At 51.8% G+C, this 133,149-nt stretch overlaps 5 protein-coding genes across 5 annotated transcripts in view; all 5 read left to right on the forward strand.

Annotated features, from left to right (window-relative positions):
• Positions 1–33,448, forward strand: part of NHEJ1 (non-homologous end joining factor 1) — an 80,390-nt gene extending 46,942 nt beyond the window's left edge. Inside the window, exons 6-8 of the mRNA XM_035007108.1 lie at positions 31,753–31,870; positions 32,428–32,537; positions 32,943–33,448. Coding sequence (XP_034862999.1) covers positions 31,753–31,870; positions 32,428–32,537; positions 32,943–33,017 — 303 coding nt within the window. The 3' untranslated portion in view covers positions 33,018–33,448. The remainder of the gene's footprint in view (positions 1–31,752; positions 31,871–32,427; positions 32,538–32,942) is intronic.
• Positions 33,449–48,158: 14,710 nt separating this feature from the next.
• Positions 48,159–53,531, forward strand: IHH (Indian hedgehog signaling molecule). The gene is made up of 3 exons (XM_035006591.1): positions 48,159–48,485; positions 50,885–51,146; positions 52,873–53,531. Exons 1-3 carry the CDS (start codon positions 48,174–48,176, stop codon positions 53,529–53,531), a joined length of 1,233 nt encoding a protein of 410 aa, XP_034862482.1. The 5' UTR covers positions 48,159–48,173.
• A 13,319-nt stretch (positions 53,532–66,850) lies between these two features.
• CFAP65 (cilia and flagella associated protein 65) lies at positions 66,851–100,814 on the forward strand. Its single transcript, XM_035008335.1, is given in 35 exon segments — positions 66,851–66,875; positions 68,914–69,011; positions 69,013–69,058; positions 69,380–69,579; positions 71,421–71,605; positions 74,467–74,569; positions 75,060–75,226; positions 75,396–75,595; positions 75,869–76,014; positions 76,518–76,740; positions 77,115–77,380; positions 77,778–77,978; positions 78,183–78,542; positions 79,992–80,129; positions 81,573–81,818; positions 82,356–82,580; positions 83,534–83,692; positions 83,892–84,042; positions 84,458–84,586; positions 85,394–85,607; positions 85,919–86,047; positions 90,535–90,711; positions 90,996–91,062; positions 91,209–91,319; positions 93,325–93,516; positions 93,617–93,775; positions 94,904–95,047; positions 95,762–95,875; positions 96,062–96,169; positions 97,892–97,936; positions 98,166–98,368; positions 98,657–98,785; positions 99,310–99,789; positions 100,419–100,556; positions 100,652–100,814. Coding segments are annotated over 35 exon segments (5,841 nt in total).
• A 9,700-nt stretch (positions 100,815–110,514) lies between these two features.
• CRYBA2 (crystallin beta A2) lies at positions 110,515–113,477 on the forward strand. Its single transcript, XM_035006592.1, has 4 exons — positions 110,515–110,675; positions 111,454–111,595; positions 112,744–112,886; positions 113,330–113,477. Exons 1-4 carry the CDS (start codon positions 110,515–110,517, stop codon positions 113,475–113,477), a joined length of 594 nt encoding a protein of 197 aa, XP_034862483.1.
• A 4,552-nt stretch (positions 113,478–118,029) lies between these two features.
• FEV (FEV transcription factor, ETS family member) lies at positions 118,030–121,682 on the forward strand. The gene is made up of 3 exons (XM_035006593.1): positions 118,030–118,242; positions 118,987–119,061; positions 121,096–121,682. The coding sequence occupies exons 1-3, from the start codon at positions 118,191–118,193 to the stop codon at positions 121,680–121,682; spliced, it is 714 nt and encodes a 237-aa protein (XP_034862484.1). The 5' UTR covers positions 118,030–118,190.
• The last annotated feature ends 11,467 nt before the right edge of the window (positions 121,683–133,149 follow it).

The raw sequence follows: 133,149 nt of genomic DNA on the forward strand, positions 1-133,149 counted from the left end.
TCTGTGGCTTTAGGGGGAAGGCTGTGGCTCCAGGTCCCCAAGGGAGGGGGCTGTTTTTCTCTTCTTGATCGTTCACGTTGGTGCCCGTCTGACTTATAAACTTTAATGGCCAGTTTTAAAGGTTACTGCCATGGGGCACCTTTGTTGCCAGTTTTAGATTTTTTAATTTGGAAACTTTTTTTCCCCTTGTGGTCTTGGGAGGAAAGATTTGGGGCCATTTGGGGCTGGGAATTGGTATTTGTGGGTGATGATGAGATAGCACAGCAGCATTCTGATTCTGGCTCCAATAACCAGAATCCTTGGCATGTTATCCAGCGGCCCAAATGAACCCCAAAACGAGAAGGGGAGGACTGACACTGAGATGCATAGTCTTGGGCAGTCGTGGTCAAGGTTATAGGGGGCTGTGAGTCTGTTGGGCTGTCTGAGATGAGAAGTAAGCCTCGCTTGGGCCCTGGGGCTCTGGGAAAGGAAGGGCACCTCTCACTCTTACTCTAACCTGTAACTCTCCCCTCACTTCCAGTCCCAGTCCTTTGCTCGGAAGATGAACGTTGTTGACAGTGGATGGGTTTCACTGGGATGGACACAAGGCTTCAGATATAGAATTAAGAGTCAAGGATGAGGCCCGCTGGGGGTTGCCCCAGTGTACCACAGACACGGAACTGACAGAGAAAACCTTACTGAGTCTTTTTGCCAGGTTTTTTTGGTCCCTCATGCCTTTATTCAAAACAAAACAAAACAAAACCAAACCAACTTTTCTCCACTCAGGATAACTTCACAAAGTCTCATTTGTCAGATAATGGTCATCGCTCATCTCAGAGTCATCTGCATTCTTAGGGGAAAATAATGTTATAGAATAATATGCAGATAATAGCATCTTGGAATCTGAAGGGATTATTTATAGTGCCCTAGTAAGCCCATCGTATTTAGGGCCTCTGTCTGAAACTAAGAACCTGGGGGATTTCAAATATATTTGGTGGGGGCTAGAAAAGAATTTTTAGAGGTGTAATGATGAGCAAGCCTCTTCCCTGGGTACTTTCTTTGCTGTAGAGTGGTAAAACAAATAAATGGTTAAGTCATCCAGCAAATAGACCCCAAGAAGGGGCAAGCATACCAATCTATGGATGCTTATACACCTACTCAAAGAGATATGCTCCTTACTGGACTGTTCACGGGTGTCCTTGGTTGGCCCAAACCCATGCCTTCCCTCTCTAGTATTTGAATGGGTGAGCCTGAAATTAGCATTCAACTTTGGATGAACTGGAAGAATTCAGGAAAGGATGCCTGCTATAGAAGGAAGGGATAGCACAGCTCTCCAAGGGCAGACCCTCTGGACAGTTCTGGTACCTTCTACAGGACTTATAATATAGGGTCTTGGATTCAGATCTCACTCCTGGCTGTTCTTCCTGGGCTGGACAAAGCCGGATTTGCTTCTTTTTCCCTGTGTTGCAAGGGCGGGGGAGGAGATGGGGGGATTGGCTCAGGGCTGGGCCACAATTAGTGACCTGGAAGCTGGGCTGGGCACCCAGAGGCTATAAATAGCAGACACGGAGAGCAGTCGCTGAGCGGATTCGAAGCCCAGCCAGACTAGCCGCGTTTCAAGTGGTCTGGGTGGGATTTTTTTTTTTTTTTTCTCTCTGTTAACCATTTGTACATCTGGTTTCCTCAGTGTTGGTGGGGGCAAAGGAGGAGGGTGGGGTTGTGCCAGAACCAGAGGTTCATATGTGGAGTTGCTTCTTGGTTAGTTTTGCCATATGTGTGTCTTGGAGCTTCTGGGGTCCTGCGGACTGGGAAGGCCCTGGGAATATAGGAATGGTGGCTGCGAGGAGCTGTCAGAGCAGGGCGTGTGGGGTGGGAAATGCAGAAGTCCTGCAGGGCCCCTGTCACTAAGGTATGCTGGGTGTTCCTGGACAGGGAAAGAAGCGCAGTCTCACGTGGAGCAGCTGGTTTGGGGGTAGCCTAGGACTTAACTCTCAAGACCCTACGAAACAGTCCCCCTGTCACAGCCAAGCCTGCCCGCTCACCTTCTTCCTCACGGGCATTTGCCAGTTCTTGCTTCTCTGCAGTTGTTCCTGCTGTCTGCCCTGGATGTGAAGACAGAATACTTTGATTTGAGGTCTAGTTCTTCTGCTTATCTCTGTATCCCTGGACATATTATTTAAGCTCCCTGGGCTTCTGTTTACTTCATCTGTCAATGAGCAGTTTTGATGGGATATACCTCAAGGTTCCTTCTAGCTTTTACCAACCCATACATTGATTTCAGTCTATCCATTTCAGTGTTTCTTCTTCAGGAAAAAAATGCGCCTCTGCCGGGAAGCCTTCCCTGAATTATCAGTCTTGTCTTATCTTCAAGCTCTGACTTCACAGACCATTTGCAGTTATATAAATAGTTTAGCCTATTTTTTTTCTCGTGTATATCATGTGTTGCTTTGCAATGATTTTCTTGCGATTTGCACATATTTATATTTTGTCTCTTCAAGTAGATTACAAGTTCTTTGAAGCGGGCAGCCATATCTTCTCTGTCCCTACCACTCAGCACTTACTATTAATGTCCTAGGCACCGTTGGCGCCCACTGAGACTTCCTGAGAGCGGGCAGGCAGACGTGCAGGGGAATGGGAAATGGGAAGAAATGCATATGTTTTCAGCAAACACCACTTTGAGAGGTGGCTTTGTTAGAGTTAAATGGAAAGCAGCGAATGAGGACCCAGAAGGGAGATTTCATGTGTTTTATAGAATTGGGGCGGGGGGGAGGGTTCCAGGCCTGCGGCTGCACTGATTCCCTCCTTCCCCTTTTCTCCTTTTCGCTTGAAGATGCTTTTCCTTACAGGTGCAGTCCAAATCCATGGGGTTTTTTTTGGACACTTTAATAACACTGAGCACAGAGCTGCATTTTGCATAACGGTAAAAGGACTTTGTGTTGCAGGCGTAGGCTCTTTGTTTTAGGTTTAGTTCTTCTCATTGCAAGAATCCGTCTGTTTGTAGACCTCCTTTCGGCCTGGCGGTGAGGATAATCACACTTGTTGATATCCGTGAAAACATACGTGACAGTGACGTTGTTGTCTGAGTCCAAGGAGAGCAGCGTCTCTCTGGTTGGCTTTCCTGTCAAGGGCTTTGACCTTCCATGCCTTGTTTCGTCCTTTCTCCTACTTTCAGCTCCTCGGCCCAGGCTAAACAATTCCTCCCCTCTTGGGTGTTTACACTCTCCCAGCGTTTTTAGAAGATTATTGCATGTGGTCCCAGACGTCACTTAGGCCATCTGCCTCGCGTGCCCCTCATTGCTCGCGCCGTTTTCATCCCGCCGTCCCCCTCCCCATGCCAGTTTTGTTCGATTTCCTGGCACTCCCTCAGACTTATCTTGGCAGCTCTGGGGCCGGAGTGCCTGATACCGGGCGCGTGAACCAGGCAAGTCTCTCAGACCATTGTTCTATCTTCAAGACATGCCCTCCAGCCCTGGGATTTGAGGCAAAGAACTTTGTTTTGTTGGTATCTTTCTTTCAGCTCATTCATATAATAAACATTTATTAAGCACCTATTAGATGCTGGCTTTTTATTAGACCCCAAGAATGTCATTCTGTTTTATTAAACTCAGCAGACATTTAAGTAATGACTGTTTATAAGGCATTATGTTAAAAGATGGGATTTCCAGAATCACCAAGTCCCTCAAGAACTTGGGCCTCAAGGAGCTTATAACCAGTGGAAGGGTCAGACACGTGAATACTGAATTACAACACAATGCAGAACGAAATGAGAGCAAATATAGATCCGAGTGATGGGCTTTGGAAGCCAAGAATGAAAAAAGGTTTAATTCTGGCGTTTTGAAGGAGGTGGGGTTGGGGGCAGCAGGAAGGGATCTCAGGGAAGACTAAGAAAGAGAAGACATTTGTGCTGGACCTTGAAGGATGAGAATTTCCCTAAGTAGAGAAGGTGAAGAAGGTTATTAGACCGAGTGAACAGCATTCCTTCTTTCTGGAAATGTTTTCTTGGGGGGGGGCGGGTGGAGAATGGGAAAAGGGCGTTAGAACAGCATTTTTCCTCTTTTGAGTTTTTTGAGTGCCTACTATGTGCCAGTCTCACTGTTCTAGATGCAGGGATAGAGCAGTGACCAAAACAAAGTCCTTGCTCTCGTGGAACTCCCAGTCTCATGAGTTGTCAAGATGAATGTGGCATTGTTTTCTTCTGTCCCATTGCTGTTATCATTCACCATACTTCTAACTGTATTGAGTCCTTTGAACTAAAAAAAAAAAAAAAAAAATGATGGCTCTTACCTCTGGGCATTGTCATCTCCTTATTTGGTGCCATCTACATCTTTCTAGATTGTTTCTTCTTAGCCAGGTCAGTAACTGAGACCAGATTCTGTACAAACCTTAGGCAGTCGTGACAGCTGATACTTTTGATAAACACCCGATGTCACTGGAAGATTATGAGGCATCTTCTGTTTTAGTGTTATTTTTATTTTACAACGTACTAGTGAATTCTTTGAAAACTGATAATCTATGTGAGTAACAAATGGTAAACATTAAACTAGAAAATGCGATTACCCAGAATATCTCCTTCTCCATCAAGCAAGAGATGGGCACTCACTGTAATCATGTTTACCTTGGCTGCATCTGCCCCATTTCTTGCAGTTACTGTGCTGATTCTCAGGGCCCATCTTCTGCCCAGCTGATGTGTGTTTCTGTTTTACCCGGTCTCCTCATGGCTTTAAGCCATTTTAATTTGGTCAAGTTAAGCCTTTCTTCCCAAGTCTGCAATTGCCTTTGCCTCAATTCTAAGGGAGGCTGACAGTAGGAATGAATCCAAAATTCCATTCATTTTACATTCACCACATCTGGGTTTCTTTTAGCATCATTTTTCCCCTTGAGAACATTTTCAAGGTTCTCCTAATTTTCTAGTGTTTTTTTGGGGGGGGGGGGTGCCTTTTGGAAGATTACTCAGAAGTTTCCAAGGACTGATTATCTAGTCTTGAGACTATTTATGTATGTTCCTACCTTCTCTGCCACCTCCTCTAGTTTAGTAAAATCATTTTCCTTTCCTGTCTTCATTTACTGTGTAGGCAACTTATTCTTGAGACCCGAATTCTGGGCGATACTTATCCTCTGTCCCCTTTGTTTCCTGGGGGCGCTGTTGATTCTCCAAAGAGTAGTTTGGAGATATCTTGCGTTCTTTTGTAAGGGCACACTCTAGGTAGAGCAGCTATTCGTTTTCATGTCTCCTGATTTCACTTCAGCAACCACCCTCCTTCTGTCAGTGCTGGAGATCTCTAGACTTCTGCCATTGTCAATACGATCCTCAACCACTAGGGGGCGCTCTCTTTCCCTTAGCTCTGTTGGCCCAATTGTGGGGAGAAATCTACCATTTCCTTTAGTCAGTCTGTATCTGGTCCAGCGCCACCACATTCAGCCCCGCAGGTTGTATACTGAGCAACTCCAGTGAGCTCCATTCATGTAAAGTATGATGCCCCTGAGTCATGCAATGCAGTGGCCCTGCCTTTAGTTCAACCAAGGCAATGTCAGGATTTTTTTTTTAACCTTAGGCAAAACAGAACCAAAAATACCAAAACCAGAACCCCCCCCCCAAAAAAAAGAAAAAAAGAAAGAAAGAAAGAAAGAAAACAAAAAAAAGAAAAAAAAAAGTTTAGATAGGAACAAATTCTTCCCCACACTATCATTACATTATTCATATAGGTGATGCAAGTTCTGTTAAACAAACAAACACCTTACATATGGGTACTCTGTAGTTGGGCAGACCTGGCTTTGAATCCTGACTGCACCATCCACTGCCTATGGGACATTGGTTGAGCAAGTTACGTTACTTGTCTAAATGGAGGCTCCAGAGTCAGGTGGTCTGGGTTAAAAACGTTCAGCTACTAGAAAGGTACTTTGAGAAAGGTACTTCAGCTATCTGGCTTCAGTTTCTTTTGGTGGAAAATGGGTATATTCGTGCCCTCCACGGAGTTGTAAGAGCTAAGGAAGAGAGCATACTTGAGTACTTTACATGGTGTGGCTCACAGTAAACATTCCGAAGTATTGGTTGTGTGTCTAATTATTATTATTCTCATATTTCTTTCCATTTAGCAGTCGGTATATTTAACAAAGATGCTATCTTTTTGGCTCAATATGTCTGCATATAAACGAATTTGAAAACAGTTCTCATTGTTCTCAAACTGACATATCATCCCCCACCAAACTGAGCAAACAGAACAAAATAGAGTTCACATTAAAACAAGGATGAGATCCTCTTCTGTCAGTCGGCAGAAATTGAAATCAATTGTTATATCTTTGGCAAGATTATGGGGAATTGGGCATTCTTCATACAATTTTAGTGGGAATACAGATTGATACATTATTTTTGGAGGCCAGGGTTTTTTGGAAGTATCAAATATATCCTTTAATCCAGCAGGTAGGAATGTGATCTGTAGAATTATTAACATGTGAACACTTGTACACAAGTATGTTCAAAGCAGTGTTGTTTATAATGGGGAAAATTGGAAACAGTTTAAATGCCCATTGTTGTGTAAATATAAAAAAAAATTGTGGTTTATCCATACAATGTAATACAATGAAGCCATTAAAAAAAATGAGGTTGAGGGGCGCCTGAGTGGCTCAGTTGGTTAAGCAACTGCCTTCAGCTCAGGTCATGATTCTGGAGTCCCGGGATCGAGTCCCGCTCGGCGGGGGGTCTGCTTCTCCCTCTGACCCTTCCCCTCTCATGCTCTCTGTCTCCCATTCTCTCAGATAAATAAATAAAACCTTTAAAAAAAAAATGAGGTTGAAACTAATGATGTAATGTATGGTGACTAACATAACGTAATAAAATAAAATTAATTTAAAAAATGAGGTTGACCTATATCTACCTTGAAAAGATAGCCATCATATACTAGTAAGTGAAAAAAAGCAGAATGCATAAGAATATATGCAGTGTGGTCCCATTTGGGGGGAAAAACACCTCTGTGCATGTATATTTGTATAAGAATAGAAAAAAGTCTGGGGAGACACACACCATATTGTTCACAGTGGTTACCTCTGAGGAATGGGTTGGAGGCTAAGTGAAGGGCGTCTTTTACTTCTACTTCTATATTTCCGTAGTGTTTAAACTGAAGTGTTAAGTGTGTATCTAAGTGTGAAGTTGGAATGTCATTTTGTAATTTTTTTTAAAAGGAAGAAAAAGTAGTAGATGAGTTTACCCAACACCAATTCCTTATCCTGACAGAATTCTTTGCTATTTCTTAATTTGATTGATTTGGCTTCCCTGGCTTACTCGCCCAGGTTCTTTTCTTAACCCTGACTGGTTTGGGGGGGGGGGTGGATTCTCAGTCCATCTGATTCTCTTCCAGAGTGTAAGCACTAGATCAGGTCCTCTGGATTCTTGGCCATATTCCGTTGCTTCTTTAGAGACCCTCTGCCCCTCTTAGATCACCCTAATTTCGAATCCTCCAATAAAGAAGGTACTTGCCTAATTGACCCAAAGAATCTCACTTAGGACTTTAGGCCTGTCTGCACGAACCTTACTCAAGCTTCCCCCTTCTTGAAGATTTCCTTAGCTCTTGGGTTTTTAAAAACCCTGTTCTCTTGATAGATGTGTGTCCATTTGGTTGACTTCCTCATATTAAAGCTGGTGCTGTTCTGTGGGGAAGCCTAGAAAATGATCCTCTTGTTCTAGACCAGGTTTAGCCTGGGGTTGGTAATTACAGTGTGACTGCTAGTGGCATGTGCCATATTCCCAGCAGATTCTTACCTTTTGGCCACCTTCTTGCTAAAATAATAGGAAGCTTCCTTCTTCTCTTGTTTTGAAGATCTGTGTCCACTAAGCCACCACTCCCCTTAGTGGACCTCCCACCGGGTTCCACCTTCCAGTTTGAGGGACACGCCTTGCACTTCCCTCTGTCCTCTTTTCCCAGCCCTCCCCAGTTCCTGAACCTTTCCACTGTGCCTTCTGGAATTAATAGTGTATCATCAGCAAAATTTCCTTTATCTTTAGTCTCTTCTCTGAGCATTCCGTTCTCCTGGCTCACAAACCTGACTTTCGTGGAGGACACTTCTTGATCTGCAGCCCACTCACATGGTGGCTATTTCTTCTTGGAGAGTCCTCTCACCACCGAGTTTGGTGGTGGGCTATGTGTCCTCCGTGCTTCTAATTGCTGCTTTCTGACCATTCTCCTTCCTCTTCCCTAAAAAGCTCGGTTTGGGCTCTCTTGTCAGGTTATATCCTCTGGTAGTCTTTATTGTTGTAGCGCAGTGACTCTGAGTCATTCGCATTTGTTTCTTGAGGACTTTAGCTCCTGACTCACCACCACTTTCTCCAGTCTTCCCTAATTATCTTGACTTCTGCTCTATCTCATTCACTGATTTCTGTGGTCCTACTCCAGAGCAATGCTTCTCCACAAAGGGAGGTTTTGCCCACAGGGAACATTTGGCAGTGTCTGGAGACATGTTTGGTTGTCGTAACTTGAGAGACACTGCTGGCATTTATTGGCAGTGGGTAAGCATCCGGGGACACTGCTCAACACCCTGTAGTAGGCAGGATGCCCCCCTGCCCCCGCCCACCGTGGCAAAGCGTTGTCCAGCCCAGAGTGACTGCTGTTTAGAGACTCTGGCCTCGAGTCTACTCCTGACCTTGTCATGGCTGCTTATCACAACCGCTCCATCATCTCAATTTTGCACATCTTCCTTTCCAACCACTTCTTCCTCTTACTGTTCCAGTTCTCTTTCTCTACCTCAACTCAACCTTCCTTTAATCCCACAGGGACCTCCAGTCCATGGATCTTACTCTCCTTTTCATTGTCCTGGCTCCTTTGATGGCCTGCTTCCCTTCTTTACTCAGCTCCTGTGGTCAGTCATTAGAATCACTTCCTTGCATGTGTTCTTGACCCTATTGCCCATCTCTTGTGTATAGTCAAACCCAACTTTTTGGCCTCTTCCATACCTGCATATATAGCGAAACATGGTCAGCTCAGAAGAAAACAAAACTATAACAACCATGCTGACTAGTTTCAATCTAAATTCTTGACGTCTGACTCTTGATTTTGGCTCAGGTCATGATCTCAGGGTCGTGAGATCCGGCCCCACATCAGACTCCATGCTGGTCATGGAGCCTGCTTAAGGTTCTCTCTCTCTCCCTCTCCCTCTGCCCCCCGCCCCTTTCTCTGTCTCTCTGTCTCTCTCAAAAAAAGAAAAAAAAAAGAATAAATAAATAAATTCTTGACCATGAACCTCAAATGTACCCTTAATACTGCCAGGCATTCATATTGTATTTCCCTGACCCATTCACTCTCCCATCATTTCACACCTTCTTCTCTTTCCTCAAGCCACCTTGACCCTGCTTCCTATTTTGCCGGGGAACAAAAGAAGAGTCATCAGAAGTGAACTTTAACAGATTTACAGCAGCGCTTCTACTCACTGCTACCACATATACCCTCATACACTCCTTTCTACCTGTTTGCATAGAAAAATTCGCCATCTGCCCATCTGAAGGCACTTCTTCCATTTGTACATTAGATTCCATGTCTCCTATCAAGGAAATCACTCCAGTAGTTCTCCTCTCTCTAACTTTTTGCTTTCTGTAGGCTCATCATATTAGCACACAAATGTGCTATTATTTTTCCCGTCTCAAAAAACCTCCTCTTGATATCTGACTTTGCCCACCAGTTACTAGCCTGCTTCTTTGCCTGCTTTGATGCAAAACTCTTTACAAGAGTTGTCTATTTTCATTGTGTTCAATCCCTCCCTTCCTGTTCTCTCTTGAAACCATTCCAGTGGGGTTTTGACTCCTTATCACTCTACTGAAGTTGTTCTTGAAAAGGTCAAGGCTGACTTCCTCATTGCAAAATCCAATAGTTAGTTCTTGGTTCTCGTCTTATTTGGTCTACAAGCAGCCTTTCATACAGTTGGCCAGCCAGTCCTTCTTGACATACTTTCTTCATTTGGCTTCCAGAGATGTATACTTTACTGGCCTTATTTTTCTATTTCTATTCTCTATTTCTTCTTCATAATCTCCTTTGATGTTTTTCTTTTTTCTGTACTACATCCAAGGCTCCGTCCTTGGTCCTCATCTGTTCTCTACCTGCCTTCCCTCTGTTGGTGATTACATTTAATCTCATGGCTTTAAATACCATTTTTATGCCTGTATCTCCAGCCCAGATCTTCCCAAACCCTGGACTTGTGTCTCCAGCTGCTTGTTCAACATTGCCAGTGGAAAGTCTGATAGCTCAAACTCAACACATTCAAATCGAACTCCTGATTTCCCCCTCTCTCCCCAGCACACCTACACCAAGCATGTTCCTCCTTTAACCTTCCTTCTCAGTTGATGGCAACTCTGTCCTCCACTTGTTTGAATTAAAAATTAATCTTTGAGGGCGCCTGGGTGGCTCAGTTGGTTGAGCGACTGCCTTCAGCTCAGGTCATGATCCTGGAGTCCTGGGATCGAGTCCCACATCGGGCTCCCTGCTCAGCGGGGAGTCTGCTTCTCCCTCTGACCCTCCCCCCTCTCATGCTCTCTCTATCTCATTCTCTCTCGCAAATAAATAAATAAAATTTAAAAAATTAATCTTTGAGTCATGTTTAATTAACTCTTATCTTTCTCGTATCTAGTCCATTGAGAAATTCTGTTGGTTCTTCTTTCAAAATAGATATAGACTCTTCTATTGCTTCTTCCACCTTGACCTGAGCCACCTTCCATTTTTGCTCAGATGACTGTTAGACTCCTAACTGGTCTCTGTGCTTCCACCCCAGTTCTCCTACAGTCTGTTCTCAACTTGGAAGCTGGATGGATCCTTTAAGGTTCTAAGTCAGCCACTTTGCTCCAAACCCTGCAAAGGGTTCCCATGTCACTTCAAGTAAAAGCAGTCCTCATAATGGCTGATAAGGTCCTGTATTATCTGAGCCCTGTAACTTCTCCGACCTCTCTTATAATCTCTTACTCCTTCAATTCACTCTAGATACATTGACCATCTTATTATTCTTTCAGTACACTGTGCACACTCCTGCCTTAAGCCTTTGCACAAGCTGTTCCTTCTGTTTCCAACACTTGTCCCTCAGATACCCGTGAGCTAAATCTCTCAGGTCCTTCAAATTTGTGCTCAGATGTCATCTCGTCATAGCCCACCCCTGCCCCCCCTATTTAGAATGGCAATCCACTCCTCCATCCCTACACTCCCAATTCCTTATCCTACTCTTCTTTTTTCCCCCCTGTAGCATCAGCATTCTTTAACATACTATTTTATATTAGTGATCTTCCACCACTAAAATATAAGTGCCGTAGGGCAGGAATTGTTTTATGTTTTGTCCATTTTTGTAGCCAAGAACAGTACCTGGAACACAGTGGGCCCCAGTGCATAGCTGTTGAATTAATGCCCATCTAGTTTTAGGTATGATCACAGAGCACAGATGACTGACAGGTTGGATCCAATGAGCAGTAGTTTCATCTCTCCAGCACCTTATATTTACAGAATCTTTCTCGGTTCAACTCTTCTACCTCGTCAGGTGCCCCCTCCCCTCCCTCCCCCCACCCGCCGAGGGGACTAGTCTTGCAAAATTCTACCAACTTTATGCAATAAAGAGTTTAAAGAGGTTAAAAAAAAATAGCAAGACGTTGGTCCTCTCACTTTCGTCCCGCCCTGAATGATTTAGAAAGAAAGACATCTTAGAGCTCCATGTTTTCTTTCCCAAGTGTCCCTCTCTCAGTTTGATTCCTTGATTTCTGGGCTTTGGGATCCTGTTTTAGGAAGTGTTTCTGGATGAGACAGAATGCTTTGCACCCAGCAGCCCCTGAGTAAGTGAGTCTCCACTTCTCTCCTCCAATCTAAATTTTGATTTACTGAGCCTCTTACTTTTTGTCAGCTTCTCAAAGCTTCTCTTCTTGGGCCCAACCCAGATGTGGTCTAACTGATACATTTATTGCTTCTCCCAGGATTTCTCTGATTTTCTGCCTTCAGTGTTCCTTATGACCTCAGTGAACATATTTCTCACGCCCTGTCTTACTTCTTTGAAGCCTGCCCCTTAGCTCCTTTCACACTTTTCTGATTGCATTTAATTTTTAATTTTTTTATCTTTTCGAAAGATTATTTATTTATTTGGAGGGGGTGCGGAGCGGAAGAAGGAGAGGGAGAGAATTTCTCAAGCAGACTCCCCTCTGTGTAAGGAGCCTGATACGGGGCTCGATCTCATGACCCTGAGATCACGACCTGAGCAGAAACCACGAGTCAGGTGTTTAATTAACTGCGCCACCAGGCGTTCCTCTGACTGCATTTATAATGTTGCCCATACCCCTCCTCTCTGAACTAGGTCCCAGGTTATTAAGAGTTTGATTGAGAAGCTAATTCCTGCTATGGATGGTGCTACCCCTATTCGCTCTTGACTCTTACTTCTGTGGTCTGAGGCTCTTCCGAACCATATCAGGCCCAGGCACAGGAAGCGGGCAGAGGCTAAGGGGTCTGCATAAACTACAGTTTCAATTGTGTGGGGAATGAGGGGGGCAGGGGCCAGCTATAAAGTGACCATTAGGTATAAAGCATTGTACCCACGTGCTAAGAACTGCAGTGAGCTCCTTTAGCTCTCAGGGTTCTCGGTGAAAGATGCGCTCCTCAAAACCTGGAGACCTGGCTTCTTGGGCTAGCCTTCTATGTGCTACCCGGTCTCTTTTTATCATGGTTGGCTTTTATTTCCTTGCCTTTCTCTGCTTTATTCTCCCATAGATCTTACAGAAGCCACCTCGGTAGTTAGAGACAATAGAAGTGGAAACAGAGGGTAGTGGACTGGGCCAAGTGTCTCCTTAGCCTTTCTCCCGTGTCCACTACCTGCCTTCGCTTTGTAGGAAGGGGCCGATACAGTCCCTTGTCCCTTGGTCAGTCCTTCCTGTAGAGTCTCCCTCAGGTCCCTTCTGCTCTGGCTAGTGGCCTTTGGGGTGGAGTTGGGGTGGGGGCTGTTACTCCCTGGGGTGGGAATCAGAGGGAATAAAATTCCTCTCCCACCCTCTTCCTCTGTTTTGGTGGGTTGGAGGGCCAAAGCCTTGACAGATAATGTTTTATTATCAGCAGGTGTTCAAGATGCCCTGTAACCAGAGCCTAAGTTTGGTCCTTCCTTCATCCCCTCACCTGGAGATGAACCCTGGAATAGCTCTTCTGTTCCCTAGGGTCAGCCTGGTGTCAGAGCTGCCTGCCTCGCCTCCTAACTGATCCTGAAGATAGGGGTTTAGCAAACTCAGGGGGAATCTTAAACCCACAAGGTTATGGCTTCCTGCAAGGAAGTAGGGATTGTATCAGTAGGAAGCACTATATTAGGTAACCAGGGCATCCTGTCCTCCTCAGTGAAACCCAGATCCAAAAGAGCATGAGATGTACTATACCTAGAAATGATCTTAGAGTACGTGGACTGTAGCCAGGAGAGAGGACAAGGAGTGGGGAGAAGTCCTGGGCTGAAGGACTGAAGTCTCAGGAAGCAGCTTTTAGCCTCAGGCCTGATCACATCCATTTAGGACAAATTCCTCCTCATCAGACCTGTCTTGACTCCTCTGCAGATTCCCGCTTCTCTCCTTCTCCAGACCCCGTCTCCCGCCACCCACCCTCCACTCCCCCGTAGTGCAACCACACTCCTGTTCTGAGTCGAGCTCTGACTTGAAGCATATCTTTCAACCTCCCCTTTTGTCTCCCTGTACTCCACCTTCCTCTGGTGCCTTGTGGTCGTGCTCAATTTTTCCTAGGCACTGGATTTTAGAGTCCTCACTGGACACTTTGAGGCCATGTCCCTCCATGGCCACCCCAGCCGTGGTTTTAGCAGGTGCCCTGTTATGAATGAATATTTTGAGTTAAACTGGGGGCAGGTGACTGGGGCCTAGCACTTCAGCTTTCTAACCTGCAACCTGCCGGCTTCTTATCTTTCTGGAAAGTGACTTTGTATCCAGAATTTTTTTTTTTTTTTCCTAGAACCTCAGGCTCCTTGGAATCCTTGCCCTTCCTTAAACTCAGAGTCCAGAGGGGCCAGGCACTCGTTCAAAGCTGGAGAGCATGTCGCTCAACGGACTTCTGTTCTTGGAATCTGGTAGTCACTGCAGATGTTGTGTGAAATAGTTTTCACATTTTCACTGGGATGTTTGATTTGATCTGGTTTTCACTGTGTCTTTTAAGATATTTTCACTATAAAATATTTGGGACCCATGAGAGAAAATATATGACGTATCTAAGGTATAAAGGGTAAGAAAACAAACACCGTGTACCCACCAGCCACTGCGTTTTTAAGCAATTAACGGTAATATTCAGTTCCTTTGCCCTCGCGTGTCCTTTCCTGTTTACCCTTAGTGGGTTAAGAACGTTGGGAAGAGCAGCTGGAGAAGTCTCGAGGGTCATTCTATTCCCTTCTCCACAGAAGCTGCCCCAGGCCTACATCCGTCTGGTGATGTTGAGGCATTGACCATGAGTGTTACTTTTGTAACAGGAAAGCTGTTCAGGACACAGTCCCTCCCTGCCCCCCATCAAATGGGATGTCTATTTAAGATGCATTTCCCAAGAGGACCTCTGACAGCTTTGGTTTCTTCTTCTGGCCATTTATATCTCCTTCTTGCCCTTGCCCTCCCCAAACCTAAAGATCCACAATGACTCAGGTAGTACCAGGAATTCTTCATTGAGTTTTCATCCTGCTCCATTTCGTCTGGCTCCTGCCGGCTAAATATCTAGAGATGGACTGCCCAGGTCTACTCTCCCTCTTCCTGGGAGCCAATGGACATGATTAGTGTCTTCTGCAGCAGGCCCACAGAAGCCAGCTGCTACAGGCTTCACAGAATTAAGGTTGTACGTAGTCTCCACTATTAAGGAATTTATAATCCAGTGGAATATTAATATACACAAATATATGTGGCGTATTATAAACTGTCAGTAAGCTTCCTTGTTTAACTGTTATCTCAGCATATGCAACTGATGAATCACTGAACTCTACCTCTGAAACTAATAATACACTATATGCTAATTAATTGAAGTTAAATAAAATAAAATAAATATTATCTTGGCAATTAATTGTAAGGAAAAAAATTTCCTCCATTAGCTTAAGTGAAAGGGAAATTTACTGAGGAAGCACAGGGAGATCTCTCGATATCTAATTTTAGGACACTTAACCATGCCTCACAGGGGCTGGAAAGACAGCTTCTTTCTCTGGGATCTCAAGATTGCTCCTTTTTGGCCCTCACGCCGACTTGCTGGCCAGTTGGCTTCTGCTCCTACAAATTATTGACTGGCACCCGGCTTTGTTTGTCTTGTTGTTCACTCTGACTAGCTCTGTGTGGCCTTTCTAAGTATCCCCTGTTATCCAGTAAAGTCTCTACATCAGTTTTTTACCCTGGGGTCCATTGTTCCCTTGAGCATCCACGCTTAGAATTCAGGGTTTCAGGGCACCTGGGTGGCTCAGTTGGTCAAGTGTCTGCCTTCAGCTCAGGTCATGATCTCAGGGTCCTGGATCAAGCCCCACATGGGGCTCCCTGCTCAGCAGAGTCCGTTTCTTCCTCTCCCTCTGCCCCTCTGCCTGCTTGTGCATGCTCTCTCTCTCTCTCCAATAAATAAAATCCCACATCGGGCTCATGGCTCAGCGGGGAGCCTGGTTCTCCCTCTCCCTCTCCCTCTGCCCCTGCTCATGCTCTCTCTCTCTCAACTAAATAACTAAATCTTAAAAAAAAAAAAAAAAAAAGAATTCAGGGTTTTGTTAATTGGATGGGGGGAGCGGATTGCAACCTTATCTTCAGTAACCTGTAACTGACATTTGGCCTGTCCTTTTATTATAAATATAAGCAAAACCCACTACTGCATTAGTGGCATCTATGATTTTTGTCACCAATAGAAATCACAGATATTTTTAGATCATTTTATAGTGGCTGCAGATATCATGAAATATAGTTTATGTTCATCGCTGTTTGAAATTATGAGTTATCAGACCCACTATTAAATCTTGTAGTTTAATGTATTAATGAAGAAGCGTATATATTCTTATATCACTCATGTAAAAAAATATTGGAATAACAGCATTTTAATTAATTGGTTTTCTTTGTAATCTTCTGTGTTGTATTGTATGTATTTGAAAAGAGTCCTCAGCCTTCACTTGGCTGTGTAGCACTCCATGGCACACAAAAAAGGCTAAGAATCCATGCTGCGTGGCTTTTGTGTCATGTACCTGATGGCGAGAATCTGGTTGGTCTAGGGATTGAGTTCTCTTGGGTCAGGTGTCCGCTGTTGGTCTAATTAGCTGAGTCTAGGGGATGTGGTTCAGATTTGACCCCCTCATCTTGCCCTTTTATGGGGCATTGTGGGTGGACAAGACACACTTCCAAAGAAGGGAGCTTAACTAAGCTAGCCACCTTAATTTACTTTGAAGTCATTTGTATCTGATACAGAGAATAGTTTTCTCCCATAGTCATATTGTACCTTCTAGCTAGGAAATACGTGCTGGGGGGGCACCTGTCTGGCTCAGTTGGTGGAGCGTGCAACTCTTGATCTCTGGGTTGTGAGTTCAAGCCCATGTCGGGTATAGACATTACTTAAAAATAGTCTTTAAAAAAATGTGCTGTTGATCATCAAAGAAACCAGTAGAATGTGGATAGATCATTATGAATCCAGAAAGAGATCTACTGATGGTTTAAGTGGCATCATGTTAGTATGGCAAGGAGCCACAGTTTGTAATTGGAATAATAGTAAAATTTTAATGCTGAGTGAAAAAAAGAATTCTCCTCTTCCCTCTGCCAGGATCATGGATCCTGGGAGAGCCACTCTTTCCACATGCATTTTCTCCAACTTATAGGTTCCATGTTCAATCTGTCATAGATGGGCTCAGCGTATTCTTCCAGGATATGCAGTCTTTGTGCCAGGGAAACAACATGATACTTACTATCTGCTCAAAGAGGGGCAAGGGAGGTTAATGCTGAGGACATGCATTCTAACCTGGGGCTGAGTTAGGAATTTGAGTGCAGAGATTTCCAGAGAATCTCCTTTTCCTGGGGCAATATCACACAGATTTAGCTGCAAAATCTCATTCCCTACCTGACAGTGTTTCTCCTCGCTAGCTTTTCTGCAGTCACGCCACTAATTCTGATAGATCTGGTAGCAGTGATTTGGGCTGGGGGCTAAGTTGGCTGCTTCCTATAGATCTCCCTCCTGTTTTCAACTCAATATCTGAATTAATGGACCTGTCTTTCCTCCGGCCCCACCCTCCAGACCCACCCCATGGTACTGCTTTGGTTTGCCTCCAGCACAGGTGAAGAGCAGAGAGTTTGGGAGTGGGGTTGGGACATCCCTGACAAGGACGAAAAGTCCTGCCTGCTTTTCTGCTGTTCTCTCTCAGGGCAGACTGGGCTTAGACCTGTATCCCAGAACTGAACACATTTCGCTGAACCCACAATCATCCATTTATTTCTTTGGACCTAGAATTATCTGGCTCAGAGAAGGTGCCAAGTGAATAAATATATTTGTTTCTGTGGCTTGAGATGTTTTTCCTTGATCCTGCTTTCGGGAATTATCTCCTACTATTAAGCAAGGATTTATTCCGCACATGTGTGTGTGTGTGTGTGTGTACACTCCCTTGTTTATTTAATAAAGAATTTAAAGCAGCTTTTTCAATAATCCTTTGAATCTTATTATCTCCCAGTCCCAGTCCTGGAAAACAGTGTTCCCTTTACCTATTCCCAGAGAACTTGGAGCAGAATATATTTACTGGAGTCTAATTCAGCATCCCCTAGAACCTCAGACTGGGTTTAGTAGCAAACGGCCTTTGGGATGAAGTCAGGCTCAATGATAGAGAAGCTCCGACTGTGGGAAGCTGCCATCTGAAAATCTCAGGGCATTGAATTTGAAAGGTGCTCAGGGCTCAGAATCTCCAAGTCTACTTATTCCTTCTCTGCAGGACTTAGGGAGACTCTCATCTCCCTACCCCCACCTCCAATCCCACCCCCTCCCCCAGTCAGTACATCCTTTGCCCGGTACCAGTAGTTTTTGCTCTTATGAGCTGATATGGATAGCTTTATATAAAAAAAAAAGAGCCAGAAATGGCTCTGAGTTTGTGCTCTGTGCCCTAACTTAAACTCTACTGGGTTGTGGGGATCTAGGACTGTAAAGGAAGAAGAACTCAGAAGTCCCCAGAGTTCCAGCCTCTTGCTTTTTGGACTCAGTGAGAAATTGGCAATCCAGGGCCCATACCTAACTGGGCTAGCCAAAAGAAGGTCCTCAGCCAGGATTGGGATCAACTTCCATCCCAAAGCTCTGCAGCGAATATAGACTGTAGGCTCTACAAGGCCACGTCTGTGCCCCCAAACTGAGTGCCCAGCACATACCTCAGAGCCTGGCACATAGTAGACACTCGGTGAATATCTGCAGAATGAACCTGAACTCTAGGAATTCACAGCCTGGTCAAGGAGATAGAAAATGAATAAACAAATAAACAGTTGGAAATTATTGTAATTGTTTTGAGGGAAAAGAATAGACTTCTCCAAGGGCAAACACTTTAGATGATACGGTCGGGGCGGGGGAGCTGAAGAAGTGGCATTTAAACTGAGATCTGAAAGATGAGAAGGGGCCAGCTTTGAAGCCAGTGGGGGACAGATATCTAGGAGATGCCTGGGGGGGACAGATATCTAGGAGATGTGGGGGGGGGATTGGGGACAGATATCTAGGAGATGCCCTTAAACTGGCCAGCTAGAAGTCATGCCGAGGAGGAAGTCTGCATGCCTATGTATCTAGAGTCTTGGAGGCTATTTATAGAAAAAAGGAGGGTCTACTGTTGATTCATGGTCAGTGTGTTCACCATGGGCCCCCCACACACACCGTTCCTCACATACCGAGCTTTGTTTTATAATACCTTAGACCTAGTGCTATTGACTGTTCCAGAATCAAAGGCTCCAGTGTGTGCTGGCCAGGGAGAACAATTATTTGTTTATGCGTCTGACTCCTCCACCAGACTATGAGCTTCTTGAAGGCAGTGAACCCCATCTTATCCTCAGGACATGGCACGCTCTATGGCGGTGTCAACAATTTTGTTGACTGATTGAGTGAATCGTAGCAGTTAATATTTATTGAGCGCTTTCTGTGTGCCGGGGAGCATAGCAAGCACCTCCCATGTACCATCTGATCCTCATGGTAACTCTGTAATGCAGTTAGTATTATCATTGCCAATGTGCCACTGGAGAAACAAGGGCCTAGCAAGAGAGAGTGATGGATTTGGGATTCGAGCAGAAGCATTTTGACTCCAGAGCCCATACCATTCAGCCTAATTAAAGGGCTTCTGGTTGCCTTCAAGGAGCAGAGATTCTTGGGACACTCAAGGGAATGGGATTAACACATCACACACATGACCTCATTTAACACTTCTCCCAACAACCCTCATTGATAGGAGTTATTTTACTTGTTTTAGAGAGAGAAAATTGAGGCTCAAAAAGATTAAGTCACGGGGCACCTGGGTGGCTCAGTCAGTTGAGTATCTGAGTCTTGGTTTCAGCTCAAATCACAATCTCTTGGTCGTGGGATTGAGCCCCGAGTTGAGCTCTGTGCTCAGCGTAAATCTTCAGATTCTCTCTCCCGCTCACTCTCTCTCTAATAAAAAAGATTTTATTTATTTATTTGAGAGAGAGAGAGTGAGCGAGAGAGAGAGCACTAGCAGGGTGAAGGGCAGAGGGAGAAGCAGACTCCCAGCTGAGCAGGGAGCCTGATGTGGGACTCGATCCTGGGACCCCGGGATCATGACCCGAGCTGAAGGCAGACGCTTAACCGACTGAGCCACCCGGGGGCCCTAAATAAAATCTTTTTTAAAAAATAAATTAAAAAAAAGATTAAGTCACTTAGCTAAGATAATAAAACGAATATGTAAATGGCGGCCTTATTTTCAGAGCCAAGGCTGTGTGACTCTAGATCCCATCCTCTGTCCCCGTTCTGTGCTAAGTCCAGTCACTTGGTCACTGGGCAGGGATCTGCCGCACTGACTGTGTTAACATCCTTTAAATGTTGTCCGGGCCTGTTGGGAGCCTGAGAGTCTATTCCTCAAAAAGGAAACTGAGTATAGAATGGGAAGCAGATAAGGGGAGAGCAGAGACTTTATCTTTTAAAAAAATCCTTTTAGAAAGTGGAGTTCCAATTCTTCTACCATAACATTTACCAGAAGTGTGCAATTCACTGGTTTTACAACATTCACAAGGTTATGCAGCCATAGCTACTATTTTAATTCCAGAACCTTTTCATCACCCTGAAAAAAAGAATCTCTGTACTGATCTGCAGTCATTCCCTATTTCCTCAAACCCCCCCAGCTCTTGGAACTCACTAATCTACTTTGTCTCTGTGTGGATTGGCCTATTCTGAATATTTTATACAAATGGAATTATACAAGATGTGGTCTTTTGTGTCTGGCTTCTTTCACTTAACATTATGTTTTCAAGACATCCTCTGAAGCAAGTATCTGTCCTTCATTCCTTTTTACGGCAGAATACTATGCCATTATATGGGTCTAGCACATTTTGTTTATCCATCCATCAGCTGACGGACACTTGTGTTATTTCCACTTTGGGGTTATTATGAATAATGCTGCGATGATCATGTGTGCACAAGTGTTTGTATGAACATATGTTTTCAGTTCTCTTTGGTGTAAACTTAGCAGTGTAATTGCTAGGTCATATAGTAACTTTACACTTAACTTTTTGAGGAACTGCCAAATTGCTTTTCATGGTGGTTTATCTTTTATTAATAAATGTCTCAACTTGAAGTGTAAGATATATACAGAAAAGTACCCATATCATAAGCATATAGCTCGAAGAATTATTACAAAGTGCACATGACCATATAATCAGTACCCAGTCAGGAACTAGGAAGTTTCCAGTACTTAGTACATACCACCTCTAAAGGGTAGCCACTATCCTGACTTCTCATGTGATTATTTTGACCTGTTTTGAGCATCATATAAATGGAATTCTATGGTACATCCTCCTTTGTGCGTGACTTCTTTCCCTCAACAAAATGTTCACGAAGTTTATCCTTGTTATGGTGCCCAGCACTCTGTTAATTTTCATTTCCGGATAATAGTTCATTGTAAGATCATAGCACAATTTATTTATCCATTTGCATTGGATATATGCATAGAATTGGAAGGGTTGCTTCATAGTTATACACATGTTTAGATTTAGTAGATACGATACTGCCAAACAGTTTTCCAAAGGGACTGTGTCAGTTTGGCCTCATCCAAGAATCATCCAAGAGTTCTGGTTGCACCACATCCTTGGCAACACTTGCACCATCTGCCCCTTCCCTTTTGGCCATCATAGTAAATATGCAGCAGGGCCCTGTTGTGGTTTTAACTTCCCGAGTGACTAATGAGGTTCTGTACTTCTTCATGTAATTGTAGGTCATTTAGATTTGACCAGGCCTTTTGTCCATTTTCACTTGGGTGATTTGTCTTTTTCATATTGATTTTTAAGAATTTTTCATATATTCTCCATCTGTTCTGGAAACGAGTCCTTTGTTGGTTATGCGCGTTACGGGCATTTTCTCCCCATTCTGTAGCTTGCTGTTTTGCTCTTAGTGGTGTCTGTTGATGAGCAGAGAGGTTCCTAATTCTAGTGGAGTCCAATTTATCAGGCTTTTCCCCTGTGATTGTGTCCTGTTCAGTCTTTACGTACCTAAGGTCATGAAGATCAGGCCCTTATCACGAGTGTGTGTGTGTGTGTGTGTGTACATGGATGTGTATGGGGAGGCGGTGTATCACCCTACAGATTAAGATTTCGTAGGGTAGACAGGACACTGTGTCACCCTATAGGGAGTAGGGAGCAGGCGGGGGATGGGGAGCAGGGAGCCCGTGAATGACGGCCACCATGGGCTGTGTTCCCAGCTGTCAAGCGTGTAATCTGGAGTGAAAGAGAATCCCTTTAGTGGTAGAGGTCCTACAGAGAATACCAGCAGATCCTCTAAATCACCTCTGTGCCCTGCAGACCCAGCTGACTGTCCTCTCTTCCCTCGAACAGGAAAAAAAAAAAAAAAAGAAATTTGCACTCCTGAACATGCTCGTGGCACAGGGCAGGGATCCAGAACTTTCGGAGCCAGGTGCCTGCCCCATAGTTGTGATTTTTGTTGTTATTAAACCTTACGCTTTTTCTTTCTGATCTCTACCACACGGTTTCATCTCCATTTGGGAGGAGGATGGTGAGGTGGCTGAACTCCAGAGAGGTGCTTGACCATCGTTCAGACTGCTTGTCTCCCAAACAGGCTGGCCGGAGCCCCTCCCTGAGCCAGAGCTGACAGGAGCTGCTTGTTCTTGGAGCAGGAGTGAGAGCTGCTGCCGCAGTTTCTGAGGGGCTCCGAGGATTCCTCCCCCCCAGGAAACCACTCTGGTCCCCCAGCCCCTTTGCTGCTTGTTAGGCGCTCTCCAGACTAGAAAGCCCCGGTTTGTGCTGGGGCTGGGTGGGGCTTCGGGGACAGTGTAGGCTCGGCCCTGCAAAGGGGAGGGGTGGTTATGGAGCGAGCAAAGGGTCACAGCTTAGGCTGTACCATTTGCTTGTCACCTTGAGAAGTTCCACCTTGTCTAGCAAAACCCCCTTTCAGGGGCAGCCACCACAAAGGGCTCTTATGAGCGCAGCGGCCCCTTCCCCCCACCTCCACTCCCACTCCCTTTACCATTATTTTTCTTTTGGGGCAGAGCTGAGGGGCCTTCCTGCTATGACTTTGAGGGGCTGTACTTATTTTAAAAGGAGATTTTGAGTCTAGAGCCTCCCTGTACCAGAGACTCCTTTTGCTGATTTTCTAGTCCCATTGGAGGACCCTCCAGGGCTTGAGTAGGCTTTCCTTCTCTGGAGGGCCTTACGTCTTTTCCTGCTCTCAGCCTCTTGGGCTCTTTGGGGATTTAAGAAGCAGGTGAGGGCTAGCTTCTAGTGCTAGGCCTCAGAATGGGGACCAGCAGCCTTCTTCTGGGGAAGTGGGAGGCGGGAGCAGAAGAGAGGAATGCCTGTCTCCCTGGGTGACTCTGAGAGGTAGTGTAACATAGCGGATCAAGGGTATGTTCTGGAGTTCGGGCTCCTGGGTCTTCTCCTTCAGCGTTCTGCCACTCTCTAGCTGCGGCCTTGGTTCGGTCACTTAACCTCTCTGAGCCTTTGTTTCTCATATATGAATTGAGAATGATCTTAGTGCCTGGCTGATAGGGCTACTGTGGAGATTAATTGAGATAATGCATTAAAATGCTTAGCTCTGTACCTAATACACTGAAAGCACCCCAAAATGTTAATCTTACTGATATTATTCAGGCTGTCTCTTTGAAGATTTTTTTTTTAATTAGAGGGAGAGAGCATGAGCAGTGGGGAGAGGGAGAAGCAGGCTCCCCGCCGAGCAGGGAGCCCTATGTGGGCCTCGATCCCAGGACCCTGGAATCATGACCTGAGCCAAAAGCAGACACTTCACCAACTGAGCCACCCAGGTGCCCCCAGGCTGTCCATTTGGACATCTCTTTCATAGTCTCTCTCCCGTCTCTCATCTCTTCTGACTGTACAGCTCAGGGAGCTAGCTGAGCCTCAAGAAGAACCAGAAAAATCTGAATAATATAAGTAGGACTGGACTTTATCTTAAAATGTTTTGAACTGTGCACATATCTTATCTCCATTGTATTTCCGGCACCATGAGAGAGAGAGAGAGGCAGCAAAACTACCCCATTAGAAGGGTAGGCTGCAAAGAGAGTCATTTAGCGGTTTGACTAGACTGCAGACCCACATGCCTGAATGTATGCATGTATGTGTGCGTGGGGAGGGGCAAGGTGGACTGCAATGGATTTGCAGGCTCCCAAACACAAGATTAAGTTCAGGCCTGTCTGTGGTTTCTCCTTCTCAGAGCCCGGCTCGGGAGCTAGGGGCTGCAGGGAGACCAGCGCCAGGTCAGTGGCGGTGGCCAGAATGGTCAGGGTAGGCCTGGCATGACACAGACCCAAACAAAGCTAAGCCAGACCAAACACGGGAGCAACCTCAGCTGTCTGGTCTTCACGTGCCATCTTCAAGGGCAGCGCGCCTTGTGCGCTTAGGGTACCGTGTGCTCTCCCAAATCAGCGAGATTTGCAATCAGCGGGCTGAGAGAATCCGAGGGGTATTCTATGAGGGAGCAGACAGAGGCTGGATCTTGCCTGAAACTCTGAGACAGCTCATCCGAGCCAGCTGCTGTGGAAATTGAAGGGAGGGAGGAGGGAGAGGGAGCTGGTTGTCTCTGAAAAACCTGGACATCACCACCCTGTCTCTTTTCTGTGTCCTGGTAACATGTTTTTTTTTTCCCCTCTCAGATTCTGAAGAAATGCAGAGATTAATCCCTTCAAAATACATTTGTCTGTTCACTGTGTGGATGACGGATATGCAGCTCGTGTTTTTCTGCTTTCCCAATAGCCTTTGTTGAGTGTGTATTGGTTTCGAAATGGCCTGGTGGAGCCTCTTACACGAGGCTCATGTGGGGCCAGGAAGGGGCGGTGAGAAAGGGCCCCCAGCTGAAGCGTCCTCGGACAGGTGGGGCTAGGTGGAATACTTCTGCTGGAGTGTTTTGGGGAGCAAGGTGCTTGTGCTCCGTGTGCCTCCACTGTGTTAGCTTTGCTCTCCACTATGGCACCCACCCCGCCAGAAAGAGGGTGAGAGGGATGGAAGTGAGACCTGGACCTCGCGGGGAGGTCCTGAACTTTGGGAGAACAAAGAAGATCTTTGAGAAGCAACAGAGCAGTTTTGGGGGAGATAAGGAGACATCATCTATACCAAGCAGACAACAACCTTTGTATTATTGCGTGTGACCCTTCTAGCAATCTCTTGAAAATAGGTATGGATAGCTATCCTCATTTTTCTGGGGAGGAAGATAGCCACTGACTGGCAAAGTGAGGATTTAAAGCTAGAACCTGCTGGTACAGAAGCCACTCAGCCATAGTCCTCACCAGGGTCTGAGGAGGGGGCTCATGTGGAGATGGTGGACAGTGAAGGACCCACAGGTTACCAGCCAGGGTTTCCATGACCATGGGGCCCTGCTCTGAACTTTGATTAGTCACTGAATTGTTGGAAGAGTGTATGCTTTGAGCGGGTAAGGGTTAATAACTGGGTCAGACCTGGTTTCTTTGCATGCACTACAGCATTAAGTCTTTTCTTGAGCCTCCTTGGCACTGGACCAGGGCCAGGTAAGAAAAGTGTCAGAGGAAAGGGACGGACATTTCTTGGGTACTTACTCTACTCTCTCGTTTAATCCTTTCATGAACCCTGACATAGAGATTATTAGTCTCAGCACCCCCTCCCCTGTCCATCTATCCATCCCTCCATCTCTCTCTCTCTCTCTTTCTCTCTCAAGAATCAGACCTTGACTGAGTATAATAACTTGCCCAAAATGTTCCCACTGGCAAATAGACCTAAGGTACAAATCCAAGTCTTTGGGCTCTCAAGCCAGAACTTAAAGCTTATTTCTACTTCTCTTTTTTCTTCTAAGAATTTTTTTTCTAATCCCTGGATAATCTTGCTGCTTCCTCTTTGAGTAAGAAGCCACTTCCGGCTTTCTCTTTTTAAACTGTGATACTTCCCCTGGGCATTAGATTCATCTTTCCTTCTCCTCTCACCCTTTTGCTACTAAAGCTGGGTCTGTGTTGTGGCCGTAGGGGTCATTTCAGGTTTTCTTTGGTCTAGGGATTTATTTTAGGTTTCTGGGTCATCCCCCTGTGACATCTACCTTCAGCCCTGGAGCAGAGTGATCTTTGACTCCTCTCAAATACTACACCCACTCCATCAGCAAATCCTGCTGGCCATACCTTCAGATACACCCAGAATCTGGTCACTTCGCGCCACCTCCCCTGCTGCCCCCCAGGCCCAGGCTCCCACCACCTTCCACCTGATCATCCTAGCAGCATTCTAGAAGATCTGCCCACTTCTCCTGTCCTTCAACACTCTAAGTGATGCTTTTACAATGTAAATCAGATCATTTCACTCCTCAATAAGCTCTAATGGTCCCCATCTTACAGAACAGAAGCTAACATACTACATTAACTCATGATTTCAAATAAACAGACAATTTGCACCAACCTGCCATGCTCGTCCTCTGATACAGGGTGACCATCTAATTGATCGTGCAAACTGGGACCTAATAAGAGAGAAAGGGACGTCTTTTAATAAACAGCAACAAGCGTGAGCCAGGGCTAGACCCAGGCAAACTGGGAATTTTGGTCCCTTGACCCAGCTAGCCACATGGATCATTCTCTCACTTCTGTTTGGGTCTTTTAAAAACATTACCGTCTCAGCGAGGCCTTCTTTGGCCTCTGTTCAGAATTGTAACACATCCCCACTCCTCTCCCATAATGCCTGCACTGATTTATTTTTCTCCATGGTGCTGTCACCATCTGATAGAGAGTATGTTTTAATCAGCTATGTGTTTATTGTTGATCTTCCTCTCTAGATTGTAGACTTCAAGAGGGTAGGGGATTTTTTTTTTTTTAATCTCTTGTTCAGTCTGTTATATCCCCAGCATCTCAATCATCCTGAACACCATAGAGGGTCAGTAAATATTTGTTGGGTGAATGGATGGAGGGTGGAGAGGAGCACTGGGGAGGAGTTCTGTTTGTTAGAGTCTTTCCCTTTAGAATCCTCGTCCTAAACCATTTTTCTTGTTCTTCTCTATTTATTTTGGTAACCCTTTGGAAACGTGAGACTTTAGAAGAATTTTCCAGTGTGCTCCTAACCCTGCGTGGAGCTAATGATGAAAATGTCCATGATTTCCTAAAGGGAGGCTTGAGCTCTCCAGGGCAGGGAGCTGGTGAGTGCTACCCACAGAGTTTACCAGGTTGCAGGAGGGAGGAGAGGGACTCCTACCCTCTGGAAGCTGTGTGTTGGGGGCCCTGCCCGGCTGGATGTTCTACCAAGGCAGCTGGGGGCCGCCCCAAAGACCTGCTCAAGGCTGACGCTGGGGAGTTCCGGCTTGCATGGTTCCTATCTCTCTTTTGTCCCCTACACCTGTCTCCTGGGCCATGGGCTCATATTGAGTAGGGCGAGCAGTACGCCAGGGTCCAGCCTTTCCTTACTCAGAATTCTAAAGGTTTCTCCTCTGAAACAGCCTCAGGGAAAGGAGGGATGGAATTGGGGGGGGCGGGAGAGTAGGGCTGGACATCTGACCTCTTCTTTTTTTTTTTTTTTAAAGATTATTTATTTATTTGAGAGAGAGTGAGAGAGCGAGAGAGTGAGAGAGCACACAAGCAGGGGCAGAAGCAGAGGGAGAAGTAGTTTCCCACATGAGCAGGGAGCCCGATGCAGGATGCATTCCCAGGACCCTGGGATCATGACCTGGGCTGAAGGCAGCTGCTTAACCAACTGAGCCACCCATGCGCTCCATCAACCTCTTATTTCTTTTTTTTTTTTTAAGATTTTATTTATTTATTTGACAGAGAAAGACACAGCGAGAGAGGGAACACAAATGGGGAGTGGGAGAGGGAGAAGCAGACTCCCCGCCGAGCAGGGAGCCCGATGCAGAACTCGATCCAGGGACTCCAGGATCATGACCTGAGCCAAAGGCAGTCGCTTAACCAACTGAGCCACCCAGGTGCCCCAACCTCTTATTTCTAATGGAAAGCAATAATTGGGATCTCTCCAGCAGATCCTGCTGGGGTCAGTGAGCAGGAGGGAGCCTTGGAATTTCTGGACCACTGGGAGTGAGTTTGAGACCTCATGGTGGTGATGGAAGTTACAGATACATCTCCACTAAAGAGGGGGAGTTTGGGCACTAGGAACAGAAATGGGCTGCAGTAGGAAAAGAAGGGGAAATAAAATGCCCTATAGGATTTCTTTTTTTTTTTTTTTTAAGATTTATTTATTTGTCAGAGAGAGAGGGGGAGAGAGCACAAGCAGGGAGAGTGGCAGGCAGAGAGAGAGGGAGAAGCAGGCTCCCCGCTGAGGGACTCGATCCCAGGACCCTGGGATCATGACCTGAGCCGAAGGCAGATGCTTAACCCACAGCCACCCAGGCGTCCCTGCCCTATAGGATTTCTGTAGCTTTGGTTTTCCTAAAGCTCCTGATACGGCCAGATGGCAGGGGCCAAAGTCCCAGTGAACTGGAGATAGGAGAGAAATGTAGCTCTGTTTTGCCTACTGAAGAGTCACGGTCTAGCAGTTCAGTTAGTGAAGAGGTACGAAATGGAGCAGAAAGCCTATGAAGGCAAACCCAGAGGATGCTTCTGACCCCTCACCCTTGATTCAATAGTCATTCAGAGCCAAGCAAGCCTTGGCAAGCATGGGTGTAGTAGAGAAAGCCACTTTGTGAAACAAAAGGAAACTTCCAGGGGCATATCCTTAGTTTAGAACACCAAGCCCTTAGCAATCTGGCGGGTATGAACTTAGTCTTCTGGTCTTATTTCCCATGAGATACATCAATGTATCCTGTCTTTTCACACTTTTGTGATTCAAATACTTCCCCACATTCGCAAGGCTGGCCTATGTCACCCCCATCCCCTCACCACCCCCAATCCTGCCCCAGGCTTTTTGCTGGATGGTCAGAATTCCTTCCTTTCTTCTTCTCCAGTTCTTATTACCCTTTGTTTCTAACTCTGTGATAGCGTAACACTTGGAAAAAACCTGAAATCTGCCTGCTCCTCCCACCTGAATATCAACTCCTTGAGGCAGGGACTCTGACTTATTTATCTTTGGCTGACTCAGCCCCGTTCTGAGGAGGGAAGGGTGCATCTCCTTCCCTCGCCCCAGTCCTCTAGTACCTAACACATGGTAGAATCTCAGTAGCTTTTTGCTGCGTAGAATTGATTCTGGGTTAATCAGATGAATGCATTCCACAGTAGACCGACCTGTCTCTTCTTCCCCTCCCCACTCTGGGCAGTGAACCGCTTTGTGGCTGGTACACCTTGCTCCTGGTTCCTTCTTACTTATGGCAGGGGGTACTGCTGTTTGCTTTTCTTAGTCCTGACCCCGCTGTTCTCCCTTTGATCTCGGTGGCCTGCCCCAGCTCGCCCCTGCCATTGTCCTGCACAGGGAGCTAATGTTTCTCCTTCCCAAGCCCGGGCCTCTCCACCTCCTTTTCCTTGCATATTGTAAGGATAATGCGCATGGAATCAGTGATGATGGGAATGGCTGGACTAGGATTGAGGGATGGCCTCAGCCCCTGAGGGTTCCAGGTGGGGCCAGCTTTTCAGGTTGAACCTCCAGATTCTCTGCTCACTTCTCTCTTGTCACCTGAGGGAGTTTGTTCTTGAGCTGGATGAGAATTGAGGCAAGTGATCTGTGATGGGAGGCACAGATGGTTGTGATCCTGGGAAAGGCTGTATGGCCCTTGGGACTAAAATTCTGCTATTTAGAGAAGTAAATAGGGTGGTCATTATATGCGTCGGCCCTGAGGTCAGCCTGTCTGGATTCTAATCCTGCTCTGTTTACTAGTTGGAACCACCTCAGTAAAATGGGGTCATACCAGTGCCAACCATGTTCATTCATTCATGGTTGATTATAGAGCCCTACTTGAGTCCAAGTGCCAGGGAGACAGCAGGGAATAAGACAAAATGCATCAATACATTTAAATTCTTAGAACCGTGTCTAACATATAGGAAATATGCAGCAAATGTACCAATATTCTTTCTTTTGTTTTTTAAAATTTTTATTTATTTACTAGAGAGAGAGGGAGAGAGAGGGGGAGAAGCAGACTCTCTGATGAGCGGGGAGTCAGGACATGGGGCTCGATCCCAGGATCCTGAGATCCTGACCTGAACCAAAGGCAGACGCTTAACCGACTGAGCCGCCCAGGCAGCCCCCGATATTCTCTTTGTGGTACTTTTCTGAGAGTACTCAGGTGGGATAACTTTTGGCAACAACAGCAGGACCAGATCTCTTGGAGACAGGGAAGGATGGAGGAAGGTCCAAGATACTGGTTCTGTATTTGGACTTAGGCTCAGGACAGCACTGGCTTTATTGCCTTTCATTTTTGCCCCTTCACTGTGAGACTCAGTACAGGAGTTGGCTAAAGATTGCCCTAAAAAACGTAAGAGTCTGTCTGGTTCCACAGAAGGGGCAGGCGGGGCCGGAGGGCGCAGGGAGCTGGGACCACTGAGACTCTGCCCCACCCGTTTGTAGAGAGAGCGCAGGGCCTAGCAAGCCCTGTGTGCCGGAGCCTGAAAGAGGCCACGTTTTGTGAGCAATCTGAAGGGCGGCCCCGGAGACAGGAGAGGTGAGGAAGGAGAACAGCTGTTGGCCTCTCTGCTGTCAGGGCTGTCTGGCTGGAGAGCAGAGGACATGTTTTCGGAGTACGTGGCTTGGGGAAGCTGAAATTAAGGAGAGTGAGGGGAGGTCAAGGTGTATGGCCTGAGAGTTTGCCCCCCTTTTCAGTTTGCTCCTCAGGGCCCTTTCACTCCTGCGGTGATTGCTGGCCAGAAGCCAAGTTCTGACTTTATTGGTGGTCTCCCGGGAAAGTGCAAGCCTGATAGAGACCTTACAGAGGTAGGGTTGCAGTACGAATGGATACTGCATTTCCTGGGGATCAACACGTGTTTCAGATCCCTCCATCCTCAGGGAGAGAGAGTCCTGACTGTGGTTCAGCGTTCTCTCTTCCATCCTTCTCTGGAAGGAGCAGAACCTCTCCTGCGTTCTCTCTTCCATCCTTTTCCCGCGGCGGGTTTTCAGAAATGAATGCCTTTTAGAGCACAGAGCAAGTGCCCTTGACGCGAGCTGTGGGTCCATCCAGGATTCTTGGGTGGGTGCCCTGTGAGCTGGTGGCATGGCTTCCCTCAGAGACCTGCTAGCTTGCCTGGGAACCATGACGATTTGCCTGCACAGGTGAAGGAGCTCTGGGTCCTTTCCAAGATTGTGAAGTGCAGCCAGGTTCGGGACCCTGGGATATCATACGCCTTCATCTCATTTTTACTGCACTTGCTTCCACCGTCAGCCGTTAAGCCAAGTGCCTGAAACTTGAACTAGGCAGAGCATTTTCCTGTGGATAGAAATCCACAGTTCATTCACAGCGAAGGAAACAGGTACATAGAGTGTGATGATAGCTGTATTTCTCAACTTTCTCCCCATCATCACCTTGCTCAGGAGCCTTTCTAAGACACTTTTTCCTAATCACTCCCCCTCAGGAAATTTTAATACCACAGATAGAGCAAAATTCTGTTTGTGTACTGTATGTAGATGTTTCATACTTTAAAAGAATAAGATTTTTTTCACCCCTCAAGAACCAGTTTTCTCCCCTCTTGGGGGAATGGTTGCCCCCATTTGTGGGTTCATGGATTGCAGTAAAGCAATGTAAAATGGCAGGGAAGCCTCCAAAGCTTTGCACACTTTAGTCCCCCCATCTCCTCCGACTGAACACCATAGCTCCGTAATTTAGCCTTGTCTCTCAGTCTGTCATTCCCATTTTGCCTGTTCTCCCCTTTCCTGCATTTCATCCTTTTTCTCTCTCTAGTGTGGAACTTTAGGAGTGAATGTAAGTAAAACAGTGATCTGTACAGCTCAGGGACAATTTAGGAAAGATGATTTCCTAAAACAGCCCTCTCAGAGGTCATCCCTTTGGAAGAAAGAGCCTAGAGGCTCTTCGGTGAATACCCCAGGGGTATTCATGGGAAAACATAATAGGTATTGGGGGAATTAAAGATAGACATTTGGAGTTGCCTATTAGAGAAGACCTCACGAGAGGTCTTTATACTGTTCCCAACAAGGTATGGATAGGGACGTCCTATGTTGAATCGAACTTCTCTATATAAATTCTTTTGGGGTTGATCCCACTTCTGCCAGTGGGATATCAAACTCCTTTTCTCTGGTGATAGAGTATAACCAATGACTGCATCTCCGCTCCCCTATAGAAACTACCAGAGGCATGCAGCGTAGGTGATGGAAGGCCCTTTGTCATGAATTTACAGAATCTGTATATGGCAGTCACCAGACAAGAGATCCAAGGGAGACAGAACCATCAGGGCACTGGTGAGTAGCTCCAAAGGTACTTGGTCTCCCTGGGGTTAGAGTTACGGTGTCGGGTTGTGCCGGCCAATATGGTAGCTCTCGCCTCTTGTGACTATTTAAATTAAATACAAATGAAACAAAATGAAAAATACCTCTCCTCATTTGCTGTAGCCACACTTGAACTGCTCGGTAGCCACACATGGCCGGCGGCTACCAAGTCGGACAGTGCAGATGCGGAACATTTCCGTCATTGCAGAAACTTCCACTGGAACTGGTCTAGGTGCTTAGAAGAATTAGTGAGAGGACCAGAAGAAAGACTCACCTCTCTACCTGTCTGTTGAGGAGTAGTTGGCTGTTTTGAGTCAAAGAAACTCCTCTCCTACCTAGTGAAAGTGGGGAATCTTCAGAGTAGAAACAGGGCTTTCCGAGAGTCAGCTGGAAGTTGGATTTACAGCTACTTCTGTCTGTTTATATATTAGTACTAAACTCTGGCCTTGATCAGAATGCTTGCTAAATGCTAATGCCTCCCTGGTAAGAAGGCATTTATCACTGTCTTCCCTTGATCTTTCTGATTTCAGGAGATCCTCAGCCCTCAAGCAGTGCCTCCCCACAAGGGACCGAAAACCAACTTCTGAACCAGCCGGAAGAACCAGCACCATCCCTCCCAGTGCCCGAGAAAGAGCCCCCAGTGAGTCACACACCTGCAGCCCCCGAACCAGAGGTCCTTGGAGTTGTCACTTAGTGGAGGTGCTGCCTTAATATTGGAGGATATTTGTGACCAGGCCACCGGATGACGGATTTCTAGATAGGGGAGTCATGGTCTTTTGCATCTTCCCTGTACTAAGTGAAGGACCTTGACTCCTTTTCTTCCTTATCCCACTTCCAGTGATGGTCTGTGAGGTTGTTCCTTAGGGGAGAAGGGATGTACACATGGCATGAAGTCTTGTGTCACATTCACTGCCTGGCAGAGACTTCAAAACACCTGTGTCAGCCCCTCATCCCCACCAGGGCCATGGGAGCAAGGAAGTTCCTCTCCTGACCTAAGTGGATCTGTTCAAACACCTCTATTAACTCGGGTTCCTTTTCATTCTAGGGTACTTCAGGCCCTATGCACAGACCTCAGCTGTCAAAGGTCAAGAGGAAGAAGCTAAGGGGGCTCTTCAGTTAACCTGTCCCTGTCCCGACTGCGGAGAATGGGCTTGGAGAATAGTTTCCTCGTGTCACCTTGAGAGGAGCTCCTGTAGCAACAGCATCTCCAGCACGGGGTTACATAGTCAGAGGCCCCACAGCAAGGCTGACGTAACAGAAATTCCCGCGGACAGGCGTGGGTACTGTTAACCCAGGGAATCTGGGCTCCCACCCGCTGGGCGTTGGCCTTCCCTAGCCGAGTGGAAGCCAGCTTCTGAGAATCCCATACCTTCCTCTCTTTTGTCGGAGGTTCCCCAGACCCAGGATCCTACCATGGACTTTAGGTGCAGAGGACAAGTCAGCAAAAAAGGCACAACGTGCTCAGGAAGCCTTGTCCACCTTTCTCAAGAGTCCCTAGCTCCTCAGAGACCCACTTCTCTCTTAAGCCCGGAATAAAAAGCACTCACACTCCCCTGCTTTCGAGATGGCTTATTCTGTGGAACATATAACCAACCTCTTTCACTTTACTGGGCCCCACCCATTGTTGTCTCTAGATGAAGTTTAGGCCCTCGATCTGCTCCTTCAGATTCTTCTCATGCTTCTCTCGTTGTGGCCTGCGCTAAGCCTCCATTTGGGAACATTGGTCTAGAGAACTCTCTCCGTGGCGGGCACAACACAGCACAGATCACTGCTGCTGTCCTCTGCCCAACGTCATGTAGGGTATTTTTTTGTTTTTTGTTTTTTTGTCTGTTTCCAAGGCATAGACAACAGACTAAACCACAATCTGGGATTGAAATTATAAAGAGCTCCGAGCACAAGGGCTGAGGTAGTTTCCCATTGGAGTGGGAGAGAAAGGGATTTTATTCTCCCATCCTTCATGCTACTTCAAATAACATGGCAACTAGAAGAACTTGAAAAGGCAGGCCAGCAGGGAGCAGGAACGGCCACAGATTTCTCTGAGACAACAGAATTGGCCTTAGCAGGAAAAAAGACAAAGTTTGTATGAGATAGGCGGCATCTTCGTTAGAAAGTCAACTCTTCAGGCAGATCAGGCAAGATTTAGCAGACCAGGATTGGCAAAGTCCCTTGGCCTTTCCTGCTAGGTTGTCCTCGACAGGTAAGACCATCTGAAACATTACTTTGGAGAGACAGGAAGGAAAGTTGAACTCAGATGTTCCCTGGGAGCTGTCAGGTGGAGGAAGGAGTCGGGGCAGAACCCATGGAGGCCTCTCCTGGTTTATTTACTTACGATGGTCAAATGCCTCCTCATCCCCATGCCTTCTCTGTCTGGGACAGGTGTTTCTGTCCTTAGGTCAGGTCATGGGGAAGACGACAACCCAAGTGATAATAAAATAATAATGATTATAAGAAGAACAGCACTAATAATAAGCAGCTAACAGTTACTGAGCAGTTAATATACACCAGGTGCTCTGGTAAGTGCCTGACATTGAATCCTCTCAGCATCAGAGGAAGAAGATACTGTTCACCCGCTTGGAAATAGAGTCTTGAAGTGATTAAGTGACTTATCAAAGGTCACACAGCTAATAAGTAACAGCCAGCATTTAAACCCAGACTTCTGAGTTCTTAACTGCATTGGTGTGTATATGACTGACAAACATTCTCCGGGAAGGGTGTTAGGCCTTCTTTCCTGTCTTGTGCTGGAACCATCCTTCTCCTGTGCACCTGCCTCCTTTCAGCAGGATCTTCTGGTTCCCACTGGCTCCTCACGGCAGAGCCTCTCAGGACTCCAGGACCCCCGTGCTTTCACCGACCAGCAGAGTCTGAGAGTTCCCCCAGGGCTCATTCCAAGTCACCACCAATAACTCTGCCTCCAGACTGCAGCACCCCAAGATGCGCCCCACCGTCCAGACTATCGTTGAAGTGAACTGAGGACTATGTAAAAACAATCTATCAGGTGGCTCACTTTCTTCCCTAGTTTCTTTTTGGCATAATTTAGACAGCCAGATTTCTGCATAGATGAGGTATGAGACCACATAAAAAATGGGAAGACTTCCCCAGCCAGCTGAGGGAGGAAATAAGCGTTCTTCACCCTGGATAATCCCTCTGTGCTAAAACCACGGTTTCAAGAGCATGCATTTTTTTTCTAATTTTTAATTTTTTTTTAAGTAGGCTCCACACCCAGCGTGGAGCCCAATGAGGGGCTTATACTCAACAACCCCGAGATCAAGAGTCGGATGCTCAACTGACCGAGCCACCCAAGTGCCCCAAGAGCATGCATTTTTAATCAGAGGGGGCTCGGGTTTGTGAATCCCCTAAAATTGTGAGTAAAATTCTAAGAGCATAACATTTTCGTGTTCTCAAAAGAATGCGTGACTTTTTTAAAAATTAGGTTAAGTAGAACGTGCCTAGTGATCTCCCTGCCACCGCCCCCATTACCCCAAAGGTTACTACCTCCGTGGGGATTTGCCTAAACACATCCTTAGAGAAACATTGCTCCCGGAGGCTCTGCCTTGGGTGGGTATTCTTGCCCCTCAGAGCTACGGGTGGTGGTTGAGAATCCTGGGCCAACTCCAGGGAAATCCCTGCCTCGACAAATTGGCCTAGCCAGGCTGTATTCCAGCCCTGCCCCCTGGCTTGGGCCCCTCCCCAAGGCCCCCAGCCTGGCCCAACCCCCACCCCACATGCACATAAAAGGGTCGAATTCTCGTGGCTGCTCCATAAATTTTATTCCGTAAATATTAGTTTTCCCTGTGTTTAATAAAGCAGTGGCCCACCTCCCCGCCTACCCGCCCGCTCCCCGGGGCCGGGGCTGGGGCCAGGGCTGGCTGGTGGGAGAAGGGACTCTTTCAATTGCTTTGGAGTATTTTTAGAAAAAAAAATAATATAAGGTGGTTTACACGAGCAAGCCAGCAAACCAGGAGCAGGACTAGGGACCTCGAGGAAGTTCGTGCAGCCGCTTGACCTAAAAATAGGGAAATAGCGCCACCTAGGCTGCAAGGCCTACTTGGCCTTGCTGCGGGGCTCCCCTGCCCCCACAGTCAGCTGGGACAGGCAAGCTCTGGGCTGGAAGAGAAATCTTCATCCCTTAGCACTCCAGCTGGGCAGCACCTCCTTCAGTCAGGCCTGACTGAGGGCTTTACCAGGGGCCTTGAGGGCAGTGCCGCAGCTGCCCCCTTGGAAAAAATCCCACCAGGGTCATTCTCCACTCTGTCATGGGTCAGCCGGTCTCCCAGATCAAGGAGTGTTTCCAAAGGCTAGAAAAGTTATTGAGAAGGGAAAGAGGAGCTTCTGGTCTCCATCTTCCCATTGAACCCGGAGGAGCTCACCCTGGAATTTCTAGAGTGTAAGGTAACAAAGAGAGAGACCAGTGCTCCTATGCTCCGGGCCAGGAAAGAATCTGTCCGTATCAGACCAACGTCCTTCCCCCGGGTCTGATGCACTTCACCTACAGGGAGCACTTGGGGGAAGGAGAGATGGTCAAGTCTCCTGAATACTCAGCCCTTACTGCTGCTTAATTTTATCTGGTGGTACATTTGAACTCCCGTTTCTTGCCTTCCTATTCATTGAAACCTCCCATTTTTCCCCAGCCCTTACCCCCGCTCCTCGCCCTGGTCTGCTGGGAGATGAGCAGGAGCCTCACGTGTCAGCCTCTGACTGGCAACGGCAGGAGGAGGGGCGATGGAAAAGGCCACAACTTAGTCTTGTTCTGGATGTTGTCACCAGGGGCATCTCCTTCTCTCCCCAATTATTCTGTCCCTCATGTTCTCCTATTTACAAAACTAGAAAGATTTGCTCCCAAGAGTATAGGGGAACCTAAAATCCTCTTAATAACCCATCCTCATGGGGGCGCCTGGGTGGCTCAGATGGTTAAGCATCTGCCTTCGGCTCAGGTCATGATCCCAGGGTCCTGGGATCGAGTCCCACATCGGGCTCCCGGCTCAGCGGGGAGCCTGCTTCTCCCTCTGACCCTCTCCCCTCTCATGCTGTTTCTCTCTCGCTCGCTCTCTAAAAAATAAATAAAATCTTTAAAAATAATAATAATAACCCATCCTCATGATGTAATCGGCTCTTTGTCTGTTCTGCCTACCCCCTCATTATTTGGGCTATTGATGTCACCTGTGTTGTATACCTATTTCCTGTGTGCCTCTTGTTTTCATCCTTTCATACTCTCAAGGAGTAAAATATTCTTTGAGAATAGAGTCCGTTTTAACCCTAACTCAGAAAATATCACCATGGTGGTATTATACTACCAAATGGGTTTTTATAAGATCAGGATGTGTTCTTTTCTCTTTTCTCTTCTCTTCTTTTCTTGTAATCTCTACCCCAAACATGGGGCTCGAACTCACAACCCCAAGGTCAAGAGTTGCATGCTCTACCAACTGAGCTAGCCAAGTGCCCCAGGATGTATGCTTTCCTAAGCTCTGCCCTGAAGTATTTTCTAATTCTAGTTTTCCTGAAGAAGAAACTGTTCAAAAGGAGTAGTGACCTACTACAGGAAACCTCCAGCCTCGGAGCCTACAGCTCTGGATTCCTAGTCCCTGTTCCTGGCATCAGTAAATACGAGAGCTCACCGAATTCCAATGGGTTATGCTGGGCACTCAGTTACAGAGAAGAATGTCGGAAGGGAAGAGAGCCCCACTTTGGAGGGAGACTTTTCCTGAACTGCCATGACCTTCTGGAAACAGCTACTGGTTATTCTTGTGGGCTCTTTATTGCTCTATTCCTACCCTCCCCCCCCACCATGTTCTGTCGGACAGGGTGTCAGAAGATCCCACCCTGAGGGGACACATCCAGACAGGGAGAGTCTGAGTTAGCTTCTGTGTGTGCATGTGTGTGATGCAGAGGGACCTAGGGCATCCCTTGCTCCTTGAGCTGGAAGCCCAGCTATCCTCTGTCTTTTGTCCCAGACCCTTGGAGGAATACTTTTCCATCTCCCAAGACTTTGCTTTATGGTGGTCCTCAACTCTGGGGTCTCATTTCTTTACCCTGGCTCGCATGAAGTCATTAGATGGCACCAAAGCATTCCAGCAATGGCTTCTTTGCTCTTCCAAGCTGTTAAGTCCTACCTGCACTCGGTCTCTCTCTCCTGGAGCCCAGCAGGTTCTGCTGTGCCCTCTGCACTCCTGGACCCTTTGAATGAGTGCTAGCCTCTCGACACCTAACTCTCATGGGTTCCTGAGAGTCTGGGCCAGCTTAGGGGAACCCGGAAGAGGCCTTGGAAGGACTCCAGGGTGTGGGGAGCACACAGCCATTGACTCACCTGGGAAGATTGTGCCAGGATTACCTGTCCTGCTGGGCCAAGGGCCAGGAGTTAAAGGAGCATGCGGTGCCACACTCTTCCTCCCCTCACTTTGGGGCCCAAAACAGAAGTAGGGCTAGAATTGGGGAGTAGGGCTTGGGGGCTGCTGGGAGTCCCTTCTGAAATCTGGGTGTTATATTTACTTTTTCATATTGGCAGCTGGAAGGGGAAGCCCATCCCAGCTCGGCATTGTTGTCTAACATGGTTAATCAGATCCTATAATCCTGCTGTGGAAATATTGGGCCTCACTCAAAACAATAGAGACCAAGAATATTGTGGTTAAACTTCAACCAACTGCCTCCCTGGCCTGTTTGCCTAACCCCTACCCCCCTCTCCCGGGCCAGAGTCCTCCTCGCTTTATGGACCCCTGATAGGATCGACAGCCGGTCAGAAATCGGTGACAGGAGAAGGGAGAATGGAGTAGGGGAAGGGTAATCCTCTTGACTAGCACTCCATCCTGCTTTCCCCCTCCCACCCTAGGACTTGAAGGGTAAGCAGGGTGGTGCACTGGGTTGGAGCTGGGGGTGGGGAGGCGGGGGAAACCCTGTAGGGTCTGGGTCTGTGATCAGGGGTCAAGAACAGTACTTCCGGGGGTCCTGGCTGGTAAAGAGATCCTTTATTCAAGACAAAAAACCCTGCTACAACATGAGGAGGAAAGCCTTCCAGTTTCATTTATGACCACTGCCTGGCCCTGCCCCCGAGGCACACCGCCGTACCAGTGGGTCCTATGTCACATATGGGAGGCACAGGAAGGCCCTGGCTGGGGGGAGAGGAATTGCCAACAAGGGTTTTTCTTTCATTAGTAACCTGATAGGACAACAATGTAGAGTCATACTCTGATGATGCACGGAGGTGACCCTGATGCCCCAACTGGAGTGGTTTTCTGCTGGTGGTAATGTCCATTATGTTGCTCTCTTTAGTAAATACCAATTCAATGTGGCAGATAATTTACATGATTAGAAGAGGACAGAGGGACTAGAAGGACTGTACAGTGCCACTTGGAATCAAAAGGAGTTGCAGGGTCTGGATTGTGCTAAAGGGAAAATTAACACAGCAATATGTTCAGCCAAAGGCAGAGGACATTCCTCCTGCAGACACTAGGGCACCTGGCTTGAGATGTGGCCAACTTTGAGTTTGTACTCAGCTGTCACGCATCCAGGAGACACTGGGCACAAGTTGCAGCCACCCTGCTTTTGGAGGTGTCACCAGCCAGCGAGCTGAAATACAGTGAGGCCCAGTGCCAGCACCTTGGACTATTGAACGGTCAAAGTGTAGGTGCATTTTTAGGATTTGGAGAATGAAAATAGCAGAAGTGCGCCAAATGAAACTATATTTGATCAGTTCATATAGGGTGCGAAGGGAACCCCAGGAGGGAGCATTTGATGTTTCTCAACTAGGGAGCTATGTGGTAATTCAGGGACCGGCATGGCTCCTGTGGGTCATTCACCAAAGCCATTTTAAAGCAGGGACTGGTTTAAAACTGGCAGAAAGACATCTGGAAAATAGTTCTTGGGAGTGAGAATCTACGACATAAGTATGCTCCTGGATAGGAATCTTGAGACCACCCCAATGGCCATCATCAGATGGAATTGAAGCAGGTACGAAACAGGTATCAAGATGATCTAAAGATGGGCGCCTGGGTGGCTCAGTTGGTTAAACGACTGCCTTCGGCTCAGGTCATGATCCTGGAGTCCCGGGATCGAGTCCCGCATCGGGCTCCCTGCTCGGCAGGGAGTCTGCTTCTCCCTCTGACCCTCCTCCCTCTCATGCTCTCTGTCTCTCATTCTCTCTGTCTCAAATAAATAAATAAAATCTTTAAAAAAAAAAAAAGATGATCTAAAGATGATGGAAAACATTTCAACAGTTAAGTAAGTTGGAGAACTAGTGGAAAGAATTCAGTGGGAAGAAAGATTCCCCAGTGGAAGCTCCAGAGGATGCGCCGTATTTCTGACCTGGAAGGGGAATGTAAGAAGCCAGGCTGGTTGGTTAAACCTTGTGTTGTACGGTACGTAGACTAGGTCTGTGAATGGGAAAGTCTAACGGCAGTTCCAAATCATCACAAAGGAATTCAAAGAAAGGCACAGGTTTGTAGGAAATATGTCAGGAATGAAATAGAAAAACCCATATTCAACAAGAAACAGGCACAATTAAACATATTAATTCAAATCCTGTATATATTGAGGGCTTACTCACCAGCATCCCCACCAACCAGGGGCATTATGCTACTTGCTGTCTGGCCACAAAGACGTATCTCCTGTTTTCAAGAAGCCTGCAATCCAAAGATGATAGTGAAGGGATAGATTTTTTCAACTGTATAAAGTAGAAAGTGAGAGCCATGCCTATGTCTGTTTTTTAAAAAAAATTTAAAAGAGGGCGCCTGGGTGGCTCAGTTGGTTAAGCGACTGCCTTCGGCTCAGGTCATGATCCTGGAGTCCCGGGATCAAGTCCCGCATCGGGCTCCCTGCTCGGCAGGGAGTCTGCTTCTCCCTCTGACCCTCCTCCCTTTCATGCTCTCTGTCTCTCATTCTCTGTCTCTCAAATTAAAAAAAAAAAAATTTAAAAGAATCATTTCTACACATACTGTTATATTACCTGCTTTTATTTTTACTTGACTATGTTGTGTCCATATTGACATGTCAAACATAAATCTCTTTAAAGGGTTAATTATCGTCAGTATGAGCATTATAAAAAGCTTAAAAATCATACTCATGATCAGCAAGCAGAAAGCCAAGCTTACTCCATTTCCCCCCCAGCTTCATCCTCAATCACACTGGTCTCCTTGCTATTTCTTTGATATGCAAGCACGTAAGGCCTTTGTTCTATGCAGTTCTCTCCGCTAGAATGCTCTTCCCTAGACATCTGCTTGGTTGAAGACCTCACCTCTTTCAGGTCTTGGCTCAAGCCACACTCAGGGAGACCTCCACTGACCACCCTACTTACCAGAGTGACCCGCCTCCCAACCTCACACCCTTCCCACGAGCGGGCTGCCCACCCAATCCTTTTCCTCCCTTTTACGGTTTGTGCTGATGGTCCTTCAGGTTCCCTTGTAACACATTATGCAACTTCGTTATTTTTAATTGTCAGTATCCCTAATGCTTCCCCACTAGACTACAGCTCCACAAGAGCAGGAATCTTTTTTTGTTTTTCTGGTTCTCTCACATCCCAAGCAACTCGTGCAGTGTTTGGCACTTCATAGGTGTTCAAAAATACTTGCTGAGTGAGTATCTGAAGAAAGATGATCACACACACACAACACAGCCCTCCACATCGGCAGTATCTTGAAGGGGTTTTAGAAACTTGTAGACATAAATGAATGTAATCTTTTTGGTCTGGAGCAACCAGTCAGAAGGCAAGAGGGGGAGCTGAAATGCCATGTTAGCTAGAACCACAACGGAATGGAGTTGTCATTTTGCAGAAACTAAGAATACAAGTTCTAAAAAACAAGTGACAGAATACCTTCTTGCTTTCTTCGGCTATACATCCCCAGCATCCTTAGGGTGCTATCTGCACCAAGAGAGACTGGTGAGAGAGTCGAGGTGAGCCAATCCAAACCCAGTTACAGAAAGCATGTCAAGAGCATCGCTTGAGTACTTAAAGAGTAGTACCCTCTCCTGTACCGAACATTCACTGAACTAGTATTTTCAAAGACTCCCTTTAAGCAACTAATTTTTTCCCAAATAGGGACGCTGGGGTTGAAATGAAGCTTATTAGTTAATAAACATGTTATTATCCATATACAAAAATATATTTGGATATATGTCTTTCAGTCTATAAGAGTTTCCAACAATCTTTAGTTTCTGATCTGAGGGGAAAAACTCTCTTCCTAACTAATCTTGCTACTTTTTCCTACCTTTTCAAAGTCATCAAAGCAAGGTCTTTAATGCTTGAATCCCTCTGAAGTGCCTTGTAATGAGCTTATTGTTAGGGTGAAGGTAACTTGACATTCCCATTTCTAATCAATAGTTGGCTTTCAAAGCATTTGAGTGGCTCTAATTGGATCTCCAAAATGTGTTCTGGACTGACCTGAGGCTTGAAAGACAAGCCTGCTTCCATTTCTGTATATGGGCCAAATTTAGTGGAGTTGCTAACCTCTTTAAAAAATCAACAGTAGAGGGGCGCCTGGCTGGCTCAGTCTGTAGAGCGTGGGACTCTGGATCTCGGGGTTTTGAGTTTGACCCCCATGTTGGGCGTAGAGCCTACTTTATTATTTTTTTTCAAAGATCATATTTATTTATTTGACAGAGAGAGACACAGCGAGAGAGGGAACACAAGCAGGGGGAGTGGGAGAGGGAGAAGCAGGCTTCCCGCCGAGCAGGAAGCCCGATGCGGGGCTCGATCCCAGGACTCTGGGATCATGACCTGAGCCGAAGGCAGACGCTTAACGACTGAGCCACCCAGGTGCCCCCGTAGAGCCTACTTAAAAAAAAAAAAAAAAAATCAACAGAAGTCAGAGTGATCCCAACCAGTTGGGGAAATGGTCAAAGAGTATGAGGTCTTGGGCGCCTGAGTGGCTCAGTTGGTTAAGTGACTGCCTTCAGCTCAGGTCATGATCCTGGAGTCCCGGGATCGAGTCCCACACCGGCTCCCTGCTCAGCAGGGAGTCTGCTTCTCCTCTGACCCTCCCCCCTCTCATGCTCTCTCTGTCTCTATCTCATTCTCTCTCTCAAATAAAATAAAAATAAAATCTTTAAAAAAAAAAAAGAAGAGTATGAGGTCTTAAAAATCCAAGATGAAAGTAACAATAGAGTCCCTTAGATTTAGAGAGAAAATGAGTGTCTTGAACAGAGGTCAACAACCCAGCGTGCTTGCCCCAGGAATCACGAAGAAATGGATTATTATGGAGTCAAACCGGTCTGGATTCCAACTCCAACTCCCTCACAAGCTCTGAACCTTAGTTCCTCATTCGTAAAATGAAGATAATGGTGTCAATTTCATAAGGCTTTTGTGAAGGTTACAACAGATTGCACTGGGGTTTCCCCCTTTACTAGATCATCCAGCTTGGGTTTTCATTATCACTGGTGCCATCATCTAGGCTTGGGCCACAGCCTGTCACTGAGTATCCTCTTCATTCTTTTCCGGTATTCCTCTCCCTCCTTCAAAACCGATCTCTTTCAAGAGGTCTAACCCTATTATCAGATGGAATTGAAGCCGCTACGAAACGGATGTCAAAATGATCTAAAGATGATGAAAAACATTTCCAACAGTTAAGTAACTGGGACAACTAGTGGGAAGAATTCAATGGGAAGAAAGATCCCCAGGCTAATGGCTTCTTAATTCCATACCCTTCTAGGCCCTTATCTACTAACTTATCTAGTTTATCATGCATTATTCTGTACTCATTTGTGAGTGGCATTCATGGCTTCGTAACTGTCTTTTATTTTCATGATTTATTTTTCAGGTTAAATAGTAAATTTCTTGAGGACAAAAACTGTGTCTTTTACTTTCTGTTTGCATTCTCTGTCTTTATGCACCCATCACGCTAGTGTGCACAAGGTAGATGCTCCCTAATAGAAAGAATCCTCTTAGTCCCACTACTGTCTCAGGGCACACATGTATGAGCAGCCTGATGGATATTATTCCCTCCAGATGGGTGATAGGGATCAGACCCACTCTTGCTAGCGAAGCCAACAGAGGAAAATGACACGTAAGCTTTGTAGTTTACAGCTTATACTTCTAACCCTCTCAACAATCCTACAAGGTAAGTGATAAGATTTTCACTTGATAGATGAGAAAACGAAAATTTAGAGACGTCAAGTGACTTACCCAAGGCCACATAGGTAGCAGGTATCGGAGACCATGTTCAGGTGCAGATCTGCCAACTCCAGGCCTAGTGCTCTTTCTGTGAGCCAGGGCTGCTGTGCTCTGAGTCATTGGAAGATATTTGACTAACTGCATTCCTGAAACTTGTCTGGTTGTGGCTCAGCACCCATGGATTTAGAGCAGGACTGATCTGGTCAAGTGGCAGGATTAGGAGGAAAAAGACTAGTTGATTATAGAAGTACGGACCAGCACGGTATGTGTGTGTGTGTGTATCTGTAGATACACACACATTTTATACACACACATACATATGCACACCTATATGAATAGATGACGATAAGCACATGATATTTGTACTACAGTGTTAAATTCAAGATTGAGTAAATATACTAACATAGTAGTCTAATAAACAGATATTAAATTTTTAAAGTTTTATTTATTGAAGTAATCTCTACACCCAGCGTGGGGCTGGAACTCATGATCCCGAGATCAAGAGTCCCATGCTCTACCCGTTGAGCCAGCCAGGTGCCCCAACAGATATTTAAATTATCAGGTTCTATGGTGTATTTTCCATCCCCCTCCGCCGCCGCCTTTCTTTCCAATCTGTTTTTCCAACGTTCATTCTGGTAAGCAAAAAATGAATCATAGTATCCAAAGAAATAGATTTTACTTTGTTCTATCCCAAATCCAGATGATTGAGGGGGAGAAGGGTCTAAAGGAGGGAGAAGAAAAGTGCTTTTACCAATAGGCCCAGGACTCAGATGTGAGGTGCCCTGTTCAGGCTGTGTTGCTACTGCTCAAACTCCAGGCCATGGGTGGCCCCGGACTGGCACACCTTGGTTCTCTAGGTGGAACCTGCCAGCGACCAGGCTTCATTTGCTAGGTCTCATGGATTAGCCCAATTCAAAAGCTACCCTACATCTACCTAACAGCTAAGAACATAGGCAGCCAAGAAATGCCCCAAGGTTCTTGGGCCCCAATTCAGATAAAAAGTGCTCCAGGATCACTGCCATGGAAATGATGATGCTTCCATTCTCAGTCCCCTTCTCCCCCTCCCTCCACTGAATGCGATTGGACTGATGCAGATCCGAACTTGAGATTCAGATCTTGAACCACCACTGTGTCCTGAGAAAAAAGTGTAAGTTCGGAGTGAAGAAGCTCCGGGGTTCAAATCTTGACTGTGGGACCCCAGACAAGTTACTTTACTCTTAGAGCCTTAGAACTACTCTAGATCCGTAATATGAGAATAAGAATTGCCATGTGCAGAGGGTTATTGGGAAGATTTGGCTAAGTGCTTAAGGTGAGTGTCACAGAGAAAAGACTTGGAAAATATTAGCACCCCCCCCATCCGCTTCTCCCAGTGCACACCCTGATCGCTGCTCCTAAGTTAGCCAGGCCAAGGTGGGGCTACACTTGGTGGGGGCACAATCTCAACCATCGAGGTTACACTGCTGGAGGGGCACCCCTGATGCCAAGGAGCACCCCTGATGCCAAGCTGCCTCAGCACCCCATAGTGCTTATTTGACACAGATCAGATCTTTACCAGAGATTTGTATTCAACAGGATCACAGTTTAAGAACAGAAGTGAGAGGAAGAATGGCAAAGTTAATACATGGTTATAAGTTCAAGCCTCTAAGAGATTCTTAAAATTGTCTTTTACTTGGAGAAAAGAAGGTTGAAAGTGAATTTAACAGAGACCGAAGTGGGATAATGGCCCTGATCTCTAAGGCCAGAAAAAAAGGAAAGGAGTTGAATTTGCATTAGAGATGGAGGAAGAAAGAAAGACTGAACTTAAGGCAAAACTTCCCTAGAAGATTATTACATAACACATTGGGACAGGTGACCCTGGAAACCTATGCGGTGGTCTTCTTTAGAGCTCCATAAGAAGAGGACCCCAGTTTGTCTGGACTGAGAGAGGTTCTGACCTGGCTGAGTAGTCTGCCCCGGAAATCAGTGGGAGAGAGGCAGGTGGGTGGGGAATATTGCAGGGATAGTTTTTGAACCCCGGAAAACGTGCCTTAAAGCTCTTTGAGAGCTTTCAAGGAAAAGAAACAACATCAGAGTGATCTGAGACTGGGAGACAGAATCCAAATACCAAAGAAGGAAGAAACCCAGTGTGGGGAACATGGGGAAAAGGGAGGAAAAGAAACAGTCCATTCTGTATCCAAGTGACATGCCACGCTACTCCTGGTGGTGTCATCCTAACTTCCCTTCTGTGGGCCTCAGTTTCCTTTTCTGTGAATGAAGTGCTTGGATGAAGCACTATCTTGTGTCCTCTTCAATTCTGAACTTCTGTTCACAAAGTCGATCCAGAGAAAACGTGAGTACATCTGTGAAAAGCCACCACCGTCCAAAACCCGGGCTGTACTGGACGCACAAGACAGAGGGCCAAGGCACCTGCGCCGGTGAGGGCTGGGGCTCTGGGGTCAGACCTGGGTAGAGGGTAGAGGATTTGAATTCCTCTCTGCTCCTCAGCCAGAAGCTAATGGTTCATCTTCTTTGAACTTCAAAATCTTCATTTGTAAACTGGGAGTAATAATAGCTCATTGGGGGGTTGTGAGTTTAAATTAGATAATGCAAGCAGAATACTTAGCAGATACTTATCTAATAGCTTCTATATATCAGACACGTATCAATAAAGTGGTACTTATTGTGTTAGTATTCTTGGAATGAGCATTTTTAAACCTTTTTATTTCTATCTCTACTGAATTTGTAGGATATATTGCAACCAAATCATATAATTTGTTGCGATGGTGGCATTTGTTCTTAACATACTTGCCTTTTCTTGTTTTAGCAGAATAAATCCGAGTTCATTCAGCTGTCCTGAATGGCATGTTAAAATACATAGACAATCCATGTTTCTCTGGCTGCCTCTACCTATTCTCTGTCCTTTGTAATTTGTAAAGTAGAATTGACAAAGTAATTGTCCGGCATGCCCGCAGCTCTGAGTCGTTGGCGCGGTCCTTAGCAAGCCCGGTCCCCGAGCCCCGCGCTGCCCCTCTCCGCCGTGGTCAGTTCCTCCAGGATTCTGTCGATGTCGCCGTTTAGCTGCTCTTCTCTGCACCGTGGCCCCTCCCTCTGCAACTTCGGTTTGCTCTTTTCAATAGTGTTTCCAACTCAAAAACCCCTATCTGACTCTTCGTGAGGCAGGATGCCCCATTCCCAGCTTCACACCCGGCGGCCACGGGATGTGCACCGGGTTGATACAGAATTCAGTCCACCAAGCTGAGAGGGCGCGGCTCCTGGGCCAGGGTGGGGCACCAGGTTAGGAGCGGCCTCCTGCCTTTTGGCTTGACTTCCCCGCAGGGGACACCGTAGGCGGCTGTGCGGTCCGGCCACTGCCCCCCGCCCCTCGCGTCCGGCCGCGCCGTGGGTTGCGGTCTCTGTGGGGGTGGCAGCTCCTGTCCGGGAGGTTTGCGTCTGGCGGGGCACCCCGGAGCCGCGGGGAGCCCAGAGGCGAGGCCCGTGGCGGGGTGGGGCGCGTCCGGGCGGGGAGGGCGAACTCGGGCAGCACAGGGGGCGCCGAGGGCAGCGGGCGGGCGGACGCGGCAGAGGAGCGAGCGGGGACGAGGGCTGGCTGGTGCCGGGGCCGCCCGCCCGAGGGGGAGGAGGCTGTGCCGCCCTTGCTGCAGGTTCGCTGTCGAGCGCACAGGAGGCAGGGACATGGGTAGGGTGCGGTCTGCGCGGGGCCCGAGCCCGGATCTCTTCCATTTCCCCTCTCACTCGGCCCCGAGCTGCGCCGCAGACGGCAGCAGCTCCCGCTCCGCCCGAGCCGCCTGACCGCCGGGCCGGGGTGCTAACCGCGGGGCCCGCCAGCCCGCCGGCCCGGCCAGCCCAGCCCAGCCCGGCGGCCCGCAGCCCCGCCGCCCGCCGCCCCCCGCCGCCGCCGCGTTGCCAAAACAAACGGGCCGGCCTATTTATTGGCGGCCGGCGAGCCGGGCAGCTCAGAGTCGAGGCGCCGAGGGGGACAGCGCGCCGCCACCAGCCAGGGCCCCGGGCCCCCGCCCCGCACCTGAGTCCCGCCGGCCCTGCGCCGCGCCGCGCAGCCCATGGCGCCCCCACCCGGAGCCCCCCGGAGCCAGCCGGACGCCTGAGCCCCCGCAGCGCTCCCGTCGACTCGCCCGCCCACCAGCCCACCAGGCGCCCTCGCCCGCCGCTCGCCCGGGCTCCCCGGCCATGTCTCCCGCCCGGCTCCGGCCCCGACTTCGGTTCTGCCTGCTCCTGCTGCTGCTGCTGGTGCCGGCGGCGCGGGGCTGCGGGCCGGGCCGGGTGGTGGGCAGCCGGCGGCGGCCGCCGCGCAAGCTCGTGCCGCTCGCCTACAAGCAGTTCAGCCCCAACGTGCCCGAGAAGACCCTGGGCGCCAGCGGGCGCTATGAAGGCAAGATCGCGCGCAGCTCGGAGCGCTTCAAAGAGCTCACCCCCAACTACAATCCCGACATCATCTTCAAGGACGAGGAGAACACGGGCGCCGACCGTCTCATGACCCAGGTGAGCGCGACCCGCCCTCGCAGGGCGCCGCCGCCGAAGCACCGCCACCTGCCCGGCCCTCCCCGCCCCCCTGGCACCTTTTCTCGACTGGCTGGCACGCCCCCTGGCACCTGCCCCTCTCGCCAAGCCCGGCCGCCTGCTGCCCGAGATGGGCCGGCCAGGGGGTCCCCGGCGGCAGCGCGGACATCCGCGACCCCGCCGGAGGCCGTGAGAAGAGCTCCCCGCTGCCAGGCGCCACGGCCGAGCCGGGTGGCGCAGCCCCTCCGCCCCGGAGTGCAGGCAGCTGAGGCCAGATGCGGCACCCGGAGGTACCTCCCGCGCCGCCGGGACCCACGCAGTCCCTCCGGGCCTAACCTTCCGCACGGCTGCGCCCCTCTTCTTTCGAAGCCATTCGGCACCCCTGAGGCGAAGAAGCTGCGGGCGCAGGGGGCCTTTCCTCCCCGCGCTCGTGGTCCGCTGCGCTGCCCCCTCCTGGAGCAGCGTCCGCCGCCCCCCCCCCCCCCAGTCTGGGGTTAGGGACGGCGGGAAGAGTTGGGCTGGGAGGCGGAGGTGGGAAAGGGAACTTGCCTGGCGAGCCCACGTGTCTGTCCCCAGAGCGGAGCGGCGCAGCTGCGGTTAAGGGTGGGGTGCCGGGAACTTGGGGCTCTGGGACCGAACTTGGGGGATCCCTGGGCTTGGTGGCGGGCCGGGGAGGGTTGAAAGAGAAGAACCAGGATGCCCGGGGAGGCAGGGAGCAGAGCTACCGCTAGCTAGTTTCTGCAAGCTCCGAAGAGGACCCGCTCAGCCCACGCACTGGGGAGCAAACTTTCTTCCCTGCAGCCGGGGTCCCAAGGGATCAGAAACCTACGTGCCCTTCCTCAGTGGTCTCCCGGGGCTTCCCCCGCAGGCAGGCAGCCTGCTCCCTAGGTGCTTTGGGAAGAGCAGCTCCACCACAACCCTCAGCCTGCGCCCTGGCGCCGGGGCTGGCCTGCCGGTGTCGGGGCCGAAGGTTGGCTGGTGGCCGGGCCGGGCCGGGCGCCGAGGAATGCAGATAAGGATCCAGGCCACGGGCTGGGCAATCATTGACAGCGCGCGCCCGGCTCTGGACCCGGGGGAGGGGGAGAGAGGCGGGGAGCAGGGGCCCGACTGGCGGGCAGACGTAGGTGGGGGGCTAGAAGCCTGGAGGCAAGGAGCACGCAGAGCTCCCTCCCTGGGCAGTGAGCAGCCCCCAGCTAGACTGCTCTCCCGGAGGACGGCCAGGCCTTGGGCTGTAGCCCCGGTTGGCTCCTGGGAGACCCGAGTCCAAGGGTCTGTGGGGCCCGGGCTCTGCGAGGTGGGGGTAGCTTGAGACACCGTCTGCCCACACTTGGCGGCCCCTCGCACCTGAGTCAAGTACTGTGAAAGGGCCCCCTCTTCCCACAGGCCCCTCCCCCCAGTCGATTGCAGGGTCCTTTGGGCTGCAGGCACGGCGGGGAGTCACCACAGACGGGTGAGCTCTCCCGTCCTTCCCGCAGGGCGCGGTTCTACTCCCACCCCCATGTGAGACAGAGCGTGGAGCCGGCTCGCTGAGATCAGAGGCTCGGTTTCTTGGGTCCCTTCCCTGATAGGGGCAGCGCAGAGGTGCCGAAGGCTCTGGACTCAGGGAGAACGTTGCCTGGTGTTATCAACCCTGCGGGCTCCCCGTGCAGCGAGAGTCGCTCTGCCTCGCCCTCCAACTGGCCAGGCTGGGCGCTAGCATTTCCACCAGCTTCTGGTTCCCCCGCTTCCGCATCCTCGGATTGGTTGCTGGACGCTTTTGGATCTTAAGTCCCAGCAGGAATACTCTGTGGCAACCAAGAGATCTGGGAGGCCTGGGATTCCCCTTCAACACACCCCCACGCTGCTGGGGCGCTCTGCACCTGCCGGGTCCAGGGGACCCGAGTTGGGGGGCTTCAGCCCTGAGGCTATGGTGACACCTACTGGGCATGTCCGGCCTTGCACGCCTAGCGGGCCAACCGCAGGCAGTCGGCACCCCCACCCTGCGGGCAGAGGGTGGTTTCTGGTCTCCGGTGCCTTGGTGGGACAGAGGGACTGGGCACTGGAAAAGTGTAGCCCCACCTGTGGAGGGATCAGTACCCCGATCTGAGGGGAGAGAGAGAGTGCAGGAGGGAGGGGCCACTTATCAGAGAAGGTCGCCCAAGGGTGCACCGCCCTCCGGGCCCTCCAGATTTGTGGCGCCACCGTGCGGTCCAGGTCCCTGGAGCCATCAGATGCTAGAACGCAAGGCAGCAAGTTAGGGCTCTTTGTTCCTAAGAGGCAGGGACAGAGCACCCTCCCTGGTTTCCCAAATCCAGCGGATGCTCTGGGAGAGGCTAGAGGCGCACCTCCACCTGCCCGCAGGGCAGCATCTCCCCCTAACTCCGCGCGCTTTCCTCCCGCAGCGCTGCAAGGACCGCCTGAACTCGCTGGCCATCTCGGTGATGAACCAGTGGCCCGGCGTGAAGCTGCGAGTGACCGAAGGCTGGGACGAGGACGGTCACCACTCGGAGGAGTCGCTGCACTATGAGGGCCGCGCGGTGGACATTACCACTTCGGACCGCGACCGCAATAAGTACGGACTGCTGGCACGCTTGGCAGTGGAGGCCGGCTTCGACTGGGTGTATTACGAGTCCAAGGCCCACGTGCATTGCTCCGTCAAGTCTGGTGAGCCGCTGCCTGGGGGCTGGGCCCGGGGCCGGGGCCACAGGGCGTGGGCAGGCACAGGGCTCACTGCTGCCCGGAAGGTGAAGAGGCCCGCCAGGGGATGGAGGAGGGGACCCCAGGGAAGAGGACGTCCGCGGCGCTCCCTGCTGCTGCTTGTGACCACCTGCTCATCCCGTGCCTGGTAGTGTCATGGCAGGAGCCTAGGGAGACAGGGCCCCGTCCCAGCGCTGCTGGGGGCCGGCCTTGCGGTCCACAGTCCAGAGCCTTCCACAGGAGGTGCAAGACAGAGCAAGCTGGACAGATGGAAGCCAGGCTGTGACAGAGATGGCCTCCCCACTCAGCTGACTCAGAATGGAGGCGGGTGGTGGGACCGGGGGCCAGGGGCCAGGGCATGCCCAGACACCAGCACGCCTGACCGGGAGCCAGGAGCCCAGAGATTCAGAACCCATAACCCTGCTGCAGGTCAGGCCCTTTGGGGCACTTTGTATACTCCTCCAGGGGGTGCAGGCGTAGGCGTCCCCAACCTCTCACCCCCCAGGGCCCTGAAGCTGGACGTTTTGGGGCAAAGCCAGCCACGAGGGCCAGAATAAACAGAGTGGACTCAATAAAATGGATTTTCCCAGATTGGCCGCCTTGTTGATGCGAATGGGCAGGCATCGGGGCCTCGCCCCTCCCTCAGATCTTGTCAGCACCCGTGACACCTACACTGAACCCAGTCATGGATGCTTCAAATGGTTCCTGCGTGACGGCCAGTCTGGCCCCACCTGGCTGCGGGCACAGCCCTCCGCGCGGGCACCAGGCAGCAGTCACGCTTGAAGACCTGGCACACTGAGACCACGCCTACTGCTTCCTATTCCCAAACCCACCGGGGCACACAGTGGGGGCCCCCACCCCCAGCCTCCCCTCCAGCACTTGCCCGCCAGTTGTATCTACTTCAAGTCACCTCCACCCTTCACCTGCGAGCCACTGGCCTGGGGCCAGCCCCCCAAGCGGGCACCTGCATCATTATTCCTGACCCCCAACACTGCTCTCCATTCCCACTCACCAGTGCCACTGTGTCCTGTCCCCACACAAGGACCCAGCACATGAACTGAAGACGGTGATTTTACCCTTGCCACTGAGCCAGACCCTGGCCTGACCCTTCGCTCCGAGGCGCCCCAGGAAGTCTGTGTTTGTGCATGGCGGGTCCCCCCTCTCACCCTTCTATGGACTCCAGGGGCCAGCTCTGGCCCAGAACTTGGGGAGTCCGTCTGAGAGGGCAGTTTTGGGGGAGTGTCTGAGCAAGGAGTGAGAAATAATGGGACATGTAGACCCCAGAGGAGCTAAGTGCCTTCTCCACGAGACTGCAGCTTTCCGAGGGTCGAGCCACAGCGGACCGCGGCGCAGCTCAGCCGGCCCCTGGCCTCTCCGACTGCTTCCCGGCACTGTCAGGCTTGAGGGCCGGCGGGGGCTTTACCTGGGCTTCGGCAGGGCCCTTTCCTCCTCCCTCGCTGTCTTGGCGCCCAATACGCTCCTCTCACTGGCAAAGGATTTGACTGGGGGTGGGAGGGAGGAAGATCACATGGTGGGTTGGGGTGGGTTCAAGGCTGCATGGGACTGAGGGAGGGAGTGCGGAGCAGAGCCAGGAAATGGTGATGGGGGGGCTCTCCGGGAGTGAGAGCGAGAGGAGCTCTGGGGAGGGGTGCTGTGACCAGCAGTAACACCTTCATGTCCCTTCTTCCCACAGAGCACTCGGCTGCGGCCAAGACAGGTGGCTGCTTTCCTGCTGGAGCCCAGGTGCGCCTGGAGAGTGGGGCACGCGTGGCGCTGTCAGCCTTGAGGCCTGGAGACCGGGTGCTGGCCATGGGGGAGGATGGGAACCCCACCTTCAGCGACGTGCTCATTTTCCTGGATCGCGAGCCAGACAGGCTGAGGGCCTTCCGGGTCATCGAGACCCAGGACCCCCCGCGCCGCCTGGCACTCACGCCCGCCCACCTGCTCTTCACCTCCAACAATCACACGGAGCCAGCCGCCCACTTCCGGGCCACGTTCGCCAGCCAAGTGCAGCCCGGCCAGTATGTGCTGGTGGCCGGGGTGCCAGGCCTGCAGCCTGCGCGAGTGGCGGCTGTCTCCACACACGTGGCCCTTGGGGCCTACGCCCCGCTAACACGGCACGGGACGCTGGTGGTGGAGGATGTGGTGGCTTCCTGCTTCGCGGCCGTGGCGGACCACCGTCTGGCTCAGTTGGCCTTCTGGCCCCTGCGACTGTTTCACAGCTTGGCGTGGGGCAGCTGGAGCCCGGGAGAGGGAGTGCACTGGTACCCCCAGGTGCTCTACCGTCTGGGACGGCTCCTGTTGGAAGAGGGTAGCTTCCACTCGCTGGGCATGGCCGGCCCAGGGAGCTGAAAAGGCCCCTTCGCTGCCCTCCCGCAACTGCCTAACTGCTTGCCAGCAGGGCACCAGCGCTGGCCGGGGCCTGAGTTGGGGGGCGCTGGTTCCCACCATCTCCTCTTCGACAGAGACACCCCATCGCGACTTGACTGGGCAGTGCCAGTGTGGACCACCCCACCTCGATGCCGAGCCGGTTGGGGCGGGGTGGGGCTGCTCTAGCCTTCTATTCTAGAGACCTCGAGGCTGGCACAGTGGGGCCAACCCAGCCAGCCCTCCCTTCGGCTTTTCACACCCGCCTTCCCCACAGGGGAGGGCCCATTCCATTTGTCTCAGGCCCCTCTTAGTTGGGCTCACACCTCAGTTGATGCTGCTAGATTCCCTGGGAGCCAGCAGGGAGCTGGCCGGACTCATCACCTGCTGCCCAGAACTGCCAAGGCTGCGGGGTAGGGCAGCCAGCCTGGCCACCCTGAGGCATGACCTTCGTCCCTGGCCACACTCCCCGGGACACATCCAGAGACTGTTGCTGTGGTGGCCAGAGTTCTGGGTTCCAGCCAATGTGATCATAGTGCCCGGGACCAGGGGAGGGGGCTGGATGTCCTTCTGCCCCTGCCCAGGCTAAGCTCCCTCTTCTGCTGAACCATGACCCCCACACCCCCTCCGGTCAGTCTCCCCCACCTTATTTATTGGCGCGGAGGGGGAAGCCCATGGGAGAATTTGGGGGATGTTTTGGTCTTTTCTTCCTTTTGTAATAAAAATTATTTAAGTTGTTAGAGCCATAGAGTCTAGGATGCTGAGTGGGGCCAATACACAGACAGCCTGGAGCCATGGGTGGGTCCGTCCGGGGCTGTGCTCACCTTCCTCCACGGACAAAATCTCCCATGCTCCCACCATCTCTGCAGGCCCTCCTCACCCAGCAGCCCAGCAAAGTCCCCACAGAGAGCTGGGCTCTGCGCCAGGCAAGGCCTTTCACACGCTGACCTCCAAGTTTGCCCTAAACACTACTGGACCAGAGAGAGAACTGAGGTAAATAGCCCAGGGTCACTTTACTCATCTAGAACCACCTCACTGTGCCTAGTTGAGGCGCTTTTCTTGCTTATTCCAGACTTTCTCAGGGCCTGGGGTTCTCTTCCTTCAGTGAGAATAATGGACCACGGTACAAAAAGATTCTGTAGAATTCGCATCTGCCCCGTGGCCCCTTCTGACTTCTGGGATAACTCAGGGGTCCCTAATCTAGCAGCCCTCAAACCTCAGAATCACCTGGGCAGCATGTTTAAAAATGATTCCTGGCTCCACTCAAACAATTCTGCTTTAATAGACGCTGAGTGAGGCGCAGGAACTTATTTTTACAAACACACCAAACATGGCAGATGGTCCATGGACCGCACCTGGAGAAACATTGCTTAGTCTAGAGAAGGCCCAGTTGGTTGTCCAGACAAGGTGACCCCCTTCTTCATTTTCTCTTGGTCTCTCTAGCTCAAGGCAGGTTTTTCTGAGCTGATCTCACTACAGGTCAGCTGAGATTCCCAGGTCCAGCGGCACACTTGTGAAATTGTCAGACGTTCCACAAGCCAATTGAAATAGTTGAAATAGCCATGGCGGGAGTATTCACACCATGGAAACTGATGTATGCTCCGAAGTAGAGTTCCCCCGACCATGGAGAGCCAGTTGCTAAAACACACCACTGCCCAGGTTCTCCCCTCTTACAAAGATCACTGTCAGGGATGACTGCTCAGACTCTTACCTCACCCTTTCCCCACCTCCGTGGAGGAAAACTCTGGAGAAAACGTCATTGCCCTGGATACTGTGTCTTCTGGGAGGAAATAGACCCCCACAGGCCATAATGACAACTGCTGTTGTTCAGTGAAGACTAACCCTCACCACTAAGTGCTTTATATGAAGCCATTCATTCTGGTAACAACCTTAGGTGGTGTATGTTTTCATATCACCATGTTCCAGGTGAGCACAGAAGCACAGGGAGGTTAAGTAACTTGCCTGAGATGACATAGCAAGGGACAGAAGCAGGATTCGAACCCATGCATCTGGCCTTTGGGCCATGGTTTGACCACAAGGTTTTTCCCTTGGTGAACTTGGGTTCTCTCTGGAAAGTACTCTCAGCATTGTCAGCTTCATCAGCACATCTAGAATGGACTCATGGCGGACGCTCATGGACCAGGCTCACAGGGTCCAGAATGTCCATGAACTCATTTACAGTGAAAAACAGAAGATCAAGATCAAGATACTCTTGTCCATTTGTTTGTACATTCTCTCCCTTATAGACATTCTTTAATGGTGGGGGGAGACACACACAGAGAGAGAGAGAGAGAGAGAGAAAGGGAGGGAGGGAAGAGGAGAGGGAGGAAGAGAGAGGCTTTCCTCCATGGGGTCCAGCTTCCTCTCCTACTGGGCCTGAGCACACTCTGTCCTGCACACACAGGACCATTTGGTGTCCCCAGACCTTTCTGTTCTAGATGGGCTTCCTTAGGAAACACATTCATTCTTCAGACAGAGAAGGCTGCAAAGATTCAGAAAAAAACTTATCTGAATTCAGACCCTCAAAAACCAACCTTGGTATGGATGTGGGGCCCTGAGGCTTTTCCAAGAATCCTGGGAGCAGATCTGAGCAGACTGTGAGTGGGGAGACACGGGGAGACAGACTGCCATCTTCCACCATTACAGTATGATGGTGGCCCCAATCCCTCCCACCTAAACCCACCTCGCCCAGTGTCTATAAAGCCAAGGCCCAGAGGAGGGTCAACAGTGCTGCCCAGGCAGCTACTGACACAATACCTACCTCTTCTCTCAGGGTCAAGTGCAGCCCCCAAGGCTGTGGCGTCTACAATTGTGAGCTGCATTCACCTGGTTGGTCGTTATTCACTGGATACTCTTGTGTTAGGTCCTGTGCGTGAAGGAAAGCGGTAGTCCCTGCCTCGGGGAACTCTTGGGTGGGAGGAAGCAGCATGGGGAGACTCGCCCGTGCTGAGTGCTGAGTGCTGTGGCCGCATCTCACGGGGCGGGGGGGGGGGGGGCTATGGGAGTGCCATGGAGGCTGGGAGCTAGGAGGGCTTCCCGGAGGCGAGGATGCTACAGGTAGGGCAAGGAGGGCTTTGTGTGGCAGGGCAGTAAAGGAAGGGATCCAGGCTGAGGACACAGTAAGTGCAAAAGCGTGGGGGCTCGAGTGAGCCTGGGGGCTCGGAGGAACTTCCAGGCCCGCGTCACGAAGCTCTGTGGGCTTGGCCAAACTGAGGCAGAGAGGCAGGCAGGGGTCAAATGTCACACGGCCTTGTATGCCACACGTTTGGACTTGAACCTGAGGGCTTGGGGAGGGCCTGGAGGGTTTGAAGTCGGGGAAGCTCACGACTAGATTGTTTCAGAAAGCTCGCCCGGCTGCAGTGTGGAGGACGGATCAGAGAAGGCAGCTGCGGAAGCGGGGAGTCCATTTAGGGGGGAGAGAAGATGGTGGACTGGACTGGAGAGATAGCCATGGGGTCAGAAAGAAGGTGACAGGCTGTAGATGTTTAGGAGTAGAATGGCCAGGACTTGAGGCCAGTTTGGGTGAGTAGTGAGGTTGAGGAAAGGGTTCACGTCAACTTCAGGTGTTGAAGCATGAGATCCAGCTCCCCCGGGGTCCAGAGCCCTTGACCGTGGCTCTTCTCCAGCCTTTAGTGCCTGCACCTGTGGGGGAGAAATCCAGCGCTTTCCCATATAGATATCCTCCCTCCTCATTGCCCAAGGCCGGTCTAACTGGGTTCGAGTGACCCTCGGGGCTCCTGTTCTCTCTGCCTACGCCCCCCCCATCAGGATTGCATGGGGAGGAGATGCAGAGTAGCCCTGCACAGCCCAGTCCAGGCAAATTGCAACACCTGTGCCTGAGTCCACAAGTCCTTGGGGAGAACTGGACATAGGGAGACCTGGAGTGTTGGGGTACAGGAGACAAAGTGGGGAATCTGGCTGGGAGGCCTATGGAGCGGCCTGGACCGACTGCCCTCAACACAGGGGCCACTGCACCCCAGCTCCCTACTTGTCTGTGCAGAGGCGCCCCCTCAGGTACCCACCCCCAAGCTGTCCTTGGAACCTCCTCTCTCTGGTTTGGAAAGACCCAGTGACCCTGGGGATGGCTCTTCCGAAGCTGCGTGGGATGCACTCACCTGAAGATGCTGCCTTGGGGATGGTTTCTGACAGTCTGCAGTGCTGTGCTGGGAAAGGCTGAGCTGAATGCATTGATCCTTTAGACAACCAGGCCTGCTGCTGGCACGGGCAGCCCTAGTGTGGGAACTGGAAATAGGAGCCCCTCCATTAAAAATTTTAGCAAATCCCTCCCTCCCCACCCTGCAAAGAGACCCAGCTAGAAAAGACAACTCTTCTGGCCTGGTGCCAGCAAACCTGTTTAGGAGAGAGCCCAGCGCAAGGGGCACACTGGGGTACCAGCACACCTGGATTTCAGCCCCGGCTTGCCTGCCCAGCCCAGAGCCCGTATGTAATGTACAACTTGTACAACCTTGACTGTGGCCCTGATGGCCAGCAGGGGCCTCTCTGCTAGGCTCAGCAGATTTCCCACCTGTGATTCAAGTATGGAGAGAAGTCCCCCCACAGTGTCACACAGGAGGAAGCGCAGAGTGATTAGACAGGGGCGGGGACAGGATGAGCTCGATGACCCCAGTGCCCCGTTTTGGGCTGCCACCTTTTAGGTTGAGTGCCTGGGGCAAGGGTAGGCGGATGCATTATTGGGAGCAGATGCGGGGAGAGGGGCAGGGCACGCTCAGGAACTGGGAACTGGTGTGGCTGGGGCTAACGGGGCCAGGAGGGGAAACGGGAGCTGGGCTGGGGGTGGGGGGACACTGTGCCCCATGGAAGGGATGGGAGCTGCGGGCCTGGTGGGAAGGGCTGGAGCAGGAAATGCCCCAAAGAAGTCGGACGTTGGGCCTTGGGGGAGGGCACAGACCCTGCTCCCCACACAGAAGGGTGCCCCCAGCACAGAGAAACCTCTCTGGTAGGGGTTGGCAGCAATGGCTCCCCCACCCCATGCCCTCTGCCCCCTGGGTGGAATGTGCCTGATGGGGCTCGGCCCCATGTCCCACACCCCAGCCTTGTTCTCAAAGCCTCTTTGTTCCATGGGGCTGAGTTGTGGCCAGCCCGGATCTGATAAGGCCGGTGGGGCAGATAGTGGCCCGCCCTGTGCGCTGCACCGCCCCAAGCCACACCCTGGCCACCTCGCACGCACATGGCATGGGGCCCCAGCAGGGCATAGATGCAGGGGGCTTCCTGGCCAGGTTAGGGTTGGGAAGCCCCAACTTGTGGGCTGGCCCTCCCTGCAGTCCATTTAAGACCCCCCTCTCATCCGCATGGGGGAATTGGGTTAAGAGAATTATCCCCATTTCAGAAATCAAGTCTCCAAGAGGGAAAATGACTTGCCCCCAGTTATTTCTTTCATAATCAGAAGCATCAGCTGTGCTAAGTCTGCTATTCACTTGTCTTTTAAAATCCTAACAGCCTATGAAGTGACGTTGTTCTTAATTCCTACTTTGCAGAGAAGAAACTGAGGCCAGACAAGTGAAGCTACCTGTCCAAGGTCACACAGTAGCAGAGTCCAGACCAGAACCCAGGTGCCCTACAGCAGCAAACTGAAGGAGGTGGGAACTGATGAGTCACCATCCCAGAGGAATGGGAGGAAGGCATTTCGGCTTCAACCTAAAAGATCTGATGGGGCTGGGGGTGGCTAAGAACCCATCAGGGAGGGTGGTCCTGGAGGACTAATGTTCTAGAAGCTGTGAGAGGATCCCATGCTGGTGGGAGTGGCAATGGTTAAAATATGTCCACAAATCATTTGACACTCCTCTCCCCTTAGAAAAGACCATATAGCTTCTGCCTGGTTCTACCCTGAAATTGCCGAGCTAGAGAAGCTACGGATAGGTGTTCCTGTCCATAGGCTAGCGGAGCTCCCAGACCACAGCCAGCGTCGACTGTCAGCCATGTGAGAGCACCATCTTGGAAGCTGCAGCCCAATGGAACCTTCAGAGGGCAGCCCTGGCCAACATCTAAATGTAACTACATGAGAGACTCTAAGAATTGCCTGGCCAAGCCCTTCTTGAATTCTTGACCCACAGAATCATAAGCAAAATAAAATGTGTGTTTGGAACTTTGAAGTTTTGGAGTGGCTTCTTATACAACAATAGTAACCAGAACAAAGCGCAAAGAGGGGATGGGGATGGATGAAGGCATCTTCTAAGGCCTTTCATGCTTTTACACAAAAGCTTCTAAAAATGGAGTCATAGGTCGCCTGGGTGGCTCAGTTGGTTAAATGTCCTACTCTTGGTTTTGGCTCAGGTCATGATCTCATGGGTCCTGAGATCAAGACTTGTGTTGGGCTCTGGGCTCAGTGTGGAGTCTGCTTGAGATTCTCTCTCTCCCTTTGCCCTTCCCCCCACTCACACACATTCTCTCTCTATCTCTCTCTAAAATAAATACATAAATCTTTTTTTAAAATGGAGTCACTAGTGGGCTGGAGGAGGTGTGATGCCTCTTAATCTTTTTTTTTTTAAGTTTTTATTTATTTAAGTAATCTCTACACCGGACATGGGGCTTGAACTCATAACCCTGAGATCAAGAGTTGCATGTTCTTCCAACTAAGCCAGCCAGGTGCTCCACCTCTTAATCTTTTAAAGCAGCAGCATGGGAGAATACACTGATTTGGAATAAACTAGAGGCAGATAGAGATAAAAACAAAGGGGAGGATTGGATAGGCAGATCTCTCCATACTCAATTGATTAGAAGTATGTTATGTATCCATTTTAGGGGCAGGATCTCTGATGATAGCAAACTCTTGGAGGGAAGAGCCTTCTGGGAGGAGGGAAGCTCATGGATCTGGGCTAGTGGGTAGTAAGGAGTCATCCATGGCCAAATGAAAAGAATGCTGTTAGAGACTTTTAAAAACCCCAAATGTTAGATGTTGAAAAAAGTGCTCAAGGGTTGAGGTCAGACCTGAGAGATAGGCCGGACGTTTCTGTGAACAGTTGCTGGCCACGTTTTCTCAGAGTGCCCCTGTACACAGAAACTTGCAGGGGCTCAACAAGAAGGTTCCTGAAAATGGACTAGAAGCACCCTGTTGTCCTTATAAACTCTAGGTGTGTTTGCCTTTGGCTTTTGCACATGCCTCCAAATGCCCGACTTAAGAAGACTCGGGAAAGTGACCAGGCAGATACTAAGGAATCGGTGTGTCTCAGGGGAGTGGTTGGGAGTGTAGGGGTAGAAAGGTTATTTCGAGGACATATTTCTAGGTTTTGGAACTCTTTTTTTTTTGGTGCAAAATAGTGGTTTTCTTAAAGCATGGGGACAGGACCCCTGGGCAGAAAGAGATGCTGCACCAGGGTTGTGAGGGGTGAACTGATTATATACTATGGGGTTGGGGGAGCTCTTAATCCTAGAGAAGTAAAGATGGACATGATCAAAATCTAATAAAGAGGGAAAAGTAGCAAGTTGGTAGTGGACAATCCTGACACTACTTTTGCCAAGTAACCAAAGTTAACATCACCATTAATGCATACAAACATCATGTGCCCTCTGATATGATGCACTGGGCATATAACCTCTGTATCATGCTTCCCAATAATACATACCTTACTCTAATCACACGAAACAAACCCAAGATTGAGGAACATTTTACAAAATAATTGACAGTACTTTTTAAGAGAGTCATGATCATAAAAGACAAGGAAAGATTCAGGAAATGCCCCAGGTAAGGTTCTGAATTGGAAATAGGAAAAGGACATTAGTGGACAAGCTTATGAAATCTAAATAAATTCTCTACTTTCATTAATAGTGTGTGCTGTACCAGGGTTAATTTTCTTAGTTTTGGTAAGTGTTCTATAGTCATGTGAGATGCTAACCTAAGGGGAGGCTGAGTGAAGGGTTTATGAGAACTCTCTGTACTATTTTTGTGATGCTTCCATACATCTAAAACTAACTCAGGGTGCCTGGGTGGCTCAGTCGGTTAAGTGGCTGCCTTCAGCTCAGGTCATGATCCCAGGGTCCTGGGATCGAGCCCCATGTCGGGCTCCCTGCTCAGGGAGATCCTGCTTCTCCCTCTCCCTCTCCCTCTCTCTCTCCCTCTGCCTGCAGCTCTTCCTACTTGTGCTCTCTCTGTGTCTCTCTGTTAAATAAATAAATAAAATCTTTAAAAAATAAAAAATAAAATAAAATAAAAAATAAAACTAACTCAAAGTTTTAAAGTCTAATAAAGTCAGAACCTCATGGACCAGTCAAGGGTGGGCTCCCTTACCATCCTTGAAGTCCAAGCCAACTTTCGCACCCAAAGGAGGGCAGCTGCACTGAGCTGGCGGTCATGTAACGATACTTTTACTTGAGAGAGAGCCCTGGTCAGAAATGGATTGGAAAAGGGTTTGAGGAATTAAATAGGATAGAAAGTCACAGAATAATGATGTTCTTCCTTTATTTAGAACATATAATAAGGCAGGCATGATGCTAAGTTCTTTAAATCTTTTATCACACTTAAAGCTCACAACCTTTGAGGTAGGTGTTAGTTTTCCCTGTTTACAGATGAACAGACTGGGTCTTACAGAAGCAAAAGAACAAGATCATAGAATTGAGAGTTTTTTGGTGGGGTTGGGATTCAAATCCAAACTTTTTTACTCCAGAGCTGTTCTTAATCAGTCCACTGTACTATCTTTTCAAGGATGACCCTCATTCAGTTCATACCTCAGGGGTTCCACACTGGGGTGGGTCAGAGTTGTAGGGACAGAAGGCAAGGGGGGAAGGGGATGGCTTGGGATGGGCTGGTCAGCGAGAGCTGTCCATGGTGCTGGGCAGAGAGGCGTGTAGCTGGAGAGAGGAGGAGATGGTCTAGGGGAAGACAGCTGGGAAAGCTAACACGGAGAAGGAGCACTGCTCAGAATAGAAAGGAAGAGCAGTTAGACGTGGTGACTGATTCTTCACCAATGAGGAGGAATTCAAGGGGGAGACACTTCAAGTTTTGGCTAGAAATAAGTAACTGTGTATACAGCAGCTGGTGAGGTAGGATTTTTCCTCAGGTCTCACTTGCAACTAATACTATCCACTATAGCTCTACTGGTTGTTAAAATCTGGAATACTTTGGTACCAGTTGGGAAATAGTCACTGGCTGAGTCCTCCTCTGCTGTGGCTGCTCTCCCTGTCCCCTCACCATTACTCCCAGCTCTCCCCATGACCCAACAACAAAAGGGTTAAAGCCTGGCATAATGTGAGCAACCAGGACCCTGCTCTGGCTCTAAGGCCAGCCGGTATCCATTACCATAGCTTGGCACGCATACTTTACCAATTGTTAAGAATTTTGAATACTATCCTTGTTTGCCCCCATTTTACAGATGAGAAAAGTCAGCCTCTGGAATGTTTAATAATTTGCCTGAAATCACCCAGCTCTCAGATGGTAGAACCTGAACTTGAACTCAAGTCTCCTGGGATTAAGCCTCATGTCATTTTCCCTCCATCCACCTAATGTTGGCTTGCATGTCTATCTACCCTTTTGTGGGGACAATGAATGGAGGGATCAAATTATCTAGGGAGTATAGGTTGGCACAAAAGTGTAGGAAACCCTGTGTGGGGAGGGGGCCTCCTAGGTAGCATGGAACTCTTTCATTTGAATTATCTTGTGATATGACAGTTTCCCTCCAGCCTCTGCCAGTTTTGTGCCTTGGCAGCCTTTTCAGGCTGGAGGCTCCATCAACTTCTTGACACATGCTCCCCACCCCCAGCAGCTTCAGAGGACCATGGCACTCTAATGCAGAGAGTGCTCCATGCCTGCTCTTAGATCCAGCCCCCAAATCACCCAGTGGCCCTCTTAGCTGCAGCTTTCTCTCACTCTTCACCCTTCAGGTTGGGCTCTCACTAATTTCAGAGGTCAGAAATTTCTGTGGGAGGACTCACCTCCTCATCTCCCTCCCCTAGGTTAAGTACATCTTGGATGCAGACCTGATTTCAGAACCAACACTGGAAATGGAGTCAGAGTTGCAGGGAAGGAAGATGGGAGGGGACTTGGCAGGTTCTGGAGTTGGGTTGACTTGCCAACTGGACAGAAAATCACTCTGGTACCTCCTTTTGTCTTTCTCCATCCCAGAGCACCAAGGCAGGCTCCTTCTTGTAGAAACAAAAGAGGGGGATGTGGAGAGAAGAAAAACTTCCTGCCTCTCTAGTGTGGAGCAGAGAGGCTAGGAAGTGGTAGGAAGGGAGGGTGCACAGAAAACCGAGTGGCTTAATTATAGGGACCTCCCATTTGGTGAGTGACCATCTTCTGTGCATGCACATGCGTCTAACTTTATTGATTGTCTATCATGCCTAAAATACTTTTCACATGCCTGATCACTCTGTCGCTACACCAGCCTTTTTTTTTTTTTAAAGATTTTATTTATTTATTTGAGAGAGAGAGAATGAGAGAGAGCACATGAGAGGGGGGAGGGTCAGAGGGAGAAGCAGACTCCCTGCTGAGCAGGGAGCCCGATGCGGGACTCGATCCAGGGACTCCAGGATCATGACCTGAGCCGAAGGCAGACGCTTAACGACTGAGCCACCCAGGCGCCCATACACCAGCCTTTTTTAAAAGATTTTTAAAAAATATTTTATTTATTTATTTGTCAGAGAGAGAGCGTGCACAAGCAGGGAGAGTGGCAGGCAGAGGGAGAGGCAGGCTCCCCGCTGATCAAGGAGACTCATGCGGGACTTGATCCCAGGACCCTGGGATCATGACCTGAGCCGAAGGCAGATGCTTAACTGACTGAGCCCCCCAGGCGTCCCATTTTTTTTTTTAAGATTTTATTTATTTATTTGAGAGAGAGAGCATGAGCAGGAGGAGGGGGAAGGGCAGAGGGAGAGGGAGAAGCAGACTCCATGCTGAGCAGGGAGACCAACCTGGGACTCCATCCCAGGACCCTAAGACCATGACCTGAGCCAAAGGCAGATGCTTAACCGACTGAGCCACCCATGCGTCCTGCTACACGAGTCTTTTGATAATTATCCCCATATAACAGTTGAGGAAACTGAGACTCAGAGAGGTCATGTGACTTGTTCAAGGTCACACAGTCAATAAGTGACAGTCAGGATTAATCTCAGGTCTGATTTCCCAGCCCAGAATCTCCTCTATTCTATTTGGTGGGGGAAGAGAGGGAGGACTTAGAAAAGATATTTTTGAGTGTGCTGAAGCCAAAATTACTGAGTGTGTGTTTTATCTTTATTACCTCCAGCCAAGGTTTCCAGACAAAAGGATTCAAGTCTGCCTACTACCCATCCTCCTTCCTCCTTTTCTCCCACATCCCGGTCCTCATCAATTTCCTGAATCATCACCCACCCTTGTTCACAGCCTTGAACCAAACAGCACCCACCCTGTTGTCTTTCTTGGGTCCATGGAAGATACAGTCACTAGGACCTAGCACCCATTTTTTTCCCATGGGTTCTGGCCTCCTGGAAAGGGGGACTTCCAAAGCAAACTCAGCTTCCTCTCTCCTCCTGAGACTCAACCCTTTGCCACACCCCTTTCCATGTTGTTTGCCTCTTGGAGCAAAGTCCGGCTTGGACCTCTTTCTGGGAGTCCACTGTGTCAGTCAAGTTCAGAGCTCTCCAGCAGAATTCTCAGGAGGAAGCCAGAACCCCACTGAAGTGGAGCACACAGGGTGAGGACAATGAATCCACCAAGGTTTGGGCACACCAGAGCTGTGGAGGGACACTCCTTCGGTGAAGAGGCACAAGGACACATGGCTCCTAGCATGAGCTTTCCCACCTCCTTGGGGTGTTCTTGCTGGGATTCCTGAGACCACCACCAAGCCCTGTCGGCAGAGTCACTGCTCCTATTTCTTTTCAGCCTAAGAATGGAAAAACAGGCCCCTTTCCCTGTCCTTAAGGTCCAGCTGAGTCAGGTTGACCATTTCAAAAAGAGCTTAGAGGAAAACAAAAAGGAAATCATTATAGAAACTACAAACAGGATAGACATTGTCATGTCCAAAGTGCAGGTTTCAGATTCTGAGAATAACATTAAAACCGGTGAAAAGCTCACTGAGTTCCATGTTCCTTGATTCCAAGAAAATTCCAGACCTAATGGTGCTGGCATAACTTCACGGGCCCCCTGGCCTGCCCCTTCCCTCCAGTTCAGCCGGCCTCTGGCCATGTGATTTCCCAGGCCAACTCAGGCCACTTTGTCATCTTAGTCCATCCATTGTTTACTTTCACAAGTAAATGCCAACTTTCCCAAAATGAGAGTTTATTTTCTGGGTTTACCCCTAGACTCACTAAGGTCTCTCCCTGTAACACCACCCCCCATCACTGTCCTGGGTAGTGAAACATCTTTAATTGCTCAGAATGAACTTTGAGGCTTTCAGCTTCACCCACCTAAGGAGTCTTCACCAAATTAGAGCTGTTACAAAGAAAATCACACGCCCACAATGGTGTCACTTAGACCAAGTTTCAACCTCCCCCAGAAATGTAGTCTTAACGGGTCAGACAGGAATTTTCTGGTCAGCACCAATGAGGTCATCTGTCACAGGTGGTCTCTCCAACCCCCAAAAGAAGATAAATAATCTGTAATAAGAGCCCCTGCCCTTCCCATAAGGGAAGGCCATCTTGCCTGAAATAATCCTTCCTTTTCCTTTGCTAATAACATCTTGTCCCACCCTCCTGTCTATAAAAACCTTCCATTTTGCGTAACTCCCTGGAGCTCCCCTCTACTTGGTAGATGGGATGTTGCCCAATTCAAAAATCCATTTTAAGAAGCCAATTAGATTAAAGTTTACTCCCTTGAGTTTTTGTTATTTTACAGACCTTTTCCACAAAGCAAATGCGGACAAATCAACAAATGCGCTTCCAAGAATCCACATTAGCATACCAGTGCCTTCGTCATACATTAACCTCCAGATGCCTAGAATAGAGTTAGCTTGGTGCCAGGGAGGAGGACTCCAGTCGTAAAGCAATATGCAAACGAAAAATAACTACGGGGCGCTTTCAAGTTAACAATCGCGATCACAGACTGAAGTTCCGGTTGAGATTCTGACCCTACGTCACCATCGCGCGGCCGGAAAGAACTGGAACGGCTCCCACTCCGGTAACGAGCCCGTGGAGTAACCGCCTATGAATTTGGTCGTCTACTAAAATAAGGACTGCGAGGACGTCACGACAACTAGGAGACTATACATTGCATGTTGCGGCTGCTAGAAGCTGAGTGGCTACCAGTCGGGAAAATCCGAGAATAAAAAAAGGTAAGCATTAAAATTGGGCGGTGCTTTCGCCTTCCCTGAGCATGACTCTTTCGGGATGCCGTCGTTGTCCTGGGATACCGGGAGACGCCGTGGCCTGAGCGTCCTGTCTCTATGGAGACGACAACATGGCGGCAGAGTGAGTTGTGAGGGTTGGTCCCAGGACCAGGGGAACAGCGCGAGTGGCCGCCGAAGGTATCTGTCCCGGGAGACCGCCTCCTTTGGGAAGTTGTGGCCGGGGGTCCCCTCCATGTCCCTTAGAGAGCCCCGTGGGACTGAGACTAGGGTGAGTTCAGCCTGGGGATACCCTGGAGAACGGAGGAACGACCTTAAGTATTTTTATCACTTCATTTTACCAATTTCTTTTCCACTCCACACTACGCGACGACCCGCCACTTTTTTCCCACTGGTCATCTTAGGAATGTTTACGTTGGAAATGAGGCAAATAAAGGAAGCTGATGATATATATATTTTAAAGTCCTCAAGATTAGAAAATTGGATTTAAAAACAACACCTACACTGCCCAGTGTCTTCACAGTGATTGCAGATGGGTGTCTTTTGGAAGAGTAGCTCAACCGAGTATGGAAATTATGATTGTTAATTACAGTAACATTGGTTCCTCTAGGGCTTTTTCAAATCCCCTATTTCATTCCAACTTCACATCAACTTTGTGGAATAAGATAACCTTCATTTCGTGAGGTGACTGAGGCTCCAGGAGATGGAGAAGCTTGCCTATCTCAGTGAACCTGAGCAGATGCAGCTCTCTGGGACTAGCGCTCTCTTCCTGAAGCCCTAAGACCTGATCTGGACCAGATTTCTACTCCACTGTCTCTAATTTCTTCTACCTGTGTTGACTGGAGACTTTTTCAGAGCTCTGGGGTATTGGCTATCTATAGAATCCCCTGATGTCACAGACTTTACTGAGTCAGGCAGGACTTCAAAGCCATCCAATAGCTGAAAAGTAATGGGACTCTCTTCCCTGCCTCCCCAGCTGGCATTTCTTTGATTCCTTCTGAATATCCTCTTTATAATGGAAGGTAGGGGCCTTGCCTGTCTTGTCCATTGCCTAGCACTGTACATATAACAGGTACTCAGTAAATGCTTTGTGAGCGAATGAATAAATGAATGAATGAGTGAGTGAGTGAATCTAAGATATTCTCCAGAGGTTTTGGAGGTGTTGCCAATTAGGAAACACTGAATCAACAGAATCTTTTGCTTTGGATGGTGGTGGGGAGGGGATGGGAGTGTCTGATGAAATTGTATAAATTTCTAAAGGATAACCATAAAATCATTGACAAAAATGTAATATGTTATAATAAGGAGTTGAAAGCTGAACCCCAAACTTGAAAAGAGGCAATTTTTTTTTAAGTGGGTTCCACGCCCGGATGGAGTCCCAACATGGGGCTTGAACTCACAACCCTGAGATCAAGACCTGAGTTGATATCGACAGTCACTTAACCGACTGAGCCACCCAGGTGCCCAGAAAAGAGAGAATTTTAGGCCAAAGAAAAGACAGCTTACATATCATCATAAATTGTTGTAAAGATTAAAATACATAAGGGGCACCTGGCTGGCTCAGTTGGTGGAACATGTGACTCTTGACCCCAGGTTTGTGAGTTCGAGCCCCACGTTGGGTGTAGAGATTACTTAAAAATAAAATCTTAAAAAATAATAAAATACATGAGAAGGCCTTACAACACTGCTTGGCACATAAGTTCTCAGTAAATGTCAGTAAAAGTTGTTACTATTTTTTGCGATTATTATTCAAAGAGGTGGGGAAGGACACTGAGTAGTTTGAAAAATATACATATGTTCAAAAAGGTGTTAGATGGATGCTGTCCAATATGGTAGCCACACCTGGGTGTGTGTGTGCTGAAGGAAGTCTCCTAAAGGAAGAGGGGATTTGGAGTTTAGGCCCCGCGTGTGTTCCCTAGAGCAGGACCAAACACCCTTTTGAGTATTTGGTGAAAGCTGTGGACACTTTCCCTGGAAAAAAAGCATTTCGCCATATATATATATGACATTTTGCATATGATTTGCATATAACCCTTGCATATATTTGCATATAATTTCCAGCTACAGTCTCTCCATGGATCCCTCTGCTCTAGAAGTTGACTCGCTTATCTTTGGATTGAGTGATTATTTCAGTGAATGCTTACTTTAAGCCTGGACTGCAGGTCGCATACCCATAGAGGAAACCCGAAAGACCAAGAACCATCCAGTCTCACTTACCTCTTCGTTGCCCCTTCTCCTCCTTCTCACAGGAGGCAAGACACACTCCGAAGAAACAAGTAGAGAGCAAAAGCCAGATAAAAGTAATATGTGTGCTTCAGTGACAGTCACTGGGGGCTTCCTGAGAAATGCCAAGGGTGGCCATGGCAGGCAGGGCTGGGTGGGCCTCATCCCTGAGTCCCTCTCCTGAATGATGAGTTTTTAGGCTCCCGGGCAAAGCGCTGGATCTTGTATCCCGGCTCTTTGCTCTATGGTGCCACCTCGTACCTCCGTGCCACAGCTGGTAATTGGGCCCCCCTGTGATAACGACGGCCACGGCCAGTCTACTCCACGAGCCTCTCTCTTTGATGTCCCTCCTGTGTCCCCTCCGGTCTCTTCCTAGCTCCACGTTGGCAGGAACTCCTGGCTCAGCCAGAGTGCTCCCCTTGGACTTGTGTTCCAGGTGGCTGATGCTCATCCAGGCAGCCTCAAGCCCCCTGATGAAGACGAGGGACAGCGGGGACTGCACCATGAACTCCGGCTCCTGCCTGAGCACCAGCACAGTGGCCGTCCCCACTGTCACTGGCAGCAGTGTGGCGCTGAGTGCCTGCAGCAGCAACACCAGTGCCCGCGTGAGCACGTGTCCGGGGGGGGGGGGGGGGGGCGCTGCAGGACCGGGGGGGGGGGGGGCTTAGGAATCTGGAAGGACCTGACTCCCCCTGTCCAGACCCCAACCCTAGACCCTGCGTACACTGAGCACCAAGCCACCTGGAGTGGTGGCAGCGACAAGAGTGGCCGTGGGGGATGGGGGTGCATGTGAAGAACTCTGGGGAGGTGCCAGTCAGAGCTGAGAGAGTAGTCAAGGGTTCTCTCTTGCCTCAGAAAGTTCTTCTGGGCTTCACCCCTTGTGCTTGACCAAGATGTGGATGTTGCTGACTTTTTGCAGCTCTTGGCTGACATCACAGGGGCGGGGGGGGGGTGTTGTCAAGGAGTGTGACTGTGGGGTAGGACTGTGTGGGGTGCCATGTGTGTCTGTGTTGTGTGTGCATTCTTGTGTCTCCTGAGGACCGGGGGCCACCTCACCCCTCCATCTGTGCCATTCCAGGCCTGTTTGCCCCATGTTCCCTCATGGCCCTTCCCCACTCTGCGCTGACCTGGGAGGAGATTGGAAGCGGGGAGGAAGGGAGGAGCCAGGGCATTTCTCTCCCCCACCCCCACTTTCGTGACAGTATTCCCATCAGCAGCTGCATCTCCCCGTGACTCCAGTCCCTACCAGACAGGCCTCGGGGCTGTGAGAACCCCAGTACCTCCCCTAACCTAGTGCGTAGCAGCTTCTTGATGTTGCTAGCTTCTGGGTTACTTCACTGTGCCCTGGTTGTGCATTAAATTCCTCGTTTTGAACACCCACGGTGGCTTCTGTTTTCCTGATTGGACCCTGACTGATGTCCCAACTGATATTTACCATAAATTACCCTGGCTCACCCATGTCACCTTTCCTCCATGTGTCAACCAGGAAAGAAAAATACTATATTGGCCACCTGACACTCTCTGTAAATATTTAAGCTGAGAGTGTAAGCTCCAAGACAGAAGAGATGCGTCTGTCTTGTTCACTATTGTAGTCCTGGCGCCTAGCACAATGTCTGGCGTGTGATGTGTAGTCAACAAATATTTGCCCAGTGGATGAATATATCTTTATGTTAAGTAACAATATAGAAGCAATACTTGGCCAGAGATAAAATAACATGGCAGTGAGGAGAATGTTCATTGCAATGACTGTGGTAGGAAGAGGTACCTTGTTCATCTTCCCTTCACCTTGGCTTTGCCCCCTCCATCCCCCTCCCTCCTCAGGTAGATGGGACTAGGGATCAGCTCGGGAAGGATTTTCCCTTATAGATGGGAAGCTTTGGCACACTGCGCCTCTACATCGCCAGGAACAGTGCTTGGAGTGGCCCCCACATCATGGCGGGGGGTGGGGATTTCTTGAAGGCAAATTGACTCCTTCCCCTGCTCCACCAGCCAGTTGAGGGACGGGAGAGGGAATGGTAGAGTATTCCTGTGGTCTCAAAAAGTACGTGGGATAGACCACTCCAGCTAGGCGAGGTTTCCGCAGCAAAAGGGTAGGATGGGAAGGAAGGAAAGGAGAAGGCAGCCCTCGAGGGGACTGGTACCTTTGGGTGCACTGAGGAACAGAACCGACCAGCTGAGACTGCTCAGTGCCCAATGGAGTGGTCCAGGGAAGGCTGCAGGGGAAGGGTCATGGAGAATCTCGTTGGAAAACCGTTGCAGTGGCCTGGGAAATGGTAATATCTGACTGCCCCTCATCTTCTCTCTCCAGACCATCCCCCAGGGGCCAAGGGTCGGGTCAATTCCTTGCTTTCTGGGGATGGGAGCTTTTTGCCTGTTCTCCGGGTATTTGAATCTTACCCCTCTAATGCGTCCTTTCTTCTCCCCCTTTTCCCTGCCAACTGGACAGCCTGCCAGCTTGACGGACACTCGCATGTGCTTCTCAAAGAAGCAAGACAAAGTGAAGAAGAGGGTCATCTGGGGCATTGAGGTGGCCGAGGTGCTGCAGTGGCATGGCTGGACACTCGGGAAGGAGATCACCAAGAGCCTGGCTCTGAAAAATCTGTCCTTGAAAACCCAAAAGATGACGTACAGGTACCAGTATCAGGGATCAGAGACCCAGCCCCCGATCCCTCAAGCCCCCCAAACAGTCACTCTTTAGAAAACAAACTTTAAAATTATTGTATAAAATTAGGGGCACCTGGGTCGCTCAGTCAGTTAAGTGTCGACTCTTGGTTTTGGCTCAGGTCATGATCTCAGGGTTGTGAGATCAGTTTTGCATCCGGCTCCTCGCTCAGCGGGGAGTCTGCTTGAGATTCTCTCTCTCCCTCTCCTTCTGGCCCTCCCCACCACTCTCTCTCTAAAATAAATACATCTTTTAAAAAAATAAAGTTATTGTATAAAATTAGAAGATTATATAAAACATGCACAGTTTGAATGATTATTGGAAGTGGAGCCCATGTGACCAGATTACGAATGGAATAGTAAGTGTCTGAAGCTCACCTCCCATGGTGTGTCACTCCCCTGTTGAAACATCGTCTCTACCATAAAAGTAACCACTCTCCTGACTTAATGATAATGATTTCCTTGCTTTTCTCAATTGAATGGATTTGTCACCTATGTTTGCATCCCTAAATGATACAGTTTAATTTTACTCTCTTACAAACTTGACATAAGTGGAATAGTACGATATATTTTTGTAACTCCTTGGCTTTTGTTAAGTTACGTTTGGAAGACTCATCTGCATGCAACAATAGTTCATTCTTTGTCATCACGGTATAATATTCCAACAGATGCTTATATTGTAATATATTCATCCATTCTTCTGTTGCGGGATGTTTGGGTTGTTTCTGGTTTGGAACCGTGATCAACATTCATGTATAGATCTTCACTTACAGAGTTTTTCCTAGGGTAGATACATAGGAGGGGAATTGCTGTGACCTAGGGCGTGTCCATGTTTGCTTTTTATAGATAAAGCCAAACTGTTCTCTAAAGTACTCATTTGTATTTCTATTCCCACCAGCCACGCATGAATTCCCGCACCTCTGCATTTTTACCAACCATTGTTATTGTCAGAATTTAAAAATTTTCCAACAATGGTAATTTTTTGTGGCTCTGATTTGCATTTCCCAGCTTACTGATACAGCTGAGTGTCTTTCATGTGCTATTGACCATTTCATCTGTGAAATTCCTGTTCAAGTCTGTACTCATTTTTCTATTGGATTGTCTTTTTTTTTTAAGTGAACTCCATCCCCATGCAGGGCTCGAACTCACAACCCCCAAGATCAAGAGTCCCAATGCCAGGCGCCCCTGTCTCTAATAGAAGTTCTTAGGGCTACTAATCCTTTGTCAGTTATGTTTTGTAAATATCTTCTCCCACCTGTGACTTGTCTTTTCCTCTCTTTACCATGTCTTTTGAAGAATTGAAGTTCTTCATTTCAAAGGAATCAAATGTATCAATCTTTTTATGTTGTGGTTGGTGCTGTTTTGTATCTTGCTTAAGAAGTCCTTCTCTCCCCCTACCTAGGTCATGAAGACAGTCTCCTATAGTATCCTCTAAAGACGATAGTTTTGCTTTTCATGTTTGTCTTTTATCTATGCAAAATTGATTTTTGTGAATGGTTTTATTTTATTTGTGTGTGTGTGTCTGTGAATGGTTTCAAGTAGGGATCCGATAATTCTTTTCCTCAAACAAATGTCCAAATGTCCCCAAGCCATTTGTTGAAAAGTTCATACTTTCCCTGATGATCCCCTCACCACTGATGTTTATCTTTGTTTCGTTTGTGATCTCAATGTGAAAAATTCCAGTGTATCACCATTGGTTTAGATGTTTCCTGTGGCCTTTTTTTTGGCTTGGGTTTTTAAAGATTTTACCAGGTTAAGGACATTCCCTTCTATTCCTCGTTTGTTAAGAGTTTTTCTCACAAAAAAAAAAAAAAGAGTTTTTCTCACAAACATGTTGAAGGTTATCTAATATTTTTCTTCATTGAGATGATCATTTGATTTTTTTTTTTCTGTCTTAATTTGTTAACCTGGTGGAGGACATTGATTTCCTCTGTTGAACCAACCATGTATTTCCTGGAGTAAACTCAACTTCGTCATAATTCACTATTCTTTCTATACATGCTAAATTCTCTGGGCTCTCTCATTTTGTTTATGAGAGAGATAGGCCTGTAATTTTCCATTCCTCTCCTACCTCTGTCAGATTTTGATAACAACATTATGATGGATCCATAGAATACTTTGGGGAGTGTTTCCTCATTTTATATTACTGGGAAGGTGAGGCTGAGGTTATTTTTTATCACGTTTGGTAGGACTTGCTGTGAAGCCATCCGGCCTAGTGTTTTCTCTGTGGGAAGATTTTTGACTACTTATTCAGTGGCTTTGATGATATTAGGTGAGGTGGTCATAAAATGTATTATCTATTTCTTTTTTTAAAAGGTTTTTTATTCACTTGAGAGAGAGAGAGATGGGGGCAAGAGGGGGAGCACAAGCAGGGGGGAAGGGCAGAGGGAGATAGAAAGGGAGAAGCAGACTCCCCGCTGAGCAGGGAGCCTGATGCAGGGCTCGATCCCAGGATTCTGGGATCGTGACCTGAGCCGAAGGCAGACGTTTAACCCACTGAGCCACCCAAGCACCCTTGTATTATCTAATTTTTGAGTCCACTTTGGTAAGTTATACTTTCCTAGAAATGGGTTTATGTCACTTAAACTTTAACATTTATTGGCATAGAGTTATTGGCAGTATCGTCTTCCTGTGACTATTTTTGAAGTCTGCACTGTCTATGGTTTTGACCCATGCTGAAGCTCTACAGCCCTGCCTATGGCTCTGCTTGGATCGGCATCCTGGCCCCTCTGTTCTCAGCCTTGGTTCCCCACCCAGCTCAGCGCTTGGGGATTTTTCTTGTTTTCTGAGCCCTGATCCTAAAGTGCTTAAGCCCTGGCTCTCTCCTGCAGGTCCCCCAAGACCAAGTTCTTCTTCACAGTCATCCCCCAGCCCATCTTGCTGAGCCCGGGCATAACCTTCACACTCCCCATTATCTTCCGGCCTCTGGAGGAGGTAAGGTCTGCCATTTTGAGGGCGCTGGCAGGGAGGGACACAGGCACTGTGACCTTGGAACAGGAAGCAGGGCAGAGCAGCAAGGAGCACCCCCCTCCCCCACCAGGACACACACATATTCATCCCGACAGCTGTAGCAGAAACTCCGGCTTGGGAAGCCCTGGAGAGGCTCTCACCCTAAACTCATTAAACCGCGTGGGGTTCCCAGTTGGATGTTGGGAGCTAAAATCTGTGCCACTGTGTTGGCCACCAGAAAGCCTTAGATTCGGAAGCCTCTTCCTACTCTCAAAACATTCTCCCAGATACAAAAAAGGCCCCCTGTCTCTGAGACCAAGACAGTGTTAGAGGACACTTCCTCGGACACCGCCCTCAGTGATGTGTCGGAGGCATGGCCAAGAGCTGGGGTGGGATGTGTGGTCCCTGAGTACCATGCAGATACCACCGATCAACGACTGCCTCCGCCCCCGGCCTCCCACCCCCCACATTGCAGAAGGAGTACATGGACCAGCTCTGGTTTGAGAAAGAAGAGGGAATGTTCTGTGTGGACCTGAGGGCCACCCTGCCTTGCCACAGTCTGATCTGCCCACCGTCCCTGCAGTTGCCCATGTGTGCCGTGGGGGACATGGCCGAGGCCTGGTTCTGCCTGGAAAATGTGGGGTGAGGGGAGCAGCTGAGGCTCAGAGGCGGGGAGAGTGAGCTCGGTGAGGAGGGTCCCGGGGTGCTGGTGGGGGAAGGGAGGAGAGGAGGAGCCCAGCATCTCTGCCTTTCTAAAGTAGGGGCAGGGGTCAGAATGAGCCCAGTGGCTCTGATCTGTACCCCCCTCCAGGGACCTGCCCACCTTCTTCACCTGGGAGTTCTCTAGCCCATTCCATGTACTGCCCACCACGGGGCTGCTGGAGCCAGGCCAGGCTTCCTACACCAAGGTGACCTTTCACCCCCTTTTGGCCATCATCTATGAAGTTCAGGCCACATGCTGGTATGGAGAGGGCAGTAAGCAGAAGAGCAGCATCCAGTTGCAGGCTGTGGGTGAGGCCCGACCCCTCACCTGTCCCCAGAGCCCACCTGCTGCCCCTCCTGGGTCTCAAAGCCTCAATGTGCCCCCCTACACCCCCCACTGGCCTGTCCTCCACAGGACCTCCGCCAGCTTCCCACCCTCTCCTAGCTCTGCAGGCTTTGCCTTCCTTGGTGGGGCAGACCAGTGTTTCCCTGGGGATATCTGCCTTCTTCGAGGGACTGTTCCGCTGGGGCCACAGAGGCCCTGGTGGGTTTCTTCCCAAGACTCCCTCATCTCTGCCCCAGCCAAATGCGCCCAGCTGCTGGTGAGCATAAAGCAGAAGCGACCAGAGGACCAGGATGCTGAAGGCATCCAGAAAGTGCTGCACTTCGGCACCGTCGCTGTGGGCTGCACCGCTGAGAGGCAGATCAAGCTCTATAACCCTTCGGCAGTATGTGTCCTATGTGTGTGTATGGGGCTGCGGGGGGCAGGACCACAGGACGGGCTGCTCCTAAAACCCATCCCCTTTACAAATGCCCTCTTTCTCTCCATACTTTTGGCCCCAAGCCTCACATAAGCCACGTCTGTTGATACACGCATGTGTCAGTCAACAGGTGTCTTTTCATCTCAGCTGGGGGCTGGGCTGGAGTATCCCTTGACCATCCCCAGAGCAACTCCAAGAGCAGCCCTAAGGTGGTCCTACCTCCAGGACCACAGCTAGCATTTCTGGTACCTTTGGGAAAGAAAAGAGTGCCCCCCAGGCAGTCCCAGCGCCCGGCACACAGCTCGGCCTCTTCCTTCCTCCTGGCGGAGGTGGCCTCCATGCTCAGCTGACAAGTGGGGCACAGACTGGACCTCAGCTGCCCTCACCCCCTCAGCTGGGCACTTGGGTAAGGACAGCTGCCTCACCCTGTGACCTGACCCTTCCTGCCACCCCCCCACCCCGCCCCACAGGTGAGCGCCCCCTTCCGGATCGAAGTAGCCTCAGACATGCTGGCCAAAGATCATACCTTCTCGTGCCCCACTACCAATGGCATTGTGCCTCCAGGAGGGGAGAAGTTAGTGTCCGTGTCCTTTCACCCCGAGACCTTGGACGTCAGAACTATTGACTACTTGTCCATCATGCCATCTGGCTGTGCCTCCCAAACCCTGCTCAAAGTCGTTGGTTTCTGTAGAGGTACTGGCCACCCTAGGACACCGCACTGCTTCTGGGGCCAGGAGCAGCCCCCATTTAGGATTGGGAAGGGCTCCATGCCTGCCTGGAGGGCCTGATGCCTCCTTGCCCTTCAGCCTGGGTGTCTGCTGCCCTCTGGTGGGCTCAGTGTGGAATCAGTTTGGGACACCTGGAGATAATGTTCCTGCCCTCACCCCTGGTGAACTTGGAGGTCAGCTCAGGTTGCTGGGGCTCTGGGTCTTTCCAGCCCAGCCTTTGGTCTCCAGGAAGAGCCACCTCCCATCAGGGGGACCCTTTCTGAGACATCCTCGGGGAGCCTGATAGCCCAGCCCCACCCAGGTGGCAGGGCTGCTCACAGGAGCCCCATCTCCGCCCAGGTCCTGATGTGTCCCTGAAACACGGCTCTGTCAACTTCAGCTGGGTCAACCTTGGGCAGATCTCGGAGCAGTCCCTGTGGATTGAGAACAAGTCGGACTGCACAGCCTACTTCCAGTTTGCCATTGACTGCCAAGAGAGTATCTTCGGCATCAGACCAGCCTTTGGGACCCTGGTGGGCAAGGCCCGCATGACCTTGCACTGTACCTTCCAGCCCACTCACCCCATCATCTACTTTCGGCGTGTGGCCTGTCTCATCCACCACCAGGTGAGCGGTGGGGGAGGAGGCGAGGAGGGGCTCTCCTGGGCCTTGGAGGAGCCGATCTGAGGCCCAGTGATGAAGACAGTGCTTGGTGGGTGATCACTCTCCTGTATTCTGGAACCTCCGCCTGGATCATCTCTGCCAGGGCCCCGGCCTGGGTTTGGAGCCAGAGCCTGGCCAACGGCACAGGAAGGCTCACTCCAAGCCAGGTCAAGGGCTTTTCTGCTGCTGCTGCTGGGCTGGGGAGAGGGGGGACTGGACTCAGAGTAGAGAGCCTGGAAGTGAGGACCCAACTCAGGGCCGTGGGCAAGGTCCTACAAATTGTGCCCTGACCAGTTGGCACCTGGTCACGTCCCTTTTCGGCGGAGGCTGAAATCCTGCCTTATACAGACAAATGTCACAGGACCCGCTGTTCCTGGACCTGATTGGGACCTGCCACTCGGACAGCACCAAGCCAGCCATCCTGAGGCCTCAGCACCTCGCTTGGTACCACACACACCTGGCACGGGGCCTTACGTTCTACCCTCCTGACATCCTGGGCATCTTGCTGCGGGAGAAGAAGCTGGAGCAAGATGAGAACGGGGCCCTCAGGATTCCCACTGAGGTTTGATGGACTGTTTTGGGCCCCCTACAGACAGGCTCCCTTCCCCAGGTTCATGCCCCCTTCTCTAGAAATTCTTGGCAAGTTGTGTTCCCCCAGAGTCCTGTGGGCAGCATTAGTAGTTGGGGATGAAAGGGGCATTCAAATGAGGGGCAATGGCAGGAGGAATGGCATTTGGCCCCTGCTCACCTGTCTTTCCCCACACAGGACCTGGCAGACGCGTCAGCCCTGAAGTATCCTCTCATTCCTCCCATGACTGAGTACTTCTTCGATGGTACCAGCGACCTAGCCATCTTCCCCCCACCTGTCAGCATAGAGCCCACTGATGTGGATTTTGGTGCCTGCCCTGGGCCCAAGAACCCCAACCCTGTCCCCCTGTGCTTGATGAACCACACCAAGGGCACGATCACGGTGGTCTGGACGCAGAGGTCTGACTGCCCCTTCTGGGTGACCCCAGACACCTGTGACGTGCCTCCACTCAAGTCCATGGCCATGCGCCTGCACTTCCATCCACCTTACCCCAACTGCCTGTATGCCGTGGAGCTCGAGGCCTTTGCTTTTTATAAGGTGCGTGGGGGCAGTAGAGACTGGGGGAGGGCTGCCTCTCTGCCCTGGAGCTTGAATGGCAGGGCGGGGTTGGAGGGAGTGGTGGGGGCTGCTGTGGGATTCATCCTCAATGTGCCAAGCTCCTCCTTGGCCACACGGTGGTCCTTACTGGTTTGTCTTCTCCCAGGCTCATAGGCTGCCTTGGCCAAGGGGATTCTTGCCCCATCTGATTACATCTCACGTATATGTGGCCTCCCACTCCCTCCAGAGGGAGAACTCAGCTGGGGTCAAGCCCTTTGGGAAAATTCGGCCCACAAGGAGTCACTCCCTGGGGCTCCTGGCTTCTCTCTAGTCCTTGAAGTAGGAAGTGGTCCATCCAAAAGAGCCATGGGCTGGAACCAGAGCCTGGGGGACCAAGTCAGGGGGGCCGGGTAATTAGGTGTGTGGGGGGAGGGGCTTCTAGTACAACCTCCCTTGGCCGTGCTCAGCCCAGCCTCTTGGTCACAGACGCTGGTCGCTCCCTCATCTCTGGTCCTGCCTTTTCCCTTCCTTGTCAGCTCTGCCTACGCTGCTGTTCTTTCCCAGTGGCCAGGGTGCTGGGGCTGAGAGATAAGCATCCCTTACCGGCTGTGTGACCCTGAGCAAGTCCCTTAATGTCCCTGAGCCCTGGTCTTCTCATCTAAAAACTTGGGGTCGTATCTGAACTTTTGAGAAGGCATTCCAAAGCTGAGACTTTAATTGCCTCTGTTCTAATATCTTGGCAGTGGGGGGTTTTGGAGGCTTGTAGGAATAAGGCTGTGGACACCTGACTGTACCAAGGCTGAGCCCTCCAGATTGTTAGGCTACTGGCTCTGGCCCGGCACTGTCTGATATGACAGCCACCAACCACATGGGGCCACTGAACACCTGCAATGTGGCGAGTCCAAATTGAGATACATCGTATGAGACCCACCGGCTTTCAAAGACTTAGGCGCAAAAAGAATGTAAGGTATATCACGCATCACTTATGTATTGATTATAGGTTGAAATGGTAAGATTTTGGATCTATTGGGGTAAATAAGACGTATCGCTGAAATGAATTTCTCATGTTTCCCTCTGTTAATGTGGCTGCTAGGACATGTAAAACTACCTTTGCGGCTTGCATTTGTGGCTCGTGTTCTGTTTCTACTGGCCGTCGCTTCTCTAGGCACATTCCTGCAGGATGAATGCTGTCCGTGCATCCCAGCCCCGGCCCTGTCCTGGTGCTGTTGTGGTTATTACAGAGCATATTTGCGGAGTGCCCAGCACGGCCCTGGCGCGCTGCGGTCAGAGCGGTTTTGACGGCTGTCTCTGCACTGTCCTCCCAGGGAGCCCCTCTCCTCCCTCTGTGCCCTGTGTGGGACTCCTGTGGCACAGGGGGGCAGGCTGGGGGGGCCCCGCAGAGTCAGACACAGGACTCTCAGCTTGTCCATGGGTCCGGCCCCCGTGCAGGTCCTGCGGAGCTACAATAACATCGAGGAGGACTGTACCGTGTGTCCCTCCTGGTGCCTGACCCTCCGGGCACGAGGCCACAGCTATCATGCTGCCCTGGAGCACCACATCCCTCAGTATTCCTTGCACGCCCCCAAGGTGAGCGTGGCCCCAGTAGCAGTGGGAGGTGGGACAGGGGAGCTTGGCTTCTGCCTCGGTCCACACTCTGCTGGCCTCAGATACATCCCAGCACCCTCCCAGGCCATCCCAACCTCCCCACCTGGGGCTCTGGTCAAGGAGGGCTCTCTTGTGGGCCAGTCTGGGGCTCGGACCCCTGACCCCTCCTTGCTCCATCTGAAATACACCCTGGGCCTCTTGCACTGAGGTTGAAGATTCTCTAGCTCCTTTATTTGTCTGTGCCTTGTTTGCCGAACACCTGCTAGGGATCCGACCACCCACCATGAGCCCCTGGCCTTGGAGATTGCCCAGGCAGCTGTGGGTCACAAAAAGCTGGTCCCTCGGCTTCCTGAGTCATAATTCCCAGGGCTCTCTGAGGAGCCCTTGGAGGCCCTGTCTGACCCAAACAGCCAGATGATGAAGGTTTAAAAGCATCAACTCCAGAGCCAGTCGGCTAAGTTCCAGTCCTGGCTTCTCCTTCTATACCTCTCCCAGCCTCCCTTTTGTCATCCTTCCCATCCGTCTCCACTGCCCTCACGCTCCATATTGCTGGAAAGGCGCCACTCTGGGGCCCTGTGCTGGGGGTGATCCTGCCCCCTCACCAGCTACACTTCTGCTCTCCAATCCCCAACCACTTCACCCCCGAGATTCAGCTCAAGTCCCTCCCTGACTGCACGAGGTTCCCCTCCCTGACCCCCGTCCCTTTCTTTTGACGGGTTTATCCCAGCAGTTTGTGGCCTTTACTGCTGTCCAGCCAATTCTGGGCCTGTGTTGCCCCCCACCGCCTCACACACGGGCACGGGCACATCTGCCCCAGCTGGACGGGCGCCCTGGTCAGCGATCTCGGGCCTTGTGTGATATGGCCGGCCTAGCTCTTAGCCTGCAGCTGGCCATACCCTACATGCTTTAGGAATGTTTGGAAGCTGGGATTTCTGGGGCTTTCCCTTTCTCGGAGGGGGGTTCCCCTCAGCCATCTGTAAGAGAATCATCTAGAAGGGGCTGCTTACCCCAGAGCTTCTGGACCAGGATCTCTGAAAGTGAATTCTCCAAAGGATGATTTGAGGGCACCCTAAAATGAAAGACCTACTTAACTTTTCAGGGGTGGGGGGGTCTCAGATGCCTGCGTTTCCTGCGCCCACTTCCTATAGCCACTCCATCTCCCTGTCTGGAAGTCTCTGGAGGACAGAAGCATTTTGGGGGGCCAAGCTATGTCCCTCTATTCCCTGCTTGCAGGGTAGTGACAAGGATGTGTGGAGGTACTTGGCTCTCCTTGGAGACAAGCCCACCCGAGCCCACATAGACTTCCCTGAGCCCCTAGGCATCCAGGGAATATTGAGGGCTATGGTGCCCGTGTGCAGATCAGCGGGGTAGGGGAGAGGGAAGCGCATAGATCTGAGCGTGGGTCCCTCTTGTCGCGTACCCCAGTTCTTTCCTGCAGTGTCCCCCAACGAACCCTCCTACCGTAGCCTGCTGTTGATCAACAAAGGCTCCATGATGTTGACCTTCAACTTGGCCCCCCAAAGCAGCTCAGACATCTCCCTGCGTCCCATCTCTGGCCTCGTGGCCCCCAGGGCCCACCAGATCTTCCTCGTCTGTACCTACCCCAAGGGCAACTCCTGGAAGCAGCATGTTTTCTACTTGCAGTTCAATTTTTGCCTCCGGTATCTCAAGGTAAAAGGCAGGGCTAGGGGACTGGGTCCTGAGGAGTGGGCCATAGTCTGGGGCTTCCCTTCTCAAAGCCAAATTCTGGGTTTGGACTCTCTTGCTCCCCTAAAGTAGTCAAGGGGCTGCTCCTCCCTCCCCCGGAAGTGCCATAGCAGGGAGGAGACCCCTCGGCCACATCTGTGAACAGCTTTCCCGCCCTTACGGCCCAGCATGTCCACCTCAAGGTGTCTGGAACAAGAAATGGGGTGCAGAGGTCCCAAAGGAATGAGTGGGGGCAATATAAGACTCATATCTGCAGGTTGCAGAGGGGCATTTGGGGCTGGGCCAGGGAAAGGGGCCAGGGTGGTGGGCCCATATCTGGCCCATGAAATGGTCTGTACCGCCTCTCTCAGTCCCTGAGTTCTTTTCAAGAACCATCTCCTGGGTCGGTCACTACCTACTCTGTCTTCACAGAAGCTGCCCGTGCCCAGGCTTTTTGGACATTTGGGGGAGCCAGGGCAGCGGGGTCACATCAGGGCACTGCCCTCCTTCCTCCGGCCCTAGGAGGTAAGCATGCAGAGCCGGGAGGAGGCTCTGCAGCTGAAGCTGGACACCTATAAGCGCGTGTTCTTCAAGCCCACCTGGGTGGGCTGCTCCTCCACCAGCCTCTTCACCTTCCGCAACCCCTCGCGTCTGCCCCTGGAGTTTGAATGGAGGATTTCCCAGCCGCACCGAAAGATGCTGGCCGTCCAGCCTGCTCAGGGACTTATCCAGCCCAGTGAGAGCCTTGTGAGTGCCCCACCCCACGGCTGGGGGCCCATGCTCCCATCTGCCTCCTCCCCGCCCCCCAGCCAAGGCACGCACTCAGGGACGTCTACGTGAGCTGGGGTGGGCCGTCTCCAAGGAGAGCCAAGGTCCTCTTCGCTTTCACCATCATCTCTTACTCATGCCTCTCAGGGGCCAGGTTTACAGTGTGCCCCCTCCCATTTAATCCGTAATCACTTCCCAGGCCTTAGAAGTGGGTGGGATGGCTACCATTGTCATAAAACGCCCTTTTTACAAAGAAGAATCAAAACTTAGAGAAGAAAAAGCCATTTACGAAGATTACAAATGAGGAGGTGGGGCTGGCACTTGAACCAGTTTCAAGGGGCAAGTCTGCTCTCCATCCATGTCCCCAAAGCTGCGAGATCGCTGGGAGGTGGTCTGGAGCAGTTGGATTGGGGGCCAAATGGGTGGGTATCATTAAGGCATGAAGAAGGGGCATCCTCGAGGTCCCAGCAGCAGTCTGGAGGGGGGGCACCGGCTGGGGCCCGATCTAGCAGAGCCCCGTTCCCTGGTTTAGGGCCTTATAGACTAGTTGGCCAAACTTGGGCCAAGAACCACCAACACATGGTGTCTGGAAGAACCCAGGTAGTAGTCAGGGAGGCAAGAGACCACATAGGCTATGGATTTGGTTTCAGGAGTTTACACTCCAGCTCCCACCAAGCCCCTCGCCAGCCATGTGACCTTGGGCAAGTTACCCCACTTCTCTGTCTCGGAAAACGAGGTACTAAATAATACTGCTTACCTCGTGGGGATAAAGGATGGAAGAGCTGAGGGATGTATAGAAAGTGCCTGGCACAGGGCAAACACTCAGAAAGGGGTACCATAGCTTGATCTCCAGCAGTGGGACCTCCAGTGGCCAGGAGTCTGGGTAGGGGGTTCTGGAGAGCCCCACGAAGGGATGATTTCTGTGGCCCCAGACGCTGACGTGGACCTTCAGCCCTCTGGAGGAGACCAAGTACCTGTTCCGAGTGGGGATGTGGGTCTGGGAAGCCGGTCTGCCCCCAGACACCAAGCCCCCCGCCACCACCCACTATGTGCTCCGGCTGGTGGGTGTCGGCATCACCAGCAGCCTCTCCGTGAGTAGGAGAACCGTGGCAGGTGGGGCTGGGGAGCTGGGGGCCAGGGCACATGTGGGAGGGAAGGCCCCAGGGTGCCTGACTCCAAGGGGGCAGGCGATGGGAGCCTTCTGGCCCTCTGGACCTGCCCTGCCTTGGAGATTGTCTGAGGCCAGGGGTGGGAAAGCCAGGGCTGTGGCTGGCTGACTCTGGCCCTCAGGCGAAGGAAAAGGAGCTGGATTTTGGGAACGTGCTGGTGAACAGCAAGCAGTCCAGGTTGCTGATGCTTCTGAACGATGGCAACTGCACTCTTTATTATCGCCTGTTCCTGGAGCAGTGCAGCCCTGAGGTCGTGGACGACAGCCCGCTCGGTATGCGGGCCTGGGCCTGGGCCGGGACCGGAGCCAGGGCAGTGAGGGACGATGGGTAACCAGATCAAGGTTTGGGGGTAGATAGAGCAGGGCTTAACACTTGGTGCTTCCACCTTTTACATGTGTGGCATGGGGTGGGTGACTCTTTGGGCCTCAGCTGCCTCATCTATAAAATGGGACTATTGCTGGCACCATTAGCAGGTGCCAATGACCCAAAGACTGGTTTTCTCTGTCTGGTCTGGGAAGAGGGACTCTGCTCCCTGTTTCCTGGCTCTGGGCCTGCTCTCTGGCCAGTGCTCTGCTGGCCCAGGGGAAGGGTATCTGGAAAGGAGCAGGAGGAGAGGCCGGGACTCTCTGGCCTGCACTGAGTACCTCTTCTGCCCTCGGCCCCCCGTACCCGGTCATCCCTGAGCAGCCTTGCAGCTGGACCGCACAGAGGGGAGCATGCCACCCCGGTCCCAGGACACCATCTGCTTGACTGCTTGTCCCCACCAGCGGTCCCAGTACTGCTGGAAGATCAGCTACTCTCTCCTCTCCCACAGAGGTACCTGGGCCATCTGGCAGAGTCAGGGCCAGGGAGGAAAGGGGAAGGACTGTGTGAGCAGGACTTGGGGTGGGAGGGTGCTGAGGGTCCAGACAGGGCTAGCAGGGTGAGCGTTAGCATGCTAGGGGTGTGCTCTGGGGGACTGGTGTGCAGATGTCTGTGTATGTGTGTGCATGTGTGCAAAAAAAAAAAAAAAAAAAAGAAGCACTGATACGCGTTACCCCATGAATGAATCTTGAAAACATTATGCCAAGTGAAAAAAGCCAGTCACCAAAAGCCACATGTTGTATGATTCCATTTATGTGAAATATCCAGAACAGGCAAATCTATAGATAAAGAAAGTAGATCGGTGGTTGCTGGGGAGTGGGGGGAGGGCAATGGGGAGTGACAACCGTTTGGTGCCGGGCTTCTTTTTGGGATGACGAAAATGCTCTAAATTAGATAGTGGTGATGGTTGCACAGCTCTGAATAGACGACAAATCCGAATTATATGGGTTGAAAGGGTTCATTTTATGGTATATAAATTCTATCTCAGTAAAGCCGTTAGTGAGAGTCCATTTGAAAACAAGTAATGGTGCACAGTTAACACAGTGATGCATGCGGAGCGTTTCAGACAATGCCTGACACGTAGAAAGTACCAGATGAGGCTTGGCTGTTGCTGGAAACATCCCAGAGCCTGGGAAACATCTGCTGCTCCTGACAAGGGTCCTGGGCAGGTGGCCAGGGGTCCTACCCCCTCAGCCTGCATGCTGCGCCCCAGGGCAGCTGGGAGGTGAGGCCACTCCTCTCTTCCACACCCCGTCCTAGGTGACGAGGCTGGGAAGAGGCAGGAGCTGTGTCGCGTCTTCCTGACGGCTGTGTACCCCTTACTCTCCATCCTGGATGTCTGCTCCATGGGCAGCGCCAAGGGCATCACCCGGAAACACCTGTGGCGCCTCTTTTCCCTGGACAGTCTCAACGCTTACTTGGAGTGTGACCCCACGCCCTGGGAGCTCACCTACAAGGTGCCCACCCGGCACAGGTGAGGAGGGCCCCGGGGAAGGGGCAGGGCCTATCTGGGGGTATTCTTGGAGCTTTCTGCCCACACCCCCCCAGCACCAGGACCTGTCCATGGAGTGGCTCCCCATCTCCCCCCACCAAATTCTTGCCCATCCCTGGAGGGGCCTAGAGAAGTCAGGGATTGGCTGAAGGTCTGGCCCCTGCCCCTGAGTCCCAGGTTCTCCCAATTCCCACCTGCAGGAAGATGATTGCCCAGCCAGCCAGCCAGGCACCCCTGGGAGGGCCCCGTACTGTCCCCATCCGTCTCTGGGTCTGTTTCTCTGCTCCACACAGCACGAGCCAGATCCCCACCGTCTTCACCCCTCTGAAGCTTGACTTCAATTTTGGGGCAGCACCGATAGAGGTCCTACCCTCAGTGGTGCTCTTGGCCCTGAAGAACAGCGGCGTGGTGGCCCTGGACTGGTACGGCGGGCTTGGAGGGGGCTGCTGAGGGGCCCAGGAGGCAGGTGCAGGAGGCCGTCTCTGGCTTGGGGTGGACCTGGCTGTGGGGTCTGTGAGAAGTGGATCCCCTCACTGATGGGGCGGGGAGGCCAGCGTGGGATTGGGGATCACCCTTCACTCTCCAAACCTGTCACTGCCAGAGGCATGTCCACAGGCTCAAGAGTGGGGGAGACTGGTGGAGACCAGCACGGTCATCCTAAGAGCTTAATGAGTGAGAAGTATCCTTTTGGACACCTGCTGCGTGCCAGGCACTGATTTACGAGCCTTTTCTCCTCCAAGCCTCACACCAACCCTGGGGAGAAAAATCCTCCTCTGCTGACTCTTTTGCAGATGGAGGCTAAGGACTCAGTTAAGGCCACTCAGCCGTTAGCAGGCAGAGCCAAGTTCAAAGCCAGATCGGTAAAGGTTAGTCAGCAAGAAGTCTTCAGAGTGCTACCGTGTACCAGGCAGTGGGCTAGGCAGTGGGGTGCCCCCGACAGAGCTTCAGTCTGGGGAGGCCAGGCCTGCATGGGGGCGAGTTAAGATCTCTGGTGGGGAAGGACAGGGCCAGCCAGCCTGCCACGAAGCCAGTGTCGGGGAGGAAGATGTGGCTGGGCGAAGCCACGTGGGCTACAGGAAGGCTTGAGGCTGGCCACGGGGCAGGCTGCGCCTCTCCGGGCACAGGGGCCCAGGCCTGGAGCCCTGAGCCTGCCAAGCGTGGACCTTCCTGTGCTTGACTTTCCTCCCGTCGGGGCCCGAACTTGTGCCCGGTAAACATCCTGTGTCCATGCCAGGGCCTTTTCTTGTTCTTCCTCCCTGCCTCTGCCACGTGTCTGGGCTTCCTAGTAAATTTCCTTTTGATGACTTCTAACTTTTCTTGCCTAAACGGAGTTGAGAAACAAGTGCACCCATCTGGGTAAGGCTTGGGAGAGAGAGCCAGGGGCCCGGCCTGGGAAAATAGGTGCGGCGGGAGGGGGAGGAGGGGTGCTTTTGTGATCTCAGGAACCTTCCTGCCTGAGCAGAGTCTTGGGGTGTGGGGGGGGCAAAGCTGGGGTGGGGGCTGCACCATCAGGGGTACAATGGCCGCCCTTACTCTGGATTGTCCTGCCCCTGGCTGGGGTGGGGGCAACTGGGGAGGCTGGTTCCTTACACGGCTCCTTACGTGGCTCCTGTCTGAGAAGGGCCAGGGCTATGAGTAGCTGAGGGCTCCTGGCCCTGATGACTTGAGGAAGCTTGGCAGGCAGCGCTGCTGGCCTGGTGGGGAAGGCCCAGGGCCCGCCTGAGCTCCAGACCCGCCATTCACTGGGGCTACTGGAATGGCCAGAAGCCAGGCGCTACAGGAAAAGCAGCGTTAGTCTGTCCTGGCATGGAGCAGGGTATTTTGGTGGATTATGCATGCAAGTGTGTTTGTGTAGGAGCAAGCCCAGCTCACACTCTCTGTGGAGAGAGGCCAGGTGGCTGGAAACCGAGGTGGGAGGAAACCCAGGCACGGTGCCCGCTGAGCTGAGCCCATCCATCAGGAGATCATCTGAGGTTCAGGAAGGCAGTCCGTGCTTCTTCCAGGAGTCCAAGCACAGCGAACCTTCCTTGGAAGGCTTGACTCTCCTAGGTTTTGTGTGTTGTTGTGTTTCCTTTCAATTTCTTAGAAGGCTATTTTTGAAAATTCTAGCTGGTCTCTGCTGAGCTCATAAAGAACAGACTGAAGGTTTTATTCCTGCCAAGACCAGTAAGAAATGGGGACTGTGGACTTGGCCTGGAGGCAGCAGCAGGCAGGACAGAATGAGAACCCCAAGTGGGAGGGGGAGCATCGGAGGAAATAGGAGCCTAGAGCTGCCTGCCCCGCTCCCTCTGGGTCTTCTCCGATGCTTCTGCTCCCAGCCCAGGGAGGCGGAGGGCCTTACTGACATCAGATACACTGGTTAACATCTCCTGGTCCCTTGTGCACTCGTTAAGTCTCGGCTAAATGTTTACTGGGGGCTTCTAGGAATCAAGGTGCCGACAGGTCCAAGCCTGGCCCTCCGGGTGCTGCAGGGGTCTGGGGCAGGGTGATGTGTGCTGAAGAAAACTACAACTGAGCTAGACCTGCAGCTTAGGGAGAAGACACAGAGAGGCTGCAAAGAACCTTCCAGACAGGGGTGCCTGGGTGGCTCAGTCGGTTAAGCATCTGCCTTCGGCTCAGGTCATGATCCCAGGGTCCTGGGATCAAGTCCCGCATCAAGCTCCCTGCTTAGTGGGGAGCCTGCTTCTCCCTCTTCATGCCGCTCCCCCTGCTTGTGCTCTCTCTCTAACAAATAAATAAATAAATAAATAAAAGAACCTTCCAGACAGAGGTCCTGGTATGTACACGGGTAAGAGAAAAGGGCTCACCCTGGCTGGAGCATTGATAGGGAGGAAGGGGTGCCGGATGTGACTTGAGAGGTGGACAAGGGCCACAACATCGGGACCTTGGCATCCTTCTCCTAAGAGTTTGGACTTCTTCCTGAGGGCATGGTGGCGATGTAAGCGGGGCTGGGGGACAAAGACATGATCTGCCTTCAAGACCTGCCACTCTGGTCTGGGGTGCAGGGTGCAGGGTGCAGGGAGAGAAATGGACCAGCAGCCTGAAGCAGGGAGAGAAATGGACCAGCTGCACCCCAGCAGCCTGGGGTGCAGGGTGCAGGGTGCAGGGAGAGAAATGGACCAGCAGCCTGAAGCCTGAAGTGGTGAGGGGGCCCACACCAGAGGACTGGCAGGGAAAAGCGGGTTGGGATTTTTGGGACGGGGACTGGGTGAGAGCAGCGAGGGAAACAGAGGTGTCAAAACTATCCAGATAACCCCAAAGTAGCAAGATCTCCAGTTTTGCTGCTGATCAGTATCCCCTGGATAAAATAACAAAAGCAGTTTATTCACCAGTCAAAAGACACAAAGGTGATGGAAGCAGGTCCTGCCACATGTCCACTCTGCTGGGATGTTGGAGGGTTTGAAGGGAGTTTCCATCCTCAGCACTTACAACACACACACGTAAACACAGCCCAGGGGTTATTCTGTTTCCCTTGAATTCTTTTTTTACAGTAACGGCACAATGCTTGTACATACTGCTTTCTGCTCAGCATTAGATCATTAACATTTTCACTTAGCATTGTGCCGATAACATTCCCTTCAGATCAATACAGATCAACGCATAAAACTCTCGACTCTTTTTTTAAAGATTTTTTATTTATTCATTTGAGAGAGAGCGTGCGTGAAAGAGAGAACATGAGCAGGGGCAGGGGGAGGGGCAGAGGGAGAAGCAGACTCCCTGCTGCGCAGGGAGCCCCATGCAATGATGGGATGTGATAAGGGGCTTGATCCCAGGACCCTGAGGTCAAGATCTGAGTCCAAGGCAGATGCTTCACCGATGCTTAACTCACTGAGCCACCCCGGCGCCCCTTAACTCTTTCTTTGTAATACTTGGCATAATATTCCATAATATGAATGGCCCTTAAGTTATTAAACTCATTCTGTACTGTTTTTTTTTTTTTTTTGCCACTACAAAGAAAGTTGTAATAAACATCTGTGTGTGTGTGAGCGTGAGCACGTGCACACGCAGGAGAGAATGTCTGAGTCAAAGGGCTCATGCTGTTTTTATTCTAGTAGACACTGTCAAAATTCCTACAACAAAAGGTGGTAACCGTACTTTCTCTCTCTACCTGTTTGAAGGTGTCCATTCTCTTTAAACTTACCAGTATCGAGTGGAACTGTTTATCACGTTGCTGATGTGAAACTATTTACGACTGATTCAAGGGAGTCGTGATTTGCGATTTCCTCTTCTCTTTGTTGAGCATTTCCCCTCTGGCTGCTCCCCGTTCATGCCGTCTGCCCAGTGTGAGGCCAGTTCTGTGCCATGTCTCTGCAAGTGAAGGGGTCCTCCTTTTCAGATCGTAACCCGGGGACCCTTTCACCGCTTGTTTTGTCAACCAGCTAGAGTGCAGTATCTACTTTCCTACAACGTGAGACATTTGAGGGGCATTAATTCTATGTCCAGACTTGCTCCAGATTCAAGAACGCCAGCCCTGCTGGGGCATCTCTTCTCTGCCCTATGCTCCCGCTGACCTAGACACCCTCCCTCTCGGGGCGGGGGGGGGTGCCTGGTTGGTGTTGCTGGCATTTTTAGGTACTTCAAATGGCCCTTTCTAAGAGCTTTGTCACACAAACTACCCCCCCCCCCCGGGGTTAGTGGCTAGCTAGCTCAACGTTACCCACATAACACAGTCCCCCTCGACCCCTGTCCCCCACAATGGAAGCCCCAATCTCCACTTTCCACTTTGTCACCAGGGACCTGCTGCCGTTCCCAGGTTTGGGTTTGGGGGCCATTATGAAGTGAGAATCCACCATAGCCGTGTTTGCTCAGCCATGCACGGGGCAGCTTGCCAAATTGGGGGAGCATCCACCCTGCTTGCAGCTCAGAGCTCCTGCCTCTCTGTTCTAAGTGGCTTGCACCCCTCCTCCAGGGCCTTCCTCTTTCCAAGTGACCAGCAGATTGACCTGGAGCTGTGGGCACAGCAAGCAGAGTTTGACGCCACTGAGCTTCACCAAATGCGTGTGCAGGACAACTGCGTGTTCTCCATCAGCCCCAAGGCTGGGAGCCTGAGTCCTGGGCAAGAGCAGGTGGTGGAACTCAAATACAGGTACTCCTCCCACTGCCTGTCCTACACTTCCGGTCCTGGAGACCCTGCCCCCACCCCTCCCTTTCCCTGTGCTCCTGGAGGAGCTTGGCCTTGCACTGTGTGACTCCAGAGTACCCTAAGTGCCCGCCGCGGGGGGAGGACCCCGTCCACCCACTTGGCGGGGAGGTTTCATGTCCCTCTTGCCCCATCCCAACTCAGAGGTTTCCACATGCTCCCAGGGGCTTTGCTCTCCTGCTGGTACCGGGGCTCCATAACTCAGCCCAGACTCGTCTCTTCCCTTCCAGCCATGTGTTCGTGGGCACCGATCGCCTCCCAGTGCTCTTCAAAGTGTCCCATGGCCGGGAGATCCTGGTGAGACCCCAGACCTTGTCCTGTCCTGGATGCCTGAGAGAGGAGCAGGGAACTGTGCCCCCCGGGGAGCTAGGGTCCAGATCTTTCTGCTGGGTGCTTCCGTTTCTCCCAGGGAAGGATGCTACTCATGGATTTTGTCTTTCCAGCTAAATTTCATAGGTGTGACAGTGAAGCAGGAGCAAAAGTATGTGCACTTCACCTCCACCAGCCACCAGTTCGTCCCTGTCCCCATCGGCGACACACTGCCCCCAAGGCAGGTCAGTGGTCTACATTGTCCTGATCTCTGTGTATCTGCATCAGCCTTTTACAGGGTGACAAAGACCCTGCCCTCCAGAAGTCCTCACTCTAAGAGGTGGGGCTACAGGTCAAACCCTGAGTTTGGGCAACTGGGAGAAATCCAAGGTGAGAAGCTTCCGCTTCCTGGTGCTTGGTGCTAAGTAAGCCCTTTGCCGGGCCTTGTGCCTGTGTTCCCATGCAAAAGCAGGGGGGTCTCTCTTCTAGCACAGGATTCTTCAAACTTCTTTGATCATGAGTCACACTAATATATTTTGGATAATAACTCAGTAAGTACATACATACACATAAGTACCGCAAATGAATGTGTACACTATTACACGCAAAGCATTCTGATGTTTTCCGTTTTTATTTTATTCTGTTCCACCTGCTAAATTGCTTTCATGGTCTGCTCACTAATAGGTCTCAGCCCCAGGTTGAAAATCACTGCTCCAGGAAAGACATTTTTCTGGAGCGCGAAAAACGAGACTGAATCCTTTCAAAACTATAGAATTTTCTTTATCAAGTGGAGGGAATTGGGTTCCTTTGCTCTGAAAATGTACACTGGAAATCTCCCAGAGGGGGACATAGTATTTTCCCAAACATGCCATAGCTGTGAAATTTCTAACCATTTAGAAGTCCTTGTATTTCTGAGCAGAGGCCTCTGGTCGTCCAGCCTAGAGTCAGAGGAATGGGCTTTCTGAACCTGAGAGGGTGGGACCCCTAGCCCTGAGCTCTATATGCTTCCCTACACCACCCTCTACCTTACTGGCTTCCTGGAAGCCACCCCTTCCCCCCCAAAACAAGGCTACAGAGACCTATGTCCTTGAAAAGGAAGGCAAAGACTCAGTGCCCCCTGGAGAGCTTTCCTGAAAGACTAGACCACTTCCCTGTGGATCTGAACATAGACAATGAAAAATGCCCCCAGATCTAGAGCAAGGAGACCCAACTGTGCCTCCAACCAATCTCCACAACTGTGGCCAAGCTTCTACTTTCATTCATGAGATGATGACAGATGGTGGCCTGGATCATAAGAGGACAGCGGAAGTAGAAGTGAACAGATTTAATTTACATTTTGGAGGCAGAATCATTGGGACTTGCTGGGGCCAGTTTGGGGAAGTGGGAGAAAGGGAGGGATCAAGATGTATTGAATTCCTAGTTTGAGCATTTACTGAAAGGAGATTCCCTGGGGGCGGAGGGGGGTAGAACTTTCTAGTGAAGAGTTTGGTTTTTACCAAATTTGAGATGTCTGTGAGACAATCAGTGGCTGGTGAGGGGGCAGGGAGGGCTTGTGGAGCAGAAGTTGGATACCAGGTCTGGAGCTCAGAGGTGGCCCAGGCTAGAGAAATAAAATCAGCATATTCAAGAGTGGGTGCTGGGAAAGATGAGGGGGCAAGACCTAGATCCAAACAAACCGTTTGCTCTCTCTGGCTTCCATTTTCTAATCCTAAAATGAGGGATTGGACCAGAAGATCTTGGGTTGCTTCCAGGACATTCTGTGATTCCCACACTTTGGATTTAGTCTTGGGGGATGTCATAGCTTCCTTCCCCTCTCTCATCTGCCCTTAAGCAAGACTGCCTCTAAGGGCAGACGTGGAAAGTGGCAGCCTCCCGGGTGATTAGAGGGAGAGCCTTGAAGATGCTGAAGGGTCTGGAGGGTGTGTGCATGGACACTTCTGTAAATCACCACACTAGAGACATGAGCCTTAGTGTCCCCTTATACCTTGGCAAAAGTAAATTAAGAGCAAATAAAATAAGGATTACAGATTATCCTAAAATGTCCCAGACTGAAAATACAATTATATACTTCTTGGATCATTGGACCATAAGGGAAATCAGAGGTAGTTAGGGGGCTCTGGGGCTGTAAGGGGGACATCAGGGAAATCAGCCTGCCCTCCCTCAGTGGACACAGAACCCCAAGCTCTCTGCTTTGCAGCCCTGAGCTAGTGTGGAGGCTTCATTATTCCTGCCCCCCCACCCCGCCTGCAGATTTATGAGCTGTATAATGGTGGCTCGGTGCCCGTGACATACGAGATCCAGACGAACATCCTGTCGCAGGTTCAGGAAAAAAACTTCAATCACCCCATCTTCAGCTGCCTCAACCCCCAAGGGGAGATCCAGCCAGGCACAACTGCTCAGGTCTTATGGATCTTCTCACCTATTGAGGCCAAGACCTACACGGTGAGCTGCAGCCTGGGCTGATTAAGGGTGGAGGTTGGTGTTGGCCTCCTCAGCATGCCATGCTCTGACCAGTCCCTTCCCCACCCTCCTAACTTCCTAGGTGGATGTGCCCATACACGTCCTGGGATGGAACTCAGCCATGATTCGCTTCCAGGGAGTGGGCTATGATCCCCATGTCATGGGGGACACAGCCCCATTCCACAACATCTCCTCTTGGGATGATAACCCCAAGCATACTAGGCTGATGGTTCCTGGACAGGTAGGGGGAAGGCAGGTAGGAAGGCCTGAGACTTAGGAGGAGCCTGAGGGCCCCGGGGGGCCAGTGCAGAGAGAAGCTGGGAAGGAAATGTGATGGAGGTGATAAGGGAGGGTTGCACAGGGGAAGCCTGGAACCAGCCCTCATCGAGCTCCAGCAGGCAGCACACCCCTCCATGAGAGGCTTACCCTGCCACCTAGTGCCCATAGGTGTTCCTGCTCAAGTCACTCTGGGCATTGGGATGGGGATTTTGGAAGGGGTAGAAGAAAGCTCTCCCATTTTAGGGCTGTAAAGTATTATCTTCATACAGAACAGCCCCTCCCTGGACCTAGATGGATTTTGCTGTAAGGTATCTAAGGTCAATAACCCCATCTTTAGTTCAAACACACCCCACTGTTGGGACGTCTGACCCATTCATTCATCTGCCCATCCATCCATCTCCTCCCATTGGCCCATATGCCCATTTACTGATCCATCCAGCCACCCATCTACCCACTTCTCCATCCATCCTTCCATACAGCCACCCAGTCACTATACACCTATTCATCGGCCTGTCCACCCTTCCACTCCTACCCTTTCTGGACCATAACTGCATGATGAGCACTATGGAGGCCCTGAGGACACAAAGAAGAGCCAGACAAAGTCCCAGCCCTGGAGACACTCAGGGTCTGGACAGAGATGAAGTGCCCCTTCCGTGTGGCTTCAGTCTTTCCAGACCCCCTACTGTTCTGTTCCCATTGAAGATGCCAACTGCCGATCCCCCCATTTATTTACAACCATCCTTCAGGGATTCAAGTTACGTTGGCTTTAGTTCTGTCTTCTCTAAGCAAATTCTGATTTCTCAGCCCTTCCAAGCCTATTTTAATTGTCAAAAGCATAGACTTTAGAGTGAGACTGGGTTTATCCCCACTGTGCCTGTAAGAGACCTTTGGAAAAATTCTAAACCTTAGCAGCACATCTATCTGTAAAGTGGGGATGATAATACATATATCACAGGGCCATGGTGAGGATCAAATGTGTGTGAACGGCCTACCATGGTGCCTGCTGAAGGCACTCAGTAACTGGGAGAGGTTGCTATGGTTATGATTTCTTCACCTCCCAAAGTGGCTGTTGTGTTGTCTCCACCAACAGAATGTCTTCCTGTCCCAGTCCCATATCTCGCTGGGAAACATTCCTGTGCAGACCAAGTGCAGCCGCCTGCTGTTCCTCAACAACATCTCCAAGAATGAGCCAGTTGTCTTTGAGTGGCAGCTGAAGCCTCTAGACTTTGGGGAGGTGAGAGTCCCCTATTTCCGCAGAATCAGAACCTCTAGCAGGGCTCCAGGCCCACCCTATTCCACCCCATCCTATCCCATCTTGTCTCATCTTACCCCATCCCACCCACCATCCTACCCCAGGCCATCCCATCCCGCCCCATTCCATCCCACCCCATAACACTGAATTCCAACCCATCTTATCCCATTCCATTCTAACCCATCCCATTCCATCCCATCCTGCCGCATCCTATCCCATTCCATCCCAGCCCATCCCACTAAATCACACCCCCTCTTACCCCACTCTATTCCACCCCATCCCATTCCATCCCATCCCATTCCACCCCATCCCATTCCACCCCATCCCACCCCATCTTATCCTGTCCCACCTGTCTCACTCCATCCAACCCCACCCCATCCCACCCCATCCCATTAAATCCTATCCCATCTTATCCCACTCTATCCTACACCATCCCATTCCATCCCACCCCATCCCACCCCATCCCACCCCATCTTATCCTGTCCCACCCGTCTCACTCCATCCAACCCCACCCCATCCCACCCCATCCCATCCCACTGAATCCCACCCCATCCTATCCCATCTTGTCCTATCTAACCCATCTAACCCCACCCTACCCCATTCCATTCCATCCCATCCCACCCCATCATACCCACTCCATTTCATCCCACTCTATCCCATTCCTGTGAAGCTCCAGAGACCCCTTCCCCCAAACAGGTGTCTGTGAGTCCCATGACAGGGAAGGTGGCTCCTGAAGAAACAGTCCCATTTGTGGTGACCTTGAAGGCCTCAGTGCATGCCAGCTTCTACAGCATAGACCTGGTATGCAAGGTAGGACCAGCACCAGAGAGAAGCTAGGATGGAGCATAGCTCCCAGTACTGGGATGTGGGTGGGCTATGAGATCCCTAGACCTTCACAGAAAGGCGGGGGCCAGCCCCTGGGGAGTGGGGGGTGGGGGTCCACAACACACAGGTGCTCCAGACCTTGGCCTTCTCTCTCCTTGTCCTGGGCTATAGGTATACCGACAGAAACTCCTGAATCAGTACCATAAGGAACTACAGGAGTGGAAGGATGAGGAAGTTCGGCAGGAAGTGGAGTTCACCATCACAGATAGGAAAGGGAAGGTGAGGAGGCCAGAGTGGGCCTTGAACACCACAGATCTTTCTGACTGGCCTTACCAGGGGGGACAGAGGTGATGATGTGAGGTGGTCCTATGTGCAAAACTGGTCAGCCTGTCCTAGATTAGCTTGCTTTCATTAGACCAAGCATAGCATCTCCCCAAGAGACTCTCTTCTGGACACAGAAGACTGGCTGACCATTCCCTGCCTCATGTAGCCAGTGTTTAATGGGTGCCTGCTAAGCGCTGGGCACCGGGGACCCAGGGGAGACAAGACAACTCACCTTCTGATGGAACTGATGGAAGACGGTGTGGGACAGGGGTTTTGGGGGCAGGCTCTGGAGACAAGTTGCCCAGTTTTGATTCTGGCTTTGATGATTTCTAGTTCTGGGATCTTGGTCAAATTACTTAACATAACGTCTCAGTTCCCTCAACTATAAAAGAGGGGTAATGTTGTATCTGGGATTGACTTCAAGATAATCCAGGGGCACCTGATGGCGCAGTTGGGGAGGCGTCTGACTCTTGGTTTCAGCTCAGGTCATGATCTCAGGGTCATGGGATTGAGGTCAGGCTCTGCCCTCAGTGGGGAGTCTGCTTGAGATTCTCTCTCTCCCCCTGCCTCTGCCCCTCTCCCCTGCTCACACAAGTGTGTGTGCATGCGTGCTCTCTCTCTCTGAAATAAATAAATAAAATCTTTTTTTTTTAAAGATTTTATTTATTTGAGAGAGAGTGAGAGACAGAGAGCATGAGAGGGGGGAGGGTCAGAGGGAGAAGCAGACTCCCCACCGAGCAGGGAGCCCGATGCGGGACTCGATCCAGGGACTCCAGGATCATGACCTAAGCAGTCGCCCAACCAACTGAGCCACCCAGGCGCCCAATAAATAAATAAATCTTAAAAAAACCAAAAAGATAATCCAGAGGTGGAGCACAGATGAGACAAGATTGGCCATGAGCTGCTGATTGTTGAAGCTGGGTGGTGGGTAACGGAGGACTCTGTACGTTCTCTCTACTTTCCTATACATTTGAAATTTTCCATATTAAGAAGGTTAAAAATAAAAGTTTAAAAAATATTTTGAATGCAAGTAAAATAGTGCCTGCTTCACAGCACCGTTGTGAGGATTGAATGAGCTAAACACATACAGTGCCTACAGCTGTGTGAGCAGTAAGCACGCACTAAGCAGGCTATTCGTATCTGTAGGGGAGCCGGAGAGTAAACGTGAGACAGAACAGCCCCCTTGGTCCCTCCTCCAGTTTCCCAGCCCCCTTGTGCTGGTATTCTTGCACCTTGATCACCTCTGCACTCACCACACTCAGTCCCCAGGGAGGCACGCTCCCCTCTGAAGCTCTGGCCCAACTATGACTGCAACTCATGTCTGGAGGGTGCGGGAGAAGGGATTTCTGAATTAAATCTTCATAAAGGAGAGTATTTGTGATCCGAGGCACAAGGACAAGCACCCTTGGTACAACCTGCATACATTTGATGGCATCTCCTTTTCTTTCCTCCAGTTGGGTGGTCTGATTTTCCTTGTCTGCAGGCAGCATTTCCCGAAAGAAGATCCTGGAAGGGGGTGTGGCTGGGAGTTGGGTGAGATCAAGAGGGCAGCAGGTCCCAGCATTGGCTTCCAGCCCCCCACCCCCACCCCCACCGCATGGGTTGGCAGAAAGGTGAGAAGAGAGGAGTCCCTCTAGGCTTCTTGTACCCTAAGCACGGTGCTCTTTGCTTCCACAGGGAGGAGCGTATTGTAGGGCCTGTGCACCTGGGAGGAGGTACAGGGTGAGCTCATAAAGCCCCATCTCCTTGGCATAAATTGAGAGGTCCTTGCTTGCTCCCAGAGATACCTCTGGGCCTAGGAGGCCCAGCCGCCTAGAAGGGAGGGATGGAAGTGCCAATGGGTGGGGTCACACTCCGATTTGGCTCCAAAGGCCTGGTTGGGGCTAGGGACCCAGCAGTGAGAGAGTGATGTCCTCACACCCCTGTCACCCACGTCTTCCCCTTTCCAAAGACGCTGCCCCCCATCAAGAATCAGCAGCCTCTCAGCCGGCCTGTCAGCTGGAACCTTAAGATCCCAAAGAAGAAGATATTCTGGCTCTGTCCCCAGCCGCCCTCGCCAGACATGCTGTGCTTGGGCCTCACGGCCCGGGCTCATGCCACTGACTACTTCCTGGCCAACTTCTTCTCCGACTTTCCCCGGCACTTCCTGCACCGGTGAACTCTCAGGGAGGGCGGGGTCTCTGCCCCCTGGGGCACCCACCCAGGCCTCCTGCCCCACCTCCTACCTCCCCTTTCCAATTTGGAACCTCTCCAGGTCCTGCGCCAACCCTGAGGTTTGGGCTTCGGTCCCCAAATGCAGTAGCACTACACTTGGGCCAAGGCGGGGGGCTGTCCAAAGCTCATCTATGTTCTCATGACTGCATGGTCACCGCCACTGCTCATAACCCTACCCCCAGCCTGGTGGCTTGCCCAAGCCACTCAGAATGTCATGGCCTGCTCCAGGGAGCTGCCAAAGAGGAAATACCCCAAGGAGGAGTTGGAGGCTTCTGAGGGAGAATCCCCAGACAATTGGGCCCCCGTCTCCAAGCAGGAGAAGCAGCTCCTGATTGACTGTCTCACCGCCATCATCAGGTAACCCCCCTGGACCCTCACCATCCCCCTCATCTCAGCAGCTCATTCAGCCAGCTCTGTGTCCACCCACGGCCCCTGAAGCCCCAGCCCTTCCTTTCCTGAAAAATAGATCTTCCTCTCAAGATCCTTCCACTGGTGGCGCCAGGCCCTGCAGTATGGGGCAGCTGTAATGGAGCTTGCTAGAAGGATCCTCGGGGCTGGATCCTGAGTTCTGTCCTGTCCAGGGCTAGTAGATAAGGTCTGAGCCAGTTCACTGTTTCCCCCGGGGTTCCTGTCCCTTATCTGTGTAACTCTGACCTGGCTCTGCCTCTAAGAACCCACGGAGCCCAGAGAAGCCTTCCTCCAAAGGACGGGTGGGCGGGGCAACTGACTTAAGGGCTGGCCTCCCACATCAAGCACCCATTTGTAGACATAGAAGTCAGAACTGCCCCTCGAGGAACTCTGAAGCCAGAGCCCCACAGGGTGTGCAAAGCCCCCTTTCAAGGCCTCTTGGCAAGGGTCTCCTCCTCCTCCCTGCCACGCAGGGGTCTGCTAGAAGACAAGATCTTCCATGAGGCTGTGGACCAAAGCCTGGTGGAGAAGATGCCTTACTTCTGCCAGTTCTGGAATGAGCAGTCAGCCAAGTTCACGGCCCAGAACAACACCCTGCAGTTAGCACCAGTCCTGTCTCCATCCTCCAGCAGCTGGGAGGCCAGCAGAGACAAGGAGTCTGAGGATGACAAACTGAGGCTGGAGAAGAAAATGGAGGAAGAGGAGGAGAAGAGTGAAGAGGAAGAGGAGGAGCTGGAGGAGGAAGAGGAGGAAGAGGAGGAGATGGAAGAGGAGACAGGCAGAGGGGAGGAGGAGGAGGAGGAGGGGGAGAAGGAAGAGAAGGTGCCCTGGACGGGGACTGAGCCCACACTGCAGCCCACGGCCCAGGAGTCCCTGAAATGGCGGTGGCAGCAGCAGCTGAAGGTCATGGTGAAAGAGGAGCAAGAACAGGATGAGAAGGAGACGACCAGCCGGTGAGCAGCCAGACCCAGACGAAGGTTCGCACGGCAGGATGTGCAGAAGGATCCCAGGAGGCAGTGGGGTGCTGGGGCCAGCCTCTGTCTGGGTGTAAGGCTCTTCCCAGCTCCGCGTTCACTGACATCCCGCTGGTAGCTGAAGGCCTTCTGAGCTTTAGTCTTTCCCTCCAAGACCCAGCTGTTAACATTTTCTAGCACACCACTTCCAGGGGGTCGTTCAGTGGGTTTCTAGAGCCAGGAGAGAAGTGCCACTGCTTCCCAGAGGGCCTTTGCCTGGGGCTGCTCTGTGGCCCTCCCTGTCCGTGTAGGGATTCCTTAGGCCCCACCCAGTCCCTTGGGCCCCTCTCACAGCTTGATGCCTCTCCCCACACGTGGCCCTGAGATGGGACCTACAGTTGCCTGGGCTCCGGTCCCACCACTTGTTCCAGCAGCAGGACGTTTGGCAACTTGGTCCCTTTAAGCCACAATTTGAGCGTCTGAAAAATTGGAACAAGGATGCCTTATAGTGCTGGGAGGGCGGGGAGTGGAATGAGAATCCGCGGAGGAGGCGAGCCCCGTCGACGGCGGTGCTGACACCGCATCCTCCACCCCGCCCTCCCCACCCCCCCCACCCCACCCCCCCGCAGGCTCCCGGCGTTCGCCAACCTGCAGGAGGCGCTGCTGGAGAACATGATCCAGAACATCCTGGTGGAGGCGAGCCGCGGGGAGGTGGTGCTCACTTCGCGGCCGCGCGTCATCGCCCTGCCGCCGCTCAGCGTTTCCAGGTGGGGGCGCCGACTGCGCCCGAGGGGCGGCAGGGGCGGGCAGGCTTGGCCCGAAGCCTCTTTCCAACCTCTCCCTGGGGCTTTCTGTCTTCCAGGATTGAGACTCCCGACTTGCTTTCGGCGGCGGCCCTCGGGCTGCAGCATGCCGAGGTGCCCCGCCTGGTGGCGCGGCCCCCTACCGACTCTCTGAGGATGCCACAGCCCAGCCCCTCCGACTTGCTGCCCTCAGGGCCCCCCTCTCCACCGCCCCACCACTAAAGCATCTGGCCTTCTGTATCTGCCTTGACTTTATTTCCCCGACGTAGGAGGAATTCTCGAGCGCGCTCTGGGAGGGACAGATGGTTGGAGCGGCTGAGGCGGACTGCAGCGACTCGTTGCAGCCTTGGGTGCTGGGAGGTTGCTTCTCTCCCCTCCACAGCGCAGCTGGGCCAGAGTTCCGGCTGCTCGCTGCCGGGCGCTGGACCTGGTTTGGCCAGTGGAGGGCGCTTCCGGCGGGGCCTAACTGGCCTTTGCCCCAGCATTGCCTGGGGGACGGGAACTGAGCGCCAGGCCTTATCGGCGCAGCAGGTGGCAGCAGGGCGAGGTGACCACCCCTCCCCTTTCACCGTTGCGCCTGCTCCGAGGCTCGGTCCCTCCATCGCCAGCCTTTTCTCGACATCCGTCGGGCTCCCCGGGACTGTGATGAGAGGTTGAGAAAGAAGGGAAACCGAGGCACGTCGCGGAGGGCTAAGAGCTACACTCTGGGACGCGGGTGGAGGTCACAGCTAGACAGCAGGCCACAGGCCCTACTAAGCGACTCCCATCGTGAATTTGAATCCCCAGCCCAGATGATGTCCCGCCTTCCCTAGGATACCCACCTCCCGCTCCCCCTAACCTCCTCCCGGCAGCCTCTGTCCTCTGCAACTCCCCCCCCCCCTCCAGGCAGGTGGGTGGAAAAGTGACATCTGGTGTTGTTCCAGAGGCGCCCAGGTCCCCGACACCCCCCCCCCTCCCCGCAGCCAAGGCCTCGGAAGAGCTCCGGCCCCAGAACCCAGGCGGGGGCGGGGAGGGGGTGGGGGCGCTCCGCCTCCTCTGAGTCAATATTTGCTCCGAGCAAACGGGCGCCCGGACAGGTGTGAGTGTGTGTGTATGTGTGTGTAGGGGCGGGGACTGAGCAGGCCGTATAAGAGCGCGCTGAGCCCAGGCTCCTGCACAAGCTCCGGGGAGTGGGCTGGGGACCAAGCCAAGCAGAGCCCGGCCAGGTGAAGGGTGGCCAGGAAGGGAGGCAGGGAGGGGCGGGCCAGGTGCGCTCCTGGGCGGGCGACGTGTCAGCCGCAGATGCGCGCAGGTGAGGGCGGCGGCTAGCGGTGCGCTGTGTGCCACGGCGCTCGCAGAAGACCAGGACCAGGAGATCGCGCAGGGCCACAGCCAGGCCCCCCGGCCTTCCGCTCCCGCCCCGCGACGAGCCCCTCGCACAAACCGGACCTGAGCGTTTTGTTCGTTCGGCTCGCGTGAGGCAGGGGTGGCCTCTCAGCACTCGCCCGGGGGCCGGGCCCGACCGCCACGCAGGCACCTGCCGCCGCCGCCGCCGCCGTACGGGTCGGAGAGGCTGTGCGCCGCTCCCAGGGGAGATCCGGCTCCCGTCCGGCCCCGCCCGCCCTGCCTTGTCCTGCCCGCAACTCCAGGGCTGCCCGGCTTGATTCCGGGTAATATGGGGCCGGCCGAGCAGGCTCCACCGGGTGGCATAAGGGGCTGTGGCAGAAACAGGAGCCCTCTGGAAGTGGAAACCCAGCTTCTAGTCCCGCTCTGCCCCAGCGACTTCTGTGGCCTTGGGCAAGTCATTTCCCAGCCTCTCCTCGGGTTTTCCTCTTTGCTCAATGAGAGGGATTGGTCTGGCCTGCCAGGAGTGCCTCCCCGGTCCCCAGATCCTGGTTTCTGGGCTTCCAGCAATAATTCTGAGCCACCTGACCTGGGAAGTTGGAGGCCCTCAAGAGGTTGGAGCAGTAGCTGTGGGGTGTGGAAAAGCTGGGTTGGGAGAGCTAGAGCCAGAATGAAGATCAAGTGTGCTTCTCCAGATCTGTTTGGTGCTGACATCCTGAGGGTTCACTCCCTGCCATCTCCCTGGCCCCTCTCGGTCTTCCTATGTGTGAGACAGACAGACAGACTGATTGAAAAGGACAAACATGGGGTCCCGCAGCCCTTGCCAGATGGGGTCCCCAGGGACCTCAGCTCACCACCTTTCCTAAACTCCATAATCCCAAGGCCGCCTGTTTCATGCAGCTACAGGTGGGGTGAAGGTGGGTGTGAATGGCCCTCTTCCTAGGCAGGAACCCATGGGTTATTAGCCACAGCCCAAACCTCAGACAGACTGGCCCCCTTCTGCAGTGATTCCAAGCGCTAAGGTCTGACATGGGGGAGGGAGTGGAGGTTGCCCTAGACCCTGGCCTCCCGCCTGGAGAGTCTAGAACTGAGGGTTCCACACACAGCCTGAGGTCAGTCTGAGCCTTTAGCCGAGTCTCTGTCCTTTGACCCCGGGGTGTCCTCCATTCCTCCTCCCCAAAATTGATGGTGATGCTGATCTAGCCCCAGAGAGAGGGGCTTGTTGTAGGTCCGAAGTGGAGAGAAGCCTTAGCAGTAAGGAGCTAGCTTCCCCTTAGAGCGAGGAAGCATCATGGGGTATGGACTATACCACCACACACCCAGGCAGACCTAGTCCCCCCCAACCCTGACCACCAGGAGAGAGAGGGGAGGGGAGAGAGAACGAAGGAAGGTCGGGAGTCACTGGTCCCTTCCAGCTCCATTTTGGATGTTCGGGGAGGTGCTGTCTTGTCCCTTCTACCTGTCCCCCGCCCCTCCCCCACATCCCCACCCACTACCCGCAGGCCCCGTGGGATCTGCTGAGTCCTCTGTGCAGAGGAAAGGGAAGGGGAGGGGACGAGATGGCTCTGACAGATTCCAGGCAGTTCTGGGAGGGGGCGGACTGCAGCAGCCCTGGGGAGGGAGGCATCTATGGGTCCCCAGGCTGGGGTGTGCAGCCCCCATCCTGCCCTCTCTGACCAGGCTTCTGTGCTGGGCCCAGCCCTCTGCTCCTTGCCTGGCCCGATGATTTGCCTATCAGGGGCCGGGCCTGGCCCTGGCACATCTTTCCTGGGTCTGTGAGGGCTTCCTCTTCCCCTCCCTAATCATGGAAGGGGGCTAGAGCTCCCCACCTCGGGCTGGGATTTCAGATCTTGGGGTTGCACAATGAAGAGAGCTCCCCCTGAAATTACCCTCTTCCACCACACAGTCATTGGGGTGGGGGGGTCGGGAAGAATGAGGCCGCCAGTGGGCTGGGTCTGCCCTCGTGACAGAGCCCCTGCCTCCCCCCCACCCAGGGGCCTAAATTCCCCAGACCTCCACCCCCTATCCCCAAGACCCGCATTTCCTGACGGAGGCCAGAAATCGGGCCTCTCGTCCAGGTCCCTCCTCCCTGCCCGGCCAGGGGCGGAGACTCCAGGCGCCAGGCTGGCCTGCAGGTGCGGGGCTTGTGTGGGGGTGGGGTGCTCAGCAGCTGGTGTTCGAGCGGCCCCCTTACCCCTCCCCCTTCCTGCTCCCAGCCGGAGCCTGCTTCCTGTCATCCCTGTCAGCACCCCAGGCGGGGGAGGGGACAGGTAGTGGAGGAAGCGGGGAAAAGGGACTGAGCAGTTGGAGTGTGGGCAGCCGCGGGACTGGGAGAGCACGGAGGAGAAATGGGAAGGGGAGAAGGAGAGCAGAAAACACAAGCAGGGCAGAAGGACAGACAGAGGATGCAGCCCAGAGGGATGGGAGACCCAGGGGAGATTTCAGGACCTGGAGAGGCTGCAGCCCTCCCCAGGCCCCCATGAAAGCCAGAGCTAGGGAGAGGGCAGAGACAACCAGAGAGAAACCAGAGAAGAAGGACAGAGGCAACCAGACATAACCAGAGACGTACAATTCGGAGAGATGGGGAGATGTGAAGATGCCAGGTCAAAGGTCAGGGTAACCGGAGGTGAAGGCCTGGTGTGTGTGGAGGTAGGGGTCCACCAAGTGAGAACAGCCTCCAACCCCACATTGGGGGAAATTACCCCCAAGAGAGGAGAGAGAGAGGTGGTCTCTACAGCCAGGGGGTAGGGCTGATACTCTTCTCTTGGGAGACCCATCTCTCCCCATTAAAGGGCAAAAGACAAAGAGGGGCAAGGCTCAGGCCCCGCTGGACACTGAGCAGCGAGGGGCATGGGTCTGAGCCCATCTCTGCCCTTTTCTTTCCTGGCCACAGCTACAGAGACAGTTTTGGCAGCCGACCTGCCCCCTACCCACCTACTGGTTGTGGCCCAGCCTTGGAACCTCTGCCCAGGGTCTACGTGAGACTCAGGAGACCTGGGAGTGGAGGCACCAGTGGAGGGGGGAGGTCATAACCAGGTGCTAATCCCCATCCGACCAAGGTAGGACCAGAACCTCACTGACCTTCTTAGAGATTAGTCCCCATGGCGACCTTGGCAACTCGCCCCCTCACTCTGGCTGGGGGGTGGGGCGGGTGTGTGCAGAGGCTGGGTGGGGAGGGGAGGGAGCTTTCCTGAGGCATCACAGGATCCCAGCAGTCAGGGGTGGGAGGCCCCTCCATGATCAGCAGTTAGTACAAAACTGGGGCCTCAAGAGAGGGAGTGACCTGCCCAAGGGCACATATGGAGCCAGAAGAGCACAGGGACCAGAAGTCAGGTCTCCAATTCCAGTCCCAAGTGCTTTTCCCAGAAGGGCGGAGGAAAGGAAATTGAGATAGCCCCCTCTGACCCTCCCAACCCTCCCAAACTGAGATAAAGAGCAGAGGGGCTTGAATGCGGTGAGGCAGGAAGGCTCCCCATCCCGAGTGCTAAGCTGGCTTCCACAAGGCCAATGTGGGAAGGGGCATGCAGATCCCAGAGCTATGCTTGCGGCCCTGACTCCAATCTCCATCCCAGCCAGGCCTGGGGGTATGGGGGAAAGGAAGCCATGCAGCAAAGCCAGTCATAACCACAACCACAGTGGCAATAACAGCTAACATTTATTGGGTCCATACTGCAGGCCGGTTCTGTTTTTACATGCTCTTACATCTTCACAACAGCTTTTAAGACTATGGTTCCCATTTTACAGAAGGAAAAACTGAGGAGTAGAGTGCAACTGATAAGCAGTGGAGCTTTGATGTGACCGCAGGCATCAGTGCAAGACGCCAGAGCACTCTTAACCCTCCGGCATCTGTTTGATCGTGGGCAGGTGACTGAACGGCCTCCTCTCCTTCTCTCGGTGACCGTGGAATGGGATAGGTGCAAGTGTAAGTCACAAGGGCACACTTGTGTGTGACTCCGACAGCCAGCACAGAGGGACATGTGGTACATCTTATTAAATGTCTGAGGAACAAGTGAGTGAACAAGTGTCTGCCCATAAATGAGTGTGACTTTGGGGGTCTATTTAATCCTAGGAGAGTGCTCACCCGTGATGCGGGTGGGATCTGTCCCTGTGCCTGGAACTGCGTGAATGCGCGTGTGTGCGTGCCCTCTCCCTGCTGCCCTGTGTGAGCCCCACCGCTTTGTGCCTGCGGAGTGGGCGGTAGTGGAAGCTGCCGCCCATCTCCCTGGATGGTAGCTAGCTCCACGTCCCCACTGAGGGGCAGAGAAGAGGGGCTCTGTTTCTAGCAGGGAAGGACAACGGGTGTGTGGGTGGGGATCGCACTCCCTCAGGACCCCCCTCTTTTGGGCCAGCTGTCGGACCCTGCCTGAACTGAGCTGATCTCTCACTCAGTTATCTCTGTCTCCCAGGAGACCAGACCTCACAGCCCCAGGGAAGGTGCTCATCTGCCTGTTCCTGGCTCCAGACGTGGGGTGGGGGCCTGGGGTGGAGGAACAGGGCTGCAAAGGAGAGGCTGGTGAGGGGACCAGGGGAGGGGGAGGGCACCAGTCACAGAATTTGCATCATCAGTCACTCGAAGCGGTGGCTGATTTCCCAGTGAAATGAGGGGTAAGGGATGGGAGCGGGCCAACTTGAGAAGACATTGGCCACTGGGCGCTTCTAAGCTGCCCAGCAGTACTGAGAAGTAGGGCTGTTCAGGGATGGGGCTCTGAGGGAGATGTCTCTGGGGACTCTCAGGGCCTTTATATGGGATAGAGACCTGGGTGGCAGCCCAGGATCAGGTTGAGGGGTTCTTTATCAGATCTGTATGTCCCCGGATGGGATGGGGCTCTGAGTGGGATCTGAGGGTCGCAGGTGCTGAGGACACAGGATTGAGTCTGAGGGTTTCTCTGTGGGATCTTAAGGTACCTTGTGGGATTTGTGTCTTGGTAGAATCGTGGGGAGGGTGGTCCTGAAGATTTCTCTATGGGAGCAAAAGTCCCCATATGAGATGAAGGACTGGAGAGGGTGGGGATGGGGAGTTCTTTGAGGGTGATGAGATCCCTATGAGGTCTTGAGGTCTCCTGGAGGTGTAGATCTGGGGACACTATTTTTTTTTTTGCCTAACTTCCCCCTCCACGCCCAAAGGCTGAGGCTGCGGATGGGGAGGAGGTGGGGGTGAGGGTGCTGAGCTGGCAAACAAAGCCACCTGTGCATCCATCCTTCAGGAAGCTCTGAGCGCAACCGATCAGGGAAAACAAACAGGACCAGCTGCTGGGGGGAAGAAGGGGGCTAGGAGGGGAATGGGTGGGGGGAAGCTGGGGGGCTGGAGCTGGATCAGCCTCGTGGAGAAAGGAGGCTGGGAGGGGGTCCATAGCACGAAAAAGGGACAAGGATCCCAGAGTCCTATTCCAGCACACCAGGGAGGCCTGCCTGACAGCCCCTTCTCCTTCAGTGGCTCATTCTTCCCTTTCTCCATGACTTTGAAACCCAGAGCCGGGGGTGTGGGGGGGGGAAGGTCTGGGGGATGTGGGGACCCTGAGAGAGATCTAGGCAACTGGCTATTGGTGGTCTTGGTGGGTGTGCCCATTTCTGAGAGAGCTGGTCACAGACAGCTGTAGAACTAAAGGCCATGGACTGGGGGCCCCACAGACCATTTTTCTGATGAGGAAACTGAGGTACACAGGAGGGAAGAGGCTGGCTAATGCCTCACACCTTCTTAGAGCAGACCAAGCTCAGGATTTAGGACTAGAAAGGAAACCTTTCTCACACGAAGGGTCTCCACCCCAAATCCCAGCTGGACTCCTAATTCTAATTTGGATCTCAGCTATTACTACCTCCCCACTACTTCCCTGGCCGACACACACACACACACACACACACACACACACACACACACACACCCCTCCTGTAGCATGTGGTCGTCTGGCCCACAGCTGGATTGCAAACTGCCCATCAGGTGGAATCCTGATCTCAGGGCCGTGCCCAGGCCCCCAGCCCCAGCTCCCGCAGACGCAGCGTCCATCCTCTGACAGACACCTGCGCACCCTTGAGGCTAACACCCGGCGCCCTCGTCACCGACCAGCGCAGACGCACAGCCTGACGCACTCGCCACCCGCGCGCGCCGCCCCTCGGCCCTCAGCCTCCCACCAACTCCCCCTTCCCCTCCACCCCACCTTGCCGGCTTCCCCCCCAGCGCGGCCCGCTCGCGTCCCCTGGCGGCCGAATCCAGAATTGCCCGATAGAGGTGGAGGAGGGAGGGAGAGGGAGGGAAGGAGAGATTCGGTTCTCACCTCCCGCCACGTCCGTAGTCCCGACTTGTGAGACCAAGTGCAAGGGCCAGGACACGAAGAATCCAGAACGGGCTCTGGCCTCCCTCCACAGTCTGTATTCCTCCCTTATGGGTTTTGGGGAAATTATACCCTATTTGTGTTTCTCCAAACCCCCTCTGGAGTAGGGAATCCGTGGACTGGGCGTGCTTCCGACCCCATCTCCAGTCAAGCCTGGCTGTGGTCGTCCTTGCTGTGACGCAAACTTTCCTAACTTGGACTTTACTCCTCCTGTTTTAGGGCGCTTTATTCTTGGCATTCACCTTCACACACCTTATGATCCTCAATAGCAATTCCTCACCAGTAAAAAGAGAGACCCAAGGGAGGCTCCAGTGGCTCCCAGCGCTTGTTCTCAGCACTCCAGAATTTTGGGGACGGGGAGGGGGGTAGAGTGGGCAAACCATTACCCTTGCGCTCTCATTGGGGAATTTCCTCAATACCCCTTCCCCCATGGACATTTGGCCCAGCCTGACCAGTTTGTTCCCTCACTCAAGTTTTATTGAGCACCTACTCTGTGTCCAGTACTGTGCTGGGTTTGAGGATAACAAAGAACAAGACTGATATAACCCCTGCCCCCTTAAATGGAGCTTACACTCAAGTAAGGGAGACCCTCGGTGCACCCACAAACACTCATAAACAAAAGACAAAGAAGACAACTTTAGAGAGTGATAAACACTATAAAGAAAACAAGGTGATATGATGAACAGTAAATGCCAGGAACAGCATCACCCAGGAGGTAGCAAACGAGCCAGCTTGCCAAGATCTTGTGACTAAGACACCCCAGGTAATGAGAGGCTCTGAGGTGGGAATGAACTTGGCAGTTGGGAGAAAGGATGGCTGGCCAGCATGGTAGACTGCCAGGAGCTGGGGCAGCTGCATCTGGCCTGAGTCCTTTTAGTCACAGAATGTTGAGTGGTAAGAGCCGTGGGAATGTGGAGGAGGCCCAGTGCCCCCTGGTGCCTCAGTTTCCACGTCTATATGTCCAAGCCTACCTCACTGGACTCTTGTTGAACACCTACAACAAAATAGTAGCTCCCTTCTCACTCTCCCCTCCACTTCCGCTGAAATAGCCCCTCCGTTAAGGAAAGCTCACAATTTTGCCAGACAGCTATGATGATTAGGAAATTCGGCTGTGAATTGGGAGGAAATGTCCTCCCTGCAGCTTCCCTTGGAGGCCCCAAGCCTTTCCTCCTTCTCCTCTCCTTCCCCCACTTGCCACCCTTCTCCCCACCACACAGGGCACTGGGATTGAGGGCAAGAGTCTAGGACCTTCAGGTCCCGACCAGACCCTGGAGCTCTGTCTGGCGACTGGAAGCGTAGCCCTGAGGTTGAAACATTCTACCTACCACAGTGAGCCACTCCCTTAGTTACTATTATTTCTAAGCGCTTCCTAAATCCGCGCCCTCCCTAGGGCGGTTTTTGCTTCCTGAGCTCAGCGCCGCCTCGCGGTGAGTCCTGGTCATTGCCTTCTCTTGGCCCCTTAGCGCAAGAAAACTTCCGGAGCGCCGAGCCGGGTCTGGGAACTCAAGCTTGGGAGGAAAGGAGCCACAGTGGGAAAGAGGACTGAGGGGTGTGAGGAAAGTCGCTTGCGGAGAGCCGCGTCTGACCCCGTCCAGCGTCGCTCGAAAGAGAGGCCTCGACGTAGGCCTGAGGAAGAGGTGGAGTTTAGACGTTGGGAACAACTTCCGAGCCTCAAGTCAAGAATTCGCGGTCTTAGCCGGGTGGCCCCAGAGTGGCCTGGTACCTCAATCACTAAAGGTCTGGGCCAGGGAGGGCGCGACCTGCCCAGAGGTCGGGTGCGCCTTGCCTGGCTCAGTCCCCCAAAAAAGAAAAAGCGGAGTCAGCCTCAGCTGCGGCGGGCGCGGGACGTGTGCCTCAGCACTTTCTATTGTGATCCCCGAGGGCTGGGGCCAGATTGGAGGCTGTGGGAAAGGCCTGGGCTCCCCCAGAGGACACGAGAACTGACCGCAGCCTGCCCGCTGACTCAGCTCCCCCACCCCAGCGGGAGAGAATGCGGGGAGGGGGGGCGAGGCCCAGTATAAAGCCCCGCACGCCGCCGGGCCCGCGCGCAGCCTCTCCATTTTCCGTCAGTCCAGCCCTCACCCCACCCGGTGAATACTCGGGGCTGGGGCAGGGTCTCTCCGGGGCGGGGGAGGGCGAGGTGAGGGAGAGCTGCTAGCAGCCCGGTGCGGCCGGGAGTTCTTCACCCCCGACCTGGGTTGGGCGGGCCTGGGCCCCGGAGGGGGGCCGTTGGACGCTGAACCTCTGATCCCGCCCTTCTCGCCCGCAGAGGCATGAGCAGCGCCCCCGCGCCGGGCCCAGCGCCCGCCAGCCTCACGCTCTGGGACGAGGAGGACTTCCAGGGCCGCCGCTGCCGGCTGCTGAGCGACTGCGCGAACATCGCGGAGCGCGGAGGCCTGCGCAGGGTGCGCTCTGTCAAGGTGGAAAATGGCGCGTGAGTGATGGTCCAGGAGGGGTCGGGCTGGGTTGGGACGCGCGGGGCTCCCCTGGCCTAAGCTCCAAGCCTGGGACCTCAGCTCTCAGCCCTCCGTTTCCCAGACTGTTAGCCCTGCCTGAGAGAGACCGACCCACATGGGGAACCCCTTGGCTTCCCCAGAACTCCCTGTGCGCCACAAGACAAACCATGTGAACTAAAGGGATATAGGCGAGAGGCAACCCTTTGCGGACGCCCCGTGGGACCAGCCTGAACCCTGAACTGGCTCCCAGTGTAGTTATTTCCTCCCCAGAGTTTTTCTCTGTGCAGAGTTAGATGGCTCTGCGCTTGGTATAATAAAAGAAGCCAAATTCCTTCCTCTCACTCCACCCTTGTCTCTGAGAGCCTGGGGCCCTCAGGAGAGCTGAGGCCCCCGACTTTTGCAGGTTGTTGCTATCACAGATCGCTACTGCAGGTTTGGGGGATTCCTACACCTACCTTTGCAGGCACCTAAATCTTTGAGTTAGGAACTCTTCGTTAGGTGATCTTCAGAAGCTGGAAAATTCCTTCCAACCTGGGGAGCCTAAGCTGGAAGCTTGGGTCCCTCAAACCCTGGATAGCAGGTGGTTTAGTGTCTCTAGCTTCTAGAGGGGGCCAGAGTGCCGTGAGCTGTGTATGTCAGGCCTGGGGTTGGAGAAAAAGATTGGTTTCAGTCTTTTCGAACACAATGGGGATGAGGGTGGGGGGGGAGGAGTGAGGCTGGGGCAGATGCCTCCCAGTTTCCTTTATCTTTCCCCAGTTGGGTGGCCTTTGAGTACCCCGACTTCCAGGGACAGCAGTTCATTCTGGAGAAGGGTGACTATCCTTGCTGGAGCGCCTGGAGCGGCAGTGGTGGCCACCACAGCGACCAGCTGCTCTCTTTCCGGCCAGTGCTCTGCGCGGTAAGCACAGCCCTCCCCTTGCCCCTCTGCCTCCTAGCTCCTAGCTCCAGGCCCTGACCCCACCGTGGTGCCTCAGAAAGGCTGTCCAGTCACTGTATGGAGATGTGTAAATACAATTCCTAGACGGGTGGTAGTGGCATTACTTGCCAGAACCAGAAGAGTCTCCAAAAGTTCAGAAAGTGGGCCTAAGTCAGGTGCCCAAAATCAGCACCACGGACAGCACCGAGACGGGGCCAGTCTTGAGCACCTACTGTTCCTCCCTTTGTGTCCTCCACACCTATGAGAGAGTGCTTCTGTCATCACACTGTCCTGCAAGGTTGGGGCGGCTGCTGTTAGCCTCATATACAGGTGTGGAAATGCGGCTCAGAAGGGCAAAGTGTCTTGCCCTCGGACGCAAGTGTTAACATGAAGATGAGACTAGAACTCCATTCAGGGTTCATTGGTGAAAAGGGGTCAGTCTGTGTGTGTGTATGTGGGGGAAGGGTTGGCAATGAATCAAATGAATCAGATGAGTCACTGGAGGTGAGGCTCTCACTTCTCACTTGTGCTGACTTAGGTACCCTACTGTTGAGGCCTGCGGCTGAGAGGTAAAGGGCAAAGAGCAAATGCTGACTCAGCCTAGCTTCTCCATTCCAGGAGGGGAAGGCCGTAGGGCTATGGAAGGCAAGACCCAACCAACTCTGATGCCCTGGCCTGTCTATTCTGGTTCTGGCATCTGGCATCCCTTAGCTGGGCCCAATCCTGTGAGAGGCTGTACCCAAGGTGCTGGGCAGGGGATTGAGTAGTCAATGAGACCTTTAGGAAAACTGTCTTGGTTAATGGGCCAAATTTCTCTCAGGATCTCTGATTTTCCTTCTGCAAATAGGTCCATATTGCAAGATGCCTTCTTGCCCTGACCTGGAAAGGTCTCTGGGAAATGCTCAGTCTCACCACCTCCACCCAAAGCCATAGAAGGGACTAGGCTGGGGACTTCTGAGCATCCCAGCTTCCCAGACTGCTATGGACCTGACGGAGTGATCTCTGGGAATGTCTGTGGAGCCAAAGTGTCTGCACAGCTGTGTTGGGAGGTGACGTGGGGAAAGAGGGGCTGAGAATGTACCCATTAACACTTCTTTGAAGGGCCTGACCTGTCCACTCTCACCTTCCAGAATCACAGTGACAGCCGTGTGACACTGTTTGAGAGGGAGAACTTCCAGGGCAGCAAGTTTGAACTCAGCGATGACTACCCATCCCTGCCCTCCATGGGCTGGGCCAGCAAGGATGTGGGTTCTCTCAAAGTCAGCTCTGGAGCGTGAGTCCTGGGACTGGAACAAGGGAGATGAGAAGAGAAGGGAGGCAATGGGCACCATGGAGGGGGGTTGGGAAAGGTGATGGGGTGCTAAGAGACATGGTAAAGAGATGTTGGGGACTGGGGGAAGTGAGATGATGGAGACAGACTGTGGGGGGCAGGTAGTAGAAGATAGGAGTCAGGGAGCCAATGTGGGGAGAGAGGAAGGGTTTTTTAAAAAGACAGATGAGGAGGCAATGGAGGATGGGAATAGAGGATGAGGGGAGAACCATGATAAGAAGACCTGGAGCAGTGGGCCAGGCAGGGAGAGATCCATGTAGGGAAAATTGAAGCAGTGGTTTTGGAGCTGGGGGGATGGGGGCTGAGAAAGGAGGGCTACTAATGGGGGACATTGGTGGGGGTGGGGGCAGAGTCTGCTTACCACCCTTGTGCTCTCACTGGCCTAGGTGGGTGGCCTACCAGTACCCAGGCTACCGAGGCTACCAGTATGTATTGGAGCGGGACCGGCACAGTGGGGAATTCCGTACCTACAGTGAATTTGGCACGCAGGCCCACACCGGGCTGCTGCAGTCCATTCGAAGAGTCCAGCATTAAGCTCCAGAGCCCTGACACCTCCCCTGAGGACCCTCAATAAAGGCTCCTGAACCTGCCTGCCCCTCTTGCCTCTTTCTTGTGGTCTTGCTTTGTGATCTTCATCCTAATCTTTCTTAAGGTCCTTCCCTGCCAACCTGACCCTCCTCTCAGGCTTCAGGATTCTTGACTATGGAGCATAAACTGGCTTATGATGTATGGGGTTAGACCCTGATAGGGCTGAGGAAACTGCTGGCAAGAATTTTGGGGATCCTGTTCAATACAACCAATCCCACACTTCTCCTTGGTAAAGGCCCATCAGCTTGGGTCAGGTGTAACATAGCACACATGGTGCCTTTGCCATCCTCTGGTTTGGGTGCACAGAGCCCTACAGCAGGGCTCATAGCTGAATTTCAACCACGCGGACCAAGCACCAGCATGCTCCTGCCGCAAGACCTCCTTAATTCTATGCAGAGCTCAGTTGGGTTTCTCCCTAACCCCCAGGCCATTTCCAGCCTTTATCTTCACCCTGGCTCGATATCCAGATATCCAACGGAGCAAAGCCTGCACACTTTTCCCACCTTCATAGAGTCTCTGCAAGGCTGTAGGAGGAGAAATGAGTGCGAGGTCCCACTGCCTCCCAGGGCTTTCTAAAGGGGAGACTTTCTCTCTTAGTGGAGCCCCCAGACCCTTTGTCTGAATAATAACAATCCCTTCATGATATCGAGCTCCAGCTTAGACAAAGCATTTTCATACCCTTCCTCTCAGCAATTCCAAAGAACCCTCTCTTCATTTTTCCTCTCCCTCCCCTCTCTTCAGAGGATTGGTGAGCTGGAGAGGCCAGCCCTCAGCCACTGACCACAGTGAGCCTGGGTTCTGGGGCAGGTGGCAGAAGCCCACAACCATGTTGGGGCTGAGTGATAGCAGCCACCAGAGTCCCTGGACCAAGGCAGTTTCTACCCAGTTCCCTACTTGGCCCAGTTAATGATACTCTCAATCCCACATAGGAAGGGCCCTCAAGGCCCTTGGGACTCCCCTCATTCTGTCATTCAGGGATGCTTGTGTTTTCAAGCCCCTAGTGGACCTATCAATGGGGAGGAGTGGCCCAGATCATTGCCTGAGCCCAGAGGAGGTAGGACAATGTTGGAGAACAGTTAGACTTGGACCTGAGCCATTCCCAAGGGCCCACCTGTGCAGCCAGGCATCTGCTCCCTTGGGAAGAGCCCTGGAACAGAAGTCAGAACATCTGGGATCCAATCATATAGTATCCTTGAACCTCTATTCCCTCACTTCTAAAGTGGAGCTACTGATCCCTGCCTTGTCTGTCTCACAGGGTTGTGAGGATTCAAGGAGAAACCACTGAAAATGCTTGTGGTGCTATGGAAAAGCACCGGGGCAGTCAAAGTAGGGCCCTCATTCTCCTGCACTGCCCCCCACCCACCCATGGATCCCAGTGTAGAGTTGGGGGAGCAAGGGACAGAATTCTGGGTAGGGTATGAATTCTGCTTTTTAAATGGATGGGTTCTAGAGTCCATGCCCCTGCTGCATTTGGTTCTCTTAACACCTCCCATACTTCATCCATTTCACCAATCAAGAAAGATTCTGGGCTGTCTGAGAGGGAGAAGCCTTGATGAGGTCATCCAATTTACTGGTGACAAAACCAGGACTTGAACACAGGGCTCCTGACCCCAAATTCAGGCTGTTAAGGGAAGGCTGACCTGAGCTGGGGCCAAAAGCCTCAGGCCTCAGCAGAACCCCACACCTCTGTGGGCCCCCAAAGAGTCTGGATTTCCTGCCTGGTCACAGGCTCTTAACTGTCCCCTTGGAGGATGATAATAGTAATAATAGCTAAATGTAAGGCTGTCTGAGTGCTCAGCATGGGTTATATAAGCCTCATAATTCTGTGTGATAGGTACTGTAATCCCCATTTTACAGAGGAAGAGACTAACTTCCCCAAAGTCATACAACTAGGAAATAGGGGAACCAGAGTTGAACCCAGAACCCAGACAAACTAGCCTCAGAGCCCAGCAGCCTTTCTTCCCTCTTCCTGCTTTGCAAGGGTAGGCAATGGGCAAAAGGAGATCTAGTATCCACCATCAGCTAAACTGCCCTCCCTCTAGGAGGGTCTGTGGCTGCTGGGAAGAGTCAGCAAGATGGCTGCAGGAATGGCAGTGGGAACTTGAATAGGACACTCCCCGTCTCTAGGTTTTAGTGTCCCCATCCATACAACTAGGGAGTTGAGAGAGCTAATATTTGCTGCAGCCTTTGTCAACAGGAACCTTCTAGCTTTTCCTGGACCTAGGGGTCCAACTCTGCATCCCACACGGGCACCTAGAGAGTAGGGGGCTCAGAGACCAGGCTGGGAGTGTTTTCACCTTTCCAACCTTCTCCCATTCTAGGTAGGTTGATGGTCAGCAGAACCCTGTTGGACTGGGACCCAGCCAAGTGGGAGGAGGATGGAGGAGAAGCTGCCTGGGACTTGTCCATTGGCTGTACTCAGCCAAGGCCAAAGGGGATGAAGGAGGTCATCTCCTTTCTGGCGCAGCCAAGACCCAGGGGCAGTGGGGGGCGGGCAACTCTCAAGCTCTTTCCAGAGCTCACCTACCCCTTCAGCACCTGAGTCTTTAATGAGGCAGAGACACAGAGCCTGAGCTGTTGATCCCTCACCAGTCCAGAGCTGGGATATCTGGATAGACCTCCAACTCTGAGTATCTCTCCCTTCTTTCTGTCTCAGCCTTCTGCTGAGAGCATTGAGTGAACTCCACTGCCTTCCCACTCTCAGCTCTGACCTTCTGCTCCTCATTTTCTATCTGGGAAAGGAATAAGAAGGCATGAAGGTAAAGGATTAGGACCTCAACCCCACCTCCAAGGCCTTCCCGTCCTGTGAACCCCTGGGTTTGGTCTCCAAGGAACATCCTAAACTCTCATCTTTGCTCCCCCCAGATTCCTCATCCACATCTTCCTTTAGGATCCTGGGGTCCTAGGATCCCCTAGTTCCCCCTGGACTCTGCCTCCCTCACTCCTCTTTTGTTCCTTCTGACTTTTGCACCCTCCATCAGAAAGGCGAATACTCCAGCAGTTACAGCAAGTGAGGAATGAACAGGGGCCCTGCAGAACCCCCCAAGTTGGACTTTCCAGCCATCGTCAGTTGGGCACTCCAGGATCATGGCTCCTGCAGGAAACTTGCCCACTCCAATCTGTGTGCCATCAAGTCCCCAGTCTCCTCACCTCCTGGGCTCAAGCAGTGGGAGGGAAAGGCCTTGAGATTACCAATTCTGACAGTAGCCACCAGGTGCTGCATGCCTGCAGCTGGGCCCCTAAGCCCAGAGCCTCATCTTCAGCTAGCATCCCTCCTTAGCTAGCCTCTCTTGAGCCAAGAAGCCCCACAGGTACTCAGAGACTTCAGGCCACCTGGGGACCACATCAGCTTTGCTAATATACAATCAGTGTCTTTCGAAGAAGGGATTTCAGCCTCCATACCTCCCCTGGGTTGGAGGCCGTATACAGTACAGAGTCCTGTTTCAACCCTTCTACTCCTGCTAGAGCAAGGTGCCAGCTGCAGCCTGGTTCAGGGATAACCAGGATGGGAGTAATTGAGAGGGTGCATGGTAGGCTGGGATGACAGGGGATAGGGAAGGATGGAAGAGCAATCCTTTTGGGGGGAAATGGAAGGGGGCTCATGAGTCTCCTGCATGACCCAAATTAGTGAGGAAAAAATGAATGAAAAAAGGAGGGGAAGGAGAGAGATAGGACAGAGAGAGAGCGCATAGAGACGGGAAGGGGGGATGGCATTGAAGAGACTAGACGAGGAAGGAGAGACCTACAAAAGGGGGAGGGAGGGGCAACCTGCTAGAAGTTGTGGGGGGACGACACAACGTTGGCCCAGAGGCCTGGGAACCCTGGAAAGGCAAGAAACAGGCCAAAGCAAGAGGGAGACAGGGAAGGAGATCGGGTCTCTAGGGAAGAGCAGAGAGTGGGAGCCGAGGAGGAGGGAGAAGGCGCAGGGAGGAGGTGGGGGCGGAGATAAAGCGAGCAACTGCTGCCCGGCCGGGAGCGGAGCGACAGGCGAGAGGGAGGGAAGCGGAAATTTAAAAGTGAAGATGCAGATAACGCAGCCTGGAGACGGGAACCCGGGTGGGGGTGGGGGGAGGAAGGGGGGAGGAGAGTGGAGCCTTGGTGGGGGCTGGAATGGGTGGAAGGAGGGGCTGTGGCCCCGGGGGTCCGAGGTGGGGCCGGGTACCCTGCCCCAACGCTGTTTGCTGAGAGTCACGGAGGCGGAAAAGAAATGCGCTCCCGACCCCTATCAGAGCTGGAGGCCCAGGCCCATCCCCCGCGCGTCTCCCGGGTTGCGGGGCGCTGGGGGCTGCTGGGTGCGCTTGGCTGCGGCGCGGCGCGTTGGAGACTTTATTGCGATGGGGCGATAAGAGAGGCGGGGGCGGGGCCCGGGGGACCGAGGCAGCAGCGCTTTAATTAAAACGGAAATTGCGGCCCCTGCCCGCGCGGGGGGCCGGAGGGTTCCAGGCAGCCTGGTAGCTGGGAGCATCGCTCCAGGACCCCCTCCATTCCCCGCCACACCCGGGCAGCCCCCTCCCGCCAGGCCCTGCCGGACCCGCGCCGTCTTCTTGTCACCCGCGGTTGCCTCGGGCGGGGATCGGTGCCCCGGAGCGCAAAGCCTGACGCGTCCCCCCTTTCTCATCCCCCCCCCACACACCTCCCACCACCCAGACCCTGACGGCGATGAGACAGAGCGGCGCCTCCCAGCCCCTGCTGATCAACATGTACCTGCCAGGTACCAGGGACCAGCCGGGGGCTGGAGGCACCAAGACCTGGGGCCTGAAGTTTGGGTTCGGGCATGGGAAGGGGTTGCTGGGGTCCAAGGGAACGGGACCAGAGACTAGGATTGCTGGGAGGACTGAGCAATCGAGGGGCATTGGGGGACCCTAAAGGCAGATGGAGCTTTGGGGTTTTACTGCGAGGTCTAAGGACGCGAAGTGAGCAGATTGGGAACCTGGGAGGCCGAGGGCGCGAGCTCAGCGGCTGAGGGAGCCTGGCAGGGGGGGCAGGGGTCTTCGGTGTGGCAGGGGACTGACTCAGTGTGCGTTCAGCGTTGGGAAGCTGTGGTCAGCTGAGCGTCGCCCCTGCGCCCTCGTGGCTTCTCACCTCCGTGCTCCGAGCGTTCCCACCAGCCCAGCCTTCCAGGCGCCCTCCTCTCTTCTCCGATGGGCTCCCTCCGGGCGCTCCCGCTCCGCGGGCGCACTCCCTGCTCGGCTTTATAAGGCTCCCGCCGGCCCGTTCGGAAAGCGGATTTCCTTTTTCCTGGACGCGTTTCCTGACTTGGGCGTTATGGAGGGGCTCCGCGCGGCGCGCGCCGGGGCCAGGCTCGGGGAGGAGGGGCTGGCGGCTCGAGCCCCCAGCCTCGCACCCAGGAACCAAGCCCCCACCCCCCACCCCCCGAGCCTTGGCCCGGAGCCCTTTCCGTCAAGCCCACAACCTCCGGCCGGGTCCTCCTGAGTGTTTTTTCCTGCTGCTACAGATCCCGTCGGAGACGGTCTCTTCAAGGAAGGGAAGAGCCCGGGGTGGGGGCCGCTGAGCCCAGCGGTACAGAAAGGTGAGCTGGCCCGCGGACGGGGGTTGAGGGTGGGGGTGAGGACAGCGGATGGAGGCCAGGGCACCCACCCCAGAAGGACGGGCGCCACCGCCACCGGACCTGAGGGTGGAGGCGTTGTGCACTGCGGGGCTCTGGGAAGGGAGGGTCCAGGCGTGACTGTGGGGAGGCTGAGGGGAGGGGGCATTCACTTGGCCTTGGGCTCCACTCCAGTATATTCTGAGTCCCAGAGCTGGACCTGCAGACCAGGGCAGAGGGAGAGGATCCTGGCCCTTGGCCTTTTTACACTGAGGGGCCAGGACCCAGGTGCTTGGTGTCCTTCCCCTCTTGGCAGCAGGACCACAAGGCCAGGGCACCTCTGGGCAAGGGGAATTACTCCCTGGCCACTCCAGTCCTTCTCACCACTAGCACTGGGTCAGCACCTACCTGCCTCAGTGGCCCAGGCCAGCGGGGCTCTGGGGGCCAAGTCGGCTGGGCCATTGACATTGATCCTCAGGTTCCTCCATCGGGCTTCCCAAGTCGCTAAATTACTCTAGGCTTTGTCTTGTTGGTCTCTGAGCCTGGCTGGCCCTCCAGGCAAAGCCTCCCCACAGCCTACCCCCCCCCCCAGTACCCTAGATCTCACTAAGTCACAGGAACCACAATGACAACGTTGGCAACTGCTTTATCCAAAAGGGAACTGACTCCCAGCAAGAATGGGTTTCCAAGCCTCTGATGTCAGTCTGTGTGGGTACCAGCTTCAACCCAAACCTTCCCTTAACCTTCCCTTGTTCTTGACCCTAAAGCTCCCAGCCTGGAGTCAGGCAGCTACTGGCTGAGCTGGTGTGGAGGGATTGGGGTTGAAATGATGTTGAGGGGCAGCGTCTGGGTTCAAAGCGAGTGGTTGAGAAAGGAAGAGAGGCTCCACCAGGCTTGATTTGAATCAATAATCAGAATACTTCGTGGAAAATCCTTTTTTTCCTCTCCGCTAAAAGAGAGTGAGAGAAAGTCATTGGATCAAGATTTTTCTCCCCTTGTCTGACTGAGGCTCCAAAACAGGGAGTGAGAGAGAATTATCGGGCAGCCCTCTCTCTCTCTCATCACCCGAATATCCGGGAAAATCCTACTTGCCGCTTGCAGCAATCCCGAAATCTGGACGGCCCGGCCCGAAGAGCCCAGAGATGGCCAAAGATGGGAGGAGGCAGGGAGCCGAGCAGAGTCTTCCCGGTCTTCTCTCCTCTCCTAAGAGCTGTGCATCACACCCCGAAGTACGACACCTTCCCAGGCCGGGAATCCCGGCTGGTCCGAAAAACAGGGCGGAACCCGAGTAACGCCAGCGCGGCGCTCTGCACCCCCGACCCTGGAGGGGGTGGGGAGCCTTCAGAGTCTGACCCTCCTCGCACGCTGTGGAGGCCACTGCTCCCATTCCTGTCTGGTACGGCAAGAAAACCAGCCTCCACCTCTTCTCCACCTCAGGCGGGGCCGGTCCAACTGTGTGCCTTTGAGGGCTAGGCCTTGTCTAGCGGCGGAGGTGGTCCCGCTGCACCCTGGCCTCTTCCCCCTGGACTTGCGGACATGGTCCAGCTGGGATGTGGCAGTCTAAGCACCTGCGCAGACGACCCTGTGCGGTCGTGTAGGCTCCTCTCCGCTCCGAATAAGGGCGCAGGGCCAAGGTGGCAGTAGGGGCCGGTATTGGGCCCTTGCTGGCTTCCCAGAGCCGCGTGCCCCGGGGCGCCGCTACCTCCACGCCGAGGAGGCTGTGCTTCGCCCTCCCGCCCAATTCTCACAAAGCCAGGAGCCCGCGGGGCTGCGTCCTCCTAAGAGGGGGCCGTGCTTCCATCGTGCAAAAGCACGGGAAAGGCTAAGGGCCGCTCGGCCGATCGGCCCCTCCCCGGCCAGCGGCTGCAGCGACGCCCAGCTGCCCTGCCCGACGCGCGCTTTCTCCCTCACCCGACGCCGGTTCCCACCGGCCGGGTTGGGCTGCCGCCTCACCTCTCCCCCGCACCCCGCCCCGCGCCTGCCCCGCCCCGCCCGTGGCTGACCGCCCCCTCCCCACAGGCAGCGGGCAGATCCAGCTGTGGCAGTTTCTGCTGGAGCTCCTGGCCGACCGCGCCAACGCCGGCTGCATCGCGTGGGAGGGCGGCCACGGCGAGTTCAAGCTCACCGACCCAGACGAGGTGGCGCGGCGCTGGGGCGAGCGCAAGAGCAAGCCCAACATGAACTACGACAAGCTGAGCCGCGCGCTGCGCTACTACTACGACAAGAACATCATGAGCAAGGTGCACGGCAAGCGCTACGCCTACCGCTTCGACTTCCAGGGTCTGGCCCAGGCCTGCCAGCCGCCGCCCGCGCACGCCCACGCCGCCGCCGCCGCCGCCGCCGCCGCCGCCGCCGCCCAGGACGGCGCGCTCTACAAGCTGCCGGCCGGCCTCGCCCCGCTGCCCTTCCCCGGCCTCTCCAAACTCAACCTTATGGCCGCCTCGGCCGGCGTCGCGCCCGCCGGCTTCTCCTACTGGCCGGGCCCGGGCCCCGCCGCCACGGCCGCCGCCACCGCCGCACTCTACCCCAGCCCCGGCTTGCAGCCCCCGCCCGGGCCCTTCGGCGCGGTGGCCGCCGCCTCGCACTTGGGGGGCCACTACCACTAGACGGGGCGGCCGGGTGCCGTGCGGCCTCTCCCAGGCGCCCAGAGCCTCGCTCGGCCCCATCCACACCCGGGGAAGGGGCCCGGAGCCTCCCCCACCGTTCCTTTGATCTCAGATTTTACTCCGTCGCCGCACCCAGCCCCGGGGGGCGGGGAGGGAAGGGACCTGAAGCCTCCTCCGTCTTCTTTTAACACTGGATTTGCCCCCGCCCCCCGCTGTACCCTCAGCCCCCGGGGGAGAGTGACTGTGCCCCCCCCCCGGCTTTCTTTAACCTCTATCTTCTAGGCCCCAGAGCCCCGAAGGGGGTTCCCGGACCTCCCCTGTCTTTTTCTGCCCTCCACCAGTACTTCTGCCTGGCTCCTGGAAGCCCCCTCCATTATGATCCCTCTTTTTCAAATTCCAAATCTTTTCTCGTTTTTTCTTTCCCCCGCTGAGCTGCCCCATCCTAGAATGATAGCGGCCTCACAGTCCACCTGCTCCTTGACTACCCGGGCTTCACCGGACTTGGTGAGGGCCACTGCCCCTGTGGCTCATCTAGGTAGCTTCCGGCCCCCCTTCCTCTCTCTCTCTCTTTTCTCTCAAGCAGGATGGCCTGGTGTGTTTCTATTCCCTTCCAGACCCATTAAAGCTCCCAAGCTCCCTACTGCCTCCTCTCTGTGTTCTTTGATGCACCAGAACCTTTCTTTCAGGGGAAAAGGAGATGCCCAGCTCAGGCCTGAGCAGAAAGGCCTTACAAGGAAGAGTTGGAGAGAATGAGGGCAAAGCTGACTTGGGTGCTCCCGGAGGGGACAGAGGAGCCTCTGGTGGGTGGGCTCAGCCCAAGAGGGAGACTGCCCTGTTGCACCAGCCCCACTCGACTGACCGCCGGGCAGTCGACCCCAACCTGCCTCACCCTGCCTGTTCCACCTGCCCGTTCACCTCACCCCACCCCGCCCTCCATCCCAGCCTGTCTCATCCACACACCATCTTAACCTTTCCTGTCTCCAGTTTGTCTCCTTCCCCACCTCCCCTCCCCTCCCCAGCCTACCCTCACTTTGACTTTCTCTCACCCTCATTCACAAAACGCCCCCCTGCCCCTGTATCTCCAACGCTATCTCTTCTGTGGATCTGCCTCCTGATTTTCAGAAAAAGGGATCCCCCGCCCCGGGTTCCGCACCCGCCTCTCCCGGCGGTGGCTTGGGGAGGCACTCTCCTTCTCGCGGGTGGCGCGCGCCCTCTGCTGGTCGGAGGAGGGTAAGCCAGGGCCGGGTTTTGCCCCTAAGCCTGGACTTAGCCTGGTGAAGCCTCAGGTGTTCCATCTCCTGGAGTCCTGGAGGACCCCGACGCTTCCAGGCTTCCTTTGATCTTCAGAGAGGAGGGAGAAGGAGGAACCCTAGCCCTGCCTCCCTTAGGAAGTCCTGGAAGTGACTCAAGTGGGTCATTCTGGTTGCCCCCCCCCCCCATTTTAAAAGATTTTGAGAGAGAGAGAGAGAGAGCGCGCGCATGAGTGGGGGGGAGGGGCATAGGGAGAGGGAGAAGCAGGCTTCCTGTTGAGCCGGGAGCCCGAGGTGGGGCTCGATCCCAGGACTCTGGGATCACGACCTAAGCTGAAGGCAGACGCTTAATGGCTGGGCCCTTTTCCTCACCACCTGGAGGCCTTTCTGAATCCTGCACCCACTGGGACCATGGCCCTTATGCTCTCTCGGAGCATTTTACAAAAACTGTTGACAGGAAAACTGCCTTAAACGTGTTCCCTCAGATGGAACAACACCTGGGCAGGTGCGTGAAGTGATTGCTGCGACGTTGGGTTGCACACCAAGGCAAGCCTCCCCCCCCCATGGTCTTGGTGCTTCTTTCCCAAGGTTCCTGTGGATTGCAGGTTTAGGGGAGAACACCCTGGGCTCCCGCAGGAGGCCGAGAAGATTTCCCTGTGCCCTGTGGACGGAAGGGGACTTGCAGGTGGAAGGCAGCACAGTTCTATGCAGGGAGGGCTGGGATGCTTTTCCCCAAAGAGTGCTGATGAAGTCATCAAGGTCCACCTAGGGAAAGAGTCTTTATTCTTTTTCATTTTTTTTAAAAGATTTTATTTATTTATTTTGACAGAGAGAGACGCAGCGAGAGAGGGAACACAAGCAGGGGGAGTGGGAGAGGGAGAAGCAGGCTTCCCGCTGAGCAGGGAGCCCGATGTGGGGCTCGATCCCAGGACCCTGGGATCATGACCTGAGCCGAAGGCAGACGCTTAATGACTGAGCCACCCAGGCGCCCCATATTCTTTTTCATTTTATTTTCACTTAATTTTTTCCTGGTTTTCCAAATAACACATACTTGGCATAGAAATTTTGGAAGATACACCCACAAGGCCTTCATTAAATATGAGTTGGATGAAGAGTGTAATGAAACATGGGGAAAAATGACCCATTACACAGAGGCCACTATTCATATCTCTTTGACATGATCTCTTTCCTTTTCACTGTGCCTTTTAGAATTTAATGGTACCCTACTTTAGTCACCTAATATTCTGGTACGAGCATGTTCCATATCATTATGCCCTATAGATGTCATGAGGTGGAAGAGCAGGCTCACGTATTCCATGGCGCAGATAAACCAGGGGACGAGTTCCACATTGTGAGGGCCTCAGTGACTTGGAGGGAGGTGCAAAGGACCTCTCTGCAGGGGGCAGGAAGCTGGGAAGGCGTACGGATTCACCGGAGAGACAGAATCAGGATCCAAAAAGATCTGGGCTGCTAAGAATTGTGAGCTAAATGTAACAAGGTGAAATTTTCTGGCAAAGAGTGTGAGGCCCTGCTCTTAGATCTTTAAATGAAAAAACAGGAGGTCAGAGTGTGAGGTGTGGCAAGGAAGTGGCTCAGGAGAGCCTGTGTATAAATTAGTGGCTTCTTAGTCAACACAATATTAAATGGGAGGCCGAAGGGTGGAATGTAGGAAAATCATTGTGATCTGAGGATGCACTGATGGAGCTATGGCCCCGAAGATGACGGAAATGACCCCTTGCTCTAATGAGTGTGCCCCCAGCATAATGGGACACAGTGTTAGAGAGCACTTCTGAGAGAACACCAAATGGAGAACATACAGAGTAGTGGGCTCAGGCAGTGAAAAGAGAGAAAGCTGGAGAACCAACGACAATGAGAGATGTAGTCTGGAAATCACATTGGGGAAAGGGACACGAGAACTGTCCTCGATTACTCAAAGATCTGGCCTGCGGCAGAGGACCTGGATGTGTGCGACGAAGGGCAGCATTGGGACTTGCATAGGAAGCTACAGAAAGACAGACATGTCACTTTGATTGAACGAAGCACTTCTGTCGGTACTCAGCAGCCCCTTCCCCAGGGGCCTGCGGGAGGGGGAGACAAGGTAACTTCTCCAACCTTGAGGCTCTTGAAGACCTGTGAGTAAGTTGGTAAAGGTGGGATTTCAGGCACCATTGGGCAGCTGAGGGGAGGTGTCCTTAGATTTGAGGATCTTCATACCTATGAAATCACATCCTTAAAGCCCACCCTGCCCCCCTGTTTTTTCCTACACACAAAGCCAATTTGGAAGCTAAGATACAGGATTGGGAATCAGAAAACCTGAATTCCAGTCCCAGTGTGACAACTCACTTGCTATGTCACCTTTGGACAACCACATCTCTTCTCTGGGATTCCATTGTGTCTCCTTAAAATAATGAGGCTCAACTAGGGATTTGAGAATTCTACTCTGTGGAACCTCAGAGGTCACCTAGGTTCTCTCTGTTCCAAAAAAAAAAATTGGAAAATGTCTGTCCAAGGTGATTTCTAAGGTTGTGTCCAGCCCTCAAATCTCATAGGTGGGTATTCTCTTCTCCAGGCCACTTCGGCTCTAGCTATGTCTCTGCCTCAGTGATACTTCCAAGCTCTGAGTCACTGTGGTTTGGGGGTGACTCTACTCTAATTCAAGCCCCAAAGAAGCCACACTCTTAATACACTCAGCTTCCTGATGATCCAGGTCTATCCTCATGGACCCTTCACCCCTTGGTTCTTGGTCGTCCAGGGTACTGATCCCACCATTGCTCCCCTCTCCCATTCCAAGATCCAGCCCCTCTTGCGTTCCCTGAAGTCCTGAGCATTTTCTCCATCTCCTCATTTATGTCACTGGTGAAAATATGGCTCACTTCCTACCTCCCCCACCACCGCCCAACACCACATGCTTCTGTTACAGAGTTTATAGAACACTTCCGCATCCATTGTCTTATTGGTCCCGTCCACGGTCAGGGAGGAAGACAGAGCAAGGATTGCTTTACCCGCTAGAAGGATAAATAAACCAAGGCCAAATAGGTTAAGAGACTTGGCTAAAGTCTCAGGTTTGTTCTAGGACCTGTGTCTTCTGGTTTCTCTCCCAAGCCTTTTCCCAATGCTGAGTGGTTTCTCCATTGTCCCGAGTGGCCCTTGATTGCCTTCTTTGTAGGATCCCTCCCACCCCCAGCCAGGATTACACACACCTGTGTCTCCTCCACAGGTGGAGGATAATGTGTGTGCCATGTCACCAAGCTCCACTTGCAGATGGACTCAGAAGCCTGACCAGCATGCGGGGGGAGGACATCTGTGTCCACCCACCTGATACCTGCACACAGAGGCACATGTTAGCTCAGGGGACCACAGACAGACATCAAAATGGGCTTCTGTGCTGTACTTTTCTCAGACCCTTCTGCTTTTCTGGCCTTCATCTTTTTTCCAACATGTCTTTAAGATGCACTTAATTTCAGCTTGTTCCTCAAACTATTTATAATTCATATCAAGTAGACTTGCTGATAATAAAAAGGAGCAACCCTACCATTCATTGAACCTGACTCTGCCAGGCTCTGCCGTATTCGGATGATTTTCATGTAGTATCTCCTCTGAGCGGGCCAGAACCTCGCCAGGTGGGGCTGGTTACCTCTCCTTCCAGATGAGGAAGCTCAGGCTTGGAGAAGTCAGGTGGCTGGTCCAGCCTGTGACCCTTGAGCTCAAGTCCTCAGCACCACACCACATCCCCTCCTGCGGGACCTTCCTGGAGAGCCTCTTCCTCATGTGGATGTGACCTGCCGCTTACCCATTGCAGGTGTACTCTTATTTAATTGTCATAGCAGAAGATGGTTGGTTATGAAGGGCAGATTGACGGCTTATGATTGTCCTTAGTTAGGGCTTCCATCTGATAAAGAGCAAATCGGAGACTGTTTTGTTCCCCCCTTGTCTTTTGCAAGCCTTCACCTTCCTACTTGTGTTCCTACAAGCTTGGAGTAGATCACTCTACTCTGGGGTGGGGCTGGGGGGTCTGACTGCACTTTGACTTTGATAGCATTTCCTACCTCAGTTTTGTCAGTGGTATTTCTCCCTGACTCTCCTCTGTCTTGGAATGGTGGGTTTCATATGTAGAGACAAGTGACCCACTGTCCCACTGACTATGACTTATTTCTGAGGATTCTCTCACTGGATGCTGCCTGCTATTTCTGCCTTTCCTTTCTTTGTAGACAATGGCAACATAGTATGGGGGGATAAGAACAAGGGCTCTGGAGCTGAACTTCCCAGGCTTGGGTGCTGGCTCTGTCCCTTACTAGCTGTGTGACCTCAAGCATGTTACTTTTCTTCTTTGTGCCTCAATTACCCTATCTGCAAAATGGATTTGATAATAACAGAACCTACCTTAGAGGGCTGAAAGATTAAATGATTACATAAGTACCTTGGTACATATATCCATATTTTCTATTATTAGACAAACCAACAAAACCACCCTAAACAAAGCAAGTCCCTGCCTCTTCTCCTCTAGTACCAATCAGATGCCCCCAAGTGTCCCGGGAGGAACTTGAGTGGCCATATCTACTTTTTTAGGCCAATCCAAACCTTGTTCTGGACCCACCTACTGAGCTTCACCAAGAACCAGCCCCTTGACTGGTAATAGGGCCATGCCACTGTCACATGGGGCAGCCTCCTATACCCAGTGCATCCTCCATTTCTTCTTGCGGTAATACTGAATCTAGAATTACAGGATCTCAGCTAGTTACCAGCCTTGTGACTTTGGAAATCTGTCTATACTATTTGGAGACTTTGTTTTCTTTTCTAAAATGTGGACAATAGGGGCGCCTGGGTGGCTTAGTCGGCTAAGCCTTCGACTCAGGTCATGGTCCCAGGGTCCGGGGATGGAGCCCCATGTTGGGTTCCTTGATCAACGGGGAGCCTACTTCTCCCTCTCCCCCTGCCCTCCGCTCATGCTCTCTTTATCTCAAATGAATAAATAAAATCTTAAAAAAATAAATAAAATAGGGGCGCCTGAGTGGCTCAGTCACTGGGTGTCTGCCTTCAGCTCGGGTCGTGATCCCAGGGTCCCAGGATCGAGCCCCGCATCGGGCTCTCTGCTCAGCGGGAGGCCTGCTTCTCCCTCTCCCACTCCCCCTGCTTGTGTTCCTGCTCTCGCTATCTCTCTCTGTCAAATAAATAAATAAAATCTTTAAAAATAAATAAATAAAATGTGAACAATAGTAATGTTTACTTCCCATGGTCATTGTGTAGATTAAATAAGAATAATGCTAACAATATGGGGCACCTGGGTGGCTCAGTCGGTTAAGTGTCTGACTCTTGATTTCAGCTCAGGTCATGATCTCAGGGTCATGAGATCAAGCCCTGTGTCAGACTCTGCACTCAGCGTGGAGGCTGCTTGAGAGTCTCTCTCTCCCTCTACCCCTCCTCCTGCTCTCTCTCTCTAAAATAAATACATAAATTTTAAACAGAATAATATTAGCAATAGTACCTAACCTACTTCTCACACTTACCACTATCCAAATAATATCCTAATATTATTTCTCTCAATGTAGCAGACACAGCTAGCTCCACCCCCGCAAATTTGCCTGCTCCTTACTTCACATAGTAGAGGTGTCACTGGGAAGTGATTGCCCAGCCAGGGACTCATTTTCCAGCTCTCCTTATATTTTGGTGGGAGCCACGCGACTTGTTTTTGCCAAGAATACGAATGGAAATGATAGTATGTGTTGCTCACAGGGCCAAGCATTTAGAAATGGATGTGCCTTTTCCATACTTTCTTATTCCCTTTCTGCCATCTGGATTCAGAGGAGGACTAGTTCCTAAGAGAAGGCAGAGCTACCATATGGATGGATCTTGGTTCCTAAAACACCACATGGAAAGAAATCACCCATCAACATGCATTAGACTATTCCTTGAAGTTTGCAGGATTTCTTCTTACAGCAACTAACATTACCATAACTAATATCCAAATCACATTGAATCTTTACAACAATCCTTTGAAATAGACATTATGATTTCCCCCACTTTAAAGATGAGGAAACTGAGGCACAGAGGGGTTAGGCTTGAAGTCATACAGTGAGAAAGGGCAGAGCAGAATCTGCACCCAGTCTCATTTCAGAAGCAGTGAGTTCTCTTAACCACTAAGGATGTGAAAGAGCTTTACATGCTAAAGCCTCCTAGAAATAATAATGATAATAATAATAATAATAATGGCTAATACTTATTGAACACTTACGTGCCAGGCACTATTTAAAGAGCTTTACGTTCATTTAATCCTTATGACCCTCTATAGTTGGTTCTAGTATTATTCCCATTCTGTAGATGAGGAAAACTGAGGCACAAAATGTTAAAAAAACATGCTCGGGGTCACAGTGCTGCTAGATAGAGGTGTGATTCAAACCCTAGTAGCCCAGCTCACTCCTTTCCCCACCTCTTATTCCCCTATCATCTCTCATGGAAGAATGAACAGATCCTAAGATTCTGAGAGGCCCAGGAAATGGCAGGACTATAACCTGTGCCCAAACCCCAGCCCAACCCCAGGACAAGTTCCAAATCCAGCACTTACCATGGGTTCCAGACAAATAGAGTGAGAAATGCCCATCAGAAGTCTTGTGGCCAACTGTGACCCTTGCATTTATCTCAAATGACATGATAGAGTAGAAGGAGCCCAAATGGACATGGATACTAACCCAGCCTTTGCATACTCTTATTGGAACCAAGAAGGCTCCTTACTCTCTCTGGGCCTCAGTGCCTCATCTGTAGAATGGAGATGCTGATTATACCCACCTTGTTGGTTAGCTGCAAGGACAGAGCATATGCCTAAAGAGTCTAGTGCAGAGAGGGGCTTCCTAAGTGTCATCCCCCCAGCATCAACCAGCTCAGAACAGAGACCTGCCCTGTGAGCTCAAACCATCTCCCATCAGTCTAATCCTCCAACTGTACCTACACCAAGTCTCTTTCCATGAGTCAGAGAAGTTCCTTCCTTGAATTTCTGAGAGATTAGGGAAGGGGGGAGTAGTTAAAGGGGGCTGGAGGCCAGACCCTGAGCATGAACATCATGTTCCTTTTTCTGGAAGAAGAGGACAAGTTGCTTAGCAACACAGCAGGAAGTTATCAGGGAGGCTTCAGGCAGTGCTGTCTTTTTTATCCTGCAGTATGGAGATATCTGGGGTGACACCAGGTGGGGAGATGAATGGGAAAAGTGCGGAAGGGTCTGTGGTCTGATAGCAACCTCTGGGCCTCATCCTCCTTTCCTGTGATCACCTTTCCAATACCTTTACCCTTTTCCCTTGGTTTTCTACTTTTGACACACAGAGGCAGAGAGACAAGTTCTGGATCCATCTTGCACACACCTCTGTACAATGACCACATCTGTGACCATGCATCTAAAACTCAGGACCACCTTATGTGTACTGCACTTTATAGTTTACAAAGCACATCCATAGACCTGATTTCACCTGATACTTACAACAACTTCTTTAATTCCTCATATGACAGGGGTAAAGTCTCAAGGTCCACAGTGAGGAAATAGCAGGGCCCAGATTTGCTGCAAATCTCACATGTTTCCACTACATGTTGAAGCATAGACGTTAGTACAGGCATTGGTACATGCATATGTACACACAATTCCATATCCTCACAGTTTGAAGATTCTTCGTGCCTAGTGTCCTAAGATGCCCCAAAATGCACCTATCCCCACCTTTGGTCACAAAGCAGGTGCAATATAGAGGAAAGGTTCAGCTGTTCTTCCCTGCCGGCAAGAGCCAGCCTGAGGCCATGGGATCCTTAGAGTGTGGAATCCCAAGAGGGACCTGGCCTGCTGGCCCAAAGGCCTCAACTCAGGAATGCTCCTGGGCTGGGCCTGGCTGGCATAAGTGTCTACATACTAGCAGCTGAAGCGAGTCCCCTGGCTGGCATTCCAGAGAGATGCACGTGGGTCCCACTGGAACCTTGCCTGCAGCAAGGAAATAAACACATGTCACCAAGGTCATAGATAGCTCATGGGAGGTCCAGGTCTCCAGAGCTCCCCACTGCCTCAGGGGCCAGCAGAGCTGGTCAGAGCAGCCCCGGGCTCCATTCTGGACTCTGTCTTTGTCCCTTATTCCCTATGTCAATGTTTGTTAATAGTGCAATGATTGTTACCCCAACAACAGTAATATTGTCATTCCTGTTAAGCCACAACACATCTGAAGTCCTTGTTTCCATTTGATAGATGAGAAAACTGAAGTTCAGAGAGGTTGAATAACTTAGATCAATTAGTTAGTTAATGATCGGATAAGGACTCAAACATCTGATTCCTGGAATTTTGTTCTGTGCATCACATCACACTGCTTTTAAATGTTTGGGCAGAGTGGGGGAGGAGGAGTAGCAAGGGAACATTCAGCCACTCCATCCTTTATCCCCAAACTGCACATGCCCAGGATCATGTGGGCCAACATGCCTCAGAACAGGCAATTTGAATAATTATTTTGATTAAGGTTTTATCAACTTCCAAAAAGTTATTTGAGATGACTTACTATATAGCAATATACACAAAATGGAATATTCAGTTTTAGAGGACATATAAAAAAGCAGTTGGTGAAATATGAGAAGCATTCCCATAAGTCAAGGACAAGGCAAATCTGTTTTATCCCTTCTAACCTTATCACTGCCACCACTGAACATTCTACTAAAGGTCCTAGTCAATGCAATAAGACAAGAAAAGATATATTCTATATGCAAATCGTGGAAAGGAAGATATTAAAATGTCCTTGTTTGCAGACAGTATGGCTGCCTACCTAGAAAATCCAACAGATCCAACTGGAACACAATTAAAACTAATGAAACTAGTATATCCAGTAACATACAAGATTAACATACAACAACTTATGGTTTTCATATAACTCCCATAAAAACAAGGGAAATAGTTGGGAATAATAGATTTACAACAGCAATAAAAAATATGCTCCTAGATAAACCTAATGAAAGACATGGAAACATCTAAATGAGGAAAATGACAAATCTCCACTAAGGAACATAAAAGAAGATCTGAATAAAAGGAACACTTAGCATATTCCTGGGTAGAACGACTCAATATTGCAAAATGTCAACTCTGTCCAAACTGGTCTATAAAGGTAATACAGTCCCTGATAGGCTTGGTTCTAAAGTTCTTCTGGACTACGTTTAAGAATAGCCTAGACAGGGTGCCTGGGTGGCTCAGTTGGTTAAGCAACTGCCTTCGGCTCAGGTCATGATCCTGGAGTCCCAGGATCGAGTCCCGCATCGGGCTCCCTGCTTGGCAGGGAGTCTGCTTCTCCCTCTGACTCTCATGCTCTCTCTCTCCCTCTCATTCTCTCTCTCAAATAAATAAAATTTAAAAAAATCTTTAAAAAAAAAAGAATAGCCTAGACTATTTTAGCAAAAGAACAATGAGCATACTGCAAAGCTACAGTTATTAAAGGTGTGGTTAGGCATAGAAATAGTTAAGTAGCCCAACAGAACTGAGCAGAGCCTTGAAACAGACCTATGTATATGTGGGAATTTCATAAAAGAAAAAGATCGCATTCTCTATAGGGAAAGGAAGACTGTTCAAAGGTTGGCACAAATTGTTATTCATTTGAGAAAACACAGTTATATCTCTACTTCTTGCTACATATAGAAATAAATTCCAAAATAGGTTAAAGAATGAAAGTATAGTTGTATACTTGCTGGCAACCAAAGACAAACATGGAAACTGTCACTATTTCACATTTACTGAGACCTGACTAAATGCCAGGCACTGTGCTAGTTCTCATGGTTTAAAGAAAGGATATGAATAAGTTCATGTGAAGAGAAAAATTTCCCCTACGTTTATTATTTGAATAAGGGATAGTGGGTCTTCTATGGCATTTATGCCAAAGATAGAGGAGTGTTCTTTAAATAGCCTTTGAGGGATCCTTGTAAGAGTGTGTATGTGTGTATCCATGCTCTGTGTGTGTTCATTCACCAAACGGGCTGCATGTATGCCCACAGTGCTAGATAGGTAACTAACAGTTTGCTGTGCTAGATAGGTATCTTGTACTTGTACAGCAAAAGACACTCTTAAATTCTTGGGATTTGGAAAGAGCTTGAGGACAGGGAAGGGAGTGAAGAGACTTTGGAGATATGTGAGAGAGGAGGGGGGCAGGGCTGCCCAGACACTGCCCTGCCTCACTTTTCCCTTCCTTCCTTCCTTCCTTCCTTCCTTCCTTCCTTCCTTCCTTCCT

Source organism: Mirounga leonina, unplaced genomic scaffold (genome assembly GCF_011800145.1).
Source record: "Mirounga leonina isolate KUSES-001 unplaced genomic scaffold, KU_Mleo_1.0 Mir_151, whole genome shotgun sequence".
NCBI classification, from domain to species: Eukaryota; Metazoa; Chordata; class Mammalia; order Carnivora; family Phocidae; genus Mirounga; species Mirounga leonina.

What these genes read in the sequence shown, in the direction of transcription:
- FEV (XM_035006593.1), top strand. Translation starts at nt 118,191, where the DNA reads ATGAGACAGAGCGGCGCCTCCCAGCCCCTGCTGATCAACATGTACCTG. An exon ending in GATCAACATGTACCTGCCAG is followed by an intron (nt 118,243 to 118,986) that starts GTACCAGGGACC and finishes CTGCTGCTACAG; the next exon opens with ATCCCGTCGGAGACGGTCTC. An exon ending in GAGCCCAGCGGTACAGAAAG is followed by an intron (nt 119,062 to 121,095) that starts GTGAGCTGGCCC and finishes CCCTCCCCACAG; the next exon opens with GCAGCGGGCAGATCCAGCTG.
- IHH (XM_035006591.1), top strand. Translation starts at nt 48,174, where the DNA reads ATGTCTCCCGCCCGGCTCCGGCCCCGACTTCGGTTCTGCCTGCTCCTG. An exon ending in CCGACCGTCTCATGACCCAG is followed by an intron (nt 48,486 to 50,884) that starts GTGAGCGCGACC and finishes TTCCTCCCGCAG; the next exon opens with CGCTGCAAGGACCGCCTGAA. An exon ending in GCATTGCTCCGTCAAGTCTG is followed by an intron (nt 51,147 to 52,872) that starts GTGAGCCGCTGC and finishes TTCTTCCCACAG; the next exon opens with AGCACTCGGCTGCGGCCAAG.
- CRYBA2 (XM_035006592.1), top strand. Translation starts at nt 110,515, where the DNA reads ATGAGCAGCGCCCCCGCGCCGGGCCCAGCGCCCGCCAGCCTCACGCTC. An exon ending in GTCAAGGTGGAAAATGGCGC is followed by an intron (nt 110,676 to 111,453) that starts GTGAGTGATGGT and finishes ATCTTTCCCCAG; the next exon opens with TTGGGTGGCCTTTGAGTACC. An exon ending in CTCAAAGTCAGCTCTGGAGC is followed by an intron (nt 112,887 to 113,329) that starts GTGAGTCCTGGG and finishes TCACTGGCCTAG; the next exon opens with GTGGGTGGCCTACCAGTACC.